Source organism: Lissotriton helveticus, chromosome 10, assembly GCF_964261635.1.
Source record: "Lissotriton helveticus chromosome 10, aLisHel1.1, whole genome shotgun sequence".
NCBI classification, from domain to species: Eukaryota; Metazoa; Chordata; class Amphibia; order Caudata; family Salamandridae; genus Lissotriton; species Lissotriton helveticus.
Window position 1 is genome coordinate 192,798,113 of NC_136071.1, and position 144,179 is coordinate 192,942,291.

Here is a 144,179-nt window from a genome sequence, read left to right on the forward strand (position 1 = left end):
CGTGCTGTCTTATTATCCAATGTGGTCCCGCTCTGTGTAGCCTCTGTGCTGCAACCTGTTTCAGAAAACCACCTGCATTAGGAAAAAAGGCACGAGACAGGATGATGACGCAACAACATGTTGCTGACCTAATGAGCATAGAATTAGACTCTGACTCTGATATAGACTGAGTAATTGCCTATGTAAGGGTAAAAGGAGGGTCTGAGGTTCCGTGACGATTTGACTCGTGTTTTTAACATTGTCGTAAATACATAATTTTGGTATCAGTGAACCGCAAACGATCCATTTAGTATACCCTGGTGTTTTCGCTATGCTACGAGCAAGAGCACTCCTGTTACCTACACATTTGTGATTTACCCATGGCATCCATCTTAGAACACGGAAGCCATTTTGTATTCCTTGCCCTCACATAGTCAATGGACACGCAATGACTTCTTTTTATTTAAGGACACGTAGGCCTTAACCGGCGATTCACCTTGCTAGTGACACGTGCACCTTAGGCCAGCAACGCTGTGGCAGCATGACTCGGCAAGAACTGCCTCCCCAGCCTGAGGCCAGTCCTGCTATACTGGTTCTTGTGTTCGTTGGCCTGATCATGATTAGGCGGCCGAAGCCGGTAACCGTGCCCATTTACGACCCACAAACATTCCTTATCCTGTCTTTCTATCTTCTGCACCTGGCTCCGCTCCTTTCCTTCTGGGCCTTTATTGGGGGGAGGTAACGAAATTTACGATGAGGCGGTCCGGGTCTTGAATGAAGAATTGACATGGGATTATGATGGACTAGTGGGAACCCCTCATTTGTAATGTTTTGACATCAGATACTGTTGACGATCCCTGTGCAACGCCAAATATTTATTGTTTAAGACACGAATGTTTAGAACTGTGGTAACATGTAAAGAATTTGCCTGAAGCCCAATATTTAGTATATAAGGAGCAACCCTCTTTGTACAAATCGAACAGGCTCCTAGATACTGCCCATGTGTAGTTTCTGTGACTTCTGTGTCCCTGCAGTAATAAACCTTTGGTCTTTGACGCCACCATCGAGAAGCCCGTGTTTCTGTTTGTTTGTGCACCAAGACAGGTGGAACTCCGGGGTCTTCGGGTGTTATCCCTGACACCTCTGGACGGAACCAAAAAGTCCAGAACTCCAATAGCCCTTCACTGCCCTGTCATATGATTCTATTTAAGTGTACTGTATTTGGTATGTATTTGTTGCTGCCCTAGTAATACTGTTATAAAGGCACCCCCCCACTTCATAACCAACTGTGCATGTATTTATATGTCTATAGACATTATAAAATACATTTTTTGTTTTTAATTATACCTGTAATTATTTATGTATTTTCTTATACGATCTATTTTATGACAGAATTTTAATAATGTTTTATACTATATTCATTGTAAATTGATTGTACTTTTATGGCCCTAGAGGCTGAAATACAGTGATTTGAAATGAAATGAAATGTAAGAATGGCTTACAGTGGGATCGAAAAATGAGTGTATTTCCTGCAGAATGAAATAACTACAGCTCGATTGAGCATATTTATAGCCAGGTCGTATTTTTTTTTAGGTATGTTTGAGAGCACAGCTCTTTGTGAGACATATTGCTTGCAACACATTTAAAGGTGGCTTTGCATCAGTCAACTTCAGTCATAGCATATTTGCACCAGCTTATGTCAGGCATTAGCTTGCCACATTGTCAATCATGCAGAGGAAATGTTCGGCCTCACCTTATGCTATTGGCTGTGTCTATGTATCTTTCTGCTTGTTAAGGAGTGCTTGCATTGCAGTGCACGACGGATTTTACATCTCCCTGCCTCTGTTACTTTAGGCTTCTTCCTGGTATTTCCACTTTTCCACTTTCCACCGGTGTGTGCACCTTTGCCCCTTTTTCCTGTGTTCCGCCCCTTTTCGTTCCCTCCCGCCCCTCCTCCTTTCCCCTGTGTGGCGTCTCCTCATTACTCCTGCAGACCCCTCCCTCTGTTTATTACCCCCCACCTCCCAGATGTTTCTCCCTCGTGGTGCTCCGTGCAGCACTTCCCTCTTAATGCTGGAGCATTATTTGAAGCTCCCGAGGCCTTCTCATCTGTTCTGCAGGTGAAAGGATTTTGTCTGGATGGAATTATTTATCATGTTCCTTCATTACTTTTTATTTATTTATTTATGAATTTTTAAAAATGTTTGTATAGTGCTCAGGAACATCAGAGCGCTTTACATATAATGGGACTGAATAAGTAAGACTGAAGCGTTATCTAGAGCAATTCTGGGGGAGAGAAGCTGATAAAAGACAAAGGCCCAGATTTACTGAATCATCACACAGCGCAATGGAGCAGTCACAAATGCTGAGCTGCGCTGAGAAGGAGAGAGCAGGAGAGCGCCATATTTACAGAAATATGTCACTCTCCTCGCCTCTCCCTAGCGCGGGTGCAGTAATGTGCTGCAATGCACCACTTACACACCTTTGCACCATAGTGCAAGGGTGTCTACGTAAGACTAGCATAGGTTTTGTACTGGAAGGCCCTTCTAGTACAAAATACAATGCTTGAAACTTTTCCCACCTTGCATGTGTGGTGTACAGTACATCACAAATGCAAAGCCGGAAAGGAAAGGAGATATGAAAGCATTTCTCCGTGATTGCGCCTGGTTGAAGATGGCGCTATTTTCTGATGCTTAACGTTGTCTACTTTTTTAAGGAAATAGGACTTAGCGTAAGAAACCTTGGATGGTTGCATGGGAACGCCCATGCACCACCATGGTACACCCCCTTGGCACTTAGTAATGCAAAGCAGCACTATGCGCTGCTTTGCCCTACTTTCAAGCAATTTTCCCGGGCTAAACAAGTTTAGCACTGGAAAGTAAGGGGATTATTTACAAGCCCCTTGCGGCACATTTCCGCTGCTGGTGCATAACTTTTTCGACATTCCGGCAGCAAACATTGCAGGCCCATAGTTACGAGGCCACGGAAAGCCACCCTGTGTGGCTTTTCATGGCCTCGCAGATATGGTGCGAGGCAATGCAGTGCAGGTTGCTGCGTTGCCTCACACGGCGTCAGGGAGGCATGCCATGGGCGTTGCTGTGGGTGTGCCCTCTCAACACCCGTGGTAGCTGACACATTCTCAGATTTACAACATAGGGTAAATCTACGAATATGTCACAACCATGCCCCTCCCCAGGGCAGGTGCAACAATTGTTTTTGTGAAGGAAGGTGTCGCTTCCTTCAGAAAAACAACCCGGTTTCAAAGCAGGCACCTTTGCACCATGGCATTTTGGTGTCTGTTTTGGCGCAGGGCTTTCTAAACTGCACCATCGCAAAGGAAAGGACAGAGATACGTTTTATTGCCATAAATAAAACACATCACTGCACTTTCCTTATGGTGGCTCCACATTGTGCCATTTTGTAGAAAATTAGCCCCTAAATTAGTAAAAAAGCCAATGAGAAGGAGCAATAATATGCTAATGATAGTCACCATGGTCCAAGATCAGACTTTTGACAGAAGAGCAGGAGGTGAGAAATAGATAATTGAGTAGATAGAGTGTTAGATCTTGCTTTGAGCGCAGAAAGAAGGAAGTAGTACAGAAGGCCAGAGGGAGTGAATTCTAGATCTTGGGTGCGTACCCAGAGAAAGACTGGTTAGAGGAACATCTGAAGGATTTTGGGGGGGCCTTGGGCCAAACGTATTTCAGGGGCCCCTGTTCGAAACAACTTTTAATTTATGATCCAATTTTAGCTTTTTCATGCCCTCCTTGGCCAGGTCACTGACACAGCAGTGACACACTGGTCTAAATTCTAAATGTGTTTCTATCTAATATTCAGGGACAGTGATATATGTTTTCAAAATTATACCATAGCAGCTCACTATTAGTATTGTATATAATCCCTGTGACACCCTGAAATTTCTCATAGTTGAGGTGCTGTTAAAATCTAAAAGGAAATTTTTATGGATGTTGCATGGTGTTGAAAAACAAACATTATTGATCTGCAAAATATCGGTAATTGACTCCCACTTATCCCTTCTCTTAAAAATAAATGAAATGAAAATAGTACTTAAAACAATCTGGGACACATTTATGAAAACTGTTGCATCACTGCGACAAAACAGCGATGCAGCAGTTTTCACTGCGCCCTTGTTGCAACTCAATGGATGCGCCGAATTTAATGTAGGGTACTCGGTGTTGCAAGAAAAGACAGATACGTCAGGAATCCTGTCATGCATTGCTGGAGTTGTGTCACAAGCATGACGCAGCTCCAGCAATGCATGCACTAGGCCTGTGCCTATGGCTCTGCAACACCCTTAGGCCTGCCATGAGGCATTGCATAAGGTTTTGACCAGGGCCGGACTGGCTACCGGGCAGTTGTGTGTGCTGCCGAGCTGGGGGCTGATTTCGTTAATAGGGACCTGCATGTGAAAAACGAAATTCGTTTTGCTGTTTTTATTTCAATGTGCACGCAGGTCCCCATCAACGAAATAAGCCCCCACCACAGAGAAATTAGCCACCAGCTCGGCAGCACACACAACGGCCTGGTAGCCAGTCCGGCCCAGGTTTTAAAGCATTGGCGTCCTAGAATCTCTAAGATTTCACTGTGACACTTCTGAGAGGCTTTCTTGTGGGGGAACACCCACTCTGCATACATCATACCTGATGCAGTTATAATGTGGCGGAGGGCTTTTCAAGGTGACGCGTATGCCTAGATGCATCACTTTGTAAATAATACTCAGATCCCTACCCCTTCCCCCCCAAGACAGATTCACACTCGCAAGCAACACTCAGTGCAGGAGAGGGAAAGGGACGGAGTCACTCAATCAAAAAAAAGGAAAGGAGGCACTTTACCTCTAGCCACATTGCAGGCCAATAAAATGCCAAAACGAGAGGGGTGGCCCGAGGTAAAAAAAAAGTAGCTTTTCGGCTTTAACAACAACAAGCTCCCATAGCCCCCCAGGCAATTGTGCACAGGTTCCTTCTAGTCAGGGTGTGAATGAAGCTGAAGACCGCATGCTTGCTAAATTGGAGGAAAGAATTGCTGCAATGCTTGAGCCCGTACTAACTAAGCTGTCAAATATTGAAGTAAGGCTCAAAACAATTGAGCAGCATCTTCTCCTCCCGAATTCACAAACACAAGATGAGACTGCTAGTGTCTCTAAGGAGCCTAGGTCAGTTATAGTGCATGCTAAACCTACATCCTTTTCAGACGCCGTAGCTAGCACCAGCAAAACAGTGAGTGCCTCCTCTACAAATTTGGTAAATATGCAACCTACCTCAGCCAGGGCAGGGAAATCGTTGGCGGTGATTGAGGGTGGTGTTTCAGGAATGCCCAGGGGTGGCTTCTCGAACCTTGGGGATTGCCTAGAATTACCTCACGTATCCACACCGTATACCATCATACTGACTAACGTTCCAACATTACATCCAGGCTCTGAGGAACATTGGTCAGCCCTTAAAAATAAGGCCCTACACTTAATAAACTCCAGAACAGGGCTGGGTACTCATCTCTTTAAGGATTTTAAAATGATCCCTAGGACCTCATGGGTTGGTACCTCGCCCAACATATGTAGTGGTGATTGTGTGGTGCTGAACTTCGGTTCTTCACAACTGGTAAGAACGATTCTAGAAAGGGCAGGCGCAAGAGACCTGATTATGGATGGTATATGTATAATGCCGCTTGGTTTTTTTTATCGCAATAACATTCCGCATACCCCTAGAAGGGGCCACCATGGGAATGTGTCCCAGGCTCAGAATAGTTATGGCTTTAGTATACCTGTTCATAATAGATTTGAGTTATTTTCAAGCTTGGAGGACATTGACTGACTGAGTTGTACATCTGCTTTTTCTACGATTCCCCCTTTACTGGTTGATCAGGGGAGGGGTACTTCTGTAAAAGGCTTAAGTCCAAGTATTTTCTCCCACTTGCAAGGCCATAGAACGCTAACCATGGGTTTACACCTATCCTCTCCTGGACCTATAGAGGCACTATCTTGCTGTCGTGACCCAGTAGAGATTGGCCTCGGTAATGAGATTAATCTCTCTGTACCTGGGTGTGGCCAATGTCCCCAATCAAGTAATACTGATTCTTATAATGACGTTATCGGCCCAAAACTGGTCTCCTGGAATATTGCTGGTTTGGCCAGTAAAACTTTTTCCTGTGAATGGTCTACACTCATAGAGGCACAAGATATTGTTTTATTTCAAGAGACATGGGCCGTGGATAAGGTTTTTTGTCCAGGCTATCTAAATTTTTCTAGAGAGGCCGAACAGGGATTGCGTGGCAGACCCAAAGGGGGCTTACTTGCATGGATAAGGCAGTCCCATCGATTTAATCTTGAGGAGATTTACATTGACTGTAGGGACATACTTATTATTATGATACACGAGGGGAGTCTACCGGGCATGCTACTCATTAATGTCTATTCAAGGGGTAAGCAAGGTGGCAAGGCTTCGGAAACGGTTGCAATTTTAGACTCTTTTCTATCAAATAATTTAGGTCAAGACAAGCTATTAATTGCCGGCGACTTTAACTGCACATTCGAACCACTGGATGTATATGATATGTATTTTAGTGCAGAAGAGGATGAACCCTGGTCCATCCCTACATTGGATCTTCCGGTTATTAAAAAATGGTCTAGTGCAGCAATTCAAATGAACGTTTTCTGTCTGGAACATGAGGTGAGAGCAGCCAATGGGCGCACTAACTCGGATAAATTAGGGATGCCAACCTTCATTAGTGGCCAACGTACTAGTTGCATTGACTTTTTCTGCTTAGTAAAGAGCTATGGTCAAGCCTACTGGATATGGAGGGATTAGACCGTCCCGAAAGTGACCATAACCCTCTCCTACTCTCTTTAAGTCATTTTAATTCTACTTCGGCAGAGGGACTGGCTGTTAGCCCTGACTATGTTGAGGCTCAAATGTCCCATAACACATGCCGCCTTAAATGGTCAAAGGTGGCATGTAAAGTGAACTTTAAAAGTTTTTTATCTCAAAACATAATGAACCGATCAAACCAGTCCGACAGATAGTTGCTGAATGGTATCATTTGTCACTCACAGCAGCTATTAGGAGTAAAGACAGGGCTCTAATTAGTAAATGCAGGTCAGATTATAAAACTGCCCAGTTAGTGGCTAAAAGAGATTGGGATGAAGAGCACCGGATTGCCCTCTTGAAGGCTTGTTCAATGAGAGACATGACCGCGTTTTGGCATATGGTGAAGTGGGGTAGGGGCTCTCCAGCCAATGTAACCATAAACTATGTGGAGCTCCAGAAATGGGTTTCCTACTTCAAAAGCAATTCGCATGTGATACAGTAGTAAGCGCTGTAATTGAGATGCCAATTGCAATCCCAACTCTATATATAACAAAGCTAGAGGTAGAACATGCTCTACTCCGGGTTCCCAAGGGTAGGGCCCCGGGGTTTGATTGCATACCGGATGATCTGTTTCTCCAAGATATAGGACTGTGGGCTGTATACATCCAGCTCCATTGCTAGAGGCGCCCGCATACCAGTTACCTGGGCAGGAGCTGTAATCCTTCTCATTTTCAAAAAAGGGGATCGGTCAATTCCGGCCAATTATAGGCCCATCAGCCTAATAGACTATTCAAAAAGTTATTACAAGGGTGGTGCTTAGCAGAATTCAGGCCTGGTTTGAGGAGCATGCTATCCTTTCTAATCTCCAAGCAGGTTTCCGACAATACACAAGCACTGTCGATCAGGTTATGAGGTTCACTCTTATTTATTGGCGAACTGTAACTATAGGGAGGGGTACCATCTTTGCAGCATTCGTGGACGTCAAGTCAGCTTTCGACTTGGTCCCGCACAACAAGTTCTGGTGCACACTGCAAAGACTAGGTATGCTGTTAGATCTGTTGGCTTTTGTGGTGAAATTATATACCAACAATTTTGCCCAGGTCAGATGAGATGCTAGGGGCAATACTACACATACATTTGCAGTCGAAAGGGGGGTGAGACAAGGGTGTGTCCTTGCCCCCACTCTTTTCTCACTATACATAAATGGGATTGTACAATATTTTAAGGATTTACCTACCGATGCTCCTACCCTAGCAGGGTTTAGGGTTCCGCTATTGATGTTCGCGGACGACACCCTCATTCTCTCTAAAACCAGGCAGGGCCTTCAGCGTGCCCTGTCCAGATTTGAGGAGTTCTGTCGGGATCATGATCTTGTTGTCAATGTTGAGGGAACTCTGGAACAAACAGAGACTTTTTCATATCTGGGCGTCATAAAAGACAGAAGGATAAGCTGGAATCCGCAGATAGACTGCCTAGCTGTTAGGCATGCCCAACTAACAGGGGTTCTGCTGAAGGAGCATACCCAGTCTTATACAAAACCTATAGCACCTGCGCTCCAGCTTTACAACTCAAAAATTAATGCCTCGCTACTTTATGGGGCAGAGCTGTGGGTTATGCTAACTTGGACTGTCTTGCTACGGCTCAGAATAAATTCCTGCGATCAATAATAGGTCTCCCCCAATCGACCCCTTTAGTACCATTGTTTTTGGATCTAGGGTGTCATCAAACTAGGATGTGGCACAGTACAGGATGGTTGCCTATTGGAGAGGGCTTTGGGTCACCCCTGAACTCACTCACTATGCCCGGGCTTTGTTGGAAGTCAGGGATTTAGACGTAAATAAGAAACTGATGTGGTTCAGGAGCATCAAAAACACGCTATCAGATATGGGGTTGAGCCACTTGTGGACCTCCCCGGCTGACAGTATATTTCCACCCAAACTGGAGTTTAAAGCTGCCTTCTGGACTATGGTTAATAGGAAGCGTATAGTGGCCACTCCTAGCTCTTCACTTTCCGGTGTTTTCCTGGATTTCAAGCAGGAGCCAAATTATGAGGGGTTCTGGGATATAATTCTATCAACCTGTGACAGGAAGCTATTCTACCAGTTTAGGGTGGGAACGCTCCCGATTAATACCTTTACTTCAAAGTGGGGCAATTCACAATCCAGCAACTGCCCATTTTGTCTGGACACGACTGAAACACTAGGTCGCATCTTTTTTGTCTGTCCTGTTTACAACAAACCTAGATCTAGATGGTTGAAACCCACGTGTGCCAACCTGGGTACACGGTCCAGCATAGAGGCTCTTAGAACCCTTCAATCGTCAGTAGCAGGACCGGTTGTGATTGCAGTAGCTAAGTATCTGGGTTGGGTATGGGTACTCCGCTGGAAAGAGAAGAGCCTGCGGCATCGGTCCACCTCTGATGGGCTTTTTGTATTTTGAACCATTTATTATGTATAGCCCCATACAGACACGTTCTTTTCTCTGTAATTGCAGGGACCCCATTTTAGGTCTTCGCCGTGATTTTGTTTTAATGTTTTATATATATTTATTAACATTTTAAAATGGATATATTAGGTGCTCGATTGGTCATTTTGTATAATTCCCGTTCTGTCCTTTGACAACTATAATGAGTAGCCCCACTACTTTTTTTTTATATATATTATGTACATGTTGTCTTAACTTTTGTGATTTCTATGTAAATCGAAACAAATGGTATATTTCGGCATTTGTTTCTTACATTGTCCCTCGCCAGGCTTTAGTGTACTATCACGTGCACATGTACAGGTGCACACGCGTCTCCCAGTTTATGCATATGTTTGCACATTAAACCGAGCCCTAATGTCTAGCCAACGCTTGTTCTACTGGCGTGCAGGACAATATTTGATTCTCTAAGGTTCTTACTACCACCTTGTGGCCAAAAAAGAAACAGCCTGCCCTATAAGCCGCACAAACTGAACACCAACTGGACTTATACTGCCAAAACCCCCTCCGAGTTGTACATACAGAATTGCTACTGTTTAAGGGGAAGGGAAAGTGCTAGGAAAGGTTTGCATATTTTACATTTTTTTGTAGAAAGAACGCAAATCAGTTTAATAAACAGTGTCCAGGTTGAGGTAGAGGGGCCATGAGAAGTTCAAATCAGCAATGCTGATGAGTAAAATGTCCACAACTAAATAGGAAGATACGCAACAAACCACACAGACCATTAATACAAATTATAATTCAAAATAAAAAAAATTGATTGGTTACTAAAAGCCATTACAATCACCCAATCGTAATTAAAAATGACGCTTAGGGGCAAAGCCACGAACACACGCGTTTTTCTTATATTTCCAGGAGCAAAACATATTAGGCAACAGGTTTTCTTGAGTTTGCAATGCTTCATATTGGTAAGTGTAACAGCAGGCATTGTAAGATATCCCTATAAATCACTGCCTGCGGCTAGTTAGTTAAATGTATTCTGTCAAACAGCTCACTGTCAGGAAAGGGACATAAATGCATATATAAATACCAATCTAAATACATTTTTGAAGTTTGTGGGACTTAATAAAGCAACACTACCAAAATGGAGACTTAAAATAATAGTGGTCTTTGAGGCAGGACAAAAACAATGCCAGTCTTTGAGTCACAATCCAATTGATTCACGATAAAAAGTAATCACAGAAAATCTAAGCTTTGGCAATATGAATCTTCATTTTGGGTTAATATTTCAGATTCCTGTGTTTTGTTCTCTTTTTCTATCCATTTTAATTTCACTTACAGACAGCGTTAGCATCTTAGTGACCCAATGTTATCACTTCTCCAGAGGGCACTCTATTACTGAAACTGACCCGATTAGACAACCTAAGGCAGGGAAAAAACTATCCGAAGCAATAAACTCGGCGATCATCTTCAGGGGCTTATAGCCTGAAGTTCTCAAAGGAGATGAAAGACAAGCATCAGCTGGTAATAAAAATGTGGATTTCCGGAGAAGGAGAACAGGTGTGCTCTTAACATACAGCCTGATTCATGTAGGCAATAGCGCTCGCAAAAGGGCCAGATTCTGAGAATCTGGCCCTTTGCGAGTGTGATTTTTGCATTTGGTATTCACAATCCCAAATGCAAAAATCGCTATTTAAGAATTCGCATATTTGCGAGGAATGGCATTTAAGGAATCTCTAATAGAGATTCCTCTAATGCTATTCATGACACATCAAGAAATTGCGATTTTGAACTTTTGGGGCCGCTATTTACCGAGAGGTCAGACCTGTCGGTAAATAGCAAAAACTCAGAAAAATGCTTTAAAAAGCATTTTTCTAAGTTGCATGTTGCACACACACATGTCCTTTGGACATGTGTGTGCGCAACACCTGTTCAAATGTGCATTTTAGGGGTGCTACAGGGCGTCCTTTGGACACCCCTGGCACCCTTAAAATCGCTATCTTATTTGCGAGTAGCAAATTGCTACTCGCAAATAAGGGATACTCCCCATTCATTCCTATGGGCCTCATGGCCCATTGGAATGAATGGGGAGTTTTTGCGAGTAGCAATTTGCTACTCGCAAATACAGAACATGTAGGAATCGCTATTTTATTAGCAATTCCTACACGAATGCCGTTTTGCGTGTCCTCAATAGCGAGTCGCTATGATTCGCTATTAGGGCCACGCAAAACGGCATGTACATGAATCAGGCTGTTAGTCTCCTTGCAGACATCAATTGGGGAGACCACAGATGTTTATAGAATGAGGATTTGGAATCACAAAAATGAGACACCCGGAGTTGGGTCACTTTATCTAAGAGCTACTTTGAAGAGAGAGCTGCTAAGCTACAGAACCAATTTTGTTTCATCTTTTTCTTTGAGGCAAGGTTCTAGTCTGTGTATAAATCACAGCAGTGGTAAAACGTCTATTGAGTCCCCTCGGGGATGTTTCGTGGATAAGGAAGCCAGAAGGGCCTTATCCTGAATGGGGGAGCCTCCATTTTGTGATCAGGCTTTTCACAAGAAACACCAATTGTTCTGTGCACAGTCTCCATGTACAACACATCTGCCTCAATGTATCACATATAAGCATGCTATTTTACATACCAGTCCCTTCATAGATAAAGTGGAGTAAAGGTCCCAGATATGGGGAAGAAAGCCTATTTTACCATGGTATTGTAAACCCCAGCAGAGGTACAGTTAAAAAGCCCAGTGCTTCTAAATAATTTCAGCAGAAACCAGAGATTAGTGTCCCTAAACTCTGCTTGATTCGAAGTGGCAGTACCAATCATCTATAATAGGCCATGGTACACTATTTTCTATCTGCAGCAGAATACTGTAGTAAAAGGACATACATCATTCATACCTACTGCTTCTGAGGTGAGGCCGCAAGAAGCAAAGATGTCAATTATCATGGGGGGCAATGCGGCATCCAAGGATGTGAACTAGGTATATGATGGCATTATAAATCTCTCATCTTGTAAATAAACAACAGAAAGAAGTATTAAGCTTCATCAATGCTCATATTTAGGCGTCTATGCACAAAACCAATTATGGCAATTTACTGGCTACTCCCAACAAATCACTGCCCACTACAATGCTCAATTTTCAATCCAAGATTGTCTGCTTGTGTATGAGGATGTTTAGAGCCAGGGCCACCTCAAGACATAGCCTGGGAGATCCCTTTCACCAGCATTGACATTTGCACAAAGTGGATGGCACCACAATTTAAATCATTGTACTGGCTTTGATATGTTCATACATGCAAAGCATCATATTAAATAATTTGTTTCATACGTTCCATCGGTGTCAATAAATGCATGACACATTGTTCTATGTCAGTTAAAAACATATATTAAGTAAGGATTACAAAATATCTTAATCCAGGCCTGTATGTCTTCTCCTCTTCATTCCACATCACAGATTATGGTGATGGAATGTATTTGCAGGTGTTAGGCAGTCCTTTCGAATTATGAACAGATGCACAGTGTACACACTCCACCCTTGCTGCCCCCTGTGCACTTAATTCCACCGATTTTGACTGGTGATGGGAATATGTCTTGGATCTTGGCAGTGGGAGAAGTAAGCAATAGTAAAGAGTTGTCTACAGTTTCCCCAGTCAGAGCATGTCAGCAAAATAACCATGATGTGTGTTGAGACATTAGAGATACAATATCATTGTAGCTCCTGGGAGGCTGAATTATATCATGGGAAAGCAACCTAATTTTGGTATTAAGAGGGTATGGGAATAATGGTATGTTTTTATTGAAATGCGAGTGTCATTATTGTAGGAAAGTAATCCTTTCTGCCCTGATAACACCCATTATGTGACTAATGCTGGTGGTTACTGACTCTGAAAAGTGCCCTGGATCTGCTACCCAGGCCCAAGGCCAGTACTCTGTCTTCTTGTGGAATATGGTAATTGGTAACATTCAATTAGCAAAGATGAACTACCTGTAAGTCCCTATTATATGGTATGGCATTAAGGTTTAGAGACCCCCAGTGGATCTAATGTACTTAATTGTACACTGATGTGGTGTCTGGTGTCATTGTAAGGCTCGTTTTAAAATAAAACTATGTCCAAATTTAACTTTGGAATTAAAAGTACTTCCAAAGTCCAAAGCTACAATTGTATCACTTATAAGTCACCCCTAAGGGCTGTCCTAGGTGACCCAGGGGTTGGGTGCATTGCTATAGAAAGCAGGGACAGTTTAAAAGAGGCTTTATATGCCCTGGGATGTGGTGCAGCGGCAAAGGCATCTAGCTTCGAGGCACAGGGTTCACGGTTTGATACCCAGCTGCGGCAGCTCAGCACCATGTGACTCTGGAAAAGAGCTCACTTAATTTCCACGACAGACCCCCGCGCCTTGAAAACCGTAAGGGTGAGTAGCTCACGCTCTACAAATACGGATTTACATTCATTTTTTTACCCTTCGAAGGAAAAACAGCCAAAGCAGTTTTTCCCAACTGTAGTTCTGCTAGCCCCAAAGGTTAACATGGGTAAGGCTTTATTAAACATAATAAAGTCTATCTCTGCATTGGAGCTAGCTAGCAATTCAATTCAAGTATCAAGTTAATGGTCCCATTAAATCCAACAACCTAACAAAGTTGAATTTAATCAGTAAAGTAGTTTACTGACTTAATATCTTGAAGCTACCTAAAGCAGCCTTGTAGAAGCCTCTTTTGATTGGTCAGCCTTTGACAGCCTGAGCCAAGCTGATCCCTGAGTAGGTGTAAGAGGCCTGGGAATTAAACAACACAGTCATTTTGGTGGGAGTATATTTGCTGCCTGGAGAAGCCAGGGAGAGGAAGGCTGCTGGGGAGATAAGCTTGGCTTCAAAGGCAGGAGAACAGATGCCATAGGACACAGGCCAGCCCCCACTTTCTTGGTCCCTATACAAATGGGAGCCCCTAATTAGATTAGGATAGTGGCTGGAATTTCACTGCGCCATTTCTTGGACGCTAATGCGTCAAAATCTTATGCCTGCCTCATGGCAGGAGTAAGACTGAAACAGGCACTAACAACATGGGGCTTGCCCATGTGAAAGTACACATTGCTGGAGTTGCATCACTTGTGTGACACACTCCAGCAATGTGTCACTTTTGCGCCTACAGATATGTCAGAAATACTGACGTATCTGTAACTCTTTGCGACATGATGCATCAGACTGTAAATATGAAGCATCGTTAGTGTCGCAGGGAGAGCGCAGCGATGCTTCACTTTTCATAAATGAGGCCCAAAATCTCTCCAACTACGAAGCAGACAAGGGAACACAGCGGGGTCTCCAAGAAAATCCATTTATTTGCAAAATGTCATAAATATATATATATATATATAAATATATATATATATATTGTTGATGCTTTTGAGTGTTCGCAAAAGTTATATTAATTTGAAATGTACCTGCTGAAGCCACTAGATGGCACTGTTCGATAAGTTATGTGGGTTGTAAAGATCTGCTGGAAATGAAGCATGCGATCATTAAGATATCCGCAGTACAACTGACTACAAAATGGTGGTCGGCTGTTATTATATGTGTTTTGAGAGTTTAAAAAAACCCAAAATATGTTCTGTAAATGGTTTAATTTAAAACGTTTTGTTATGTGAGAAAGTGTATTTATTTCTCCTGTTTTATAAATGCATTTACAAGTGTTCTAGTATTCGATTGTCCAACATTTTAGAAACCATTGTACTTTGTGATATGTGTAAATATAGGTCAAGGACTACATTTTCAAGGCTTCACCTAAGTTGCTCATTAGTACGCTGTTTTATTGTAGATTAATTTCAATAAAGTGTAATTGGGAAAAGTAGGAATCATCAAATCTTTGTTTTAAAAAAATAGAGTTAATTGTAAGTTACATGTGCTGTATTTATTAAATTACATAGTATGCTTGCATACTTTTTTCATGATAGTTTAATTATGTGTTTGTCTGTGAAAATATGTGGTTGAGGCCTGCAGAGTAATAATGTTCGCGGTTGAAACTTTTTTAATGTATGTTACAGAAATGCGTGGTTAAGACATTCGTGGTAAAAATCTGCATTGTTCTTGTATTGCTTTTGTTTCGCATGAGTGGTTCAGGCATGCGTTACGTATCAGATCGTGGTTCCATCATACAACCTGGTAGTAGATCTAAAACTGCATGTGCCATATCTTCTAGGGATTCCCTACAAAATGCCCATAATACTCCTGGCTGTATACATATGCTGGTCCACCAATATTTGCTTCTTAAAGTCAGTGGCTCATTGGCATAACCCTGAAAATTGCAACTTTTGGAGCTCTTTCATATGCCTTTAGATTTCCACATACTGGCCATAGCATGAATATTGCACAAAGGAAACATAGGCCACATAATATTCCAAATTAGTGGAATAGGAAAATAGCCACACCTGAACACAATCAAATACACTAGGCAGCAACAGCTACAGCACATTAATTCAAGCAACACCCACATTGCTGCCCTCTATTTCTTTTGCATCATCTCACTAAAGCCTCAGAGCCATGAAGAGCATTTGTTCAGGCCCCCCCAATCGAAGAGGGGGAGGAAGGTGATGTTAAGTGGGGTGTGGGAGATGCAGGAATTTAATAATTGTAGGAAAGTGAATTATTAGTAGCTGGGGGTATTCACCTTCAGCTAGTAATAATACTACAATCACTAATAGGTCCAGTCAAGTCTCATTAAATGAATCCTTACTCAACCCTTGGTAGCTTGACAAATTAGTAGTTATGCTTAATTTAGGAGACAGGTATGTGTAAAACATTTAATATCCCAAAAACAGTAAATAAGTAAAGACACATCAAATTAAAAATCCAGCACCAATTTATAAGAATAGAAAATATTTGTATCTTCCAAACAACACCAGAACAACAAAAATCCAATGTAGGGAATCGGAGATATGAATTATTAACGATGAAATAAAATATTGTGCATTGTAGGGCAAAAAAAGCTTCACCTGAGACTATCTGGTCGCTATGGACCAGGGCAAAGGCAAAGGTTTAAGCTGACTGCAATGGGGACTTGGTCCTAGTCAAAAGTTTATCTTTGGACTCAGTCTTTTTGTGGGAGCTTTTCTCTCATTGATTGACTCGTCAGTGGATCCTCAGGCTTCTCAGATCTGAAGTTCGATTCAACTTTGGAGGCCTGCTGCAGGCCAATGTTTCGGTAAGCCCCTGGAAGTCTCGGCCCTCTATGTCGATGAGAAAGAGCTCTGGAGCTTTCAGAGGGACAAAACAGTATGGTCCGGCTGATTCGTGATTCAACAACAGCAGCTTGACTCTCAACATCGAGATGGTCTCCTCCTGGAGCTTTTCTGAAAAACTTTGCAGAAAGTTTCCAAGCTTTGAGATCAGGTTGGTTCTGAGTTCCTTTGGTGAACATAAAGGTACCTAGCTCAGGCCAAGGGTTTAGTGGCTCTGGATTGCCTCTTGGGGGCTAGGACTCACTTTACCACAATGCACCTGCACATTCCAGGAAAAATCCAGTTGTAACTGGTCGCTGGAGTGATCCTCTCTTTGGGTTTGCAGGTGACTTCTTTCAGCGTTGCCGTACCTGTTACTGATTAAGGAGTCCACTCCTTTTCTTTTGAGTCAGGCACAATATTTTCTTTGCTGGGCCTTGTGAGTGCAGCATGTGCAGTCATTTGAAGTGTGGCATAGTTTTGCCCCATAATGCACTGTTCTCACATAAATCCAAATGAACAAAATCTCTCCTTGGTGTATGTCTGTGTGACCCAAACCAAAGGTGTGACTAGCAACTCACTACACACCCCTTCCAGCCACTATCCTAATCTAATTAGGGGCTCCCATTTGTCTGGGGACCAAGAAAGTGGGGGCTGGCCTGTGTCCTATAGCATCTGTTCTCCTGCCTTTGCAGTCCAGCTTATCTCCCCAGCAGTCTTCCTCTCCCTGGCTTCTCCAGGCAGCAAATATACTCCCACCAAATGACTGTTGGCCCCCTGGGTTGTCCTTGGGGGCCAATTACCCCTCTGTTACCTCCGCTAAGTCCCACACAGTGGGATTGCTAAGAGGTCTTTGGAGGCCATGCTCACTTTTCTCCATCACTCTGCAAAGGCGCCTCCTGGCACTGTACTGGTTGGGGGATTAAGTCGACTTTACTCCTGACGGATTTTGGGGTCAAGAAGCCCTGCTGGTACTTCATGTAAGTCCTACGCAGTGGAATTCCTGAGCGCTGGTCGGAGGCCCAGTCCCCTTCCTCCACCTCTCTGCAAACGCGACTACTAGTTAAAGAAGAATTTGCAATGTAATAGATTTCACATTTGCAAGAGTTAGAGCTATTGGTGTTGTAAATGTAAACCTGTTTTACTAATGTTTCTTGGAGTGGAGTGGATGTAGGTTGTGTGTAGTTGAATTATGTGGTATGATGTGCAGTGAAATTATGTGGATAGACTTTGACGTGGATAGAAAGTATGTGGTGTTTAGTGTATAGGAATTATGTAGAGTGGGATTAGGTGTTATGGAGAGTAAGTATGTGGTATGGTAGTCTGTGTTGTGGAGGGGTAACCTCAGGTTTAGTCTTCCTTGTTTCCATAGAAGATAAACTATAAATTCAATGAGACAAAAAAAAGAAGGAACTACTGAGGAGCACTTCTGGACCTAGTCAGAGGTATGAGCAGGGACACTGGATTTATGCGATTGGCTGCACTGACTTTTGCACAATTATAAATTTTCCACATTTGCCACATAATCCATAATCTGCAGATGTGAACAAAAAAAACCTTGTTTCTAGCTCAAACGGCTCAAACGTTACACAAAATGCAGCAACAAGTGTTACAGCGTGGTGGTAGGCCCTTTACAAACCTAGAATGATTACCTGTTACTTATTGCTAAATGTGGGTATTAAATTAGTACTAATGGTGTGCAAACAAACTCTTGCTTCTTTCTGCACCTCTCTTTACTCTTTCTACATTTCTGTTGCTTCTCTCTGCATCTTTCTTTCTTTTTCTGCACCTATTTTGCCTCCGTCTGCTCATCTCTGCTACTTTCCACACCTCTCCTGCCTCTTTCTTCACCTCTGTTGCCTCTTTCTGCACCTCATGTGCTTCTTTCTGTACCCCTCTTGCCTCTTTATGTACCTTTCTTCCTTCTTTCTGCACCTCTGTTGCCTCTTTCTGTACCCCTGTTCCCTCTTTCTGCACCTCTCCTGCCTGTTTCTGCATCTCTCTGACCTCTTTCTGCCCTTCTCTTGCCTCTTCCTGCACCTCTGTTGCTTCTTTCTGCACTTCTGTTGCCTGTTTCTGTACCCCTCTTGTCTCTTTCTGCACTTCTCTTGCTTCTTTCTGCACCCCTATTGCATCTTTGTGCACCCTTCTTCGTGCAACTCTCTTGCCTCTTACTACACCGCTCCTCCTTCTTTCTGTACCCCTTTTGCCTCTTTGTGTACCTCTGTTCCTTCTTTCTGTACTTCTCTTGCCTCTTTCTGCACCCCTCTTACCTCTTTGTGCACTTCTGTTCATTCTTATGCACTGTTCTTGCTTCTTTCTGCAGCTCTCTTGTAAATGTATGCACCCTTGTTCCTTCTCTCTGTACCTTTTGTTCCTGTTTCTGCACCTCTCTTGCCTTTTCAGGACCTCTGTTGCTTCTTTCTGCACTCCTCTTTCCTCTTTCTGTACCCCTCTCACCTCTTTCAGCACTTCTGTTGCTTCTTTCTGCACTTCTCTTGCTTCTTTGGGCAGCCCTCTTGCCTCCTTCTGTACCCCTTATCCATCTTTGTGCATTGCACCTGCTTCTTTCTGCAGTTCTCTTGCCTCTTTCTGCACCTCTTTGGCTTCTTTCTGTACTTTCTTGCCTCTTTCTATACCCCTCTTGCCTCTTTCTGCACCACCCGTGCCCCTGTCAGCACACCTGTTCCCTCTTTCTGCACCCCTTTTGCCTGTTTCTGTACACATATTCCCTCTTTCTGCAGTTCTCTTGCCTCTTTCTGCACCTCTTGTGCTTCTTTCTGCACTTTTCTTTCCTTTTTCTGTTCCCCTCTTGCCTCTTTCTGCATTTCTCTTGCCTCTTTCTGCCCTTGTCTTGCCTCTTTCTATACCACTGTTGCTTCTTTCTACACTTCTGTTGCCTGTTTCTGCACACTTCTCGCCTCTTTCTGCAGTTCTCTTGCTTCTTTCTGCACCTTTGTTGCTTCTTTCTGCAACCCTCTTGCATCTTTGTGCACCCTTCTTCCCTCCTTGTGCAACTCTCTTGCCTCTTTTAACACCTCTCTTCCCTCTTTCTGTACCCCTTTTGCCTCTTTGTATTCCTCTGTTCCTTCTTCCTGAACTTCTCGTGCCTCTTTCTGCAACCCTCTTACCTCTTTTTGCATTTCTGTTGGTTCTTTTGCACTGTTCTTGCTTCTTTCTGCACCTCTCTTGTAAATTTTGCACCCTTGTTCCTTCTCTCTGTACCTTTCGTGCCTTTTTCTGCACCTCTCTTGCCTTTTGGCACCTCTGTTGCTTCTTTCTGCACTCCTCTTGCCTCTTTCTACACCCCTCTTGTCTCTTTCAGCACTTCTGTTGCTTCATTCTGCACTTCGCTTGCCTCTTTCTGCAGCTGTCTTGCCTTTTTCTGCAGTCCTCTTGCCTCTTTCTGCACCTCTTTTGCTTCTTTCTGCACTTTTATTGCCTCATTCTATACCCATCTTGCTTCTCACTGCACCACCCATGCCCCTGTCTGCACACCTGTTCCCTCTTTCTGCACCCATTTTGCCTGTTTCTGCACCTCTCTTGCCTTTTTCTGCAGTTCGCTTGCCCCTTTCTGCACCTCTTTTGCCTCTTTCTGCACTTTTCTTGCCTTTTGTTGTACCCCTCTTGCCTCTTTCTGCACCTCTCTTGCCTCTGTCTGCACATCTGTTCCCTCTTTCTGCATCCCTTTTGCCTGTTTCTGCACTTCTCTTGCTTCTTTCTGCCCCTTCTTCCCCTTTTCTGCACATCTGTTGCCCCTTTCTATACCTCACTTGCCTCGTTCTGCACAGCACTGTTCTTGCCTCTTTCTGTACCCTTCTTGCCTCTTTCGGCACCAATGTTGCTTCTTTCTGCACTCCTCTTGCCTCTTTCTGCACCCCTCTTGCCTCTTTCAGCACTTCTGTTGCTTCTTTCTGCACTTCTCTGCTTCTTTCGGCAGCCCTCTTGCCTCCTTCTGTGCCCCTTATCCCTGTTTTTGCATCGCCCCTGCTTCTTTCTGCAGCTCTCTTGCCTCTTTCTGCACCTCTTTGGCTTCTTTCTGCACTTTTCTTGCCTCTTTCTATACCCCTCTTGCTCCTTTCTGCACCACCCATGCCCCTGTCAGCACACCTGTTCCCTCTTTCTGCACCCCTTTTGCCTGTTTCTGCACACCTATTCCCTCTTTCTGCAGTTCTCTTGCCTCTTTCTGCACCTCTTTTGCTTCTTTCTGTACTTTTCTTTCCTTTTTCTGTATCCCTCCTGGCTCTTTCTGCATTTCTCCTGCCACTTTCTGCCCTTCTCTTGCCTATTTCTATACCCCTGTTGCTTCTTTCTGCACTTCTGTTGCCTGTTTCTGCACACTTCTTGCCTCTTTCTGCAGTTCTCTTGCTTCTTTTGGCACCTTTGTTGCTTCTTTCTGCAACCCTCTTGCATCTTTGTGCACCCTTCTTCCCTCTTTGTGCAACTCTCTTGCCTCTTTTTACACCTCTCTTCCATCTTTCTGTACCCCTTTTGCCTCTTTGTATACCTCTGTTCCTTCTTCCTGCACTTCTCTTGCCTCTTTCTGCACCCCTCTTACATCTTTTTGCACTTCTGTTGGTTCTTTTGCACTGTTCTTGCTTCTTTCTGCACCCCTCTTGTACATTTATGAACGCTTATTCCTTCTCTCTGGACCTTTTGTGCCTCTTTCTACAGCTCTCTTGCCTTTTTCTGCAGTTCTCTTGCCTCTTTCTGCACCTCTTTTGCTTCTTTCTGTACTTTTCTTGCCTCATTCTATACCCCTCTTGCTTCTTTCTGCACCACCCATGCCCCTGTATGCACACCTGTTCCCTCTTTCTGCACCCCTTTTGCCTGTTTCTGCACCTCTCTTACCTTTTTCTGCAGTTCTCTTGCCTCTTTCTGCACCTCTTTTGCTTCTTTCTGCACTTTTCTTGCCTCATTCTATACCCCTCTTGCTTCTTTCTGTACCACCCATGCCCCTGTATGCACACCTGTTCCCTCTTTCTGCACCCCTTTTGCCTGTTTCTGCACCTCTCTTACCTTTTTCTGCAGTTCACTTGCCCCTTTCTGCACCTCTTTTGCTTCTTTCTGCGCTTTTCTTGCCTTTTTTTGTACCCTCTTGCCTCTTTCTGTACCTCTCTTGCCTCTGTCTGCACATTTGTTCCCTCTTTCTGCACCCCTTTTGCCTGTTTCTGCACTTCTCTTGCTTCTTTCTGCCCCTTCATCCCTTTTTCTGCACATCTGTTACGTCTTTCCATACCTCTCTTGCCTCGTTCTGCACTGCACTGCACTGCTCTTGCCTCTTTCCGCACCCCTCTTGCCTCTTTCTGCACCTCTGTTCCTCCTTTCTGTACTTCTTTGCCTCTTTCTGCTCCTCTCTTGCCTCTGTCTGAACACCTTTTCCCTCTTTCTGCACCCCTTTTGCCTGTTTCTGTACTTTTCTTGCTTCTTTCTGTACCCTTCTTCCCTTTTTCTGCAGTGCTCTTGCCTCTTTCTGCACCCTTCTTGCCTCTTTCTGTACCTCTTTTGCTTTTTTCAGCACTTCTTTTGCCTCTTTCTTCACCTCTATTGCTTCTGTCTGCACTTGTCTTGCCTCTTTCTGCACACCTCATGTCCCTTTCAGCACCTCTGTTGCTTCTTTCTATACTTCCCTTGCTTCTTTCTGCACTTCTGTTGCTTCTTTCTGCACTCCTCTTGCCTCTTTCTGCATCCTTCTTCATCTCTCTTTCTGCACCCCTTTGTTCCTGTTTCTGCACCTCTCTTGCCTCTTTCTACACTCTTTCTGCACTTCTCTTACTTCGTTCTGCACATGTTTTCCCTTTTTCTGCACATCTCTTGCCCCTTTCTGCACCTCTACTGCCTCTTTCTGCACATCTCTTTGCTCATTCTGTACCTCTTTTGCTTCTTTCTGTACTACTCTCTCCTTTTTCTGCACCCGTCTTCCCTCTTTCTGTACCTCTGTTGCTTTTTTCTTCACTTGTCTTCCTTCTGTCTGCACCTCCCTTGCTTATTTCTGAACTTCTCTTGCTTCTTTCTGCGCCTCTCTTGTTTCTTTCTGTAAACTTCTTCCCTTTTTTGCATCCCTCTTGCCTCTTTCTGCTGGTCTATTGCCATTTTCTTCACCTCACTTGCGTCTTCCTGTACTTCTCTTGCTTCTTTCTACACCTTTATTGCTTCTTTCAGCAATTCTCTTTCCTCTTTCTATACTTTTCTTGCTTGTTTTTGCCCCTCTCTTACGCCTTTCTGCTCCTCTGTTGCCTCTTTCCGCACCTTTCCTGCCTGTTTCTGCATCTCTCTTCCCTCTTTCTGTACCTCTCTTGCCTCTTTCTGTACCCCTGTTCCCTCTTTGTGTACCTTTCCTGCCTGTTTCTGCACCTCTCTTGCATGTTTCTATACCTCTGTTGCTTCTTTCTGCACTTCTCTTGTTTTTCTGTGCTGCTCCTGCCTCTTTCCGTACCCCTCTTGCCGCTGTGTGCACTTCTCCTACCTCTTTCTATACCCCTCTTGCTTCTTTTTGCACCTTTGTTGGTTCTTTCTCCACTGTTCTTGCTTCTTTCTGAACTTTTTTGCAAATTTCTGTATCCCTCTTGCCTCTTTCTGCATCCCTCTTCCTTATCTCCCTACCTCGCTTGCCTCTTTCTGCATCCCCCTTGCCTCTTTCTACACTTCAGTTGGTTGCACTGCTCTTGCTTCTATCTGCACCTCTCATAAATTGCTGCACCCCTGTTCCCTCTCTGTGCACCTTTCTTGCCTGTTTCTGTACCTCTCTTGCCTCTTTTGGCTCCTCTGTTGCTTCTTTATGCATTTCTCCTGCCTCTTTCTGCACCCCTCTTGCCTCTTTCAGCACCCATGTTGCTTCTTTCTGTACTTCTCTTGCTTCGTTCTGCACCCTTCTTGCCTCTTTTTGTATCCCTTTTGCCTATGTGCACCTCTGCTGGCTCTTTCTGCACCTCTCTTGCATTTTTCTGCACTTCTCTTACCTCTTTCTGTACCTCTTTTGCTTCTTTCTGCACTTTTCTTGTCTCTTTCTGTGTTCCTCTTGCCTCTGTCTGCACTTCTGCTTTTTGCACTGCTTCTGCTTCTTTCTGCACCTCTTTTGCAAATTTCTGCATCCCTCTTGTCTCTTTCTGCATCCCTCTTCCCTATTTCATTATCTCTTTTGCCTCTTTCTGTACCCCTCTTGCCTCTTTCTACACTTCTGTTGGTTCTTTTGCATGACTCTTGCATCTATCTGTACCTCTTCTAAATTTCTGCACCACTGATCCCTCTCTCCGCACCTTTCTTGCCTGTTTCTGCACCTCTCTTGCCTCTTTCGGCACCTTTGTTGCTTCTTTCTGCACTTCTCTTACCTCTTTCTGCACCCCTCTTGCCTCTTTCAGAACCCATGTTGCTTCTTTCTGCACTTCTCTTGCTTCTTTTTGCACCCTCTTGCCTCTTTCTAGACCCCTTTTACCTCTTTGTGCACCTCTCCTGCCTTTTTCTGCAGCTCTCTTGCCTCTTTCGGCACCTCTTTTGCTTCTTTCTGCACTTTTCTTGCTTCCTTCTATACCCATCTTGCTTCTTTCTGCACCTTTGTTGCAAATTTCTGCATTCCTTTTGCCTCTTTCTGTACCCTCCTTTCCTCGTTCTGCGCATCTCTTGCCTCTGTCTGCATACATATTCCCTCTTTCTGCACCCCTTTTGCTTGTTTATGCAACTCTCTTGCCTCTTTCTGCAGTTCTCTTGTCTCCTTCTGCACCTCTGTTGCTTCTTTCTGCACTTCTCTTGCTTTTTCTACACCTCTCTTGCTTCTTTCTGCACCTCTTGTACCTATTTCTTTACCCTTCTTCCCTTTTCCTGCATGTCTCTTGGTTCTTTCTGCACTGCTCTTGCTTCTTTCTGCACCCTTCTTACCTCTTTCTGTACATCTTTTGCTTCTTTATGCACATATCTTGCCTCTTTCTGCGCCCCTCTTGCCCCTTTCTGAACTGCTCTTCCTTCTTTATGCACTGCACTTGCTCTCTTGCTTCTTTCTGCACCTCAGTTGTTTCTTTCTGCACTTCTCTTGCTTCTTTCTATACCTCTCTTGTTTCTTTCTGCACCCTACTTGCCTCTTTTGTGCACCCCAATTGCCTCTTTCTGCACCCTTCATCACTCTTTGTGTACCTTTCTTGCCTCTTTCTGCACCTCTGTTGTTTCTTACTGCAGTGCTCTTGCTTCTTTCTATACCTCTCTTGCAAATCTCTGCACCCCTCTTGCCTTTTTCAGCACCCTTCTTCTCTCTCCTGCACCTCTGTCCCGTCTTTCTGCACCTCTTCTGCCTATTTCTGCACCTCTGCAGCCTCTTTCTGAATTTCTCTTGCCTCTTTCCGTACCTCTGTTGCTTCTTTCTGCACTCCTATTCCTGCTTTCTGCACCTCTGTTGCTTCTTTCTGTACTTATCTTGCCTCTTTCTGCACCTCTCTTGCCTGTTTTTCTGCACACACAGGGCTATATTTAAACTGACCTCAGGCTCAGCAGTGCACACATGCAAGTGCAGAAAAGTGCTGCTGGCCTCTAAACTGCCCTGCCCTATTATATGCTAGGGACTTAGAGGTAGTTTTAATCCCCCTGCCCTATTTTGTACTAGGGCCTTACAGGCGAGGTCATGCCAATCACAGGGGTACCCCAACCCATAGTGTACCCTAGTGTATGTAGGTATTTTCACTGTAATCTATGTGTTTTTCAGCATAGCACTGACTCTGGGCCTGGTTAGGCAGAGTCCAGGGTAGGTCAGAGTCTGTTACCACCAGTAAAAGTCAGCAAAAAGTTGGGGGGTGCCCAGGGCACAGGATGACTTTGCATCAAGGCCTCTTTCTGCACCTCTGTTGGTTCTTTCTGCATATCTCTTGCTTCTTTCTGCACCTTTCTTCCTCTTTCTGGACTTCTGTCGCCTCTTTCTGCATTTCTTTTGATTCTTTCTGTACCTTTCTTCCTCTTTCTGCACATGTCCTACCTCTGCAGGCATAGTTAGAAATTAACATTTAAAAAACCTGTTAAAATTCACTGAAAAAAAAAAAGGTTTCAGGGACGTTATAGTTATTTGGACATTTCACTTGTACAAAACCAGAGAAACTCAGCCGTTATAGTTAGTTGAGCTAACTATAACTCGCGCCCCCACAATGCACTGCTGAGGACGTCACATATTACATCAGTCATGACATGGTCGGTGATATTGATGGAGCAAGGACTCGTAGAAAAGAGACTTGCTCTAACGCAATTCTCTCATGTAACTTTTAACCACGTTACTAACAAGAAACTCGAGAGAGATTCTAAAATGGCTGCTAACTGAAAATCTTTAGTACGCATGCGTCTACTGCATCTACGTAGTATAACATACTTTCGCTTGGAGGGAATTTCTGGCACTTGCGCAGTAGCTAACAAGAAGGCTGCTTTGAAACTCACATGCTTGGCATCTGCTTTGCTGGAAACTAAAATGGGTTGTTTTACGAATGCTAATGTGGGGGAAAGTATTAATAAGTAAATGGGGTTAGAATAGAGATAGGCGGTATACAATAAAACCATTTATTCTTGAAAATAACATCTGTTTTTCTGACATTATTATTAGTGTGCCTTTGGGCCTCTCGAGTATGACAGAAGTAAGCAGAATCACATGACTGAAATGTTCATCTGCGCATGCCTATGGAGAGGGAATCTGGAATGACGTCTACAAACTTGAATACAAGCCAAGGCCACTGAGTGTCCTGGCCTGGAAACCAAGTGGTGAAGAGTTCACCAGGGTGGCAGAAACTGTGGAAGCTATTATAAATGTTGCAAAAATAATGTGAATGTGGGGGGGGGGATAAAGTTTGAATAAAGAATTAAGGGGATGGGTTTATTAACAAAGGGCTAACTGAAAAAAATGAGACGTAAGCATGGTGTGATGATCATCTCTGCTTGCCTATCCAATCAGAGTCAGGAGTTTCAAAATATTGAAACAATTTTGGTAGGTACATGAATTATGTAGGGTATAATTAAAGTAGTTCTTAGTTAGTTAGAGAGACGTCGATGCTGACTGCTGAAGAGACCAGGATGCTGTTGGAGTGACGAGAGATGCTGAAGAAGAATCGAATTGCAGAACCATATATCTTAAGCTAATTAATTTAGAAGAAGATTGCGGAAGAATCTTGAGGAAGAGGAGAGTGTCATAGAGGGGTGCAACGCAAGTGTCGGTGATAGAGAGGTCATCTGTCCTTCCTGATTCCTGTCCTGAAGCCTTTGGTTGCCAGATCTTCCCAGCCCCTTGGCCAGGGGGTTGGTTTTCACACCATACTTGGTAATTATAATTATATGTCTGTCATGTGACGATGTCCTTTTCTCTCTATCATCTCCTTTCCATGCATTGTCATTCTGTAGTATAAATGAATACACTTGACAATTGATTTATTAAATCTTCCTTCTTAATGAAGAGAAGGAGACTGTTCTGTACTTTGTGAGTGATTCACATGAAATTATTTTTAGATAAAAATTTAAAACACTTCCCGGCTCTGTGATAATTTAATATTTGATCATATAAATTGATTTATTTCATTTCACCATCAACTAGTTCAATTAATGATCCATTGACCAGAGGAAAGAACTTTTAGGTCAATGAAAGATTAGTTAGGAGCCAGAAGTAACTAATGTTGATATGCTAAGAAATTAATAAAAACATGACCCTAGCAGTTATTACCAGTTTGTTGTGAAATTAGTGTATGTGCCCAGGTGAGTATATAGTGTTGGATTATCTGTTGTTGGTAAGCCACTGGATCCGTTTTCTGGTAGCAGAGCTATGCTTATTATTGACTAGTTTGGTGATTAGTATTGATTATTGATGTTGATTATTGATTCATGTTTAACAAAAGAGTTTATGCTTTGCGGGTGGCGATAGAAACCACACTCCAGTGAGGTTACTCGTCTGTTGGAATAGCACTGAGAAGCTATGCAGGGCTGGAAGTGTTAAATCAGGGACTATTTCGTAATAAAAGTGAGAATGATGGATAGCAGAGAGTTCGCTGGTGAAACTTTGGTCTTACATCACCTAGTAAGGGTAACACCGAAGGAGTAGCAGGTTCTTCCGAGCTTGATTGAAGGGTAAACGGAAAGTTTTACTAGCAGTGTATGGAGAGTAAACGGAATGTCTTACTCAAAAGAGAGTTAGCGGAAGGTTGAAAGAATTAATCTATCCTTTTATTTAGTGGAACAGACAGAGTAGTGAATGTTTTTATGTTGTTACTAAAGGATTTATTTGAAGGAAAAGTAGCGAAAGAAGTTTTCTCGTATTACCTTGTAAAGGGAGGGTCAGTCGCCGGAGTAGCACTAACGTCACAGTAAGCCACACTGGGATAGGTGGAAACAGCTGGCGTGTGTCTGACGCGGATTTGTAAAGGAGGGGTCAGTAGCAAGGAGCAGGACTGACGACATCTGAAAGGCCGCGCTAGCATTGGTTAGACTATAAGTGTGACCTGAAACTTGATTGGAAGCTGGAGTGAAAGCTGAATTTAGATTGGCTAGTAGAAATTGTGTACCTGATTCTCATTTGTCCTTGATACAAATTGCCTAAACAGGAACCTTGAAGTTTTTGCAGATTATTGAACTGCATATTGAGTGCCCAGATGTACGGAGAAAGGAGAAAAATGTAATTTATAAAGAAAATAAAAAGTAATTTTAAGAAATATAAACCTGTTTTGACTAGAGAGGGAATTTCTATTCCGCCACCAAAAACACCTGCCTCATTTATGATGATGGAAAGAGGTTATCATACATGTGTATAGCTGGAGAATTGGATGGAGTATACAAAAGAGGATGGTGTTTTAGCTTTTCTAAAGCATGGTACCTTTAAAGGAAGAATTCTACAGAATTGAGGATGCAGATCTATGAATTAGAGCCAAGACCTAGATTAACTCAATATGAGACATTTGAAAAATGGGAAACTGAGTCATTTGAAAGAGAAAAATGTAGAAGAGGAAAGTTTACAGGATTCTATATAAGACGTATGAATGGGTCGCGTGACGAACAGATGAAACAGTGGAGAAGAGCAATGGTATCAGAGGGATTATATCCAGTACTAATGGCTGATGAACAAACAGGGAGTAAGCGTAAAGAGAAATTGAAAAACATAAATGTGACAGGGTATGGAGAATCAGAAGATGAACTATTTGAGGATATTTTAACTAAAAACCCTCCACCGTATCAAAAAGGACCAAATAAAATTACCCCGAGTGCACCAGTATTAGTACCACCTTTAATTCCACAGGTATTACAAAAACAGTCAGTTAATAGAGTATTGTATGATAAAGAAAAAGAAGCATTGAACAAAAATAGAGAAGAACTAATACAGAAAATAAAGCAGCTAAATGTAAATCCTGAAGCATTGACAATACCCGTAACTACAGGTCCTGTTGTCCCTTTGTATGGAGACAAGGTAAATTGTCCAAAGCCACAAATTGCAGTGATTCCTATAAACAATCCTAGAAAAGAAATTATAATTACTGATGACCAAGCCAGTGAGCGTGATTCCATAATTTCATTAATGGATCTGCCAATAAGAGACTCAGTAAGTGAAACCCCAAAGAGAGGTATGCCTAGTAGTTCAAAAGAAGGAAGGTCAGCGACATCCTCAGGAGTCAGAAGTGCCACAGCAGTAACTCCAGAAGACTTAGAAAGATGGACACAAGAATAGAAAAACAGAGTTCACCTCAAAAAATATTAGATATTTACAAACTAAAGGTAGAATTGGAAGTAATTATAGCTGGATTAAACACCTAAAATGAAGAAGAATTGATGTTTATATGCAGGAGTATAACTAGAAATTCGAGATTATTTCATGAGAAGTTAACTGAACTTTAAGCTGAATTAGGAATAGACATAGAGAGATCGAAAGTATTAAAAATGCCTTATCGAGTGGATTTTTCAGACAAAGATTTAGAAAATATGAACGCGTCTGGAAGGAATTTACAAGTGAAAGAATTACTGAATATTTTACAGAAATGGGGAGATGTTGACAAATGGAGAGTAAGGTGGTTGAAGAAAAAGGGAGAAGCACAGGCATAGGAAGTGTCTACTGCACATCTATTGAAAGAGACAGGGAAAGTAGAAGGATTGTGTCCCATGAGAGACGTACCTGGTGGAGGATACATTCATGTTCCATGGAGTAGACAAGATATTTTGTCATTTACAAATGATTTTTCAAAATTAAGAGAGAAGACAGTTGAATGGTACAAACAGGTTGAAAGATTTGTAAAAGTCTCGAAGGCTCTGTTGAAAGATTTAGATGGTTTGTTTGACATAGTAGTGCCTGCAGATTTTTGGACAGAATGTAAAATCACGGTTAATTGGCCTACCGATGAATACCAAAGAGATCCGAAAACAGGAGCACCATCAGATGATGTAATGAAGAAATATCACCAAGTAATCACTTTCTTGAGAGGGAAAATTCCTCCAAAAGAAACAGATTGGGTAAAGATAGATAGAAAGACACAAGAAACAAATTAATCTGTTCATGCTTATTATGAACGATTGTTACAGGTGTTTAAGCAGCACAGTGGGTTTGAAAATATTGGAGACAAGGATATGGGTCATTTTGTCGATCAATTTGTTTATGGTTTAAAACCTGGGATTAATCAAATGATTCAACAACATATGCTTTGTTGGCAAAGCAAACCCATTGATGATATTTTGAAATATGCCAAATATTGTGGCGATGACATTGAGGCTACATATAAAAAGTTAAAAGAGAAAAAGCTGTGGGCACAAGTGAAATTGGCAGAACAGCAGGAAATCAAGGTAAATGGTCAAATGGAAGGTCAGGTAAAAGAACAGAATTAGAGTGATAATGTGGCAAGTGGTGGTAAACAGAAAGGACAAATGAATAGAGAGGATGCAAAGAAAAAGTGTTTTGTCATGGATGCGGAAAGCTTGGGCATTGGAAAAACGAGTGTAAGAATATTCAGAATAATAATGACCCAAAGCAAAATTTAAATCCACAGACGCAGAATGAGATGTTTGTGAATCAACCGCAGCAGGTAGTTAACCCCTTTGATGCTGATGATGGAGCGGTTCCGTCATCAGCATCGGTTGGGCTGTGCTGATGACGGAACCGCTCCGCCATCAGCACAGCCCCTGGGGGGAGCACTGGCGCTCCCCCCCTGGGGCATCCCTTGTGCCCACACAAACTCTTCCGCTGCCACCCCCGATCCCCCCCATGCTTCCCCATGACGTCAGCGAGCACAGCGCGTGCCAACGTCATCAGGAAGTGCTGGAAACCATTTGTTTCCGGCGTGTCCAGGAACAGGAGGTGAGTTTGGGCCTCCGGTGGGGCAGGGGGGGCATTTCTTTGTGCCTTGAGGCATTGCTGGTGCACGATCGCGCACAGCGTCGCAATCGTGCACCAGGAATGCCCTCACTAGACACAAGGGATGGTTTTTTGGGTGAAAAGGAAGCAACCCCTTGGGCAAGGGTCACTTCCTTGGGGGCACATAATAAATCAGACTTTTCTGCCACCCCTGGGGGCAGATCGGCCATTTTTAGCCAATTCTGGACCCAGGGAGGGCAGAAAAGCTCACTGGAGCCAGGGATTCTTTTTTTATAAAAATCGAAAGCGACCCCTTGGGCAAGGGTTGCTTCCTTGGGCCCAAAATTAGTCATAAGTTGATTCTGCCCCCTCTGGCCCGGGGGGGGGGGGCAGAAAAGCCCACTAGAGCCAGGGAATTGTTTTTTTCTAAAATTGGAAGTGGCCTATCACTTCCAGGGGCAGCGGCGGAAAAGCCCACCAATGCCAGGGATGTAAAAATGAATAAATTGGTTGCTTCCAGGGGACATATATTTGATTATGTGTATTCAGCCCGTTTATTTGGCCTTTCTGCCCCCATTTGTGTAGTGACATAGCCTGTGACATAGCCTGTTATAATGTGTATTGTTATTTCTTGTGAAATGTAATGTTTTATTTCCCCCTTTTTTGTTCTAGTTCAAGGCTTTTGCTCTTTAGACTGTTGCAGGTTGCGGTTTCGTTACTGGTGGTTCTGCTGTTTGCATAGTTGCCTGTGTTTGGTAAGAGGCCTTTTTTATACAATTTCAATGTAAATGTGTTTTTTTGCAAAGTGTGTAATAATGCCAGTATGTTTGGTTTCTGTTTTTTGAGTGTCTAAAATGTTTTGCATTTGTGCTTGATGTGTATTTTGTTTTCTGTAGATTCATTGTTTTTTTTCTTCTTTCTAGTGGGATATTGATGACTATTTGCTGTGTCTTTGCATAGTAGGTGCTGGTGAGTGTAGCTGTCCCTTGTAAGTGAATTGTATAGTTTTTGAGTATATAGATCTTTGTGATAAAGGCACACATTTTTTTACTTACTTTGCACAGTGTTGGTTGTTGACTTGTTTGTGCAGTCTCCTTTCTTAGTAAGGATAATGGCTAGCCGCCGGATTACAGCTCAGCAAGTTGTTGGAATGCTTTTTGATTCTTCCTCTGACCATGGTCCAGAGACTGACTCTGATTCTGAGGCAGAGGTGGGAGGGGAAGAATCAGGCAGTAAGTTTTCTCTTCACATGACATCATCTGATGATGAAGATACTCTCAGTGCAGATGAAGCTACTCTTGGTGCGGATGAAGTGCCTATGTTAGAGGAGGACATTGATGTGTCTATAGTGCGGCAACAGGCATCTGGGCTGCAGCCTGGGGCCGCAAGACTTCCCGTTGGTATAGTGAGACAAGAGGCATCTGGGCTGCAGCCTGGGGCTGCAAGACTTCTTGTTGGTATAGTGAGACAAGAGTCATCTGGGTTGCAGCCTGGGGCTGCAAGACTTCCCGTTGATAGACTTCCCGTTGGTATAGTGAGTCAAGAGGCAGCTAGGCGGCAGCCTGGGGCTGCAAGGTTTCCCGTTGAAAGTGCTGACCTCTGGGTTGCCCCAGGCATGGTGCAGCTGGCATTGTCAGACTTTACTGGTGTTCCAGGGTGTAGGGTAAACACTGAAAACTTTTTGCCAATTGATTTTTTTCAGTTGTTTATGGATGATGTGTTTTTGGCAGAGATTGTTGAGCAGACTAATTTGTATGCCGAACAGTTTTTGAGGGAGAACAGTGCCAGCCTTAAGCCCCACTCTAGAGCTACCCGGTGGACTCCCACAAATCTGGAAGAGATGAAGAAGTACTTGGGTTTATCTTTTTTGATGGACTTGCTAAGGAAGCCGTCAATGGCTTCATATTGGTCTACTAGTCCCTTGATGGCTACTGCTATATTTCCGGCAGTCATGAGTCGTGATAGGTATTGGCTTCTGCTTCGGATGATGCATGTTGTCGATAATGGTTTAGCTTTGCCACAAGATCACCCTGATTGTGACCGTCTTTTCAAGATTCGGCCTGTCATTGATCACTTTTTTGATCGATTTTCTGAGATCTATGCCCCAGGGAAAGAAATTGCAGCGGATGAGTCTTTTGTGTTGTTCAAGGGCCGCTTGGTTTTTAGGCAATGCATTCCTAGTAAGAGGGCACGCTATGGAATTAAGCTGTATATGCTGTGTGACAGTTGGACTGGATATGTCTCTAATTTCAGGGTGTACACCGGTAAGGAATCCAGGATTACCCCCCTGGTTGTCCGTCCACTTTTGGAGTGACTGAGAAAATTGTGTGGGAACTTGGTAGAGGATTATTTAACAAAGGCCATCATTTATATGTAGATAACTTCTACACTGTTATGTGGTTGTTCAGGGAATTGGCCAAAGTGGACACTGTTGTTTGTGGCACAATCTGCTGTAACCGTAAAGATTTCCCAAAAGAACTTGTTTGTCAAAAGCTTGTCCGGGGACAGTGCAGTGCGTTGCGTTGCGAGGAGCTTCTTGCTGTGAAGTTTTCAGACAGGAGAGATGTCTACATGTTGACTACCATTCATGATGAAAGCACTGAACCGGTGACTGTTTGGGGTGAGAATGCTGAAGCGCTCAAACCTGTGTGCATTTTAGACTATAATAGGCACATGGGTGGTGTTGACAGAGTAGATCAGAGGTTGAAACCATATGCTGCTCTTCGTAAGGCTTACATTTGGTACAAGAAGTTGGCTATCCATATTTTCCACTTAGCAACCTTTAATGCTTTTGTTGTGTTCCAGGAATCTTGTCCTGAGTCAAAGATGACTTTTGTAAAGTTTCAGGAGTCTGTAATAGGCAGCCTTGTTTTAGTGGAACAGGCAAGTGTTCCTAGAGTTGGAGTGGTGGAGGATGTTGCTAGATTGAAAGATCACCACTTTCCTGATCACATTCCTCCTACATCCTCAAAGCACTTTCCCAGTAGGAGATGTAGAGTCTGTTGGCGAAGATGTATGTGAAAGGAGGTTCACATGTACTGCCCCGAGTGTCCTACTAACTCCGGGCTGTGCGTGCCTGCTTGTTTTGTACCACATGCAAAATAATTTTTGGGAGCATCCATGAGTGGTAAAGTGAACTGCCTGGCCTCTATTGTTTAATAATTTTTGTTCAGTTTCAAGGTTGGCATTTGTGTAGTGTATTTAGTTTTAGTTGTTGTGTTAGTAGATTTGTATCAATTTGCAATTTGTTTGTGTTTTCTTATTTATATTAAAAAAAATTCTTAAATGTGATGTCGGTTTGCATGGAGTGGTGATTGTCTAAGCGGTGTGCGTGGTCTGGCGCTTGGCTGGCGGTGTGTTTGGATTGGTGCTTGGTTGGCGGTGTGCCTGGACTGGTGCTTGGCTGGTGGTGTGCGTGGACTGGAGCTTGGCTGGCGGTGTGTGTGGACTGACTCTTGGGTGGCAGTGTGTTTGTACTGGTGTTTGGCTGGCAGTGTGTTTGTACTGGCGCTTGGCTGGCATTGTGCGTGATTTGGTGCTTGGCTGGTGGTGTGCGTGGACTGGGGTTTGGCTGGTGGTGTGCGTGGAGGGGCCAAAAACTCAGGTGACCCCCCTTGCAAAAGCAGGTGGTTTTGACATAGGCAGTTTTGAAGTCGCCTCACTACGTTTTGGGTCCTTGCCTGTTGCGGGTACTTGGGCCTCCCACACAAGTGAGGCATCATTTTTATTGGGAGACCAGGGGAAACGCTGGGTGGTAGGAAATTTGTGTGAGCCGGTGATGTCACACTTTCCCACACAAAAATGTGTGAAAAAACTGTTTTTTCAGCTTAAATTGAGGTTTGCAAGGGATTCTGGTTAATGGAACGTTGGGGGATCCAAGCAAGCCATACCTCCTTGGAATCCCCCGGGTGTCTACTTTCCAGAAATGTGTGGGTTTGCTAGGTTTCCCTAGGTCCCGGCAGAGCTAGGGTTAAAAAACTACAGCTATGCACTTTGCAAAAAAAGGGCAATTTTCAACTGCGAAATTGAGTTGGGGCCACGTTGCGTTTTGCGCCATTTCCTGTCGCAGACAATAGGCCGACCCACACAAGTGAGGTACCATTTTTCTCAGACGACTTTGGGAAACGCAGGGTGGGTGGAAATTTGTGGATCCACGCAGATTCCAGAACTTTCCACCACAGAAATGTGTAGAAAATGTGTTTTTTTGACAATTCTTTAGGTTTGCAAGGGATTCTGGGTAACAGAACCTGGTGGGAGGCAGTCAAGTCACCCATCTTGGATTCCCCAGGGTGTCTAGTTTTCAAAAATTTATAGGTTTGCTAGGTTTCCCTAGGTTACGGCAGAGCTAGGGTTCAAAAACTACTGCTAGGCACTTTGCCAAAAAAGGGTCATTTTTCAGTGCGAAATTGAGGTGTGACCACGTTGCGTTTTGTGTCGTTTCCTGTCGCAGGCACTAGGCCGACCCACACAAGTGTGGTACCTTTTTTCTCGGAAGACTTTGGGGAAAGCAGAGTGGAAGGAAATTTGTGGATATACCCAGATTCCAGAACTTTCCACCACAGAAATGTGGAGAAAATGTGTTTTTTTGACATTTCTTTAAGTTTGCAAGGGTTTCTGGGTAACAGAACCTGGTGGGAGGCAGTCAAGTTACCCCATCCTGAATTCCCCTGGGTGTCTAGATTTCAAAAATGTATAGTTTTGCTATGTTTCCCTAGGTGCCGGCAGAGCTAGGGTTAAAAAACGACAGCTAGGCACTTTGTAAAAAAAGGGCCATTTTTCACTGCGAAATTGAGGTGCGACCACGTTGCGTTTTGTGCCGTTTCCTGTCGCAAGCACTAGGCCGACCCACACAAGTGAGGTACCATTTTTCTCAGAAGATTTTGGGGAATGCTGGGTGGGTGGACATTTTTGGAATCACGCAGATTCCAGAACTTTCCACCACGGAATGGGGAAAATGTGTTTTTTTGTCAATTGTTTAGGTTTGCAAGGGTTTCTGGGTAACAGACCCTGGAGGGAGGCAGTCAAGCTACCCCATCCTGGATTTCCCTGGGTGTCTAGTTTTAAAACATTTATAGATTTGCTAGGTTTCCCTAAGTGCCGGCAGAGCTAGGGTTAAAAAACTACAGCTGGGCACTTTGCCAAAAAAGGGTAATTTTTCACTGCAAAATTGAGGTGCGACCATGTTGCGTTTTGTGCCATTTCCTGTCGCAGGCACTAGGCCGACCCACATAAGTGGGGTACCATTTTGCTAGGAAGACTTTGGGGAACTCAGGGTTCAAGGAAATTTGTGGATACATGCAGATTCCAGAACTTTCCACCAGAGAAATGTGGAGAAAATGTGTTTTGTTTTACAATTCTTTAGGTTTGCAAGGGTTTCTGGGTAGCAGAACCTATTGGGAGGCAGTCGAGTCACCCCATCTTGGATTTCCCTGGATGTCTAGTTTTCATAAATGTATAGGTTTGCTAGGCTACCCTAGGTGCCGGCAGAGCTAAGGTTCAGAAACTACAGCTAGACACTTTGCAAAACAAGGGTCATTTTTCACTGCAAAATTGAGTTGCGACCACGTTGTGTTTTGCGCCGTTTTCTGTCGCAGGCAGTAGGCCAACCCAAACAAGTGAGGTACCATTTTTCTCAAATGCCTTTGAGGAATGCTGGGTGGGTGAATATGTGTGGATCCACGCAGATTCCAGAACTTTCCACCACAGAAATGTAGGAAAAATTTGTTTTTTGGACAATTCTTTAGGTTTGCAAGGGATTCTGGGTAACAGAACCTGGTGGGAGGCAGTCAAGTCAGCCCATCCTGGATTCCCCAGGGTGTCTACTTTTTAGAAATGTATAGGTTTGCTAGGTTTCCCTAGGTGCCGGCAGAGCTAGGGTACAAAAACTACAGCTAGGTAATCTGCCAAAAAAGGGTAATTTTTCATTGCGAGATTGAGGTGTGACCACGTTGGGTTTTGCTCCATTTCCTGTCGCGGGCACAAGGCCGACCCACACAAGTGAGGAACCATTTTTATCGGGTGACTTAGGGTAATTCAGATTTGTAAATCAACTGTTATTACCTATTGCGTTTTCATGCATTTCTCCCTTCCAAATGAAAGACATTTTGTAAAAAAGAAGTCATTTTGAAAAATGACCAAAAATTCTCATGCTAGTATGAGTATTCCCAATTTTGAAAATGTGCAAATATGTACTTTTTCTAAACTCTATAATTTGTACCCATTTCACAAATACAGGGTGTCTTTCATACCGATTTTTCCATGTATACATTTTCCCAGAATAATTGTTCTATACCCGGTACATAATAAAATACCATTGCAAGTTGCTGCTTAGTTTTTGGCTCTGGGTTTGTCGGGTTCTTGGTGAACCTACAAGTCCTATATATCCCCACAACCAGGAAGGTTCAGCGGATGTAACGGTATATTGCTTTTAAAAAGTTGTCATAAATACAAGAAGTTACAGGTGAAAACGACACAAAAGGCTGGTTTTCTCAACTATTTTCAATTTTTCCAATATTTAACTGTTAATTTCTATAAAGAAACCTTCATGGATTTAAACAATTGACCGCTTTCTAAATTTAGAATTGTGTCTAATTTTCTAAAATGTATAGCTTTCCAGGATCTATTATTGCTTTCATACTCATTTTTACCATTAACTGGAAGGAGGTTGAAAGCACTTAAAATAGCAAAAATAGGATATGTCCGTGAAAAATGCCAAACTGTGTGAAAAATGTTGGTTCTCTGACAAAATACTGTCATTTCCTAAAGGCTGGGAAAATGGTGAATTTAGCCCCACAAACCTTTTTTTGATAACATTTGCAGGGAAAAATCCAGAGGCTTTCATTTGCAGCCCGTTTTTCCCATTTTTCTGAAAAAAACTAAAATGTTACTGTATTTTTCCTAATTTCTGGGACCCCTCAAAGGGAATCCACAAACCCAGGATACCTTTAGAATACCCATGATGTTGGAAGAAAAGGACACAAAATTGGAGTGAATACCTTATGTGGCCAAAAAGTTACAGGGGCCTAAGCGCGCCCTACCCCAAATAGCCAAAAAAAGGCTTAGCACAGGAGGGGAAAAGGCCTAGCAGTGAAGGGGTTAATCAGCAGTGTCAGTTGCCACCTGCCCCTATCCTAAATTTTGTGAATCAGACACAGTACAGTGCGGACGCCGGATTTCAAGGAAGTGGTGAGGAAAAAGTCTGTGGTTTCACAATATTTTTTGCAGAACAGTAATGAAGAAAATAGTTTCATGCAATGACGGTGCCTGAGGGGGGGGGGGGGAGAGGAAAGCGTACGTTGTGCATCCTTGCCGGTAGATCGGTCAGGTCCATTTATTGATGGGAAAGTAGAAGGCAATGATATTACTTTCCTTTTGGATACTGGTGCTACCCGTTCTACTGTGAGAACAGCAGAAATCCCAAACCTACCACTCTCGGGAGAAGCGATCCAAGTAGTTGGAGTCTCAAACCAGCAGATTAGAACCCCACTCACAAAACCTATGGAGGTGCGAATTGGAACATTTAAAGATATGCATAAATTCATAGTTTGTGATTCTAGTCCAGTGAATTTATTAGGCAGAGACCTTCAATGCAAAATGAATTTCACAATATATTGCACACCGGATGGTGTTGCTATTCAGATCCCAGATGAAGATATGATATACAAAATAATGTTATCTAAACAAGGCACACAAATTGATGAGATGTATTCTCTAATGACAAAGAATGAATTGCCAGCAGAATTATAAACAACTGTGAATCCAGAAGTGTGGGACTTTACTGGAAAAGAAATAGGTCTAATGGCAGATGTAGACCCAGTGAAAGTCACTGTAAAAGAAGGTGCAGTTTACCCTAACACCCGACACTACAAAATGAGTCCAGAAGTTAAAGCAGGAGTGGCTACTGAAATTGACCGAATGGTTAATCAAGGCATTTGAAAATAAATAATGAGCAGTCTTGCAATTATTTGCCTATAATAGGACTTAAAAAGCCTAGCAGAAAATATCGGATAGTACAGGATTTAAGAAAGATGAATAACATTGCAGTACCATGTTGTCCTGTAGTACCAAATCCAGCAGTAATTCTATATCAGATACCCTAGAACGCTGGATGGTTTACTGTCATTGATTCATGTCATTTACAACAAGGGGTGGTGATGGACAGAGTCTCTGAATTAAGCAGAGTACTCTCACCCAGTCAAGAGATCAGGGCTAGATCCAACACCGTTTTTTAGCTCATTGCACCATCCCAGTTTCAGAACCTGGCTGTATGCAAATTAGTCTGTCCCTGGCCCAGTGCATCATGGGAACAGGGCAGACCAGACTACAAAAGCCAATTCTTACACTGGGAAGGAAACAAGCTTCCGGGGACCGGTTTCTGGCATTACAGCCGTCTTCGGCCCGGCTTGCTTGAATCCTGATGGTGCAATGAGCAAGGGACTCACATCTGAGTATACCCTTCCACGCTTAGGGTGGACAAAATTATTTACAACAAGGGGTGGTGATGGACAGAGTCTCTGAATTAAGCAGAGTACTCTCACCCAGTCAAGAGATCAGGGCTAGATCCAACACCGTTTTTGCATATAGCCAGGTTCTGAGCTGGGATGGGGCAGTGAGATAAATAACGGTGATGGATCAAGCCCTGATCTTTGGACTGGGTAAGAGTGGTCTGCTTAATTCAGACACTCTGTTCATCACCACCCCCTATTCTGAATCGTTTTTGGCCACTATAGGTGTGGCAGGGTATACTCAGACATGAGTCCCTTTCTCACTGCTCCATCAGGATTCAAGCAAGCCGGGCCGAAGAGGCTGAAATGCCAGAAACCGGTCCCCGGTAGCTTGTCTCCTTTCTGGTGAAGAATTGGCTTGGTAGTTTGGTCTGCCCTGTTCCCATGATGCACTGGGCCAGGGACAGACTAATTTGCATATAGCCAGGTTCTGAGCTGGGATGGGGCAGTGAGATAAATAACGGTGATGGATCAAGCCCTGATCTTTGGACTGGGTAAGAGTGGTCTGCTTAATTCAGACACTCTGTTCATCACCACCCCCTTTTCTGAATCGTTTTTGGCCACTATAGGTGTGGCAGGGTATACTCAGACATGAGTCCCTTTCTCACTGCTCCATCAGGATTCAAGCAAGCCGGGCCGAAGAGTCTGAAATGCCAGAAACCGGTCCCCGGTAGCTTGTCTCCTTTCTGGTGAAGAATTGGCTTGGTAGTTTGGTCTGCCCTGTTCCCATGATGCACTGGGCCAGGGACAGACTAATTTGCATATAGCCAGGTTCTGAGCTGGGATGGGGCAGTGAGATAAATAACGGTGATGGATCAAGCCCTGATCTTTGGACTGGGTAAGAGTGGTCTGCTTAATTCAGACACTCTGTTCATCACCACCCCCTTTTCTGAATCGTTTTTGGCCACTATAGGTGTGGCAGGGTATACTCAGACATGAGTCCCTTTCTCACTGCTCCATCAGGATTCAAGCAAGCCGGGCCGAAGAGGCTGAAATGCCAGAAACCGGTCCCCGGTAGCTTGTCTCCTTTCTGGTGAAGAATTGGCTTGGTAGTTTGGTCTGCCCTGTTCCCATGATGCACTGGGCCAGGGACAGACTAATTTGCATATAGCCAGGTTCTGAGCTGGGATGGGGCAGTGAGCTAAATAACGGTGATGGATCAAGCCCTGATCTTTGGACTGGGTAAGAGTGGTCTGCTTAATTCAGACACTCTGTTCATCACCACCCCCTTTTCTGAATCATTGATTCATGTCAGGCCTTTTTCTCAATTCCTTTACACCCTGACAACCAGTATTTCTTTTCTTCTAATGTTGAGGATCATTTTTATGTATGGAATCGAGTCCCTCTAGGGTATACAGAAAGTCCTTCAATTTTCAATCAGATTTTGAAAAACTGTCTAGAGAAGCTAGTTATGCCCTGAAATTCCGTCCTAGTGCAGCATTATATGATTTACGTGTAGCCTCAAAATGTAGAGATGACTTTGTAACTGATTCAATTGCATTACTAAATCATGTGGCTGATGGAGGACACAAAGTATCTCCAGAAAAATTGCAATTTTGCCAAACAGGAGTAAAATATTTAGGTCACCAAATAGAAAGAGGTGTGAGAAATGTGACCACTGAGAGAATCAGAATAATCAAGCAAATGCAATTACCCCAAACTGGGAAGGAGATTAGAATGTTTCTTAGAGTTGTAGGATATTGCAGGCAGTGGAGTGTGGGTTTTTCCTTACTGGCAAAACCATTAATTGACACGAAAAAGAGTAAAAGATCCAATAGTTTGTGATGATGAAAGTGTAGAAGCATTTGTTAAAATATGAAACTGTTTATGTGAGGCCCCAGCTTTAGGTATGCCTGATTATATGAAAAGATTTGCACTATTTCTACTGTGAGAGAGATGGTTGTGCACTCTCAGTCTTAACACAAAGACATGGATGGAGCCACCGTCCAGTAGCATATTTTTCTGCTACTTTGGATCATGTGGCTTCAGAATTACCTGGCTTCTTAAAAGCAGTAGCTGCTACTTGTATGAGCATGGAACAAAGTGTGATGGGACACCCAGTGAAGGTGTATGTTCTATATTCAGTTGAGATTCTATTAACAAAAACTAGAACACAGCATCTTACCCCTAGTTGGATGACTAAGTATGAAAGAATAATTCTGGGAGCAGAACATGTGAATGTAATTCCGTGTACCATGGTAAATCCAGCTACACGTTTGCCAGACACAAGATGTGAAGAAGTAAGAGATGAGGTAGAACATGATTGCTTAGATGTGACCGAGATGTGGCACCAAGCCCCACCCTGACATACAGGAAAAGCCTCTGAAGGAGCCTGACCATAAACTATTTGTTGATGGCTCCTGCCTCAGGCTTGAGGAAGGTGGATTGAGTGCAGCTTGTGCTGTATGCAAATTAACTGGAGTTGTTGAAGCATCCTGTTTACCTGGAGTCAAGTCTGCACAGTAGCTGAATTGATAGCTTTAATAAAAGCATGCAAAATTGGGAAGAATTGGAAAGTGACCATACTTACTTATAGCCAGTATGGTTACGGGATTGTGCACGACTCTGGCCAACTTGGATGCAGAGGGGATTTATGACTTCATCAGGATCCCCTATATGTAATGGGAAATTTGTAAAAGAACTATTGGAAGCAATACAATTGCCAAAAGAACTAGCAGTGATCAAGTGTGCTGCTCACCAGTCAGGAAATGACTATGTGACAGCTGGTAATAAATATGCTGACCAGGTTGCTCAATATTGTGCTAAACACAGCATGTCAATAAATAGAAAAATAGAAACAAGTGGAATGAGCTGCTAACTTATGTCATTTTCAGTTATGGAAACATGGGAAGCGTTGAGACAGTTGCAGGACGAAGTAAACGAGAGTGAAAAGGGGAACTGGATAAAGCAATGTTGTGAAAAGAGGGCCAAAGATGAAATGTGGGTATACCATGATGGCAGACCAGTCATGCCAGATTTTTTGCTCTCACAAATGGCGAGAATGTACCATGGAGACACCCATGTAGGCATGGAAGCAATGATACGACTAATCAGACAAAATTGGTACAATCCAAGGTTTAGGGTAGTGACAGAGAGCCTTTGCCAGAGATGTTTAATTTGGTCAGTTGGGGAAGAATTGGAAAAGCAGAAGGACCTTTCATAAGGTTACAGTTAGACTTCATATCATTACCTCTATGTAGGGGAATGAAATACATCCTTGTTATCGTGTGTTTGTTCTCAAAGTGGGTGGAAGCATACCCTACTAGGAGAAATGACAGTATAGCAGTAGCAAAATTATTGTTGAGGGAACTAATTCCATGTTTCGGTCTGAGAGTCGTGCCTAGCACCAAGGTGGGATGAACCACAGCAAGTTATATTAGTTACCACCACAGCAGTGAAGTGTGCAGGTTTACCAAACTGGATTCATGCCAGTCATACAAAAGGTTGCCAGCCCCTGATGAAGAAGGACCACAACTAACTCAAACAGTTGGGGCAGCTGAAGGTTGTGCAGTCGAAGAATCTATAGTACAAGATTCAAGGGAGAAAGACAGATAACAACCGAGCACAAGTCAGGAGGACTGGATACCAGTGGTTGACATACCAGAAGTGTTTATCAAAGCAAGGAGTAGAACCAGATTAGAGGAGCAGGAGATTAAAGAGGACCAGATAGGTATAGAAGAACACGCTCAGGAAAAAGAGAACCAAGAAAATAAAGACCCTGAGCAAGACCAGACAGGGACAGACGAGCATACTCAGGTAAACCAATCAATCGAAGAACCTGAGCATGGACAGTCAGGCATAGCAGAACACGTTCAGGTGGCAGAAGATCAAATTGTAATAAGACCTCAACAGGACCAGTTAGGAAAAAAGAGCAGATTAAGAGAGTACCTGCACAGGAACAGTTAGAAGAAGGAGGATGTGTTTTCAGGCAGAAAAATCCACACAGACAAGACCTGAAAAAAGAAAGGAAGAGAGAAACTCTGAAAATGAGGAAAACCAAGTTGTGCCACAACATAACAGGAATAAGAGAGCTAGTGAAAGAGACGGCGAAGGTGAAAGTGCAGTCCAATTTAATGGGTCAGAAAAGGTGATAATTGGCCAGGGGGAGTCAAAAGATTGAAATATTACCTGAGAAAAACAAATGAAAATCCAGAACAAGTAAATGAGGTTACGAGCCAAACTCAGACTGAGCAGTCAGTTACTAGAAATTTTTGAAGAAGTCCAAAATTAAAGATTTTGAATAGCAAAATCAAAGGACCTGAATGGACTTATGTGATTCTTGAAGACTTTGGGAATCTAGATTTAAATGGAGAATCTGATGAAGAAATAAATGCTGAACAGATTGACAGAAAAGAAGTGAGGCCTCCTTGAAATACTTAAAGATTCTAATTCGTAACTAAGAAAAGAAGAATAATCTTCTTGAGTACAAATGGCTGAGAACAGAGTTACACAAAGACCGAAACGAAGTTGTATAAAGAAATGTTGTAGAGCTTACATATGTAGTATATTATTAGTAATTTTAGTACGGCTGTTCGTAACAATAGCGATTCCTTATCTTATGATAACGGATAAGAAGAATGTCACAAAAACTAATGAAAAGATTGCTAACCAGAAAGGAGATAGAGTAGAATTAGAAGCATCAGATGAGAAAGATTTTCATCACACCATAATAGATAATGATACTTCATTAAATGTATTTACAAAGCTATTGTTTCAGTATGTAGACACAATGGAAATTATTGATTGTTATGTTTGTATGAAATGGCCTACTTCAGTAGCTTAGGGGGTTACGTACCACCATTTACCTTTAACATGAGGTCTTTCATGCAGTATATTGTCAAGTTTATTTTATAGAACAGGAAAACTTCAATATTATTTTTCTAATATAGATGTAGTATTTACAGAAATTCCTATTCGAAAGAATATGAATCCAGTAGGCAGTAGTTTAGATGCACAGTTTATGGGCAGATTTTTCCTTACTATGAAGTCATTAGATATAGAAAAGGCACATAAAACAATCTAACATGCTCATTACGTGAAGAAGAGAAAGTGTTTTTAAATTTAGTTGAAGAGAGGAGACAGGATTTCCAAAGAAAAGCTGCTGAACAGAAACACCATATTCCACCATGGGCTGAGAAAGAGGGAACTTATACAGCTGGCAAGGCTCCTGCTGCGATGTCCCTAGACTTTGTGAATACAGCGAAAACATCTCTCCCTAGATTAAAGACAGATTATAATAACGTATTTATTGGTTCCAGTGAATATGAACATAACTTCCTAATTTTCAGAGGTTTGGGACTAAAAGGGGGAACTGATCCAGTATTTCCTAGAGTTTACTACATGTGTGGGAATAAAGCTTATTATAAGCTGCCTGCACGGTGGTACAGGAGCTGCTATTTTGGAATAGTATTTCCGAAAATCTATCATGTGAAGAGAATCACTGGAAGCAATAAAAACACTAATGAACTAACACAAAGAAAGAGAGCTATTTTTTTCAGAAATAATAGGTGATATATTTAGTGTAGTAATACCTTCAGTGGGAGTTGTTTTAAATTCACATAGAATTTATCAGTTGTCAACAGTAGTTGATCGTCTTTCGACTGATACTGCTGCAGGTTTCTTGATGATTACTACAGAAATGGTTGCAATTAGATCTATGGTTTTGCAGAATCGACTTGCGCTTGATATATTATTGGCAAAAGAGGGCGGAGTATGTAAAATGTTGAAAGTCCGCGTATAAACCGACTTTCTTATCCCATCCCCTGTACTGAAAAGGAAGTATCTCCTCATGTTTCCTAATTTTTTTCTGCCAAGGATTCAATATAAAAATTAAAAAGTAGTGGGGACAGTGGGCAGCCCTGTCTCATACCTCTAAGGATATTAAATTTCTCAGTTAGCCTCCCATTGATCAGAATTTTTGCAGTCGGAGTGTTATAAATTTGTTTTACTGCCCTACAAAAATTTTCCCCTAAGTTAGACAGGCTCAATACTTCATGCAGATAAGACCAATTAACTCAGTCAAAAGCCTTAGTTGCGTCTACCGTAATGACCGCTAGTGGAAGTTTGTCTACTGAGGCTAATTCAATTGCACCTATTAGGCTACAGGTTAAATCTCTAAGGCTCCTACCTCGCACAAACCCTTTCTGGTCTTCGTGAAGGAGTGCTCCCACCACCCCATTCAACCTCTCTGCTAATAACTTGGCAAAGATCTTGTAATATGCGTTTAGCAGCGATATGGGTCTGTATGAATCACAGCAATCTGGTTTTTTATCAGGTTTGAGAGTTAAGGTCACTATGGCATCATTCCAAGAAGGGGGGATCTCTTCACCTGCATAGCTACAAAAAGTTCACTCAGGGAGGGCACCAAATACTGACTTAATTTTTTAAGAGCTTCTAAGGGCAGACCGTCAGGTCCAGCTGCCTTGCTGGATTTTCCCGATTTTATGGCAGTTTCTATTTCTTGCACAGTTATTAAATTGTTAAGACCAACTTTCTGAGATTCGGATACTTTTTCTGGTAATTCCTGATCTAACCACTCTAGGACTTCCGACCTAGTTGTACATAAATCTTCTTTATAAACTTCTTCATAATATTTTAGCATAGTATCTTCAATACTAGTCCCTGCTATAATAGGACTCCCAGCCAACCCAAAATTAAGTTATTTTATGAAGTTCTTTGCCTGATCACTCTTTGCCTTCCAGGCAAGTAATTTACCACAGCCTTCCCCATAGTTTAAATGGGCCAACTTACTAGCTTGCCACCTTTCTTGAAGTTGTCTTTCTATAACTGATGACAGATCTGTTTTTAGAGTTTGAATCAAAGCCTTCCCAGCATCCTCTCCCACTTCATTTTGCTGAATTTTGTATTCCAAGCTCTGAATTTTCTTCTCAATATTAAGAATTCCTGCCCTGCGCTGTTTATTTTTGTAGGACTGGATTGATGTAATCCTGCCCCTTAAAAAGGCTTTGTACGAATCCGAAACAATTCCTATTGGAGCACTTCCTCGGGGATGTATGACGTTACAACGCATGCTTTTACCACGCATGCTTTTACAACGCATACCATTACAACACATAGCCCTTTGGGGTGCTGGATAGTGAATAGTTTAATTTACTATTCCAACTCCAGTCCTCGTGGACACTAGGGAAGGTGTTGGATAGTAAATTAAATCTATTCCCTATCCTAGAGCGCCCCCCAGCGCAATGCGTTGTAATGGTTTTTGTTGTAAAACCGGCGTTGTAATAGCACTGCGTGGTAAAAGTTGCGTTGTAAAGGATGTTTCCCCTTCCTCGGTTACTAAGAAAAAACTCCTGGGACTCCAGACCAAGTTTCTTTATTACCTCGTCATCAGTAAGTATGGACCGATCCATAGTCCACCTACGTTGTTTTACTGCCGTTGAGGGGACCAGTGTCAGTGAAACTGCAGAATGGTCGGACATATGCGCTCCTACATGGTTTACATTCTGAACCTGATCTTTTATATTGAGGTCCACTAAAAACAGGTCAATTCTGGACTGATGTCCATATTTTTTATTGTTAAAGGTGAAGCTTTTTAAGGCTCCCTTCTTTTCTCGCCATATATCGCACCATCCGAAATTTCTTATTGTATTTTTTATTGGAGCCCTGGATTTATTATGCATTATATTTCTACTTTTGGTCGAACGATCGAGATTAACATCTAAGACCACATTAAAATCTCCTGCCATATAACCGGGTCAGGGAAATCCAGCAATTCAGATAGTAATTTACTAAAAGGCACAGAGTCATCCAAGTTAGGCCCATAATAACTCACTACAGTATAAGTTTGCTCCCCGAATTTTACTTTTGCAATTGCCCATCTTCCATTTTTATCCACCCTGGTTTCGAAAACCACCAGCAGGGGATTAGTCTTTATCAGGATTGCCACCCGCCTTATAGAGAGTTGTTGCTCTGAACAGATCAAGTTCTGAACCCATTTCCTACTCTGAAACAACTCCCTCATCTCATCCCCCATTAGATGTGTCTCCTGTAATATAATGACTTGGGCCGGAGAATCTTTTAAGTATTGTAGGATCCTCTCATGCCTATGACATCCCCTTAATCCGTTAACATTCCACGATAGGAATTCTATTGATGGCTTCTGATTCACTGTCATTCCTATCCATTTTTTCTTCAATATCCATACTTCTACCGGGAATTAGATCTTTTGCGAGGACATTTTTTATTTTTTTTCTCCCCTTGCTCCCACACCCGTGCTCTAAAAACTACACGTGAACCCCACCCTATCCCACTTCCTTTTCAGTCCAGGGGATGGGAGAAGAAAGTGGGTTTATACGCGGCGATCTGGTAGTATATACCTCAAATCTCAAGACAGCACTACCGAATGTTTATGATCTGGCCGCAGGGTTTGGGAGGATTTCGGGATATGAAATTAATGAAGGAAAAACAGTGGTCATGGCACGGAACATGATGACACAAGAGAGCTGTGTCAAAACAGAAATGAGATATCTGGGTATTAAAATTACCCAGAAAATCGAAATTCCTGAAACCAATTTTCAAAAGATATATAAGGAGATAGGGAAACTATTGTTAGGATGGTCCCACCTGCCCCTATCACCTATGGGAGAGTTAACATCATTAAAATGACAATCCTCCCAATACTCACGTTCTTATTTCAGAATATTCCGTTGACTTTCAAGGTTGAATGGCTAAACAAAATACAGTCTAAAATATCTAGTTTTATTTGGGCCTCACAAGGGGTGCGAATTTCGTGGAAAAAGCTTAGACGACGGTGCGAGAAAGGGGGGCTAAGGCTGCCAGACCTATCCTATTATGCCTGGGTGTTTTTGTTAAAAGGTGGGAAAGGGTTATTTAAAACATCAGATGACTCAGATGACTCAGATGACTCTGAGATAGGGAAAATGCACACAGCAATGTTAAAAGACATAATAGGGGGAGAATACGGTTTCATTTACAAATTTGGAGACTTGAGATTTTATTATTAATATTTTTTTTTAAATACGTCTAAAGATCTTACTGAGCCTCGCGACAACTTGGCATAAAGTTAGTAAAGAGTTCAAAATCAATTATTTTAGTGGGATGGCACCTATCTTTAACTCTCCAGGATCCCCAGAATGGTCGAAGGACCCACTGGTGCGTCCACTGAAGGATGCAGGATTTACTTCCTGGAAACAGTTGATATCGGAAGGTAATTTAATATCATTGGATGAGTGCCAAAATTTGTGTGGAGGCCAACTTTCGAGGTTTAAGTATTTACAAATGCTAAGTTGGAGTCGGACTGTTGGACCCGGAGCTGGACTAGTAAATAAGTTGGTAAGAGAGTTCGGTACTTGGAACAACTCATAAGAAGGAGGTGGCAAATTAATATTGGTTACTACTAGAACTGGCTGATGGAGACTTCAACCTTCCGATGGAGCTGTGGGAGAGGAGCTTGCCAGGAGAACAGATACAAGATTTATGGCAAGTATCCTGCGACATTCTTTATTCCACAGTCCGACCCGCAAATTTAAGGCGGAACCACCTTTTTTGTCTCCACAGGGTGTATTGGACTCCATACAAGCTATCTAAAATGGGGAGTGGAGTAGTCCCGAAATGCTCTAAATGCAATAAGGAGAAAGGTGATGATACGCATATGTTTATGACCTGTCCGGTACTTCAATCCTTCTGGTTGGATGTGAGTAACATAATCTTTTCCATTCTGGGCGAAGTACTCCAGGTGAGCGAATTGTTGATATTCTTTGGTCTCACTAATAATAACGAATCTATGGCAAATAATGTAAAAAAATTGATTTTTTTATCTAATATTATTTGCAAGAAGGGAAATATGTAAGAACTGGGTTAAGGTTACTCCTCCCAGTAAATTGGAATGGCTGGCTTTGATAAGGTATATAAACACCCTAGACAGAGCACATGAATGCAGGTGAAATGCTTTCTGGCTCCCCTATGAGATGTGGGTACAGATATCTATAAATGAGTCCAATGATTAGGCCTCTATATCGGTCTGCAAGTACTCTGGTGGTAGCCGATGGTCTCAGGGCGGAATTGGCACCTATGGTTGAGCAATATTGCAAGATATAGAGTGTACTGTACCTGGTTTTTCAGCAAGATCACTCGAGGCGCCCAGGGGAGAAGTGATCTGAAGTAGACTTCTTTCTCTTTCTGCTTATCCGGGCTATGAGGACAATAAAAAATAAATAAAAATGTTGAAAGTGCAACATTGTTGCACTTACATACCGGATAAAAGTACAAAAATTAAAGGATATATAAAGTATATTACAAAAATGCATGAATAATTAAAACCACTGGTTGACAGTGTATGGGAAAGACTAACAAAAAGTGTTTCTAAAGTAGGGACTTGATTTACTAAAGTAGGGAAACGTTTCCTTGGGCAAGTAGTATTTCCCTTAATAGGTATAGCAATAATAATATGGTGTAAGTGTTGCACTAATAAATTGAGAAGAAGGATATATGAAATTATTGGAAAAGGAACAAAAAAATAAAGAATAAAGATAAAAGCATGAATGTAGAAGGAAAAGAAAGTGAAAAATGCTAAAGTTGGCATCGGATTAGGGATGGGTAATTTTGTGCTGGCTTTAAAATGGCACCAGAAAGGGGATTGATGGAGCAAGGACCCTTAGAAAAGAGACTTGCTCGGACGCAATCCTCTCCTGTAACTTTTAACCACGTATTAACCTTGTATTGTGTAAATTAATATGCACAACCTGTAGCAGTCGGCGGTGGGAGTAGCTGCCGGGCGGTGATGTGGTGAGGGGGAGGGGCAGGGTGGGGGCAGTAATCTATGGATTACGGAGGATTACAGGTAAGTAAACATATAAATATATAAAACAAATTTCATTGTGTGCACTGCATTGCATTTGGGGATGCAGTGCGCGCAACAAAATTAGTTTTTTTTTTCTGCATTACCATCTGGTATGATAACAAAGAGTACATGTCCCATTATAATGGTTTGTCAAAATGAGTTTTGACCTAATTGATACACCTAATTTCGGCCTCATTTTAGAAGCACCTTGGTTGACCACACATAACCCTAAGATTAATTGGACTTCATGAACAGTGACTTGAGATTCTTCTTATTGTCGAGCATCATGTTATCAAGAAGCTCCTGATGATTCCAGGACGGTTTTGCATTGTGCAAGTACTGTGAAACCTTCTCCTGTCATTCCATCTGAATACCAAGATTTTAAGGCTGTGTTTGATCCTTAAAAGCCTCCTCATTACCACCACATAGATCATATGATTGTCGCATAGATCTTATACCTGGGGCTCCTTTACCAAGTAGTAGAGTGTATGCTCTTTCAGAAGAGGAGACTAAATACTTAAGAACTTACTCAGATGAGTTGTTGGCATGTGGCTTTATAAGGCATTCAACATCCACTGTGTACTCGCCACTATTTTTCATTCGTAAACCCGATGGATCTTTACGCGGATGTATTTACTATCGCGGGTTAAACAAGGCAACCATTAAAAATAAGTATCCACTGCCCTTAATACCTGTTCTCCTTGACCAGCTACGTCATTCCACAATTTACACCAAGTTGGACCTAAGTGGGGCCTATCATTTGGTGAGAGTAAAAGAAAACAATGAATGGAAAACCGCTTTCAAAACTAAATTTGGCTTATTTGAGTACACTGTTATGCCTTTTGGTTTATGTAACGCCCCTGCGGCTTTTCAATATTTTATTAATGAAGTCCTACATGAGTTCCTTGATATCTGTGTAATTGTTTATATAGATGATATACTTATTATCTGTATTTTAAAACAAAAGAAGAGCATACACATCATGTAAGAGCCGTGTTAGCCACATTGCAAGAAAATCTCTTATTTGCAAAATTGGAAAAATGTATCTTTAACACAGACACAGTAGATTTTCTTGGATACTGTCTGTCCCCTCCAGGAAGTATGATGGAGCCAAAAAAGGTCAGCGCAATTGAGCAGTGGCAAGAACCCAAGTCTGTAAAAGAAATAGAAAAAATCTTGGGGTTTGCACATTTTTATAGGCGTTTTATACCTAGTTTTGCAGAAACTGCAGTACCTCTTACTAAATGATTACAAAAGGGACAAACATTTGTATGGACGGAACAGACAGCTCAGGCTTTTGCCAAATTGAAACAAAAATTGACCTCAGCCCCTCTATTAAAACATCCAGACCCCAATCTTCCTTTCTTTGTTGAAGCTGACGCTTCACAGGTGGCTGTAGGAGGTGTCCTCTCTCAAAGAGATACTCAAGATGGGCAATTGCATCCTGTAGCTTTTAATTCTAAAAAATGACTACCATCTGAGCAAAATTATACTGTAGCTGAGAGGGAGCTCTTAGCCATAAAACTAGCATTTACTGAATGGAGACACTATTTTATGGGAACAAAGTATCCAGTAACCATATTTAGTGATCATATAAATTAGCGATTTTTTTGTTCGGTGAAGGCACTTACACCTCGTCAGATGAGATGGTTAAACTTCTTTAGTGCATTTTATTTTGTGATCACTTATAGACCAGGAGCACAACAGCTACAGTCAGATATTTTATCCAGGTACGGTTATACAAATGAGTCTAAAAAAGATACAATTGATCCACTTATCATTCCTCCTCAAAAAATATTGGCCCTCATCTCTCAAAATGATTGTATGATGGCGGTTAAAACAGAACATCTCAAAATGAAATGCACAGGAATGGTTAAAAAATGTCCAGAATAATATCCAGGAGGGTTTATTTTATCATACATCTCCCCTGTACTTGCCAACAGTGGAATTACAGGAAAAAGTTATTTCATGGAATCAAAATTCAACCTTGGCAGGACATTCGGGTCACCAAAAAACTTTAGACTGTTGTAGACAACATTTTTGGTGGTCTTCAATGATGAAAGATATTGAAGAGTATGTTAATACTTGTCCGACTTGTGCTCGGGATAAATCTTTACATAAAGCACCAACTGTTTTTTTGCAACCATTATCTACTCTCCAAGTCCCTGGCATACTATTAGCATACTTTTAGTGTGGATTTTATTACTAATTTGCCTACAGCAAATAGATATACCACCATATTAGTAGTAATAGACTATTTATCAAAAATGGCACATTTCATACCATTATTAAAACTTCCCTCTGCATTAGAATTCACAAATATTTTTGTAAAAGAAGTAGTATGATTACATGGTTTGCCAACTAAAATTGTAACAGACAGGGGAAGTCAATTCACCTAAAAATTCTGGACAAATTTATGTAATACTCTGAACATGGAAATGGCTTTATCCCCAACTTTCCATCCAGAAACGGATGGCCAAACAGAAAGAGCTAATCAGACATTATTACAAACTTTGCAATGTTTAATGGCTGAATTTACAAGCGAGTGGGATAAAGTATTACCAGTTGTAGAATTTATTTATAATATCAATATGCATTCAGCCACACAATGTACACCATTTTATTTCTTAAATGGTTTTCATCCAAGATCATTGCCCATAACGGTAACCTCATCTCTAACACCAGGGGTTACTGAACGTCTCAATCAGTTACTAGATATTCAAGAAAAAGCAAATAAACATTTACATAAATATAGGAATGTAATGAAAAAACAGGCTGATAACCATAGAACGGCAACCCCAGATAACCAGATTGGAAAAATGTGTGGCTCTCCACAAAAAATCTGAAAATATTAGGACCTAAGAAATTACAAGCAAAGTATATTGGGCCATTCCTTATAACTAAGATTTTAAACCCATTAACTGTCACAGTAGATTTGCCTCCTGAATATCCTGTACACCCTACCTTTCATGTATCCTTGTTAAAACCTTATAATCCAGATACAAGATAATAACCCCCACATCCCTCCATACCTATTGATGGCCATTTAGAGTATGAAGTAAAGAAGATCTTAGATGTAAAAAGAATTCAGGGAAGTTATTTTATCTGATAGCATGGAAGGGCTATGACGCTGCAGAGAACTCTTGGGAACCAGCATCTTTTGTTCATGCACCTAGGTTAGTGAGACAATTTCATCTACAATATCCACGAAAACCTCGTCCGGTTGGACGGCCTTTGAGGGGAGCGACTGTTAGGGTTACTGTAAAAAATTATGCCCAACCTCCTCTGACTCATAAATGATAATGTTGGTCTCTGTGAATAGAGATGCCTTTTGTATTAACAAGTGCTTGTTCCTCTTGATTTATTGAATAGAATTGCATTTGTATTTGCCAGTGCTTGTTACCTTTGAGCTTATCAGGCTTTATTTTACACTGAACTACCAGGCCAACATTTAAGGAGCACTCAAGTGTTCAACAGAATTTGCATAAGCTGCACGTTGGAAGCACTCAAGCGTTAAAACTGAATTTACATAAGTTGCACGTTATCAGAAAGCCAGTTGAACAAAGACCGCGCAGGTACTTGGCAATCTCCCCTTCGCCTCGCCACCGTCCAGTTCTATTATAAAAGGCCTGACCGAGCATGCAAAGGCGCTTACGCTCATTTCTGCCTTCCTTACCTGAAGTCCGGGAGCCTTCCTTCGGCGCCTCTTCCTTCGTGACAGTTGTCATGGCAATGACAACGCGGACAACGCGCTGAATACCTTCCGGTCCGGCGGCCTTTCTCTTCCCCTTCACGTCGCGGAAATGTTTTTCTTTGGCTTCTTGAGTCCTCCAGAGATGGGGCTTCAACCTGCAACAAAAGTAAGGTTTTCAGATTACAAATAGAAACACGTGCTTACCATGCGTAAAGACAACAAGAAAGTTAACTTATGAACAATACAAATAATCCTTTTTTAAAGCAATGCGCATTGTGTTCTAATGTGAAATCGTTTTTTTTTAAGTTAAAAATCTAAAGGAGAAAGACTGCTATTTACAAACAATTGTGAATGGAAAAGAATAATTCAAGTTAAAGAAAAGTCTGTTATTTAAAGAGAAAGACTGTTATTTACTGTGAAGTGCAGAAAGAGTAAACTTCAGGACATCATTCAAGCTGCAAGAGAAAAACAGAATATTTGGATTAATAATTACTTCTTGACATAAGCAATGTATTAGTGAGTTTGCTTTTCTGTGCAAAATAATAGCTTTCCTGGATTCACATTTTTACCCTAGGTACATGGATGATTAATGTTTCGAGCAATGTCCTTATTTCTTTGCAGGGATTTATGTCATTTATAAAATCAAAACTGCATCTTGATAAAGGGTTAAGATTCTGGTGGAGACATAACCAATAGTGAAAGGTACATTGCTTACTTTGTGGTGCATAGATAGCATATGAGTGCAAAGGGATAATTACTAATGTTTTCTTTCTTTGTTATTTATTCTTTGTGATTAGAGACACAGTCGTTAGATGTCAGGATCTTCATAAGCAAGCAAAGAAGAATCTAGGAGTGCCTCTTTCTGTTTATTATGTTATCCCAATTCCCCCTTCCCTTGGGGCTTTAGTCTTGTTTTGCTGTATTTAATGTTCAGTCATTCAGGAGTAAATTCGTAAGGGCAGAAGAGAAAAGTCTCCTTGTCTCTCAAGTTGAACCACCTGGATTTTCAAGTGAGTGAAGGCTATAACATGCGCAGTAGCTAACAAGAAGGCTGCTTTGAAACTCACATGCTTGGCATCTGCTTTGCTGGAAACTAAAATAAGTTGCTTTACTAATGCTAATGCGAGGAAAGTATTAATAAGTAAATGTGGTTAGAATTGAGATAGGTGGTATACAGTGAAACCATTTATTCTTGAAAATAACATCTATTTTTCTGACTTTATTATCAGTGTGTCTTTAGGCCTCTCGGGTATGACAGAAGTAAGTAGAATGACTTGACTGAAATGTTCATCTGCGCATGCCTATTGAGAGTGAATCCGGAAGGATGACTACAAACTTGAATACAAGCCAAGGCCACTGAGTGTCCTGGCCTGGGAACCAAGTGGTGAAGAGTTCACCAGGATGGCAGAAACTGGGGAACCTATTATAAATGTTGCAAAAATAATGTGAATGTGGGGGGGGGGATAAAGTTTGAATATAGAATTAAGGCGATGGGTTTATTAACAAAGGGCTAACTGAAAAAAGTGATGTGTAAGCATGGTGTGATGATCACCACCCCTCGCCTGTCCAATCAGAGTTAGGAGTTTCATGATATCGAAACAATTTTATGAGGTACATGAATATTGTAGGGTATAATTGAGGTAGTTCTTAGTTAATTAGAGAGACTTTGATGCTGAATGCTGCAGAGACCAGGATGCTGTCGGAGTGACAAGAGATATTGAAGAAGAATCAAATTGCAGAACCATACATCTTAAGCTAATTAAGTTAGAAGAAGATTGTGGAAGAATCTCAAGAAGGAAGAGAGTGTCAGAGAGGGGTGCTACACAAGCGTCAGTGATAGAGAGATCATATCTGGTCCTGTCCTGACTCCTGTCCTGAAGCCTTTGGTCGCCAGATCTTCCCTTAGGGACACTTCCCAGCCCTTTGGCCAGGGGTTTGTTTTTCACACCATACTTGGTAATTATAATTATACGTCTGTCGTGTGCCTATGTCCTTTTCTTTCTATCATCTCCTTTTCATGCATTGTCATTGCGTAGTATAAATGAATACACATGATGTTCCTCAGAGTTTTGGCATCCTCCGAAAAAGTCGTGATCATACGAAATTTGCCCTCATTTTCTTCCTGCTTTTTCATTTTGGGTCTCAGGAGGTCTTTTCTAGATAAACCCTGTACCTTCTTTTTTGTGTTCTCGAGGAGTTCCTCTCCATAACCTCTAGCTTTGAATCTTGCAATGCTGTCCCTATGATCACGACTTTTTCGGAGGATGCCAAAACTCTGAGGAACATCATGAAGAAGAGTTGGAATGTTTTGAAAACAGACGTGATCATCGGAGATGATTTCAATTTTTTTTGGTTGGGGAGGCAATTTTGCAGACTTTGCAATGCTTGCATGGCCAGAATCCTTCCCTCTAAGGGTACAAAATGGAAGATATGCCAGCATTTAACATGTAAAAGTACACATGTAATCTATATGGTAGAATGCGCATGTCATAAAAGATACATTGGCAGCACTATCTTTTAGGTGAAAAAAAGAATTTTAGAACATGCACGAGCCACGACCCACAAAGATCGGACAAACGCTATCGCCATATGGAAAAACACCATGACAGCAATTGGGAGACTCTACGATACTGTGCCATTGAACAACTACCAGCATCTGAGAGAGGAGGAAATCGATTGAAGTTATTAAGACAAAAGGAATCGAAACACATCATAACTTTCAGGACTCTAGATCCCAGAGGACTGAATCAGAATGAAGAATTATATGTCCACCTGTATTTAATAACCTGTCAGAAAGAAGAACCTTTCATCAAAGGAAAACAGAAAAAACAGAAGCTCACCAGAGAGCTAGAATAGTAATCACTATTATTGGTGGGACATTACCATTCAACATGTGTTTGGATAAAAATACACTTGACTCCGATAAATGACTCACCAGAGAGAAGTCACTGTAATATAAAACTGCTCACTATAGAGTCTGGATTGGGACACAATTTTTGTTCTGCTTAATGAATTATTGCAATATTGCACTCTTAATTTGAGTTGTTTTCACAAACACTGAGCACTGACATTTTGCTGCGAACCAGCAATTGGTAAATTTCACTTATATTCATGAAACTACAAAGACCAGCATGCACAAGTCTGTACAGGAAGTGGCTGTGCACACAAAAAATAAAAGAAGGCGCTATGTCAGGGCACAACATTCCGTGATCAAGCCTTTTGATAAGGTGAAACGCGTTGGGCTTTGGCCAAAATAAAGCCTCTATAATTCTTTCACGCCTTAACCGCAGCGGTTTTTCCGCCGCGGTGCGGGCGTTCTAAAAGGTGGGTGGGGCTCCGTCGGCCATTGGCCGATGGCAGCACCAGCGAGGTAGTGCTGCCGTCGGCCAATGGCTGACGGCAGCACGGAACCGGTTAAAAAAGAACACGAATGAGTATGTTTTTATTTCCAATTGTGATATTGGACCCAGCTGAATATATATATATTCCCTCAATGTTGGCATGTTTCGGTTCCAATTCACAAAGGTGCTACAGGAGTACTACTTTGGGTACTCTAAAATGAAAGGCCCATATATATTTTAGGAAAATAGAAATAGTTCTATCTTAGCTGGTATTGCATAAAGATATTGAAAGGTTTATATTAATTAGTCCATTCTGGATGATTTCACTGTTTCAAATAGAATTCTGGGCTTAAAAGTGTAATGACAACACAATATTGACAATTATGAATTAAATGGGCTGGTATTGATCCCCAAAGAAAACTTCTAGAGGTGGTAACTAAATGCAAAGTTGAAATCGAGGAGTGTTTGAGCGACGGAGTTGTTGCCTGTAATATAATTGATGTATTTGTCAAAATGAATGTGATTATTGATGGGATTTTTACTAGGAAAACCTGTATGAAGAGGATTGAGAAAACAGGTTGGTTTGATGGGGATTGTATACAGGCTCTGCAAGCATTAAAACAAGCATTGAGTGTTAAACCTCGCAACAATGAGACTATAAAATCATTACGCTTAGCCTACAAGGTAGCCATTCTTAACAGGAAGAAAAGCCTTCAGGATGAGGCATAGTCTAATCTTAATTTTGCAGCAGAAACAAACAATGCCAAACTTTACTGGGAAATCATAAATAGCCCCTTTTTAAAGTCTGATAGCATACCTGAATTAACTTTATATGTTGAATGCAATGCTTGGATTGAGCATTTTACGAAAAACTTTAACCCAACTAGGAACATCTCAGAACTTTTAACCCCTTCGCTGCTAGGCCTTTTCCCCTCCTGTGCTGAGGCTTTTTTTGGCGTTTTGGAGTAGTGCGCGCTTAGGCCCTTGTAACTTTTTGACCACATAAGGTATCCACGCCAAATTTGCGTCCTTTTCTTCCAACATCATGTGGATTCTAAAGGCGCCCAGGGTTTGTGGATTCCCTTTGAGGGGTCCCAGAAATTAACCAAAATATAGTGATTTGTTTGTTTTTTTCAGAAAAATGGGAAAAACGGGCTGCGAATGAAAGCCTCTGGGTTTTTCCCTGAAAATGGTATCACAAAAGGGTTTGTGGGGCTGAAATCTCCATTTTCTCAGCTTTCAGGGAATGACAGTCTTTTGTCAGAGAACCGAAATTTTTCACTCAGTTTTGGCATGTTTCTGGGACATAGTCTATTTTTGCTATTTTTAGAGCTTTCCACCTCCTTCCAGTTAATGGTAGAAATGAGTTTGAAAGCAATAATGGATCCTGGAAGGCTTTACATTTTCGAAAAGTAGACAAAATTCTAAATTCAGAAAGGGGTCATTTGTCTAAATCCATGAAGGTTTCGTTATAGAAACTAACATTTATATTTTGGAATAATTGAAAATTTGTTGAAAAAAACAGCCTTTTGTCTCAACGTTTTCACCTATAACTTTTTCTAATTTTGACAGCTCTTGGAAAGCAATATACCGTTACATCCGTTATACCTTCCTGGTTGTGGGGATATATAGGACTTGTAGTTTCACCAAGAACCCGACGAACCCAGATCCAAAAACTGAGCAGCAACTTGCAATGGTATTTTTTCATTTACTGGGTATAGTGTACTTTGTCTTGGAAAATGTATACATGGAATAATCTGTATGAAAGACACCTATGTATTTATGAATTGGGTACAAATTATAGAGTTCAAAAACAGTATGTAATTGCACATTTTCAAAGTTGGGAATACTCATACTAGCGCATGAGAATTATTGGTCATTTTTCATAAAGATTTTTTTTTTACACAATGTCTTTCATTCAAAGGGAGAAATGCATGAAAGCTCAATTGGTAATAACAGTTGATTTACAAATCTTAATTACCCCCAGTGTCCCGATAAAAACGGTACCTCACTTGTGTGGGTCGGCCTTGTGCCTGCGACAGGAAACGGCGCAAAATGCAACATGGTCACACCTAAATTTTGCAGTTACAAATTGACCCTTTTTTGGCAAAGTGCCTACCTGTAGTTTTTGCACCCTAGCTCTGCCGGCACCTAGGGAAACCTAGCAAACCTATACATTTTTGAAAAGTAGACACCCAGAGGAATTCAGGATGGGATGACTCGACTGCCTACCACCAGGTTTTGTTACCCAGAATCCCTTGCAAAGCTAAGATTTTGACAAAAAAAACACATTTTCCTCACATTTCTGTGGTGGAAAGTTCTGGAATCTGCGTGGATCAACAAATTTCTACCCACCCAGTGTGCCCCCAGGTCTCCCGAAAAAAATGGTACCTCACTTGTGTGGGTCGGCCTTGTGCCTACGACAGGAAACGGCAGAAAATGCAACGTGGTCGCACCTCAATTTCCCAGTGAAATCTTAAGCTCTTTGGACAAAGAGACTACCTTTTGTTTTTGAGCCGTAGCTCAGCCAGCACCTAGGGAAACCTAGCAAACCTATACATTTTTGAAAACTAGACACCCATGGGAATTCAGGATGGGGTGACTCGTCTGCCTACCCCCAGGTTTTGTTACCCAGAATCCCTTGCAAACCTAAAAATGTGACAAAAAAACACATTTTCCTCACATTTCTGTGGTGGAAAGTTCTGGAATCTGAGTGGATCAACAAATTTCTACCCAGCCAGCGTGCCCCCAGGTCTCCTGAAAAAAATGGTACCTCACTTGCGTGGGTAGGCATAGTGGCAGCGACATGAAACAGCGCAAAACGCAGCATGGTCGCACCTCAATTTCCCAGTGAAATTTAGCACGTTTCGGACAAAAAGACTACCTTTTGTTTTTGCACTGTAGCTCTGCCAGCACCTAGGGAAACCTAGCAAACCTATACATTTTTGAAAACTAGACACCCAGGGCAATTCAGGATGGGGTGACTCATCTGCCTACCCCCAGGTTTTGTTACCCAGAATCCCTTGCAAACCTAAAAATTTGACAAAAAAACACATTTTCCTCACATTTCTGTGGTGGAAAGTTCTGGAATCTGCGTGGATCAACAAATTTCCACCCACCCAACGTGCCCCCAGGTCTCCCGATAAAAATGGTACCTCACTTGCGTGGGTAGGCATAGTAGCTGCGACATGAAGCAGCGCAAAACGCAGCATGGTCGCACCTCAATTTCCCAGTGAAATTTAGCACGTTTCGGACAAAAAGACTACCTTTTGTTTTTGCGCCGTAGCTCTGCCAGCACCTAGGGAAACCTAGCAAACCTATACATTTTTGAAAACTAGACACCCAGGGCAATTTAGGATGGGGTGACTGGTCTGCCTACCCCCAGGTTTTGTTACCCAGAATCCCTTGCAAACCTAAAAATTTGTCAAAAATACACATTTTCCTTACATTTCTGTGGTGGAAAGTTCTGGAATCTGCGTGGATCCACAAAATTCCACCCACCCAGCGTGCCCCCAGGTCTCCTGAAAAAAATGGTACCTCACTTGCGTGGATAGACATAGTGGCTGCAACAGGAAACGGTTCAAATCGTATGGTGGTGAATTTACATTACCTTATTGCAAAACTACCTTGATTTTGGGGGGGGGCATCTGAGTTTGTGGCCCGGGGCTCGGTGGTATTCTTTGGAAAGTAGCAAACCCAAACAGTTCTGAAAACTAGACACCCGGGGGAGTCCATGGAGGTATGGCATGCGTGGGTCCCCCAATGTTTTCTTACCAAGAACTCCTTACAAACCTTAAAATTAGGTAAAAATAGCACTTTTCCAAACTTTTTGGCATGGGATCGCCGTGCCGTCAAAAAAGTCGTACCACCCTGCGTTCCCCTTGTTCTCCCGAGTAATAGGATACCTCACTTGTGTGGGTGCCCCAAAGCAGAAAACCCCAAAAATGAATTTTGAAAAAAGTAGTTTTTAGTCATATTTAAGTTTTACAAATTAAGCCCCCCAGCCTGAGTCACATGCCTTTGGCCCACCCACACAAGTGAGGTATCATTTTACTCGGGAGAACAAGGGAAACGCTGGGTGGTAGGACATTTGTTCCGGCAGCGAGATCCCACCCAAAAAAGTACGGAAAAGTGGGTTTTTTGACCAAGATTTCAGGTTTGCAGGGGTTTCTGGGTAGGAAAACATTGGGGGACCCACGCATGCCATACCTCCCTGGACTCCCCCGGGTGTCTAGTTTTCAGAACTGTTTAGGTTTGGTAGTTTCCAAAGATGCCCGCCAAGCCCCGGGCCAAAAGCTCAGGTGACCCCCTCAAAAAATAAGATTATTTGGCTAAAGGTAATGTTTTGGTCGCCACAGTATGAATTAGGCCTTTTCCTAAAGCAGCCACTATGCCTACCCAGGCAAGTGAGGTACCATTTTTATCGGGAGACCTTGGGGAACGCTGGGTGGGAGGTAATTTGTGTGAGCCCAGTGATGCCACGCTTTCCCACACTAAAATGTGTGAAAAAACTGATTTTTTCCAAGCACAAAATGAGGTTTGCAAGGGATTCTGGGTAAAGGAACGTTGGAGGATCCACGCAAGCCATACCTCCTTGGAAGCCCCCGGGTGTCTACTTTTCAGAAATGTGTGGGTTTGGTAGGTTTCCTTAGATGGCTGTCTCGCACGGGGCTAAAAACCCAGGTAACCCCTCTTGCAAAAGCTGGTGAACTTAACATTTTCACCATTGTTCCTCAAAGACACACACATACAGGTTGGATTTGGCACGAGGGCGAGTGATGGTTCAGTACATAAAATTTTATTAACAAGATATTTCAAAAAAATGAAATGGTCTGTCAATAAATAAATGCATAAAAACCGAACCAGTGACTCGCAACTCGTGAGCTGTAAAGCCACGACAAGGCACCAACCGTTTTACAGGCCATTCACGCATCTTTCATACCTGATACAAACCAGACCATTGACAGCATCCGAATGGAAAAGCAACACATTACAACAATCACAATAAGGGACAAGGTACACCCTAATGCAGAAAGAGAAAAAAAACAACTATTACTGCACACCCATCTAATCCGCAAGCACACACACATACTGGTTGGATTTGGCACGAGGGTGAGTGATGATTCAGTACATACAATTGGATACACAAGTAATTTCATCAAAAATGAAATACACTGCGTATAATTGAAAGTATGATAAACTGAACCACTGACTCACAGCTCGTGAGCTGTAAAGCCACGTCAAGGCACCAACCTCTTTACAGGCCATTCATACACCTTTCGTACGCGTGACACATACAAAACATTCACACCGCCAGCCGGGGACCCATCACATTTCAACACTCACACCAGCAAACAGCGCCATTCAAGGGCCCATCACTTTCACACGCCCACATTTCTGACACTGCAACTACACAAAATGATGGACTGTGTGGAGTGTCACTCAACTAGCAGTGTGTGTAGTGACCAACAGAAAGTAACTACTCACACACCGCCTGCCGAGCGCCAGTCCACCCACACCACCATCCAAGCACCAGACCATGCACACTGCCAGCCAAACACCACTCAGCGCACACCGACAGCCAAGTACCACTCCACACACACCACCAGCCAAGCATCACTCCACGCACACCACCAGCCAAGCGCCACTTCACAAACACAACACCAGCCAAGCACCACTCCACACACACCGCCAGCCAAGCATCACTCCACGCACACCACCAGCCAAGCGCCACTCCACAAACACAACACCATCCAAGCACCACTCCACACACACCGCCAGCCAAGCATCACTCCACGCACACCACCAGCCAAGTGCCACTCCACAAACACAACACCATCCAAGCACCACTCCACACACACCGCCAGCCAAGCACCACTCCACACACACCGCCAGCCAAGCACCACTCCACTCACACCGCCAGCCAAGCACCTAACCATGCACTCCGCAAGCCAAGCAAAAATCCACGCACCCCCCCAGCATAACTCCAATCCATGCACTATGCCAGCCAAGCACCAGACCACGCACACCACCAGCCAAGCGCCAGTCCACGCACACCAAGAATCCTAGCACAATCCTGCACACACCACCATCGAAATTAGAATTTTTTAAAGAAATACCACAAATCAAATGTAGAAACCTACAAATCTGCTAACACAAATTCAAAAACTAAATGCTTTGCACTAATGCAAACCTTAAAGCAGACTAAAAAATATTACAGAAAACAGACCAGACAGTACACTTACAAGCTCAATGAAACTCCCAAAACTTCTTTTGTGTGTGGTACGATTTAAAACAAGCTGGCACACACAATCCAGGATTTGAAGGACAGTCAGGACAGTGCATACGAGACTCCCTCCGCACTTCTCTTCGCCAACAGACTCTACATCTTTTAGTGGGATTGTCTTTTGCAGTTGTGGGAGGAATGTATTCTGGAAAGTGGCGATCTTTCAGTCTAGCCACTTCCTCCACCACTCCAAATCTTGCCACACTTGCCTGTTCCACTAGTACAAGGCTGCCTATTATAGTCTCCTGAAACTTAACAAAAGGCATCTTTGACTCAGGACAAGATTTCTTGAAAACAACAAAAGCATTAAAGGATGCCAAGTGGAAAAGATGGATAGCCAACTTCTTGTACCAAACGTAAGCCTTTCGAAGAGCAGCATAAGGTTCCAACCTCTGATCTACTCTGTCAACACCACCCATGTGCCTATTATAGTCTAAAACGCACACAGGTTTACGCACTTCAGCAGTCTCACCCCGAACTGGCAGAGCTTCAGTGCTTTCGTCATGGATAGTAGTCAGCATGTAAACATCTCTCCTGTCTGAAAACTTCACAACTAGAAGCTTCCCACATCGCAATGCAGTAGACTGTCCCCGCACAAGCCTTTTGCAAACAAGTTCTATTGGGAAACCTTTCCGGTTACTGCGCATCGTGCCACATGCAACAGTGCCCACTTTGGCCAACTCCTTGAACAAACGCACACTAGTGTAGAAGTTATCTACATATAAATGGTGGCCTTTGTTAAATAATCGTCTACCTAGTTCCCACACAATTTTCTCAGTCACTCCAAAAGTGGACGGACAAGCAGAAGTGTTAATGCTGGAATCCTTACCGGTGTACACCCTGAAATTAGAAACATATCCAGTATCACTGTCACACAGCATATACAGTTTGATTCCATAGCGTGCCCTCTTACTAGGAATGTATTGCCTAAAAACCAAGCGGCCCTTGAACAATACCAAAGACTCGTCCACAGCTATTTCTTTTCCAGGTGCAAAGATCTCAGGAAAACGATCAACAAAGTGATCAAGGACAGGCCGAATCTTAAAAAGACGGTCACAATCAGGGTGATCGCGTGGCAACGCTAAATCATTATCAACAAAATGCATCATGCGAAGAAGAAGCATATATCGATCACGAGTCATAACTGCTGGAAATATAGATGTTGCCATCAAGGGACTAGTGGACCAATAAGAAGACATTGATGGCTTCCTTAGCAAGCCCATCAAAAAAGTGAATCCCAAAAACTTCTTCATCTCTTCAACATATGTGAGAGACCAATGGGTAGCTCTAGAATGGGGCTTAAGGCGGGCACTGTGGTCCCTCAAATACTGCTCTGCATACAAATTAGTTTGCTCCACAATCTCCTGCAAAAACTCATCGTCAAAAAACAACTGAAAAAATTGAATTGGCAAAAAATTGTCAGTATTCACTCTACACCCTGGAACACCAGTGAAGTCTGTCAATTCCGGCTGCACCATGCCAGGGGCAACCCAGACGTCATCACTAACATCAGGAGAAGAAGCCACCCTAGCCTGCAGGCCAGATGCCTCTTGCTGCACTACATCAACGGGAACACTAGCATCCCCAGATGCCTCTTGCATCACTACACCAACAGGAATACTAGCATCCCCAGATACATTTTGCATCTCTACACCAACAGGAGAACTCACATCCCCAGCTGCCTCTTGCATCTCAACATCAACAGAAGAACTTGCATCCCCAGATGCCACTTGCTGCTCAACAACAACAGAAAGACTAGCAGCACCAGATGCCTCACGCTGCTCTACAACAGGAAGACTAGCAGCACCAGATAACCTTTGGCGCACCACAGCAATGTGAAACCTTTTGGGCGCAGCCTTTACCACACTTGCCTCTTCCTGACGAGAAAAAAAGGGAAACCTTGAGGACCTAGGCTGCCGCTCACATGGCTCTTGCCTCTCTACCGGCACATCAATGTCCCTCTCTACCACAGGCACTTCATCAGCACTAGAAGAAGAATCATCATCCGATGATACCATGCGAAGAGAAAACTCACTGCCTGAATCTTCTGCACCTACCTCATGCTCCGAATCGGAGTCAGTGTCTGGACCATGGTCAGAGGAAGACTCAAAAAGCAAACTAACAACCTGCCTAGCAGTCATCCTGCGAGCAGCCATTATCCTTACAAAGCAAGAAGACTACACACACAAGTGAACAACAACCTACACTGTGCAAAATAAGAAGTAAACAAGGTAGAGTCTCCACACAAAAATCAATACACTCAAAAACAATTCAAATCTAACCAAATATAAGAACACTCACCAGCACCTACTCTGCTGAAACACAGCAAAAAGAAAGGAAATCCCACTGGAAAGAAAAAAAAAGTATAGATTAGACAAAGTACACATCAAGCGGCAATACATAAAAAAAGTTAACAATCAAGAAACACAAAGCCACACAAACAGCAATAACTTCACTTTTCATAAAAACACATTCATCTAGGAAAAGTAGTACAAAAAACATTTACTTACCAAGCACATGCAACTACACAAGCTGCAAAACCAGCATTAACTGAACCACAACCTACACCAATACAAACAGCAAAAGCCTGGATCAAAAACAAAGAAGAAAAAAAATAAATTAATACTACATTTCACAAACAACATAACAAATGAATAAACAACACACAAATTTACCCCCAAAATCACATCCACACAGATGGGCCATCAAAAAGGGCAAAACGGACAAAAGTACGGGTTGATTTGCCCACCGGGGGGGGCCAGAAAATCTAAATTTAAAATCCGACCCACCTGGAAGCGACCCTTGCCCAATGGGTCACTTCCTACAATCTAAAATAAGATCCCTGGTGCTAGTGGGGGCATTTCCACCGCACAATCGCAATGCTGTTCGCGACCGTGAGGCAGAAATGCCCTGCAAAGAGACATCAGAAGAGAGGAAATTCACTTACCTCTCCCCTGATGCCTCTTTGCAGCCCCAAACCCCCCCAAATATCTCAAAACCAACCTAACACCTCCAGGCGCAGGAAGCAAATGGCTTCCCGACCGCCTGGGAATCCCTGAAGATGTTGGCGCGTGCTGTGCACGCTGACGTCATCAGGGATTCTCATGGGGAGGGGGACAACAGAATTACTGTGGTTAACTGTGATGCTGGACAGAGGCACTTGCATCCTTGATTTTCACAAGCGCAATCCAAAAACAATCCCTATGACCAGGAGCTTCTTTCTCCCCATCTGCTGCTCTCATCAGTCTCTGACCATTTATACACATAAGAGGCATGTGAACTCACACAGAAGATCCCCGTTTGGCAACGCCCACCAACTAGCGGTGTGCACCATCTTTCCTAAATTTACCCACTATGATGGACAGCTCACTCAAGGGACCTGTGCACACATTGGTGCGATGGCATAGTAACACACACGGTCACTGGAGACAAAGCAAGCGCTCGAGTTGCAGCACAAATTCAGGAAAACAATCATCAGCCCAAAAACATTTGTGACCTTCCCACTATGATGGACAGCTCACACAAGGGACCCCTGCGCACATCTGTGCAATTGCATAGTAACGCACACATGGACACTGGAGACAAAGATGGCGCTCGAATTGCAGCACAAATTCAGGAAAACAATCATCAGCCCAAAAACATTTGTGAGCTTCCCACTATGATGGACAGCTCACTCAAGGGACCTGTGCACACATCGGTGCGATGGCATAGTAACACACATGGTCACTGGAGACAAAGCAAGCGCTCGAGTTGCAGCACAAATCAGGAAAACATTCATCAGCCCAAAAACATTTGTGACCTTCCCACTATGATGGACAGCTCACACAAGGGACCCCTGCGCACATCTGTGCAATTGCATAGTAACGCACACATGGACACTGGAGACAAAGATGGCGCTCGAGTTGCAGCACAAATTCAGGAAAACAATCATCAGCCCAAAAACATTTGTGAGCTTCCCACTATGATGGACAGCTCACTCAAGGGACCCCTGCGCACATCGGTGCAATGGCATAATAACACACACAAAGGTCACTAGAGACAAAGCAGGTGATCGAGTTGCAGCACAAATTCAGGAAAACATTCATCAGCCCAAAAACATTTGTGGCCTTTCCACTATGATGGACAGCTCACACAAGGGACCCCTGCGCCCATCTGTGCGATTGCATAGAAACGCACACATGGTCACTGGAGACAAAGATGGCGCTCGAGATGCAGCACAAATTTAGGAAAACAATCATCAGCCCAAAAACATTTGTGAGCTTCCCACTATGATGGACAGCTCACTCAAGGGACCCCTTCGCACATCGCTGCGATGGCATAGTAACACACACATGGTCACTGGAGACAAAGCATGTGTTCGAATTGCAGCACAAATAAAAATAAAATAAAAAAAAACAGCCCAAAAACACTAGTGAGCTTTGCCTAGGCAGGACAGGTGTGTTTTTTAGCCACTTCAGATAAACACAAAGTAATAGAAATGAAGGACAGAGGCACTTGCATCCTTGATAAATATTAGCACAATAATACTATTTTCAAAATGTCCCCCATAAGCATTTTATTTTGAAAAATCGACCATTCCTCAACATAGGAGGCACACAAAGACATCCAAATTAATGATCCCCCAAAAAGGGGAGCGACCCTTCCCCAAGGGGCCGCTCCCCGAACAACGAAAATGGCAACAAAAAAAAAAAAATTAAATCCCTACCATTCCAGCTGCACGATCGCAGCAGGAATGCTCTAAAGTTGCATCGAGGGAAAGGAAAGGCCTTTCCTTCCCCTCGATGTACGTTTCAGCAAATTCCCCCCTGCCCCAGCCGCAAAACAAACCTCTTTGCAATCCGACGCGCAGGAAGCAAATGGCTTCCCTGCGCGTCGGTAAACAAAAGGAACCTCCAGTGACGTCAGCGCGCCTCGCGCGCTGACGTCATTGATGACGCGGGCGGGGAGGGCGGGGGGAGGCAGGGGAAGGTCTTCCCCTGCCATCCCGGCAGAAAAGCAGAAAATCGGGCAGACTCGGGGGGAGCGCTGGCGCTTCCCCCGAGGGTGGGGCTCCTGACGAGCTGGGCTCGTCATCAGCGTGCGAGCGCCCTGCTCCATGACGAGCCCAGCTCGTCATCAGCCCCGAAGGGGTTAACACTTGAAATTTCCACCTGGTCTCCATTACCTCTGTTGATTAACCTAGAAGAGGTATATGATGGTTTAACCGACAGTAAAGGTGGTAAAGCTTCTGGACCGGATGGAGTTCCCATAGACCTTTATAAAACCGAAATGGATCTATGGGCACCCATCCTAACCAGGGTTTTTAACACGGCAGCAGAGGGAAAAATCCCACTAACCTGGGGCCAATCGATAATTATACCTCTCTTTAAAAAAGGATCCAAATCTGAGGCGAGCAATTACCGACCTATCTCCTTGTTGGACGCTTCCATCAAGGTGATGAGCAGACTTTTGCTAAGGAGATTGGAAACCTGGGCCGAAGAACAGGATATTTTAACTAAGGTACAATACGGTTTCAGGAAGGGCCTAGGAACCTTAGAGCAATGCGCCAACCTAGACCTCTTGATAAATAAATATATTGTCGCAAAGGAGGGGAATTTATTCCTCTGCTTTGCGGACTTGAGCAGCGCCTTCGACCTCGTGGACCATGCCATATTAATGAGGATCCTATTGGACTTAGGCGCCCCCAAGGAAATAGTACACTTCTTGGGGAGGCTCTATGAAATGTTGTCTTGTAAAGTTCGATACGGCCCATCCGGAGAATGTACCCCTTTTTTTAAAGTTACCAGAGGCATACGCCAGGGATGTGTTTTGGCTCCTTTATTATTTTCATTGTTTATTAATCAAATAGACTCAACTCTAGGCCAAATTTCAGCTGATGCCCGCGCATCGATGGTAAGGTGGTACCAATTCTATTATATGCGGATGACGCTGTTTTAATATCTCGTACAAAAATCGGACTACAGCGCCTCATAGATAACTTTGTCGTATTTATCTAGGGCAGGAAACTAAAGATTAATAAAAGCAAGACTGTTGCCATGTCCTGTGGCAAAAAAACAACTCAACAAGCACTTTTTTATTGACAAGGAGAAGCTGCTAACAGTAAAGAAATTTTGTTATCTCGGAATAACATTTTCTGATGATGGGAAATGGACACAAGAATTTAATAACATAGGTCTAAAGATGACTAGGAATACAAACAGCATCTTTAGTTTTTCCACTAAATTGGGTGGCCCCAGAAGAATTAAGGACCTGGTAACCATTTACAATGCTAGATGTGTTACATCAGCACTGTACGGGGGAGGAATCTGGGGTTACCGTGACGGGAAAACTATGCAATGTGATGAAAATAAATTCTTAAAGAGAGTACTGTGTGTCCCCCAATCTGCTTCAACTTTACTAGTGCACGAAGAAGTACGGATTAACTACATTACAGACCTAGCAGCTTTGAGCCCTTTAACATTATGGCGATCTATCTGGGCAAAATCAGAAACGTTGTTTACACAACAAATAATACGAGATTGTTTAAAACTTGATCACTTTCTCCTTATACCATGGTTGAAATATATCCACCATTGGTATCGTATTTTATTTAACAGTGATATTCTATTACATCCAGATTTTGCCGCCTCTATCTCTAAGAAGGAACTAAAGGAGAAATGTTTATCTTATAAGAAAGAGAACAGAGTGAGGCAATCGAGGACGCTACCAACGGTTGTTTTTTATCAAGATCTAAATAAAGGCTTCCAGTCTTATCTATCTGAGGTCACACTGAACTCACACCGATTTGTTTTAACGCGTCTTAGATTGGGTACCGTACACCACTTGGTGGCATTTCCTGTTATGAGAACTGGTTCAAACTCTGTATGCCCCTGTGATGGAACCTCAAGACAAAGCTGCCGTCATTTTTTATTGTTCTGTAAATATTATCATTTTTTAAGGCTTTTTTACCTCAAACCAATTTTTTTTTAATTTAACGCTCGATCCATAAACATTGCAATGAAATTAATTATGCGTCTGGAAAATTCAGATATCTGCTTTGCTGTAGCTATGTATATAATGAAATGTATCGATGCCAGGAAATCTATTATTGTTTAAATTGGTAATCAGTACATAGTCAAAATACATGAACTATGCATCCATCCTGCTGGAATATCGTTCATTTTTAAAAAAAAGAGTTTTAATATTTATATTTGTATATAATTGATTGTTTTTAACATTTCTACTAAAACGTATTTAGGCCTTATATCCCTGAATTATATGTAGCACTTTTGCACTTTATGTACACATTTATTGCACACGGAACTTAAGCAACCTTCGGGGGGCTTGGTTTGTACATATGTATTATACGTAAGTGAAATGTATTGGCTACCCTGTGTATAATTTTTATATTTTTTTGTCAGCCATATTGTGTTGTTGTGATTAATAATTATTGTAATTTGCTGTTTTGTTTTTTGTTTGTGCTTACATGGATTGTTATGACAAGCCGAATAAAAGCTTTTTGAAATTGACCATTATGTATTCTTAATACTCTTCAAGAGTCTGTTCAACTTCTTCAGTTGATTTTCTGTTTCATTGTTAACACCATAATAATCTTAAAGCCTATTTGACCCGCGCCTTCTTCTCATAAACATAATTAAGGGATTATATGTCCATTATCAGTGCCGCTTTTGTAGACTTGTGTCTGCACATCTGAGAAGTATGATGATGTCATCACACTGTTGTTTCGGGCATTGCTAGGCAACTACACGTATACAACAGTAGGGGACATCGCAGCAAATTGGTTTTACACAATGTAAATTGTCAGTTTCGCAAGTTGATGGGTATTTGTCACCAGGATACATGGTGCTCTGCATCCAACCTAAATGAAAGAAGGGTGTGGGGAATAGTATTGTTTTTAAACAATGTTAAATAAAAGTGAATTGTGAACGCTAAAAAATAGTTTCAAATACAAATCTACCGTATCATCATAGAAACACAGAGAAGTATCAAAAGATTGTTTCTTCAGGTTGTGTTGGTTGTCGTGGAAACACAATTTGAGTTCAGGTAGACATCTCCTCTTTGTTAAAGACAGGTTGCTATGTAATGGATTACTTGGCACATGTATGATTTAATGCCTGACTAACTGAATACCACAATTCAGGATAGTGAGATGCCTTTTCTTGACGTATTATCAGTTAATGAGAAATATTGTAGGGAGAGGATGTGGCCTAACGGGATAGGGGCAGTCTAGAAGAAGGTGGACAAAACATAAAAGTAATGGTAAAACACTGTACTCTTCCGTCCTCTCTTGTACTTCATCCATAAAAGCCACACCGAAAACAGGATTTGCAAATTCCTACCTTTAACTCCAATTTCAGCCACCTCTTGGTTTCACCCCTTTTATTTATTTATTTTATTTATGCGTTTTTATATAGCGCGGACTTTACCCGAAGTAGTAATGGCCCGCCTCACCTCAACTGCCTCCAATATCTGAAACCTATGGCGGTATGCCCACCTGCCTCTGCTTTTACAGCTGTTTTTGAAAGGCATGGCTATCCTAGTCAGGGCAGAAATATAAAACATTCTTTGAAGCTGTCAGGGGTATTATTACGTTTTCCACTATGGACTTGAAAATTAAAAAAAGAATGACGCCTGACCTGTCAGCAATCAACAGGTGAGCTTTGGGTGAAAATGTCCCATCACCATGGTGGGAAACACTGCAGGCCTTAGTTAAACTTAGACTTCTGATGTAAATGTACTATTTTTTGCTAGTCATAAACCAAAAGTGTAGTTTTACGTGTAGTATTTTACCACTGCAAAGACTGTCCTATATTTTTATGTCCACAGTCGTAAAGATATGACATGTAAAACTATACTCTTTTTTTGTGATCAGTAAAAAAATGGGAAATTTACACCAAAATGATATGTGTACCTTTGTGAATATGGCCCTGGGTAAGCAGGCCAGCTGCCACTGGGCGACCCAGAGCATGGGATCTAAATGACGCAGCAATTGCTGATTGAGGGCATTGACTTCATTGCCCATAGTGCATCTGGCCCCAGGAAGCGGGGATTACTTCTTTGGCACCATGTGGGGCTGTAAAGCTCCCATAGAAACCCGCTGTGTTGAAAGCGACTTTTGTAAAATGCGGACTTCATTGCCCATATGATAGTGCATCTGGCCCAGGAGGCGGGGCTTACATCTTTGGCTCTGTGTGTGCATTAAAGCTTCCATTGAAGTCCACAATGCGGGATGGGTGGCCCAGGGTGTGTGCCTGGACGAAGACCGGGTCAAGACGGGCACCTCTGAGCCTGGAGGAGGCTGGGCTAGACCACCCCTCTATCACCTTAAATGTGATTGAGTTTCTCCCTCTGTGTGTACCACATAAATATCTGCAACTATGAGAAGGCAGAAACAACTTTCTTCTATTAGGAGAAGTAGTATTGGGCTCCTCAATTACAAGTTACTTAACACATGCCATGGGTATTATTCATTCGGAGATTGAAAGAAGTAGAAGGAATGCTTCTTACATCTAACCAGGCAGCAGCTACACTGTTAACGTCTGAGGCTCATCGAAATAATTCTATCAACCCGTAGTGGGTGCGCCCGACAGCTTGTAAATCTCTACCTCCAGAAGACGGCCCTTGCGTTTTATTCGAGGACCTTTGCAATTAACTGTTCCATGCTCATGACAAGGTCAGCTCGTCATGCAGTGCACTGATCCTGTGCTAATGACGAGCTGACCTTGTCATGAACAATGGGGTTTTCAATAAATCAGCACCCAGTGGGAAAAGCCTTAGCAGCCAAGGTGTTTTAATGGCTTTATCCGCTGTGATTACAAACCTCCACCACCGAAAAGAAAGAGAAATAAGGATTTATCCTGTACGACAGGCCTAAGGACTAAGGATTTGTCTGTCCCTACCCTTGAATCTATTAACCCTCAGCATTCCACCCAGGTCATTTTGGGGGAGAGCTTGTATTCGATACTACTTAGGAAATTCCAGCGGCATAGAAGGGACAGCAAGTTATCGAATCTTGAACAATATAGAGATACAATTTGATGCAGTTATGGTGTAGATTCTTTGCTTGACATTACTAATGCACAGAGGAAGCAATCCTGCGCATCTTGTGAAATTATTCCTACTAGGGGATCTTCCGATACTATTCAACACACAATCTAACCTACATCTGTCAGTTTTACAATGGTTTCTGCTTGTCCAATTACCCCTAGTGGATGAGGGGAGGTTAGAATCAGGGAACCGTTGTGAATTCAGAGGTTCCTAGTTGCTCCTCCGGAACCCTGGCGAGGTCAACTGCTGCCTATTCAGGGCAATTGTTAAATAATTGTGACAATCAATGTGTTATAAGCTATCAGGACTCTAAGATGTATGATCATACTTTACACTTTACACAGGTGACGCTTTAATGTTTTAATGTTGAAAAATGTGCAACGTCTTCCTCTTAATTATATTGAGTCATGGCCATCATTAAAGATTAAAACTGTCCATTGGTTCTCTAGTAGGTCGGGTGATACTGATCAGCTGTCTAAAGGGATCTTAACAGTTCTTAGAGATAATTGGGTAGGTAATTCAAAGAAAACATGTGAAGGGGATTGTATTGGGAACTTTAAAAAATAATTCTGGGGCATATTACCAAGGGCCTTATCGCGGCTTTAGCGGGAATTTTTCCCGCTAAAGAGCCGATAATTTTATCGCCCTATTACCTAGCTGTCGCTAACACCAGTTAGCGACAGCTAATAGGCGATAGCGGGCATTTAGAGGTCCACTTTGTATTTCAGCGATATTTATCGCTAATGACATGCAAAGTGGGCATGCCAAGATGTTAGCGACTGGAAACAGTCGCTAACATCGCTATCCCCCATTACCAACTTTTGGAAATAATCGCGCTAAGCCCGAATATCTCCAAAAGCTAACGCCTGCCCAGAGCAGTTCTTAGCCATGTTATCCTATGGAAGGTGGATAACATGGCTAAGAGCATATGCTCGGTAATGCATGAATATCGCTGACTTTTCAGTGATATTCATGCATTTCGGCCGTTTTTTATCGCTTAGGAGATAAACCTTGATAATATCAAGGCTCCTAAACGATAAAAATAGGCGATGCTCGGCGATATTATTTTGGCCGCTAACCAAGCTTAGTGATATTTTTCGCTTAAGCTTGGTAATATGCCCCTCTATTGTTTGAAAGATATGTTCTTGAGAAATGTAATTCTTCCTTTGCATTTCATTCAAGTAATATCATGATTGTTACACTCATCTACTTTTAACATCATAAAGAGCTTAACCTAAATATGTTCTCTCTAAGGCAGAATGTGGCCAAAAATCCTGAGCATGTGGTATATAATGTTGCAACCCATAATCAAATTGATCGCTTAAGGTCAAGTAATGGTTTAGAATGACTTGGCAATTTTGATGTTGTCTCCTTTTACCCCTTCCCACCTATGTTTTGAAAGATATGGTAATATCACTGGAATAGAAGGAAATACTAAAATTGATGGCTTGTCAGTGTCCTCCTTAATGGAAGAGAATTATCTATATAAAGGTGATATTAATGTTGGAAACTAGAATGTAGCTGGAATATTGAATACATTAGGAAATCCCGACTGCGTAGCTGAAATAGGAAGGTTTAGGATTTTCTGTCTCCAGGGAACCTGGGGATTAGATACATTCAATGTGAATGAGTACTCTGTATTTGATTCCTTCTATGGCAGGTGGAGAAAAAGGGGGATTGGCTATACTAATATCAACTAAAACTATGTTGTTTTGGTAAAGATTCTTTCTATTTTCATAAATGGGTCTACAGTCATCAGTTATTATAATCACTGCTTTTATTCAGACAAGAACAAAATAGATATAGTAGGGACTTTGGAAATGGCTTTGTGTAAATATGATACCCCAACAATCAGGATAGGTATTTTCTCTGGGCTGGAGATTTTAACATCCAGAAATGCATCCATGGCCCTAAGGCAGGTGGTTGTGGTTTTGAGGATGATAATGGGAATGGACTGACTCATTTTATGCATTTATTTTATGGTGATGCTTTGAATGGTTCACTTTCTTCTTATCGTTTTAGATTTGCTTGCGATTTTGGTTGTAAATCCTAGGTGGATTACCCAATGTTTATGGGAAGGGGTGCTACTAGCATTATTTTTCGTACAATAGTCTCTATTAACTTAATTCCACAAATAAGAGGATCTGAAGTCATACCATCATATTCCAGTGACCATAACATAGTCAAAGCAGCATTCAATATGGGGATTCCAGAGAGAGAATACACGACTGTAGTAGGTAATCTGAGTGCATCTCGACCAAAGGGGGTCCGAATTAAATGGTATGGTACCGATTCCAATAAATATTTCTCTGACTTGATCTGTGAGAATAAGGACACCTTTGATATTTGCCTGTCAAATGATTGCATTCTAAGGGAGGTAATTCCCTCAACAAATTTAGGGCGTTGTGCTGAAATTAACTGGAAGTAGATGCCCCAGGAAAAAGCCTATGAAGGATTGGTTTATTAAGGCATGTTCTAAAGCGTATTCTAACTTAAATAGGCCATTAATTCACTACCCCAGAGATCCTCTCATAGTGGACTACTGTAGATCTTAGTGCCAGCTTGTTTTGAAAGATTGAAAAGCGGAAATCCACAAGGAGGCCTGAATTAATTTAGCCGAATTTGGTCGGAGCCAGTGAGCTAAAAGATCATGGTTTTTTTTGGCCACGTATAATTCCCCATATTTCAAAGATGGACATCATCCCACAATGGATCAGCGTGTCCAAGAACATGAATGGATAGCCCATTATAGTAAAACATTATGGAGAATTAGGGCAATAGCCATATAGAATCCCCTCTCCAATGATTATGTGCATTCCTGTTCTAATCTAAATTTTTCTATTAGTAAAATTGAACTGGCGCTAAACAAAAGTCAATCTGATGTGGCAGTAGGGCCTGACGGTGTGTCAATTGATATGCCAGCCAGGTCTGCTGGATGTGGAGATACACACGCAGGTCTGTCTGCATGCCCAGCTCCTTCAAGCTGACGTCAGAACCTTGATCGCTTTTCAGGCGGACGTATTCCATGGAGCAGTGGAATATTCCATAGCCAAGGATCGCTATGACCAACACGATCATCACCCAAATCATGATGCCAGCCAAGAACCGCAGCAGGACCACAAAGACCAGGCTGATCACCATGGCGATGATCAAGGCTATGATGATCCAGTACCAGGAGACAGTGTCATCCTCAAAGATTTTCATGGCCACCTGCCGAGCTTCCAGGACCACATTGGCTTTCTTGGCACCTTCCACAAGCTCCGTGATGTTCCTAGTATATCCGGATCCATCGTCAAAGGTGGTACCATTGCCCACAGTCACCACGCCTTTGCTTTTGCTGATCGCAGGCAAACATCTGTGACTCAGTGGCTTGCTTGGCGTGATCGCCGCGGGGCATTCTTTGTCCCACAGCACTTCTGGTAAACTCTTGCCCGTGTTTCTAAATCCAGGGACGCAAAAGTTCTTGCAATGCTCCAGCAGGTCCGGCTTTTGGTAGGCTGCGATGTACGTCATGTATCGGTCTGGACATTTCTCCACACATATCTGCATTGTTGGGCACTGAAACTCCAGGAGCACCAGTGGGCTAGCGCACTTAATGATGTTGAAGTAAAATAGGAAAGGTTAGTTCTCATTCAGGGTGCCTGCCTGTCCACAGAACTGTCCCCGGCTGTCTGTAGGGTAGATCACCTTCCTAGGATCTCCGTGCGTCCACACCACAATCCCCACGATGAAGTAGCCAATGATGCAGATGACGAGAAGGATGCAACAGATGATGTCCGTGCAGCCCCTCTCCTTGACAGGGCCTTTGAAGTTTGGATCATGTTTATGTGGCTCACCGTGCTTCCCGTAGTAATTCTCGTCTTCGGTGGCCCCCATGCTGGCTGCAGGCCGCACCCTGGATCCCAGCCTGCTTTCACTCGGCGATCCTGGAAACTCTGCCGTGCGCTCCCTTCCCACTCCTCGTCAGTCGGTCTGAAGCCCTCGATTGATATATTTAAAGACATCACTTTCTTTTGAAGACCACTACTAGCTAATGTTTTGAATATAGCTTGTAAATGTGTATTCTTCCCTCTTCTTGGTCTAAGACAATGATTGTCTCTGTTTTCAAGAAGGGGGATGGATCTTCCCCCAGTGTTGATGCCTTATCTCCCTCCTAGATAGTTTGGAAACAAATTGTGCAGAGCAACTTATTTCAGGTCTACAGTACAGATTTAGGAAGGGCTTGCCCACTTTAGAACAATGTTTAAATCTGGAACTGTTAGCGGGGAAATATACCAAAGCCAAGAAGGGTTTTCTTTTCATGCCATTTATGTATCTAAGTAGTGGATTTGTCTGCGTTAATCACATCAAATTGTGGTAGATTGCACAATAAATGGGTGTTGATCCCCAGATAATTAATTTATAAAACGACATAAATCAAAATATAACTGCTAGAATCCGATATGGCCCCGGTGAGAGGGTACCAACATGTTAACTTGTGCAGAGAGTGGTCTGGCAGGACTGTACATTGGCCCCTTTCCTGTTCCTTTTAGGCATAAATAGCCTCGAAAAATCTCTCTTACATTCCACCTCTGATGTACCTAAGAAAGGTACCTACTATGTTATGCGCAGATGATGTGGTATTTATCGCCCACACTGCAAATGGACTGCAATCATTGCTCAAGTCATTTACTTTTTTTATGGATAAGTTGAACCCTAATGTCACTTTGAAGAAACCTTTGATATGATTTGCAGAAAAGGTGCCCCTAAAACTAGGCAATTTGTTATCAAGAATACTCAAAGTCCTCGGGTATCCGGGTCTGGCGGCAGGGTTAAGTCACCCGGCGCAGTGATGCTGGTCTATAGGACACTACACTTTGAGGTGTCATAGCCCCACCGGTTACTGTTGATGTGTGACTGTTAGTACATTAGGATTACCCTCAACCTTGTTTAGGTACTTTACCTAATTATATATGGTAGGTAGGTTTCTCCATTAACTACCACGGTATGTAGATAGTTGGTCCTGATGAATTGCCGTCTGATATCATAGACGTCTAGGCAAGAAACATGTTGACCTTTGTAGAGTAGAGCACTAGGACCTTGAACTAATTGTTTCAGATATAAGTCACCACTCTAGTTTGATTTTAATCAGGTGGGAGCCATCTCATTAAAATAGTTTTTGGACTACCCAACCTGTTTTAATTCTCACCTTCCTTACACTACATCTGCACTAGCCTAGTCCCCTCACCCACACCTCACCAACAGGCACATGCATGAAGGCATTTTGCGATCGCAAACGGTGCGAATCGCAAAAATCGGCCGTTTGCGATCGCAAAAATTGCTTTTGGAATGCATGAAACAAGTAGCCCCTCGCAATTTAAGAAATCGCTAAATTTGAGATTTATTAAATTGCGATTGCATTTAAGGAATCACAATTTACGATTCCTTAAATGCAATGCAAGAAAGTAAAAAGATTTGCGATTTCGCAATTAAGAATCGCAATTTACCATCACATGTAAGGTGATGGTAAATTGCGATTTTTTTAAAAAAAACATCAAAGTGCATTTCTTAAGGTCCCATGTTAAGCACACACATGCCTCTGGGACATGTGTGTGCGTAACATGGGTGCACATATCATTTTCAGGGGTGCAACAGGGTGTCCTTTGGACACCCCTGCACCCTTGAATTCGCATTCTCCGTTTGCGAATCGCTAATTGCGATTCGCAGAATGAAAATGTCTTCCCATTCATTCCTATGGGCCTCTAGGCCCATAGGAATGAATGGGGAGGGATTCCTTAATTGCGACTCGCAATTTGCGAGTCGCAATTAAGGAATGTTTAGAAATCGCACATTTTTCTGCGATATCTACATGCATAGGCATTTGTGAATTCTTAATTGCGATTCCTTAAAAATCGCAAGTAAGAAATCACAAATGACTACAATGATGCATGTACCTGCAAGAGTCTGTTCAACTTCTTCAGTTGATTATCCGTTTCATTGTTAACACCATAATAACCTTAAAGGCTATTTGACCCGCGCCTTCTTCTCATAAATATAATTAAGGGATTATATGTCCATTATCAGTGCCACTTTTGTAGACTTGTGTCTGCACATGATTCTGAGAAGCATGATGATGTTATCACACTGTTGTTTCGGGTATTGCTAGGCAACTACACGTGTACAACAGTAGGGGACATCTCAGCGAATTGGTTTTACACAATGTAAAATGTCAGTTTTGCAAGTTGATGGGTATTTGTCTACAGGATACATGGTGCTCTGCATCCAACCTAAACGAAAGTAATGTGTGGGGAATCGTATTATTTTTATACAATGTAAAATAAAAATGAATTATGAGCGCTAAAAAATAGTTTCAAATACAAGTCTAGCGTGTCATCATAGAAACACAGAGAAATATCAAAAGATTGTTTCTTCAGGTTGTGTAGGTTGTCGTGGAAAAACAATTTGAGTTCAGGTAGCCATCTCCTCTTTGCTAAAGACAGGTTGCTATGCAATGGATTACTTGGCACATGTATGATTTAATGCCTGACTAACTGAATACTAACCCTGGGCGTAGTTCGCGGAGCCGCACTCCGCGGAGCTAAGCGAAGACGCACTTGCACTCCGCGATCTACGCGTAGCTCCGCGGACATGCGTAGTTGCTTGCTAGACCCGTTCGCGTGCCGTTTTTCGTCTTCGGGAGCGCGGTGCGCGTGTTCGGGGCGCTGCCTGCATGCTCGGGATGGCTAGCGCGCTAAGTTACCCAAGAGGTTTGTCCCGCCCGTTTGCGTTCCCTTATTTCCTGTTCCGGGTCACAAGTAACGTGTTCGGGTTGTGCAAGACATGTTCGGGAACTTATCTTCTCGTTCGCACTACAAAAGTGCGTGATCGCGCTAAATATCGGGCGAACCTACATGGTGGCACACGCGACCGGGAAAAAGCCATTGCCGCGCACGCGATAATGTTATTCAGCGCGCGAGAACTACGCTACGCACCGGATCGCGGAGTAATCGACAGCTACGCGTTCTCCGCGGAACGCGGAGTTGCCGAAACTCCGCAAGCTCCGCGAACGGAGCGTAGTTCTTCGCCCAGGGTTACTGAATACCACAATTCAGGATAGTGAGATGCCTTTTCTTGACGTATTATCAGTTAATTAGGAATAGTGTAGGTGGAGGATATGGTGCAACGGGATAGGGCGGTCGATTTCAAAACTGGGGATCTGGTACGAGTCTCGGCAATGATGCTCAACATCCTGTGATTCTGGGCAAATCACTTAGGGGCAGATTTACAAGCCCCTGGCACCACTTTTGCGTCACTTTTCTCATGTTAAAAGTGACGCAAAAGGCATGGCTGTCCCAGGCAGGGCAAAAATATAAAACATTCTTGAAGCTGTCAGGTGAGCTCTGGGTGAAAATTTCCCATCACCATGGTGGGAAACACTGCAGGCCTTATTAAAAAGGTAAACTTAGACTTCTGATGTAAATGTACTATATTTTTGCTAGTCATAAACTACAAGTGTAGTTTTACGTGTAGTATTTTACCACTGCAGAGACTGCCCTATCTTTTTATGTGCACAGTCGTAAAGATACAACACGTAAAACTACACTCTTTATTGTGATCGGTATAAAAATGGGAAACTTACACAAAAAGTATACGTTTAACTTTGTGAATAAGGCCCTGGGTAAGCAGGCCAGCTGCCACTGGACGACCCAGAGCATGGGATCTAAATGACGCAGCAATTGCTGATTGTGGGCATTGACTTCATTGCCCATAGTGCACCTGGCCGCAGGAAGCTGGGGATTACTTCTTTGGCACCATGTAGCGCTGTAAAGCTCCCATTGAAACCTGCTGCTTTGAACATGACTTTTGCTAAATGCAGGCATAGACTTCATTGCCCAAAGTGCATCTGGCCCAGGAGGCGGGGCTTACATCTTTGGCTCTGTGTGTGGCTTCTATTGAAGCCCATAATGCGGGGTTGGGGGACCAGGGTGAAATGTGATTGAGTTTTTTCCTCTGTGTGTACCATATTAATATCTGCAACTATGAGAAGGCAGAAACAACCTTCTTCTATTAGGAGAAGTAGTATGGGCTCCTCAATTACAAGTTACTTAACAAATGCAATGGGTATTATTCATTCGGAGATTGAAAGAAGTAGAAGGAATGCTTCTTACATCTGACCAGGCAGCAGCTACACTGTTAACGTCTGAGGCTCATCGAAATAATTCTATCAACCCGTAGTGGGTGCGTCCGCTTGTAAATCTCTATCTCCAAAAGACAGGTATACTCGAGGACCTCTGCAATAATAGTGATTTAAGAGCTTCATCCGCTGAAAGAAAAGAAAAGAAAGAGAAATAAGGATTTATCCTGTACGACAGGCCTGAGGGCTAAGGATTTGTCTGTCCCTACCCTTGAATCTATTGACCCTCAGAATTCCACCCAGGTCATTTTGGGGGAGAACTTGTATTCTATTCTACAAAGTAAATCCCAGCAGCATAGAAGGGACAGCAAGTTATCGAATCTTGAACAATATAGAGATACATTTTGATGCAATTATCTTGTGAAACTATTTCTACTAGGGTATCTTCTGATACTTTTCAACACCCAATCTATTCTACATCTGCCAGTTTTACAATGGTTTCTGCTTGTCTAATTACCTTGGCAAGGTCAAATGCTGCCTATTCAGGGCAATTGTTTAAATAATGGTGACAATCAATGTGTTATAAGCCATCAGGACTCTAAGATGACTAATCATACTTTACACATTACACAGGTGACGCCTTATATTTAAATGTTGAAAAATGTGCAACGTCTTCCTCATAATTATATTGAGTCATAGCTACAATTAAAGAATAAAACTGTCTATTGTTTCTCTAGTAGGTTGGGTGCTACTGATCAGCTGTCTAAAGGGATCTTGACAGTTCACAAAGTACATTGGGTAGGTAATTCAAAGAAAACATGTGAAGGGGATTGTATTGTTGTGAACTTTAAAAAAGAATTCTATTTCTTGAAAGATATGTTCCTGAGAAATGTAATTATTTCTTTGCTTTTCATACAAGTAATATCATAGTTGTTGCACTTGGCTACTTCTAACATTAGAATGCTCTTAACTTAAATAGGTTCTCTCTAAGGCAGAAGGTGGCCGAAAACCCTGAGTATGTGGTATATAATGGTGCAACCCATAATCGAATTGATTGCTTATGGTCAAATAATAGTTTAGAATGACTTGGCAAAATTGATGTAGTCTCCTTTTACCCCTTCCCATCCATGTTTTGAAAGTTATTGTTAATAACACTGGGATAGATGGAGATACTAGAATTGATGGTTTGGCAGTTTCCTCCTTAATGGAAGAGAATTATCTATAAAAAGGTGATATTAATGTTGGAACCTAGAATATAGCCGGAATATTGAATATATTAGGAAATCCCGACTGGGTAGCTGAAATAGGAAGGTTTAGGATAATCTGTCTCCAGGAAACCTGGGCATTAGATACTTTCAATGTGAATGAGTACTCTGTATTTGATACATTCTATAGCAGGTGGCGCAAAAGGGGGATTAGCTATACTAATATCAACTTAAACTATGTTGTTATGGTAAAGATTATTTCTATTTTCATAAATTTGTCTACAGTCATCAGTTATTATAATCACTGCTTTTATTCAGACAAGGACAAAATAGGTATAGTAGGGACTTTGGAAATCGCTTTGTGTAAATATGATACCCCAACAATCAGGATAAGTATTTTCTCTGTGCTGGAGATTTTAACATCCAGAAATGCATCCATGACCCTAAGGCAGGTGGCTGTGGATTGGAGGATGAAAATGGGAATGGACCGACCCATTTTATGCATTTATTTTATGGTGACGCTTTGAATGGTGCACTTTCTTCATTTCGTTTTAGATTTGCTTGCGACTTTGGTTGTAAATCCCTGGAGGATTACCCAACTTTTACGGGAAGGGGTGCTACTAGCTTTATTTTTCGTACTTTAGTCTTTATTAACTTAGTTCCCCCTTATAAGAGGATCTGAAGTCATACCATCATATTCCAGTGACCATAACATAGTCAAAGCAGCACTTAATACGGGGATTTCAGAGAGGTAATACACAACTGTAGTAGGTAATCTGAGTGCATGTAGACCAAAGGGGGTCCGAAATAAATGGTATGGCACCGATTCCAATAAATATTTCTCTGACTTAATCTGTGAGAATAAGGACACCTTTGATATTTGCCTGTCAAATGATTGCATTCAGAGAGAGGTAATTCCCTCATTTGAAACAAATTTAGGGCGTTGTTCTGAAATTAACTGGAAGTAGATGCCCCAGGAAAAAGCCTGTGAAGGGTTGGTTTAATAAGGTGCATTCTAAAGCTTATTCTAACTTAAAGAAGCCATTAATTAACTACCCCAGAGATCCTGCCATAGTGGACTACTGTAGATCTTAGTATAAGCTTGTTTTGAAAGATTGTAAAGCGGAAATGCACAAGAAGGTCTGAAATAATTTGGCCAAATTTGGTCGGAGCCAGTGAAGTAAAAGATCATGGTTTGTTTTGGCCACGTATAATTCTCCATATTTCAGAGATGGACATCATCCCACAATAGATCAGCGTGTCCAAGAACCACTCTACTGTACACCACTCCACTCTACGCTATTCCACTGTATGCCACTCCACTATATGCTACTCTACTCTATGCCACTCCAGTGTACACCACTCCACTCTACGCCACTCCATACTACACCAGTTCGTTGGCTGCCACTCCACTCTATGCAACTCGACTATATGTTACTTCAATCTACCCTACTCCACTGTACCCTACTCCAGTCTACACCACTCCACGTTACATCACCTCACTCTATTCTACTCTACCCTCTTCTACTGTACGCTGTTCTACTCAATGCCATTCCACTGTACTCTACTCTACACTATTCCATTGTACGCCAGAATTGATTGCTTAAGGTCAAATAATAGTTTAGAATGACTTGGCAAAATTGATGTAGTCTCCTTTTACCCCTTCCCATCTATGTTTTGAAAGTTGTTGTTAATAACACTGGGATAGATGGAGATACTAGAATTGATGGTTTGACAGTTTTCTCCTTAATGGAAGAGAATTATCTATAAAAAGGTGATATTAGTGTTGGAACCTAGAATATAGCCGGAATATTGAATACATTAGGAAATCCCGACTGGGTAGCTGAAAGAGGAAGGTTTAGGATTATCTGTCTCCAGGAAACCTGGGCATTAGATACTTTCAATGTGAATGAGTACTCTGTATTTGATACATTCTATAGCAGGTGGCGCAAAAGGGGGATTAGCTATACTAATATCAACTTAAGCTATGTTGTTTTGGTAAAGATTATTTCTATTTTCATAAATTTGTCTACAGTCATCAGTTATTATAATCACTGCTTTTATTCAGACAAGGACAAAATAGGTATAGTCGGGACTTTGGAAATCGCTTTGTGTAAATATGATACCCCAACAATCAGAATAAGTATTTTCTCTGTGCTGGAGATTTTAACATCCAGAAATGCATCCAAGACCCTAAGGCAGGTGGCTGTGGATTGGAGGATGAAAATGGGAATGGACCGACCCATTTTATGCATTTATTTTATGGTGACGCTTTGAATGGTGCACTTTCTTCATTTCGGATTAGATTTGCTTGCGACTTTGGTTGTAAATCCCTGGAGGATTACCCAACTTTTACGGGAAGGGGTGCTACTAACTTTATTTTTCGTACTTTAGTCTTTATTAACTTAGTTCCCCCCTTATAAGAGGATCTGAAGTCATACCATCATATTCCAGTGAACATAACATAGTCAAAGCAGCATTTAATATGGGGATTTCAGAGAGGGAATACACAACTGTAGTAGGTAATCTGAGTGCATGTAGACCAAAGGGGGTCCGAAATAAATGGTATGGCACCGATTCCAATAAATATTTCTCTGACTTAATCTGTGAGAATAAGGACACCTTTGATATTTGCCTGTCAAATTATTGCATTCAAAGAGAGGTAATTCCCTCATTTGAAACAAATTTAGGGCGTTGTTCTGAAATTAACTGGAAGTAGATGCCCCAGGAAAAAGCCTGTGAAGGGTTGGTTTAATAAGGCGCATTCTAAAGCTTATTCTAACTTAAAGAAGCCATTAATTAACTACCCCAGAGATCCTGCCATAGTGGACTACTGTAGATCTTAGTATAAGCTTGTTTTGAAAGATTGTAAAGCGGAAATCCACAAGAAGGTCTGAAATAATTTGGTCAAATTTGGTCGGAGCCAGTTAAGTAAAAGATCATGGTTTGTTTTGGCCACGTATAATTCTCCATATTTCAGAGATGGACATCATCCCACAATAGATCAGCGTGTCCAAGAACCACTCTACTGTACACCACTCCACTCCACGCTATTCCACTGTATGCCACTCCACTATATGCTACTCTACTCTATGCCACTCCAGTGTACACCACTCCACTCTACGCCACTCCATACTACACCAGTTCGTTGGCTGCCACTCCACTCTATGCAACTCCACTATATGTTATTTCAATCTACCCTACTCCACTGTACCCTACTCCAGTCTACACCACTCCACGTTACATCACCTCACTCTATTCTACTCTACCCTCTTCTACTGTACGCTGTTCTACTCAATGCCATTCCACTGTACTCTACTCTACACTATTCCATTGTACGCCAGAATTGATTGCTTAAGGTCAAATAATAGTTTAGAATGACTTGGCAAAATTGATGTAGTCTCCTTTTACCCCTTCCCATCCATGTTTTGAAAGTTATTGTTAATAACACTGGGATAGATGGAGATACTAGAATTGATGGTTTGACAGTTTCCTCCTTAATGGAAGAGAATTATCTATAAAAAGGTGATATTAATGTTGGAACCTAGAATATAGCCGGAATATTGAATACATTAGGAAATCCTGACTGGGTAGCTGAAAGAGGAAGGTTTAGGATTATCTGTCTCCAGGAAACCTGGGCATTAGATACTTTCAATGTGAATGAGTACTCTGTATTTGATACATTCTATAGCAGGTGGCGCAAAAGGGGGATTAGCTATACTAATATCAACTTAAGCTATGTTGTTTTGGTAAAGATTATTTCTATTTTCATAAATGTGTCTACAGTCATCAGTTATTATAATCACTGCTTTTATTCAGACAAGGACAAAATAGGTATAGTAGGGACTTTGGAAATCGCTTTGTGTAAATATGATACCCCAACAATCAGGATAAGTATTTTCTCTGTGCTGGAGATTTTAACATCCAGAAATGCATCCAAGACCCTAAGGCAGGTGGCTGTGGATTGGAGGATGAAAATGGGAATGGACCGACCCATTTTATGCATTTATTTTATGGTGACGCTTTGAATGGTGCACTTTCTTCATTTCGGATTAGATTTGCTTGCGACTTTGGTTGTAAATCCCTGGAGGATTACCCAACTTTTACGGGAAGGGGTGCTACTAACTTTATTTTTAGTACTTTAGTCTTTATTAACTTAGAATCCCCCTTATAAGAGGATCTGAAGTCATACCATCATATTCCAGTGACCATAACATAGTCAAAGCAGCATTTAATACGGGGATTTCAGAGAGGGAATACACAACTGTAGTAGGTAATCTGAGTGCATGTAGACCAAAGGGGGTCCGAAATAAATGGTATGGCACTGATTCCAATAAATATTTCTCTGACTTAATCTGTGAGAATAAGGACACCTTTGATATTTGCCTGTCAAATGATTGCAGTCAAAGAGAGGTAATTCCCTCATTTGAAACAAATTTAGGGCGTTGTTCTGAAATTAACTGGAAGTAGATGCCCCAGGAAAAAGCCTGTGAAGGGTTGGTTTAATAAGGCGCATTCTAAAGCTTATTCTAACTTAAAGAAGCCATTAATTAACTACCCCAGAGATCCTGCCATAGTGGACTACTGTAGATCTTAGTATAAGCTTGTTTTGAAAGATTGTAAAGCGGAAATCCACAAGAAGGTCTGAAATAATTTGGCCAAATTTGGTCGGAGCCAGTGAAGTAAAAGATCATGGTTTGTTTTGGCCACGTATAATTCTCCATATTTCAGAGATGGACATCATCCCACAATAGATCAGCATGTCCAAGAACCACTCTACTGTACACCACTCCACTCTACGCTATTCCACTGTATGCCACTCCACTATATGCTACTCTATGCCACTCCAGTGTACACCACTCCACTCTACGCCACTCCATACTACACCAGTTCGTTGGCTGCCACTCCACTCTATGCAACTCCACTATATGTTATTTCAATATACCCTACTCCACTGTACCCTACTCCAGTCTACACCACTCCACTTTACACAACCTCACTCTATTCTACTCTACCCTCTTCTACTGTACGCTGTTCTACTCAATGCCATTCCACTGTACTCTACTCTACACTATTCCATTGTACGCCACTCCATTCTACGCTATTACACTGTACCAAGCTTCAATCTTTCTCCCTCTACTGTATGGTATTCCACTCTATTCCACTCCACTGTAACACTACTTCACTGTATTTGATACCACTTTTCCCCACAATACAGCACTCTGCTCTAAACCATTTCACTGTATGCCATTCCACTCTATGCTACTACACTATACGCTATTGCACTTTATGCCACTCCACTGTACACTGCTACACTATATGGTATTACACTCCACTTTTCGCTATTCTACTATGTGTCACTCCACTGTATGCTACCCCCGTCCAGTGTACTCTTCACCACTCTATGGGACTCCACTCTAAAAAACTCTGCACACTCTATGCCACTCTACTGAACCCCATTCCCCACTATCCCCATAAACTCCACTGTCAAAATGTGCACTTGACTGTATGCCCATACTCTCTATGGTACAACACTCTACTCTACGACTGTTTCAACACTGTGTCAAACAGCATTTCACTGTATGAGACTCCACTCCAATTTAAAAGAGTTTCCTCAACTCTTCGCCATGCCACTTCAGTGTATGCCTCCCCACTCTACGCTAATCCACTGTACCATACTGCACTCTACGCCACTCTTCTGTACACCACTCAGCTCTATGCTATTTCATACTATTCCCCTCTACTCTTCTACACTCCATCATGAGCTATACCATCGTATGCTACTCCACTTAATGGTTATTCACTCTACACTACTACAGTGCTCAGTGATGAGGTACTGTCAGTGTTGACTGGTTAGCGAGCGGAAAAGAGTGTGAAATGAGGTCCGCTTCTTATAATATTTTGAAGGTGGTTGATAAATTGTAAATGCAACTATAACTTTATTAATGCGTAAAGTTTGTGTACTTTGAACTTGGTTTGTCTAGCAAAAAGAAGTTTAACTGCATCAAATTTAAAACACTAACATTTGCCAGCGTGCGAGCAAAAAGGTACCTCCTATCTACAGGAAAGATTGCATTCCTACCATCAGAAGAGATCAAAAAAGTCTATATGTTTTTAGGGTCTGCAAGTCATGAAGAGGCGGTAGCCCCTTTTCCTTCCACCAAACTCTGGAATTCTTTGCCTATGACTCTTAGCTTCACTCCCACCTAATCAGCCTTCTGTAAACTTCTGATAACCTATCTGATATATAGACCACCCATTCTGGGTTTAATCAACTCCTGGTTTTACATTAAAGAAGTTAACGCTGGGATATCCTTTGGATGCAGCCGGACGCTTCATAAATTCTACTGTATTGTATTGTAGCCAAGCCCAACATAAGTGGCTTTGCATAAAAGTTTGCATTGGGACTTTGCCTTTCTTAATAATAAATGGAGCTTGGACAATCATGCCAGTTCCTGCCTGGGTGTGTACCATAGATAGTACCAGGGGTGTGATTTTATTTTGGTGCTCTTACTCACATTAATTGATATTTCTCTAGAATAAGGCAAACAGGAAGAGAAACCTAAAACCTGTACTAGAGAGTTCGAGTAGAAATGTATGCTGAAGAGTGAGGGTGTGATCGTTTCTATAACAGTACCAGCACCTCTGGCCTGTGGAGAACAATAATGTAGTCGGGACGTTTAGCCCATAATTACTCAAAACCAAAACAAACATGATGACTAACTGGCATTGCAATTGTCACATCTTGTTATGTGTAACTATGATGCCTCCCATCTTATTTCACTTTCAGAGTGAACACTAGACTATTGTTGTGCAGAACACTTAGTTGCCATGTGTTTGTGTAAGTTTGTAAACGTTTTAATCTATTTTATAACAATTCGTTTTCCTGTTTAACTAAAATAATTAACATATTTTTGTGATATGTATGAGTGAAGTGTGTGGTATGTAAATGTGGTTTGTGCTTTGTCTAGCTCTGGGTTTTGGGATTGGAGTAGCATGAAAGGTTTGCAAATATGTATGCATAGTGTATGAAATGTAATAGATAAATGATGCAAATGCAGCATTTGCTGTTTTAATTGATGGTACTGTTAAAATGGTGCATATCCTCTTCCCAGAGCCATTTGGTTTGATAGCCTCTCTCTACACAACTGCTTTATATGTCTTCAGTAAGTCATCAATAGTAAACTAACTTTGGTCTTATTATCCCTTTCCCACTACATTGATTTAGTGTTTGGAACCCCGCGTGCCTGAAAATACAAAGAGCTGAGCAAAGTGAAAGCTTAATTTCTATATCTGTGTTGTGGCAAATTGCCAAAAGAAAACACACCGAATTCACCTGAAAGCAGGAATAAGATACTAAGGGACTGATTACGAATTTGGCGGACGGGGCTACTTTGTCACAAACGTGACGAATAACCCGTCTGCCAATTTAGAATTCCATTATATCTCATGTAACTTGTAATACGGCGGAGGGCAAATCCATAACGTTTGTGACTGAGTATCCCATCTGACAAGCTCGTAATCAGGCCCTAAGTAAATGTGTCAACATCAAAAACACAAATATAGTTTCATATAGAACATTAAACCAGGTACAGCTGCTGGGTTCATAATATTACCAGTGACACCCCAATTTCTTTTGAGTGACACACAGCTGATGGATTCAAATGGAAGGGTCATTATATCCTTCCACTTATGCCAAACTCTATGGGCCATATTCACAAAGAAAAATATAAATATTCCTGCCCAATACATATGACCCTGCTGCCGATATTTTTACACTTTTTTCTAAATTACAAAACAGGTGTCATGGTATGCCTAAAAGCCACTGCAGCTGCAGTTTTCAACATGCAATTTGATATGTCATGTGGCTTTTTATTAGGTTGCCCAGTTCCCTTTTGCACAGCTGTATAACATGCAATCCTGCACGACCAGAAAGACAGCTGAATGTGCAAAAACAATATTTTTCCTAACTTTTAAAGTCCTTTCCCTGGTACACAGTCAAAATATCGAGTATTAAATATCGACCTACCAAAATATCGTGTTTGAAATTTCGAAGGTCATGAATATCGATGTCAAGAATATCGTTGGACAGAATATCGATCCTAAGGTAAGTAATATCGAAGTTAGTAAAATCGATAGCATATATATCGGTGTAACTAATTTTGATGTCACTAATATCGATATTTGTATTATTTTTATGTTTTTTATTATGTATGTGTTATATGTATTTGTTAAGTATTTAAATTAATTTATATTATATGTGTATTTTTTTTATATATTAATACATTTATTTTTAAGTAAATTATATGTTTTAGTACCGGAGCGGGTTGTGGGTTTATAGGGGAATAGGGTGAGAAGTAATTTAATTGTAAATAATTAATGAATTTTTTATGTGCAATTAATTTTTATTTTAATTATTAATTGCCAAATAATTATTTTAATTGATAAATTAATTATTTAATTGATATTTAATGCGAATTTTTATTAAATGTTATGTTTTAGTACCGGAGGGGGTTGTGGGTTTATAGGGGAATAGGGTGGGAAGTAATTTAATTGTAAATAATTAATGAATTTTTTATGTGTAATTAATTTTTAATTTAATTATTGATTGGCAATTAATTATTTTAATTGATAAATTATTTATTTAACTGGTAATTAATGTTAATTTTTATTAAATGTTATGTTTTAGTACCAGAGTGGGTTGTGGGTTTATAGGGGAATAGGGTGGGAAGTAATTTAATTGTAATTAATTAATTCTTTTGATGTATAATGTATTTAGTAATTATTTATTATTTGGAAATTAATTCTTTTAATTGATAAATTAATTTTTTAATTGGTAATTATTGTTAATTTTTTATTAAATGTGATGTTTTAGTATTGGAGCGTGTTGTGGTTTTATAGGGGTATTGGGTGGGAAGTAATTTAATTGTAAATATTTCATTGTTTAAACTAATTTTTTACTGATAATTAATGTATTAATTAATTATTAATTGGCAAATAATTATTTTTAAACATAAATAATTTATTTAATTGGGAATTAATATTTTTAAATCGTAATTATTTTTTAATAACTAGAAAAAATCATTAATTAATTGGTAAACTTTTTAAAATTGTTTTTATATTTTGTATATGGTTTCTTAAATTTTAATAGTAATTTCAATTTAATTTATTTTTATTTTTATGATAAATAGTTATTTTGATTATTTTCATTATTTGGTGAGTAATATTTTATTATTACTATTTAATGGTGTTTGTTGTTAATTTATTGTCAATTTTTTTTTAATTTCATTGGTTTTATTAATTAGTAATTGTATTTTATTGATGTTGATGTATTTAAAACTGTATTTATACATTATTTCAAATATAAGAATTATTTATAAGTATGTTAAAATACAATTCTACGCTATTAAACGCTTTCCCTGGTGTTGCACCCTCTTGAGTGGGAATAGTAATTTTTACCCACCCGCTATCCAACGTTTTCCCTACTGTTGCACTCTCTGCAGTGGAAATAGTAATTTTTCCCACTACGCTATCCAAATGTTTCCCTACTGTTGCACTCTTAGGAGTTGGAATATTAATTTTACCCCTATGCTATCCAACGCTTTCCCTACTGTTGCACTCACTGGAGTGGACATAGTAATTTTTACCCACCCGCTATCCCACACTTTCCCTACTGTAGCACTCTCTGGAGTGGGAATAGTAATTTTTCCCACTACGCTATCCAAATGTTTCCCTACTGTTGCACTCTTAGGAGTTGGAATATTAATTTTACCCCTATGCTATCCAACGCTTTCCCTACTGTTGCACTCTTTGGAGTGGGAATAGTAATTTTTACCCACCCGCTATCCCACGCTTTCCCTACTGTAGCACTCTCTGGAGTGGGAAGAGTGATTTTTACCCACCCGCTATCCAACGCTTTCCCTACTGTTGCACTCTCTGGAGTGGGAATAGTAATTTTTCCCCCTACGCTATCTGTTGCACTCTTTGGAGTTGCTATAGTAATTTTACCCCTATGCTATCCAACGATTTCCCTACTGTTGCACCCTCTGGAGTTTGAATAGTAATTTTTACCTGTACGCTATCAAACGCTTTCCCTACTGTTGCACTCACTGGAGAGGGAATAGTAATATTTACCCACCCGCTATCCAACGCTTTCCCTACTGTTGCACCCACTGGAGTGGGAATAGTAATTTTTACCCACTTGCTATCCAAAGTTTTCCCTACTTTTGCACTCACTGGAGTGGGAATAGTAATGTTTACCCACCCGCTATCCAACGCTTTCCCTACTGTTGCACTCTTTGGAGTGGGAATAGTAATTTTTACCCACCCGCTATCCAACCCTTTCCCTACTGTTGCACTCTCTAGAGTGGGAATAGTAATTTTTCCCCCTACGCTATCCAACTCTTTCCCTACTGTTGCACTCTTTGGAGTTGGAATAGTAATTTTACCCCTACGCTATCCAACGCTTTCCCTACTGTTGCGCCCACTGGAGTGGGAATAGTAATTTTTACCCACCCGCTATCCAACGCTTTCCCTACTGTTGCACTCTCTGGAGTGGGAATAGTAATCTTTCCCCCTACGCTATCCAACTCTTTCCCTACTGTTCCACTCTTTGGAGTTGGAATAGTAATTTTACCCCTACGCTATCCAACGCTTTCCCTACTGTTGCACCCACTGGAGTGGGAATAGTAATTTTTTCCCCCTACGCTATCCAACTCTTTCTCTACTGTTCCACTCTTTGGAGTTGGAATAGTAATTTTACCCCTACGCTATCCAACTCTTTCCCTACTGTTGCACCCTCTGGAGTTGGAATAGTAATTTTTACCCGTACGCTATCCAACGCTTTCCCTACTGTTGCACTCTCTGGAGTGGGAATAGTGATTTTTACCCACCCGCTATCCAACGCTTTCCCTACTGTTGCACTCTCTGGAGTGGGAATAGTAATTTTTCCCCCTACGCTATCGAACTCTTTCCCTACTGTTGCACTCTTTGGAGTTGCTATAGTAATTTTACCCCTATGCTATCCAACAATTTCCCTACTGTTGCACCCTCTGGAGTTTGAATAGTAATTTTTACCTGTACGCTATCAAACGCTTTCCCTACAGTTGCACTCACTGGAGAGGGAACAGTAATTTTTACCCACCCGCTATCCAACGCTTTCCCTACTGTTGCACCCACTGGAGTGAGAATAGTAATTTTTACCCACTTGCTATCCAAAATTTTCCCTACGTTTGCACTCACTGGAGTGGGAATAGTAAGTTTTACTCAACCGCTATCCAACGCTTTCCCTACTGTTGCACTCTTTGGAGTGGGAATAGTAATTTTTAACCACCCGCTATCCAACGCTTTCCCTACTGTTGCACTCTCTGGAGTGGGAATAGTAATTTTTCCCCCTACGCTATCCAACTCTTTCCCTACTGTTGCACTCTTTGGAGTTGGAATAGTAATTTTACCCCTACGCTATCCAACGCTTTCCCTACTGTTGCACCCATTGGAGTGGGAATAGTAATTTTTACCCACCCGCTATCCAACGCTTTCCCCACTGTTGCACTCTTTGGAGTGGGAATAGTAATTTTTCCCCCTACGCTATCCAACTCTTTCCCTACTGTTGCACTCTTTGGAGTTGGAATAGTAATTTTACCCCTACGCTATCCAACGCTTTCCCTACTGTTGCACCCACTGGAGTGGGAATAGTAATTTTTACCCACCCGCTATCCAACGCTTTCCCTACTGTTGCACTCTCTGGAGTGAGAATAGTAATTTTTCCCCCTACGCTATCCAACTCTTTCCCTACTGTTCCACTCTTTGGAGTTGGAATAGTAATTTTACCCCTACGCTATCCAACGCTTTCCCTACTGTTGCACCCACTGGAGTGGGAATAGTAATTTTTCCCCCTACGCTATCCAACTCTTTCTCTACTGTTCCACTCTTTGGAGTTGGAATAGTAATTTTACCCCTACGCTATCCAACTCTTTCCCTACTGTTGCACCCTCTGGAGTTGGAATAGTAATTTTTACCGTACGCTATCCAACACTTTCCCTACTGTTTCACTCTCTGGAGTGGGAATAGTAATTTTTACCCACCCGCTATCCAACGCTTTCCCTACTATTGCACTCACTGGAGTGGGAATAGTAATTTTTACCCACCCCCATCCAACGCTTTCCCTACTGTTGCACTGCTTGGAGTTGAAATAGTAATTTTACCCCTATGCTATCCAAAGATTTCCCTACTGTTGCACCCTCTGGAGTTGGAATAGTAATTTTTACCTGTACGCTATCCTGTGCTTTCCCTATTGTTGCACTCACTGGAGTGGGAATAGTAATTTTTACCCACCCGCTATCCAACGCTTTCCCTACTGTTGCAATCTCTGGAGTGGGAATAGTAATTTCCCCCCTACGCTATCCAACGCTTTCCCTACTATTGCAGTTACTGGAGTGGGAATAGTAATTTTTACCCACCTGCTATCCAACGCTTTCCCTACTGTTGCACCCTTTGGAGTTTGAATAGTAAGTTTTACCCTTAAGCTATGCAATATTATTTATATTTATTTATGTGTTTAATATGTTACATAATGTTGTATTTAATTAATTTTAAAAATATTGAAAGTATATTTAATTGTTGTTATTTATTAAATTTAATTATTTATTATTATTTATGTTATTAGCTTATGAGTGTTGATGTATTTTTAATGTATAGTATTTGTTAATATTTTTAAATAATTTAACAAATATATATATATTAATTAAGTATATATTATATATTGTATGTTTAATTTTAATTACATGGTTAATATTAAATATGTATTATTTATTCATTTTAAACATTATAACAAATTTTAAAATAAGTTTAAATTATATATAAGTATTATTTATTTAATGTAATTTTTTTTTACTGAAAAAAAACGATATTTTTAATTACGATATTTGTAACATCGATATTTTATTTTTGATATTTTTGTACTTACCATGTTGTAGATAGGGTGTCGATATACTTGCCTTCGATATTCCAGCGCCAATATTTTGTCTGTCGATATTTGCATTCTCGATATTCTGTCATAGATTCCCTTTCCCTATATCCACCCCAACTCTGATATTGGTCCGTTGCCCTTCTCTTCCTAGACATTGAGTTACTCCAGCTATTGACTGGAGTCAATCTCTGACAATTTACAGGGTGGGAAAGGGTTGGATTTTAGTTTTTGAATATTCACAACCGTGCATGTTTGTGGGTTTTCCCAAACTTACAGTTACGCATGGCTTATGCTGCCCAATTTCCCCCTTTTGCATAGGTTTTATTAGGTAAACAACGCTTACCACGAAATTTTTTGCCCGCAGGGAATCACAATGCGGTTGTTACAACGTCCGCTTTGTGATTCCGCATACCATTACTTTACATTTACATTAGGGGGGATGTTGGATTTAAAATCCAACACCTTCCCTACTGTCCGCACAGACTGGAGTTGGAATAGTAAATTATAGTATTCCAACATCCAGTGGCCCCCCTCCGTAAGTCGTTGTTCCGACTTGCGGATTAATGGTATGCGGAATCACAACGCGCCGTTGTAACGACCGCGTTGTGATTACCAACGGGCAAAAAGATTGCGGGATAACAAGGCATATTTGTTTTATTAACATGGATGTATCCACACTCGTGGCAGAGAAATCTGCAGAAATGTAACTATTTATATCCTTTTGTGAATTCCTGATAGGTGTAAATGAAGGCATGTTCGGCCATAAACGTGTTTATGACTGAAATTGTCGTTGTGAATTGTGCCCCTACTTTTCATCCTAGTGTTTCATTTCACAAGCCTGTGCATTTCAAGAGATGCAGTCATTGGCTGCTACTATTGATACACTTAACCTTATACCCATGATTCCAGCTATTTTTATACAGAAAGCATGTAAGTAGAAATACAATGAATGGCATAAGTGGAGCTGTAAGGAAACTCTAAGGCCCTGATGATGAGTATGTTGGAGGGGTCGGTGCTATTCATTGCACCTAATAAAATCTGACTCCCGTGGTTCAGATTTCATCAGGTATGATAAATAGCGCCTGTTATTGGGGCCCTGTCTAAGGTCCACCTTTTCTCAATCATTTTAAGCCTAAGATTAAGAACCAGCTCGACAGCAGAGTGGTCAGATATAACTGCTGGAATATAGCTAATAGACCCAAGGTATGAGAGCAGACACTGATCAACTAGAAAGTAATCAATCCTCGAGTATTGTTTGTATTTTTTACTATAGAAAGAGAATTCTCTAGCATTACAATGTTTTGATCTCCTGATGTCAAGCATACTGAACTCCCTAATAACGTTCTTAAGTGTAGAAAGTGTTCTAGTTGGAGCACAATATTTTACTTTAGAAGTCCGATCAAGTTGCTTATCGAACACTAGATTAAAATCCCCGCCGAATAAGACTGGAGCAGATGTATGTAAGAGGCTGGTCTCAAGATTTAAAAGGGGGCCAGAACTATCCTCACTAGGCCCATATTAGACAGCACAAGTGATTAATGACCCACATATAGACAGAGTTGCCACCAGCCATCTTCCAGTCTGGTCTGTGTCCCATTTCTCCACCTTAATCCCCATGTTTGCTCTTACAACTATTGCAACCCTTCTTGTGCAACCTCTTTGTTTGGAACATAACACCTCCTGCACCCAACTCAATTTACTAAAAACTTGTTTACAATCTGGAGCTTCTAAACTTGTTTCCTGCAACAAATAAATTTGTTCCTCACTGTTTTTTAGGAACTCACACACCCGAAATAGCTTCCTACTCCCCCCTAGGCCGTTCACATTCCAGGAGAGGAATTTAATCTTAGATGACCTACTCATGGCCTACCCGTAAAAGTAACTGCCCATCCAGAGCTGGCAAAATCTTCTTTTGCTTGTATTAGGACAATTTTTCCATTTTCACCCCCCCCTGCACCCCCCACCCGAACCCACCCCCGAGGAACCCACCTTCGATACTTGGCGTTGAAACCGCCTATTGGGAACCTTCACTGGGGCAGCACAGCAAAAAAAAAAGAGAAAAAATAAAAAAACAAATTTGATTTGTATCCAATGTTACCCGTCAGCCGCAGTGTGCAGGATTATCCAAATAAAGCAAATAAAATTCTCTCTGTGCCCTCTTCCCCTCACCTATATATACATATATACATACCGACTATGAAAGCGGAAGGATCTTAACCTTTAGCAAAAAATATGACCACCTCTACAGAGCTGAAAAAACTGAGAGAGTCGGAGCTACAGCTTCTAACATGTCAATGGAGATTCCAATTATGAGTGTCACTGACTCGGATGCCTCGATAGGACAAGTGTCAGGAGAAGACCGAACACCTAAACAAGTACATTTTTTAGACGAGTTCAGGGTGATGCAAAAAGATCGACAAAAAAGGAGATCGACTACTCCACAGAAAACCAGAGGGAGAGGTCGGGGACGAGGCAGAGGACAACAACAAAAAAACGAAGAAACCGCAAAAAAAGACTTCAACAACGCTGGGAATACAGACAGAGGAAAGGGAGCCATGGGAAAGCGCACAACACGCTCCAGCAAAGCATACTAATGGATATAGAAATGGTAAATCGGACAGTAGTCAATCTTTCACAGAGACCCCTTAGTGAACTAGAAAAACGTACTTTATGTTTAGGTCTTTCATTCTGTCCTATAGCCACATTTAACTTTACAGAGACACGTATAGACCTTCTTAAGTTTGTGCGTAAGATCAAGTTGAAAAAATGGCATAAACTAAAAAGATTGGGACATGGACCTAACACTGATCAATCACTAGGGGACAAGAGTAACCATTTTCAAGTAGGAGATGTTGATAATCTCTTAGCGATTGCCAAACTGGATGCATCACAAGAACAGGATGTCACATATCCAGCATCAGTTGACACACTTACGAATGCAGGTTTTGAGGTTGGAGCAGCTGCCAGGACAGATTTTCAAATACGATCCACATTCATACCCTCGCTCCCCCATGATAACATTGATACTTTTCATAAATGTACAGTCAAAGCCCTGACCAAGCTGAGAATGCAACAAGGTGGTAGGACTAACTCCAAGAAAAATGTAACTAACAATTTGTCATTCAATCAAAGACAGGCCCTCAAATCTATGCACGAAGATCGGTCCATCATTATACGTCCTGCAGATAAGGGTGGCAATATAGTGATCCTCAATAGGAATGATTACATTTCTGAAGTCATGCGCCAACTTGAGGATAAAAATTTCTATGTAGAAATAGTGCGGTCAACAGTACCAGTATAACTGACATATGGGACAAACTCATCATGTGGATAGAAAGGGATTACTCACATGGGAAGAATATTGTTACCTGAAAAAGGATCATCCGATCCTTCCAATACTGTATTTGATACCCAAGCTACATAAGAATAAGACACACCCTCCAGGTCGCCCGATAGTCTCCTCCATAGGCAGTGTATGTGAGCATATTTCCAAATATGTAGATCACTTCCTTAGAGACCATGTAGTTCAATTACCTAGCTACTTGCGGGACACCAACGACTTTCTTAGTAAGATAGAAAATCTGGAATGGGACACTGACTTGTACTTCATGGTTCTTGATGTACATTCCCTGTATACAATAATTGACCACCAACAGGGACTGGAAGCATGTGAGTTCTATCTGCGAAATAGACCCCTGAGATTTTTGGAGCACAACAGAATGATCATGTCTATGATTGACTTCTGTCTGAAAAACAAAATTTGTTCCTTCAATGGCGCCCTCTACAGGCAGGTCAATGGTACTGCCATGGGTTCATGTTTTGCTCCCAGTTTCGCTAATTTATTTATGGGATACTGGGAGCAGGAGATCCATGGCAGTGCCACCCTGAGAGAAGACTTCAAAAGGGTTGTGGTCTGGCTCCGTTATATAGACGATCTATTTATTGTCTGGAAAGGGAGCAAAAGCAGGCCGAAACATTTATGAACAACCTGAATGCCAACAAGTATAACATCATACTCTCTGGGACCATCAGTAACGAGAAAGTTGAGTACCTAGATGTCAATCTTGAGATCAGGAATAATCAAATCTACGCTTCCCTTTACCGCAAGGAAACAGCTGGCAACAGCGTATTACATGCCCTCAGCAGTCATCCAGAGGTACTCAAATGGAGTATACCTTATGGGGAGCTGCTGAGGGCAAAGAGGAACTGCAACACCAAGGAAGCATACATCGCAGAGAGGGACACCATTGCAGGCAGATTCAGAGACAGGGGTTATCCTAACTGGGTCCTTAAACGAGCAATAGAGAGGGCAGAAAAAGTAGATAGATCGCAAACTCTGGAGAACCAGGATACGGAAACCACAGAGGTTAATGACACCACAAGGGTGATACTGACATATAATGCAAAGTCTGAGGCAGTCAAACGGGTGATAGCAAAAAAATGGGACATTCTCAAACAAGATAACATCATAGGCAGCCAATTGCAGAAAAGACCTAGTATCACTTACAGATGTAACCAAAACATCAGAGATTTGGTTGCTAGGAATGACATCACCCAGTACCCAGAAAATACAGGACATGATCTACAGGGTTTTTACCCGTGTAGTCATTGCAAAGCCTGCAGCAACAGCACATATAAAAGTGAACTAAAATACAATGGAGTCAGTAGGAAGATCACACAATTCCTAACATGCAGTACCAGTTACGTAATATATATCATGGAATGCCCTTGCAAACTATGGTATATAGGCAGTACCAAGTGCAGTGCCAAAAAAAGAGTACTAGAGCATCGGAGGGCGATTACCAACCAGACCCCAAGTACCCTGTGGCACGACACTTTAAAGACAAACACTATTCAGATGCTAACCTACTAAGTTACATGTTGATTGAACAAGTTCATGCCAGTCCGAGAGGAGGAGACAGATTGCTGTCCCTCAGACAGCAAGAATCTAGACATATAATCAACTTCCAGAGTAAACATCCGGGGGGTCTCAATTGGGATGAAGAATTAGCAGTGCATCTCAAAGAGGGCTCATAGAGTTAATATGCATGCCTAGCCTAACCCTCATCAAGTCTTCCCGTCAGTTAAACAACTTTGACCCCGATCATAGACATCCATAATACAGTATAGAGGATGCTTTATATCCAGTGGTACAATTAATGTACATATCATGCCTTCTTGATCATGTTAACAACTGTGCTAGAAACTAATTTTAAACTTAATTGCAATTTTGTCTTTTGTGTATGTTTTCTTACAGGAGAACAGGCAGGGTTTCCCAGCATGAATCAATTCACCACCACGGGCACCCCATCCTGTTCGTCCATTCGTAGGCACATAGGGTCACGGTCAGCAAGTATATATGATCATTTAATTTCACTGTAGAGCACAGAAGAAGTTACACAAGCACGAATGTATATAACATGAGACTGTTTGCAGTTGACGTATTCACCTAGACTGATTTGGGTTTTCAAGCACTGGCTTCACCTATACAATAGAGCACTTGCCAGATAAGACAAATACCCTGCACTCTAGTAATGTTTCTATTTTTGCTTTGATCAGCTGTAACCACATAGAGAGATATGTTGAATTCACGGATTCACATGGTTGCGAGGCCTCGTACCTCGGCACGCATACTTGGTGTCCCTCTGACACATGTTAAAAATATTTTGATCGCAATGCGGACTTTAGTATGATACAAGCCGATTATTGTGTATGATCATGGTCGATGTAGAAGTGGCATTGATCGCCTAGAACCTAGCCATAGAGGTAAGGTCACTGACAGTTTATGGTTTAAAATATACTTAGAAACGATTTTTGTGAACAGAGACATTTCCTAATTAGAAATGACATGAAACTAAAGTTCTCGCAATATTATGACACTGGTCAATAATGTTTACTGTAGAACCCAGCAGCAATTTCTGTAATAGAAACATTCACTGATTAGTAGTGACTAAATACTCATATTGTTACCATGTCAGACACTTGTCAACAATGTTTAAAGTATGTTATTCCTGCAAAGCAATGTAATTTACAATTGTTCAACGTTACAAGATGGCCGACACACATTTTGTGAATTTGGAAATATGTAAGTCCTACGTTTATTTATGTGCTTTGTGTAACTTTATTTAAAATAGCACATTTTTCTCACACAAACTAATCACACGTGATCAAGGCAAGTCGCTGAAACGCGTTGTGTGAATAAACCGAATTTATAGCACTTCTTGGATTGTTGGTGTGGTTCCTGAGAGCGTACAGATATCTTTAACGTTTTGGAAAAATGCTAACCGGCGTGCTTCACCGGAGAGTACGCCACTTTTCCATGGGTCACAGCGTTGCAGCAGAAGCGGTTTTGTTTGAATATATATATATATATATATATATATATATATATATATATATATATATATATATATATATATATATATCTTCAACGAAGAACAGACACAGCCAGCTCCAATTCGTAACCAGAGCGTCCGAAGCACCACAGCACAAACAGGGTCCAACACTCGTTTTTCAGGTAGGTTTGTTTATTATTCTTTCAACACCATCGTGCAGACAAAAGAGGACAGTCGACGCGTTTCGGCGGTTGCCTTCGACTGGACCATGATATATATATATATATGTATATATTATTTTTTGCCTTTTTTATTCTGTTTTCCCCTTCCTCTCTTTTCTTCTTTCCCCTTTAATTTTAATATCTAGCAGTAATTTTCATCCAGACCCCAACATTTCACACCCTAGACCCCTACATACAGATAAAAAAAATAGCCTCAGTACAATCCCCAATACAAAACAAAACCCAAGAGAACCAGTAAGCTTCTGACTAACCTCTCATCTGAGACAACAGGGTATCTATATCTTCGGGTAGACTGAAGTTATGCATTTTGTTTGTCCACATTACTTTCAGTAATGTGGGGAACTTCATTTTGACCTGCGCCCCCAAACTTCTTAATTCGGGCATTCTGGAGCCTAACTCCCACTGCCTTTGCACTGTTCTCCCTCCTATATTCGAGCGAATTTGATAGGGCCCATCCTGATGGTGAAGTGCCGCTCCTGTCAGAGACCTCCCCAAGATCAGCTCTTTTACACTGTAGGTCTGAAAGTTAACTAGGATTTTCCTGGGAGCTTTCCTTTCGGGGCGCAACTTAAAGGGGTCCATATGCACTCTCTGAATCTCAGCTTCTAAGTTGATGTCTGGTCGGTCTTTCAGCACCCCCTCCCTCAACAGTTTACTTACATAACCCTTAATGTCCTACTTCTCAGCCCCTTCCGTTATTTTGAGAATCCTGAGGTTATTCCTACGGGCTTGCATTTCTAACCTCTCCATATCCATCTGTAATGACCGATTCTGGGTCTTGCCTCGTATATCTCGAATTTGGTCAGCAGGTCCCCCCTTAATGCCTGCAGCAGAGAAGCTAACCCATCAATATCAACGTTTACCCCACCTGATGCTTGTGCAGTGGCATCCATATGAGATTTTTTTGGGACTATCGTGCCTGGAGGACTGCTTTCAGTACTGCCCTCAATGGTTACCGATGCTTGCAGAACCTGTGGGGCTTGTGAGGATGAAATGGCACCAGAAGAGGGAGGGGCAATAATAGTAATATCAGCGCTAGCGGTGGCATTGCTAGGGCTACTAAGGAGGTCTACAGAGGAGGGTATCAATGGGTCTATAGTGCTGTCCCCATCCACCCCCCCGTACTCTTCTCTAGGCCTAACATGTTCTCAAGGGGTGAAAAACAATTTTCAAGTGTGATAGGAAGGGCACTACAGTGCAAGGCTGAGGCTGAGGTTGAGACTGACTCCGTAGACCCTACTAACCCTACTGCCTGCTCCATTATTTTAAAGTAGGTCTTGAGGGACGGGGTGCTTTTTTGGGAAGGGTGAATCACTTTGGGGCCTTTTGATTTTTTTACATCCCCAGTCTTCACAGCTTTCTTTTTGCGTGGAGTTGTTGGGGCCACACCTCCTAGCCCCTCCGTGAGGTCCAGGATGCCCTTAGTTTTCAGTTCTTGCTGTGACCGCAGTTGATATCTGTTCTTGCGAGGACAAGATAGCCCCCTCTGAGAGCCCTGCGTGGGCCCCCCTTCTCTGCCTCCACTCCCTCCGAGCCCAGACTGCTGGCCAAGGCGCCCCGCTTCTTCTGAAGGTCCTTGAGGGTTTGCCGCACCTCCTCTCTCACTTCTCGAGGGGATAGTTGGATCGGAAACAGAAAAGTCTGGATGCATACAATCTCCCACCCGCCCTACTTGTGACCACCTTACCTGATCTATACAAGCGGAGGGGGGTGCTGAAAAAAAGAAATGATCGCCAGCCTTTGTTGAGTCTCTACACACCAGACCCCTGAAACTGACTCTCGCCGCCGCCGTCCTAACTCGTATCCAGAGCCGGGTCTGGTGTTCGCGGAGTCCGTCATGCACCGTGGGCCCGGCCGCCAGCTCCACCTCCCGACCCATCTGCGGCTTTCCTGGTCCTAGAGTCCTCCACCGCAGCCCGCAGCCTCTAGTCTCAACTGCCACAGCCGCAGCCCCCGTCCGATCGGGGAAAGGAGAGAGAAAGGAAACAACTCAATTCCCCGGCATCCACCGAAACCAAACAAAGTCCCCCGCTCTTACCGGGTAAGTTTTCCCTGAGCATAGCTCAATCCATTACTGCTGTGCTGCTGTACAGTTGCTGTGCTGCCCGCTGAGCTCCCGCGACCGGCGTTAGCCCACCACCATATTCCTCCAATGAGAACACTGATGGAGCACAGTGTGTCTGTGATTGTTGAAAACATGAGAGGTGTTATTGGGGAATAGAATTTGGGTTTTAGTGCTAACTGCACCAACATCCTCATGACACTGTAAACACCCTACGGTTTCCCCTGTATGGCCTTGATTATAAGTTGGTCAGTATTTTCTGACCTCTATACAATAAATTTTTTGCACACAGTTGGAATTCTGAGTTATCTGGCGCTAGACCTGACATCCTTGGTGACAAACTTTTTGCCTTCTGACCTCATCTTTTGCTGACACGGTTTATGTTGGCTTAGAAATCTGGACACTTTTACCACTACTAACCAGTGCTAAAGCGCAAGCACTCTCTATATAAAACATGGTAAAATTGGCTTATGCACAATTGCCTTTTTTAATTTTGTTGGAATGTGGATTATTAGTACTGATAAGTAGTGACTTACCACTAGTAAAAGGCCACAAACACAATAAAAGGTTCAGTTAGAGTTTCAATACATTAATCCCTTGCCCAACCCTTGGTGGCTATCAACAAACAGTCAGGCTTAACTTAGGAGACAGGTGTGTAAAGCATTTAGAAACACTAGAATATTAAATAAGTAATACATGACGCATATCTAAAATCCAACTCTTATTTATAAAATACATTATATTTGTATGAGCAAATAGACATGAAAACAACAAAACTCCAATGCAGGGAACCGAAGATATGCATTTTTAAAGAATAAACACTTTCTAGTGCTTAAAATCATACAGCACCACTTTGGGACATCTGTTTGTACTTGACCGGGAAAAGTAAAAGTTTGGGGCCAACCGTGATGGTGCCCTGGTCGGATACACTAAGCGGGAGGTCCCATTAAAAATTTTACCTTTACACTTAGTCGATTATCTGGAGCTTTTCCCCTCGATGTTGAGCAGAGCACCTCGTCAGTCTGGATTAGGTGTGGGTTCTCCAGCTTGACTTTCTGCGAGGCTCTGGTCAAATCTTGGAAGTCTGGAGCTTCAGAGTTTTCAATGGGACAAACCTGAAATCCAGGCCAGGTCACGTTTGAAGGTAGACAGCTTGTCTCTCAACATAAGGTCGGTCACCTTATGGAGTTTTTTTCAAAAGTTGCTCCAATCTTCTGGAACTACTTCGTGGAGTTCCTCTTGAGGATTCAAAGTGTCCCTCAACACAAATACAAGGATTTGAAATCTACTAGATGGTCCTTGGGATGTCTAGACTACAATTCCCACAATGCACCTGGCCAAATCCTTAAACGTTTACTGGACGCACTCCAGGATGGGGACACTTAGTGGAGATGATGCATGTGGGCTCTGTTAACCTGTAGCTTGCAGGGAGTCCACTCCTTAGACTTTCAGAGTCAATCAAAATCCTTCTCGTGCTGATTCCCACTGTGTGCAGCTGGTGCAGTCCTGTTGAGTACAGTCCTTTTGGTGCAGGCCAGGGAGTCAGTCAGGCAGTCCTTCTTCTTCTTCTTGTCTCTTGTGGCAGCCTATCTGAGGAGGTATGCCGCTCTCCCATAGTTATTCACAGTGTCTGTATGTCATGCAGGAGGGGGCTCATACCAGTTGGATGCAGGGTGCCACCCAGGTATGGCATATTTATTGCCCAGATAGCACAATTCTCTCAAAATCCAACATAGACGAAATCTCTCCACAGGAGCTGAGTCAGGCTAAGACAACCTACTGGTGTGGCTAAATTTTACTAACACCCCCTTTACTCCCCTCTTCTTAATCTAATTACGGAAGCTCCTCGCATTGCTGGGGGTTGCAGCTTGTGCTGTCCTAAAGTGTAATTCTCCCTTTGAAGACCACTTTGGCTCCCCCAGCACCTCCCTGCCTTTTGGCTTTTGCAGCCAAAGTTCTCCACCCATAGGAAATCTATAGTCTACCATGACAGGATGCTTCACATGTCATCAAGCAGCTCTAGCTCAGCCTTGGAAAGGTTAACCAATCAGGAGAGGGCAATGGAAATTGGGATTTTGGCTCACAAAAAACAAGGTTTATTAACTTATTTTCTGTAATAGTTATTATAAATCTAACAGTGGCAAGGTGGATTTATCTCAATTATTAATTTGATACGTTGAAGTATATTTTTTAGACAGCTCCTATTAATATTTATATTTAAATAAGGTATTACAATGTTATCCTGCGGAGCTATTCACTACAATGGGAGAAAATCGGAATTGCACATTTTTCCCTCACCAGGACTTATAAAACATCTTTTAGTTACAAGGTACTGGGGCACCTAGTGGAGACCTAAGGGGTGATTTACATGTAAAAATAAGGTAGATTAATACCTTGGAAGTACCTTGAAATCCAAAGTCGAGTTGCATATAATTTCAATTTAAAAGCAGCCTGCAAGGCAGGCCAATCTTTTAAAATGTCAGCAGGCACCACAGTGCAGGAAATCTACCGGGCCTCTAAACCTCCCTGCACTATTATAGACTAAGGACTTAGGGCCCGATGTAGGTAATCCCAGATTACCGATTTTTAAATACCGAATCATCCCGATTTGGTATTTAAGAACTGGCAATCGGGATGTAGGTAATTTTACCGAATTAATTACCGAATCGGTATGATTCTGTAATTATTGAATCGGTATTTACCGATTCTGTAATTGCCATTGATTCCTATGGGCCTTGAGGCCCATAGGAATCAATGTCAATTACCGAATCGGTAAATACCGATTCGGTAAAATTAGCGAATTTTCAAGGGGGACAGGGTGTCACTTTGACACCCTGTTGCACCCCTGATTCTGGCTTGTGTGCCTTAGGGCATGTATGTGTGCCACATGGCACAAGTGTACATGCACAGATGTGCATGTACACGGGAATCCGTTATTTACCATGACATAGTATGTCATGGTAAATAACGAATTCTTAAGGGCCGGTGGCACTGTTTTCAGTGCCACCTACATCACAAACTTGAGATTCTGTAAATTTACCGAATCGGTAATTTACAGAATCGGTAAATTTACCGATTCTGTAAATATACCTAATCGGTAAATTTAAGGCCCCCTACATCTCAATCACCAAATACCGGTCGGTAACGGCCGAAATCATCCGTTACCGACCGGTATTTGGTGACCTACATCTGGCCCCAAGTTTGAATCTCCCTTGCCTTAGGAACATTCAATGGTCTTTCATTGACAATTGTAATTATTCCAAATTACCATGTACTTTTTACACAGAGCACAAGCCCTGGGTCTAGTTAGCAGGGCCCACGGTACAGTCAGAGTTCAAAAACCAACATCTAGTGGTCGAAGTGGGGAAAATAGTGGGGGGACACTGCAAACATGTCCTGATTCCTCACCCATTTACTAATAAGTCCCTAGTAAAGTGCACTATATGTGCCCAGTGCCTGTAAATGAAATGCTACAAGTAGGCCTGCAGCACTGATTGTGCCACCCCCTTCAGGAGCCACTTACATCTGTCTCAGGCCTGGCATTGCACAGCCTGTGTGTGCAGTTTTAAACTGCCATTTTGAAAAGGCAAGTTAACTTACCTGCCAGGCCGAAACCTTACTTTTATTACATATAAGTCACCCCTAAGTTTGGCTCTAGACAGCCTAAAGGGCAGGGTGCAGTTTATTTAAAGAGTAGCAAACACAAGGAGATGATGGACGGAGCGCTGAAGCGTTTCAGACACTCACCCGTCACAGATCTGGGTTGAATCCATCATCGTTCTTTAGCTTTAGCAGCTATATGCAAATCAGACTTGACCCTGTGCCTCATGGAAACAGTCTGGCTCAAACTGCCAAGCTAGGTGTTCCCTGGACCAAAAACAAGCATCATGGCGCATGTTTTGGGGTAACACCCCTCATCAGCCAGGCTAGCTTGAATCCAGTGGCAAAGTGATCAAGGGACCCATGTCTGGGCATACCCTGCCAACTTAGGGCAAACAAACCAAGCATAATGAGATGATGGACGGAGCAAAGAAACTCTTCAGACACTCACTCCCATTCACAGATCTGGGTTGAATCCACCCTTGTACTATAGCTCACTTCGCCACCCCAGTTCAGACCCAGCTAAATGCCAATCAGTCTTGACCTTGTGTCCCATGGGAACAGTCTAGCCCGAACCGCCAAGCCAGGTCTTCCCAGCTATTTGCAAATCAAACTTTTAAAAAAAATATATATTTTTTTTATTAGAGCAGGAATAAAAAAAACAACATTACAGAATAGATAAAAAGATGAAAATAGAAGATACCAAATATCCAGTGACAAAAAATACATTATACTGCATAGCGTGAAAAGACCAGAGTTATGCTCCATTGTTGAATAATTCATAAAAGCCAGTTCCAAAATGTATAAATAGAATACAATATATAAAATAAGTTAATCCCTGGCCCACATTAAACGGTATTCACATAATCTACCAGACATTTCCTTCCCCCGGGTAGTATTCAGGGAAAACCAATACATTGTACTTACTAATAGCAATTAATGCCTAATTAGTATTCTGAAACCAATACAATGACTACTTCTCTCTATCATATTGGTATCAAAATTATTTAAAGTGCCTATAAAACTAGTAGCAAATGTTTTAATAAATTGCAAACATTGAATCCCTACAGACATTGCTATTCAATTGGAATATGATCATCTGAGTTACAAAATAAGAAGAGAAACTTGCCCAGAAGGCTCTAAATCTTACAGTGGCTCCTACATGCTTTGCGTATGCCTCCTGAAATATATAAGTCCTGCACATTTTATTAACCCAATGTCCAATCATTGGTTGTTTATTTGTTCTCCAGTTTTGTAAAATAAGTGAACTTGCAACTGCTATAGATATTACTATAAAATACTGCTGGTATTTTTTCAGACATTTTACCTCCCCTGATGAACCAACTAAAACCAGCATACAGGATGGCACAATAGTTATAGACAAACAGCAAGTAATCGAGATGAAAACATCCTTCCAAAATTGCTGTAAGTTAATACACTCAAATAATATATGTACCCAACCCCCTTCATCTAAATTTTAGAAATAGACTATGTACATGGCCCAATAGGTTTTTGCATGCGCAAACAGGTTCGCGAACCCGTTCGCGCATATAAAAACAGATCGTACATCTGGCCCTAGTATTTTATATTGAAGTAATAGCCCCTCTGTCACATGTATTTAATTTGTTTTATAGCATCTCTCATACCATTGTAGGATGTCAGAGCACTTTACATCACACACATATAGAGAAATTGAATCATACATGTAAATCAGTTTTTATATGAAATGAATAAAGAGTGCTTGGTCTGGAAAAGCACAAACTCAGGATTCAGAACATAACACAGTGGCTAGCATTAACTTTAACATTAAAAATGTATTTCCACCCAAATATATCTTTTTAGCAGCATCAGGATAATGAATAACTGGGACAAAATATAAGTTCCTAACTGGTACCATGCAGTTTGCAAGCAGCTCTTTGAGGACAGTCTATAGGTCCCTGTGCTAGATTACGATTGTCACTTATGAAGTGCACAGTAACAAAAGAATCTCAGTGACAAAAGCAGTAACCACGAACCTAGGCACATAAAATACTGCTTTTTAAGATGCATGTTACACGTTCTTTGCAGTAGGCACATTAACCCTCTGTGCTAAATTAGTTAAATCAAAGCTGCCACTGAACAAAATTCTCCTCACTCTCCAGCAGGTACATTAATCACTGGCATTCTCTTGACACTTTTATTGTTGCTGGAAAGCTGTTAATTATACAAGAAACGTTTCTGTGCTTTTAAAACTGTTGCCTACGGACCCCCTGGGAATGTGTCACGGACCCCTGGGGGTCCGCGGACTACAGTTTGGGAAACACTGATCTAAAACATTGATTCTGATCTGTTGGAAACATCTCATGCAGTCTCAATGGGGTGTAATAAGCCATCCATCTGGATAAAAAACTTAATTCTTTTGAAATTAGCACCCCGCAACCCTTTATTGCTTATACCACGAAGCTACTGCCATTCTCTAGTGTTGAATTTACACCCTGTCTCAGAATGAATTTTCTGAAGCCATTTCATTATAATCTCTTCTCTATTAGCCTTCTGATTTAGCGAATGATACTAAATTTGTTCGACATCTTTGAATTGGGACTACCTTATTACCTTTTATAAGTGTCATTTCCAATTTGGAAAATATAGAAATTGTGAATTTGGTGTCTCTGGACACACAACTTTAAAACACAACTCATAGTGAAGATGGTTTTTAAGTTGCAAGTCTGAAGATTAAAATTTTAGAACATTGGCATTTTCTCACTTTAACCATTCTGTGCCTCTGCCTGTGTCTGAATAGGTATCTGGCTTGGGTGACATCTGGGTTTTGTGCATTTCCTCTAGACAATCACACACACAGGGGGCTTAGGTGTGCTTAATTGGCCATTCACATGCTGATGGACCATCACCTGGCTGATGGGTCTTCCTCGGCTGGTTTGGAGAGCTGTGCCCATCCCCACACAAAAAGCTGCATACCCCCAGTAGTGAGTTTGGAGTCAGGGCAGGAAGGGCAGGGTCCTTGTGCACTTCAAAGGCCTCTTATTTAAAGTTCCCCCATTTCAAAGGCAAAACTGGGTATAAGTAATGGACCTCCGACACTACCAACTCAGTACACTTCTGCACCTGAGGAAACTCTGCCAAGTAAGAAGGACTGCTGTGCTGCCAGGAGTGACATTCACTCTGCTTAACTGCTTTGCTGTGTTGTCCTGCTGCCAGCTGACCTCTTGCCTAGGAGTGAGAAGGACTGGACCTGCATCTGAACATCTCAAGGACTTAAGTGACTCCAAAGGCTTGCTGGCTTGCTCCCTGCTATGAAGGCTCAGGGATATCAAAGACTTCAAACAACCTGTCTTCATCTACTAAACTCCGCCATCTGTGAGTCCTGCCATGCCAAGAGCTGCCAATCCAGTCCTGGGCCTTTTGAAGTGGGCTCTGCAACTGTTCCTATTCAACACCCATGCATTGCAGACTTTGCGCTGGTCGGAACTTATGAATCCTCTTCAACGCCGATCCATCCCTGTTTCAAGGCCCTCACAGCGCCAACAGCACAATTCGACAACAATGCATTGCCTTCATTGCTAGAGGTTTGATGCTGATGCCTACCTGAACTGTGTGAATCGGAACCGCGGCATCACCTACAATCCTTCAGATCGACATCGACACATTACCACCAACCGTCCCTCACAGCTGCTCCTCAATGTCCCTCATAGCTGCTCCTCAATGTCGATGCTTCTGTGAAGGTACTGTTTGCAGCATGCCCTGTGGGGCTTCTGCATCCCCTTCTCCATTACAGCAATCCTGAACTTTCGGATTTACCCGGCCAAGTGTCACCAGATGTCCCTGAGACGCTTAATGCTTTATGGGGTTGTTTGATGCAACCACAAATTCCAGGAGGAGTTGAACCCATTGGAAGAGGAGTGGCATGAGAGAGCTGATGATTTTGGGGTCCCCCCTAACCTAGGGGGAGGACGAAGAAGATGCCTTTAACACAAAGAGCATAAACAAAAAGCACATTTTGTTGAACTTCAGTGGTGGTCCCATCCTCTTACGACCACCCCAAGCACAGTTATTGGCAATAAAACAATCCCAACCAAAGGCCCTGCAAAGCATTATGGGACGAGATTACCAGTGGGCAGTGAATATTATAGTATCCAATATCAAAATAATTCTACAAAGAGCTGCAGTTCACCTAGTCGTTACTAGATGTCCCTCACGAGTCAAATGCAAAGCATTGAAATTATTCTTACATCAAGCTGCAGTTCCACTAGTCGTTACTAGATGTCCCTCACGAGTCAAATGCAAATCATTGAAACCCTTCCATCAAGCATTTGCATTTGACTCATGAGGGACATCTAGTAACCACCAGTTGAACTGCAGCTCTTTGTAGAATTATTTTGATATTGGATACTATATAATATTCACTGCCCACTGCTAATCTCATCCCATAATGTTTTGCAGGGCCTTTTGTTGGGAATGTTTTTTTGCCAATGACTGCGTTTGGGGTGCTCCTAAGAGGATGGGACCACCACCAAATCGTGCTTTTTGTTTTCAAGGCATCTGTTGGTACTCCCCCTAGGTTAGGAGGATACCAAAATCATCACCTCTCTCACTGCTTGCTAATTTTTCAGTTTCACTTTTGTGAAAGTACTATATGCACTTTAGCATATAAAGATAGAGATACTTTATTTTATCATAACTGGCATTGTACACGATGCTATTTGCAATTATTTTGCAATTTTTCCACAGTGCAGACAAGTACACAGTGTCATCAGCTATGCTACGCAGCTGTACTACGTGAAGTTCAAAGTATACTACGTGAAGTGTACTACGTGAAGTTCAAAGTATACTACATGAAGCTACGTGTAGTGCTGTTATGCAATCTACCCCCAGGCCTAGTATGCAGGTCCCGTGTCGTGTAGAGTCTTGAATGCATATGTGAGAGGTATGAACTGGCAGTGCTTTTAGATGGGAAGCCAGTGGAGCTTTCTGAGGAGCTGTGTGGTATGGGATCAGGGCGGAAGGTTGAGGATATGTCTGGCAGTGGCGTTTTGGATGGTTTATAGTCTGTGAAGAAGATGGGTTGAGATGCCGGCTTAGAGTGAGTTGCCTTAGTCCAATCTGCTTGTGAGCAGGGCCTGCGTGATTGTACACCTGTTGTCCATTAGGAGCCACTTGAAGATGTTATGTAAAATGCCCTGGATCTGGAAACACGAGGAGGTGACGGCGTTGACCTGGGGCTTCATGGTGAGGTTGATGTCCAGGATGAGGTATATGTTGCTAGAATGGTTGGTTGGGGTGGATGTGGATTCGAGTTCTACAGACCACCAGGTGAAGCCCCAAGGTAAGGTCTTATTCCCGAAGATCAGCACTTCAGTTTTGTTAGTGTTGAGCTTGAGGCAGTTTTCTTTCATCCAATTTGCCATGATGGCCATGCATTGTTTTAAGTTTGTCTCTGTGGTGACAGTGTTTTCTGAGATGGTTGCTTCGCTGTTGTGGTTATTTTGGAATCCTGATTGTGAGGAGTTTATGACTTTCCAGGTGGTCAGAGTTGGCCATCGATGGTCTTCTCGATCACTTTAGCTAGGAAGCAGTGCAGCAAGATGAGTCAGTAGTCGTTGAGTACTTCGGGGTCGGCGGAGAACTTTTCGAGGTGGGGAGTGTTAGGATCAGGCCCCTGTCCCCTTTCTATGGCCATGTCTTTCGCCGTCACATAACTCACCTGGGGAGGGTATTTAGCTTCGTTATGCCCCTGCAGTGTTGCTTGGTATCTTTTCATGTGTGGTTCCAGGTCCTGGGTTCCTGGTCGTTAGATGGGTTCCTGATTTGCGTGCTCGCGGGCCCGCGAGTACAGTCCTCTGCCTTTCTTTCCCTGTTCCCTTCCCTGCCCTTTTGGTCCTGAGTTCGTGTTCCCGTTTTATTTTTCCTCCCTTCCGGATTGCTGTTTATCGGGATTTCCCTTTGTCTGGACTGCCAGTTCTTTGGAGTTACTGGGGATCCAGTACGCCTTACTTGTGAGAGACGAGGAGTGGAGATTGCTTTTTTTGACGTTCGGCTGTGCGTTCATGTTCTGTCTCTCGTCTCTACTTCCGCATATTTTGTAGGCAGTTCACATCGTTGTACCGATTTGGGTGTATTCAGCGTTCACTACACGGAAGCTGAGACAGCGGTCCTGGTGCTTGACGTTTCCCCTTCTGCCCTCGTAGTTTAGGTTTTAGTTTAGGATTTCACTCAGTAAGGGGTTTTTTTCTGTCACTATTGGACTTTTTCCCCCTTATTGTATTTGGAGACGGGTTTTGGGATTAGTTCACTTCGTGCTGGCCCTTTATACTTCCTCAACCCATTCAAGACGCCTTCACAGGACCATCTGTGCACCAAAACTAGTAAGGGAGTCATTGTGTTATTATTGAATGTGAAGGGCATGGTCATAGCTAAAGGAGGGATGGGTATAGAGTCTGATTTTTCCTATGTAGTAACGTTGTGCCTTATCCTTTAGGTGCAGCGACGTGGAGGTTGTTATCCGGGTCAGGAGTTGTCCCTCCCCTGTTTCATTCCTTGTTATCCCCACCCTCTCCCGGTGTTCATTTGCTTGCTCAGTGTGAGATTTCCAGTGAGCGGCAGGTGGGCAGGGGTAGTGGATTGGGCCATACTACGTTCCTGCAGTGGTAGGGGCTTCTGAGGTGGAACCTAACAGAATACCAAGCCCACGAATTGTTGTACACTACCTGGGCACGACTATGGAGGAGGGGTTGAATCCAATGGGTGGGGCTGCTAGTATTCCCACTATGCAGGATTTAATGGGAGCCATTAACGCATTGCAAAGCCAGGTGCAGGACCTAAGACAGGAGAACGTGGGTTTGAGGCAGGAATTGGGTACGATGAAAGCCCGAGAACAATCACAGCCCAGGGGTCAAGGTTCCGTGTTGCAGCCTGCGACATTCCAGTACGACAGAGGGGTTGGACAAGGTCCTAGTACCGGGGCACCTATTGCCGTAACGGTTACGTCTCCTGTCCCGGTACCTTTCGTGGCACTAGAGAGGTTCTCGGGGGACAGTGAAAAATTCAGCACATTTATGAATCAGTGTCACTTGCACTTTATGTGTAGGCCTAATGCCTTCCCAGATGACTCGGCGAAAGTTGCATTTATCATTTCATATTTGGCTGGCACTGCTGCCCTGTGGGCTATTCCTCTTGTGGATAACGATGATCGAGTGTTGTATATTTACCCTGCTTTCCAGGAATTAATGCGAGGTCTGTTTGCTAAGCATGCTTTCATGCAGGCCAGTGATGCGGAACTCTTAAAGCTGCGGCAGGGCAGGCAGGATTTGTTAACGTACATTTCCACATTTAACCGACTGGTGTCTGAAACCCAGTGGCCTATGGCCAAAAGGACCTCGTTGTTTTATCAGGGTTTGTGTGAGGACCTTAAGGATATAGTGTCTCAGGTGGTTGATCCTCCCGACGATTGCGCTGCTTTCATAGGCCTTGTGGTTAACTTAAATCACAGGCTATGCGAGAGACGTGGAGAACGCAATCGATTCCAGGCGTCTCGTGGGGGGTATGTCAAACCTGAGGCAAAACCCATTGTGGATCATAAGACAACTCCTGAACCAATGGATATAGGAGGAGTAAGAGGCCCATTGACCGTAGAAGATAAGAAGCGAAGGAGAGAGAATAATTTGTGTTTGTATTGCGGTCAGGGAGGTCATTATGCCAGGGAGTGTCCTGTAAAGCCTTCTAGTGTACCGTCTGGTAAGAGGATAGCTTGTATCCACCAGGATAGTGGTCCTGGTTTTGCGGAAGGTCTCAGGGGTACGTACGATGTCTTGGGTGCAGTAGACAGGGTTCCTAGACATTTTGTGATTGCGGCTTGTTTGCTGCTTTCTTCTAGTAATAGAGTGCCAGTTTCGATATTATTGGATTCTGGCGCCACAGGGAATTTTATGGACATCACATTGGCAGACAAGTTGTCGATACCCTGTGTTAATAAGGAACAGCCTGAGCCTGTGCGGGCAATCGATGGGACAGAGTTGACTTCAGGTCCTATTAGGCGGCAGACGGTACCTTTGAGTCTTTTGTGTGAAAATGGCCATTCTGAATCTGTGTGTTTTGATCTTATTGACGCTCCTTCCTTTGGAGTAGTGTTAGGGGTACCATTGTTACAAAAGCACAATCCCAAGATAGATTGGGTTCAACGTTTGGTAACCTTGGACTCTGCACATTGTTTAAAGAACTGCTATCAGGAGGTTACGGATTGGGTGACTCTGTTAACATGTGCAGTGGGTGGTGTGAGTTCTGTCCCTTTGCACTATGCGGCTTTTCAGGATGTTTTTGATGAGGGTCATGCTCAGGGTCTCCCTCCTCACCGACCTTTTGATTGTAAGATCGACCTGGTACCGGGTGCTACCTTGCCATATAGTCGCATTTATGCGCTTTCGGAACCGGAGGAACTACACCTCAAGGAGTATCTGGATGAGATGCTGAGTAAGGGGTTCATTCGTCCCTCATGTTCGCCGGTATCCTCAGCTATCTTTTTTATTCCAAAAAAGGAGGGCACTTTGCGGGCATGTGTGGACTACAGTGCCTTGAACAAAGCTACGGTGAAGAACAAGTATCCACTTCCACTTATTCCTGTGTTATTAGATCAGTTGTGGAAAGCCACAGTATTCACCAAATTAGACCTGCGGGGCGCATACCATCTTATACGAGTTCGCCCCGGGGATGAGTGGAAGACCGCGTTCAGGACTAAGTATGGCTTGTTCGAGTATTGCGTGATGCCGTTTGGCTTGTGCAATGCGCCTGCAGTATTTCAGTTCTTCATTAATGAAGTTTTCCGAGAGTATCTAGATATAAGTGTTATCGTATATCTGGGTGACATATCGATCTTTTCAGACAATAGTGATGAACATCAAGGTCATATGATACAAGTGCTACAGAAATTGAAAGAACATCATCTATACGCCAAGTTAGAGAAGTGTCAGTTCAGTACCCCAAAGGTGGAGTTTTTGGGCTTCATAATTTCAGCAGGAGAAGTACAGATGGACCCCAGAAAGATTGAGTCTATTGTAGCCTGGCCGGTACCTTCTACTGTCAAGGATATACAGGTCCTTTTGGGGTTCGCTAATTTTTATAGGCGGTTTATCGCTCACTTCTCTGATATAGTGGCACCCATGACATGCTTATTGAGGAGGGGAGTTCCCTTTGTCTGGTCCACTGTGGCACAGGAAGCATTCCAGCGGTTACTGGGGAGATTCACGACAGCGCCAGTGTTGGTGCATCCTGATCCTGCCCGCACTTCTTCGTTGAGACAGATGCATCGTTGTGTGCAGTTGGTGGGGTACTGTCGCAGAGAGATATCGTGACTGGAGCTATGCACCCCATTGCTTTCTTTTCAAAAACGTTGTTGCCTGCGGAGCGTAATTACACCGTGGCAGAAAGGGAGTTTTTTGGCGGTTAAACTGTCTTTTGAAGAGTGGAGGCATTATTTGTGGGGGGCAAGACATACCATCACTATTTACACCGATCATAAGAACCTGGAGTTCTTTCATTCTGCTCGTGCCTTGTCACCACCCCAGATGCGGTGGGCTCTTTTTTTAACGAATATGATTTTGTTATCACCTATAGGCCCACGGCACAGCAGGCAAAATCTGATGCTCTCTCCCACATTTATTTGGATTCAAGGGATGCAGGGTTTACAGGAGACGTACGCCCTATGATAGCTGGTGAACGTATTATAGGAGTAACATCGGTGGATGAATTTACAGCTTCAGTGAAGGAACTTATGAATCAGATTAACCTGGTTCCCTGGTTGTCACTTCCTCAGGTATCGGTTCAGGATGGTCTGTTGTATCATGAGGGTCGGTTGTTTGTTCCCCCTGCATTGAGAGAATCAGTATTGAAGTGGGGTCATTGTTCTGCATTGGTGGCACACCCAGGGGTACAGAAAACTAAGGAAATGTGTCTACGGTGGTTTTGGTGGGATACCTTGGCCCAGGACATACAGGGTTATGTGGCTGCCTGCCCAGTTTGTGCCATGAGTAAGCCTACACATACTAAACCGTCTGGGCTATTGCAGCCCTTGGAAGTTCCTCCGGCTCCCTGGCATACGGTTAGTATGGATTTTGTGACGGACCTTCCATCTGTTTCGGGGTTTACGGCCATATTTGTAGTGGTGGACATGTTTACAAAGATGGCCCATTTTATTCCATTGCCCAAAATACCTACGGCGAAGGAGATGGCATCAGTATTCATGAATGCAGTGGTAAGGATACATGGGTGCCTTCGGCTGTGGTATCAGACAGGGGAGCTCAGTTTGTATCCCATTTTTGGGCAGAGCTTTGCTCTGTGCTGAAGGTGAAGATTAGGCTGTCTTCAGCATATCATCCACAAACTGACAGTCAGACCGAGCGCACGAACCAAACTATGGAACAATATCTTCGGTGCCTTGTGTCATCCTTGTCATGTAATTGGGTGACGGCTCTCCCTTTGGCGGAGTTTGCATATAACAATAGCTTGCACTCTGATTTGGGAATGACGCCTTTCTTTTGTTCAATGGGGTTCCATCCTAGGGCCTTAGCTATACAACCCACGGGTCATGTGCCAGCCATAGATGATGTGTGTACGACGTTGAGTACCATATGGGACGCTGCCCGGGTCAATTTACGGGAGGCTAAGGCCAGCATGAAAACACAGGCTGATAAGCATCGGGCGCCGGCTCCTGCCTATAGGGTGGGGGAAAAGGTGTGGTTGGCCACTCGCAATCTCTGAATGCAGGGGTCCCGTAAATTACATCCTAGGTACGTGGGCCCTTTTCCTATCATTCAAGTGGTCAATCCAGTGGCTATGAAGTTGGGTTTGCCCGATGAATACAGGATTCATCCTGTGTTCCACACGTCCCTGTTGAAGCCTTATGTGCCATCTGATCAGGTGTTGTCGCCTCCACCCCCTTTGTTGGGTGATGGCCAGGAGGAATTCGAGGTTCATGCTATCTTGGATTCCAGACGTCGGAGGGGTCGGTTGTATTATTTAGTTGATTGCAAGGGGTATGGCCCGGATGATCGGACCTGGGAACCGGCTAGTGGGGTGCATGCTCCTAGGCTGGTCCGGGTGTTTCACAGACGCCATCCCTCTAAGCCCCATCCGGCGGGGAGGGCCCTTGGGGGGAGGTACTGTTAGGATCAGGCCCCTGTCCCCTTTCTATGGCCATGTCTTTCACCATCACATGACTCACCTGGGGAGGGTATTTAGCTTTGTTACGCCCCTGCAGTGTTGCTTGATATCTTTACACGTGTGGTTCCAGGTCCTGGGTTCCAGGTCGTTAGATGGGTTCCTGATTTGCGTGCTCGCGGGCCCGCGAGTACAGTCCTCTGCCTTTCTTTGCCTGTTCCCTTCCCTGCCCTTTTGGTCCTGAGTTCGTGTTCCCGTTTTATTTTTCCTCCCTTCCGGATTGCTGTTTATCGGGATTTACCTTTGTCTGGACTGCCAGTTCTTTGGAGTTACTGGGGATCCAGTACCCCTTACTTGTGAGAGACGAGGAGTGGAGATTGCTGTTTTTGACGCGTGGCTGGACGTTCATGTTCTGTCTCCCGTCTCTACTTCCACATATTTTGTAGGCAGTTCACATCGTTGTACCGATTTGGGTGTATTCAGCATTCACTACACGGAAGCTGAGACAGCAGTCCTGGTGCTTGAAGTTTCCCCTTCTGCCCTCGTAGTTTAGGTTTTAGTTTAGGATTTCACCCAGTAAGGGGGTTTTTTCTGTCACTATTGGACTTTTCCCCCTTATTGTATTTGGAGACGGGTTTTGGGATTAGTTCACTTCGTGCTGGCCCTTTATACTTCCTCAAACCCATTCAAGACGCCTTCACAGGACCATCTGTGTACCAAAACTGGTAAGGGAGTCATCGTGTTATTATTGAATATGAAGGGCATGGTCATAGCTAAAGGAGGGATGGGTATAGAGTCTGATTTTTCCTATGTAGTAACGTTGTGCCTTATCCTTTAGGTGCAGCGACGTGGAGGTTGTTATCCGGGTCAGGAGTTGTCCCTCCCCTGTTTCATTCCTTGTTATTCCCACCCTCTCCCGGTGTTCATTTGCTTGCTCAGTGTGAGATTTCCAGTGAGCGGCAGGTGAGCAGGGGTAGTGGATTGGGCCATACTATGTTCCTGCAGTGGTACGGGCTTCTGAGGTGGAACCTAACAGGGAGTCACTTTGGCATATTTCCAGCTATCTGGGAAGGCGACTGTCTTGAGGGAGGTGTTGATTATGGGAGTGAGTGCAGCACTGATCGCGGCTCTTCCCAGGTTGTAGATATGATTGGGGCATTGGTCTATGGGCACCCCTGAGTGGACTGTCTTCAATATGCTTCAGTGTCCACGATGGATAGAGGGTTCCATGCTGTCAGTTGGAGGTCTTTGGTTGATGAGGTTAGCAGGCTTGGGAGGTCGATGGGTGGTGGCTGGGATTTGAAGATGCTGTAGATCTTGGTGATTTGTTTGTCGAAGAAGTCATAGAAGTTGTTGCAGAGTTCTTGTGTAGGGGTGATGGTGTTGGTTAGGACTGTTGGGTTGGTGAATTCCTCGATGATGATGAAAGTTCCTTGCAGTTGTTGGAGCAAAATTCGATTCTCATGGTCAAGGCTTTTTTCTTCGTCTCTTTCACTTGATGGTGATAGTGTCTAATTGCAGCCTTGTAGGTGTTTCTTGCAGTGGTTCCTTGGGTGTTTCTTCTTTTCCTTTCAAGCTGTTTGCAAACTCTCTTGAACTCTCTGAGGTCAGCATTGGGCCAGCTAACTTGATTGTTGGGCATTGGAGATGCAAGCTTGTTTGTTGGATATTTTGGGTTTGGTGTTTTTCAGGGGTGCCAGGGTATTGGCGCAGGTGGTGATTCAGTTGTTGAAGGTATTTGTATAGCTGATAAAGTCATTGCTGGGGTCTGGGTAGTTTAGTTGTAGGGCATTGAGCCATTCTGTTTAAGTAACTTTCTTCCAGTAGCAGCTTGGGGTGTTGTTAAACTCGTAGGGGTGATTGCTGGCTCTATTATGTGGAAATGGAGGATGGAGTGGTCTTTCTATGTAAGTGCAGTGATGTGGCTAGCTTTAACCTTGCTGCTGTAGGAGAAGATGGGGTACAGTGTGTGTCTGGCGATGTGGGTAGGGCCCTGTAGGAGCTTGGTGAGGCAGATTATGTAGACCTTTAAGCAAGTACGTGGAGTAGGAGCATGTCGGTCTTCGAGATGAAAGTAGAGATCGCCTATGATTATGAAGTCTTTGGGTCCCATGGCACAGGGTGCGGTGAGGTCAATGAGGAGGTTGCTGAAATGAGTGCGAAGTGTTGAGGGCTGGTATGCAAGGGTGCCTTTGCTAGTGTGTTGATTGTCTGTCTGAAGCTTGAAATGCATGTGATCCATAAATGTGTCCGCTGGGTCAATGTAAGACACCTTCCTGCACACAAGAAATCCTTAGAGGCAAATTACTCTTTCTAGGTGTGCTGCAGAATGCATGATGCATGTAACCTGGAGTGTACAGTACCACATAAACATTTATGATACAGGCACACAATCCATAAACAAGCAAACTGTGATGCATTGTGTGCTTCCCAGTTACACATTTGGCATACCTCAAACAAATTGGAAGGGTGCCTGCAGTGCAGGCTCGTATGTGTGTGCAAGATATCGTCTACGCCAGATGTTGTTTTGGCGGAGTTCCCCTCTGTTTCCCCCGATGCTTCCCTCACGCTTTTGGCCAGTCTTAAATCGGGTTTGCCACTGGACCCATGTCCGGCCAAATTTTTGGCCAGGATGGCGTCGGTGATGAACCCATTGGTCAATCCTCTCTTGAACTTGTCTTTGAGGGAGGAGAGGGTCCCGCGCTCCTGGAAAAGGGCTATGGTGATCCCTCTCCTCAAGAAGCCTGGACTTGATGCTGAGGTTCTGGCCAACTATAGGCCAATCTCCCTTCTCCCGGCCCTGGCGAAGCTCACGGAGAAGCATGTGCATGGCATTCTTTCTAGCTTTCTAGAATCAAATAACCTATTGCACCCCTCGCAATCCGGATTCCGGCCTAACTTAAGTACGGAGACGGCACTCCTCGAGGTGTCAGAGGTTATTTGGGAGACACTGGACGTAGGAGGTAAGGCCATGCTTGTCATGCTAGATCTGTCGGCGGCCTTCGACACCGTCCCCCATGAGGCGCTGCTCGCCAGACTCTATGACATCGGTCTAAGGGGGACGGTGCTCAAATGGTTTACATCTTTTCTTGAGGGCCGCCGACAAACGGTCTGGGCCTCCATGAGCTCTGCTGAGATGCCGCCATTGGGAGTCGGAGTTCCACAGTGCTCTGTGTTGAGCCCGACTCTTTTTAACATCTTTATGACCCCACTGGCGGCACTGGCGGAGGCTTTTTGGGCCTAGATCGTATCTTACGCGGATGACACTCAACTGCTCTTCACGTGCAGGAAAGATCAGGCATTTGATGGAGAGAGCATCCGGGGGTGCCTAGGGATGGTCTTTGACTGGTTCCAGCGGAATGGCCTCAAGGCCAACTCCAACAAATCGGAGTTTCTGCTTTTCGGCTGCGCCTCGGACCCTGAATGGCGTGAGTGGTGGCCAACGGACATGTGTCCTCCTACTCAGTCATCTTTGGTGGCCAAAAACTTGGGAGTCAAGTTTGATAACAACCTCACGCTAAGATCACACATTCTTGGTCTGACGGGCACCTGTTTTGGCATTTTGAAGATGCTCCGGAAGTTCTTACCTCTGCTTACAGAGGAGCATAGAAAGATCACTGTTCAAGCCTTAATAGGCTCTAGATTGGACTATGCCAATGCCCTATATTTAGGGCTCCCGGACTATCTTGTACAGCGGCTGCAAGTGGTGCAGAACTCCGCGGCTCGCGCCATTTTTGGCCTGCATAGGCGAGCGAGAACATCCAGGTTGGTGCAGTCGCTTCACTGGCTGCCCATCCGGAAGCGGATTATGTTTAAAACTCTGACTCTGGTGCATAAAGCACTCTTTGGCTCGGGAGCAAGGTATCTGCAGCGAAGGCTTGCCTTTTATCGCCCGGCCCGCTCACTTCGGTCAGAATCTTTGTTCATGGCTGTGGTCCCTCGAGTGAGGAAGGCTCACACTGGGGGTCGCTCCTTTAGTCTCATGGCCCCCCAGCTGTGGAACTCCTTACCTCTGGCTCTAAGTAGCACTCCCAATCTGTTCCTGTTTAGGAAGAGCCTTAAGACCTGGCTTTTTAACCTTTAGGGTGCTCTTTTTCCTCTGGCACTGTTTTATGTTGTTATGTTTTTTTAATCGCTGAGCTGCCGACATAAAGCGCCGGGACACTCTTTTTGAGTAGCCGTGCGCTATATAAATAAAAGTATAACATAACATAACATAACATAACAGATAGTGTTATACCTTGCAAAAGCCACATGTAGAAAATAGACACAGAGCCCATGATACAAACATCCAAGAGTTGGCTTGCCTTATCCTCACTGATGACACAGAACACTTCAGTGAATTTGTGTCACACATCCACAATGCCACAAGTATGGATGTGTTTTTTAGAACAAACATATTAGCTGAGATGTTTATGATGAACAGGCCTCAAGCCCTGCCACAAGCCCCCCGGTGGGAAGGTGCTGTGTGGCCGCATTACAGATCCGGGTCGTCGGTGGAAGAGTCAGCACCACCCGCGGTGCCTCCTGCAACACAGTCCAATATGTGAGGTTGCCCACTGTTGATAAAAATGTGGGAAAGGCAAGCACTGGCTCTGATGCAGAGTATGGTAAGGTCTTTCCATTAGTGGAAGGGGGGACCTGCCGCAATTTTTGGGCCAGGTTTCGGCCACACACTCCTGCTCCATAAAAATAACTGCAATTTTTCTAGTAATACCCTATAGGGGTTTTGTGAATGGGGCTTTGATGAAACTCAAGGCAGTAAGAGGGGGCCCGCTTTCCAGCTTATGGAGAAGGGTAAGAACACTCAGAGTACATCCTCTTTACCTACTTTCGAAGTTTGCAGATATACCCTCCGCACCAGGGGGCCCCATTACTCCTCCACCAGGACTAGCAGCATTGACCCCTACCCACCTGTGATGGATACAAGTAATACAGCTAAGGGCCGCAATAAATCACCCGAGCATCCTAGGAAGGAGAAAGGTCCAAGAGAGAAGGTGGAGAAAGTAACATCCACAGCGGCTGGTAGGAGCCCCAGGTGTATGGGTAGGGGGAAGAAGGATGTTCAATCTAAAGTAAGGTTTACTCCTTCCTTAAAATGGAGACCTTAATTCCATCAGAATGGAGTCGACTGTTGGTCCAATACAGGGGTCTAATACAATGATTCTCCCTAGCTCTCCCCTCTCGGTGGCCCAGACCACAAGCTAACGGAAGGGGCCCCAGAGCAGCAACTCCAACGCCTATTTCCACAACAAATAGGTTTTAGGCCTTGGAGGCACTCGATGAGGATAATATTCCTGAGACTGCGAAAGTCTCGGATATTAAGGCCTTTGTGATTTCACTGTTACAGGACACGGCTCTAAAGAACCGGTCAGATATTGATCTCTCCTCTGAGATTCAGCAAGTACATTGGGATCCCTTTAAGAAGAACCCTGGGAGACAGAAGACGAGGAGGATCTTGGTCAACTTTCTTACATACACCACTAAGGATCCCATTCTGTCCACGGCGTTAAAAGAAGGATCTTTCTCTGTCGGGCCCTATTCATTCGCAATAAGATCAGGTGTATGCTGCGCCACTGCCCTGAAACAGTGGGAGATGGGGAAGAAGATGGAGGAGGTGAAGAAACTTGGTGCCAAAGCTAGGCTAAAATTTCCGGCCTCATTTTGAACAATGTGGACTAATCACATGTATATCAGTTGAGCACGTAGCTGTTTTGAGGAAATTAGGAAGAGAGCTGGTACATAGGGAGGCGGGGTGTCAGGTGAAATGGTATGCCTGACACATTGTGTTAATTTTTTCTTTACCAATGAAGAAGACCGCCAGGCTTTATTTTTTTAAATTATATTTTATTGCAGAGTTATAAACAGTAGGAAAAAGTAAACAGCCAGTGCACTTGTGGGCCCCCCCCAGCCAATAACAGTTCACAGTTGTACACAGCCTTTTAGCCCGCATCCCGGAGGCCGGGCGGCATATCAGATCGCTCTAGAGGAGCACCGCACAGTGTACGTCCCATTGGAACCCTGGCATAAGGTCGTCCTGGGAAGACCGCCAGGCTTTATGCTTATATCATCAGGGGGGTTCCCCAAGGGGTATGGGGGGTAGGGCACACAGAGTGGTAGGAGGGGGTGTTGGGTAGTTGGGCACGAGGTGGGGAATAGTAGGTAAAAATACAATAAAAATATCCTCTATCACATTAAAATGTTTTAACTGCACCATTGCGACAGATCATGACAGCACTAAGTTTAAAAATCTTAGAATAGGGGAGTTAATGAGCTAATAGTTCTTTCTTAGAACGTAAACTGGCTTAGGTGCAAGCGTAAGCGGAGATTGGTGATAAACTACCTGGAGGAAAGCAGAGCGCATAAATGTCTGATTCAGGAAACCCATCTACACTGCAGAAGGACAAGCTGTATTTGCAGAATACCCTTGGATAGAGTGTTTTCTAGTGTCAGAACAGGTAGCGCATTGTAGGGGTGTTGCTATCTTAATTAAAGGAGGAGCTGGCTGTACTATCAAATCCTCTCAGCTTGACAAATATGGCAGGTGGGTAATAGACACTTTAGATTGTATCTAAACTTGAATGGAATTTAATTGAAGTCACTGCTCATATTATAGTTAGGGAAGATTTTAATGTCTTATTGGACCTCATACATAACAGGTCTAATAGAAGTTGTCATGATAATACCCCTCAGATGTGCCAGACACTAAAAGATATGCTGCATGAGTTGGCCCTGTTAGATGTGTGAAGGTATAAGATGGGAAGCCAGAGTTTCACTTTCCACAGTAAGAAGCACAGCCATTTTTTAAGGTTAGACTACCTCTTCGCGAACATGGCCATCATATAATCAATAACCACTATAAATATCCTCCCAGGTCACATTTTGGATCATGCTGAGATTAGTCTCTCTTTAGTTGGGTACTGCAGGCCCCCCAGGTCAAGATGGACTCTAAAGAGATTTATCCTTACAGCCTCTGAGACGGGGGAGGCATTAAAGCAGACGTGTGTGGCTTACTTTAAAGACAATATTGGATCTACCTCCCTCAATGTCGTATCTGATGCCTTTAAGGCATACATTAGAGGGGTGCTACAAAGCCTGTCTTCTGTCCAAAATAAGGCTGAGCGGTTAAGTTTAAAAGCTTTGGAAAATAAATTGGGTTAGTTGGAGGTTGATCTTCGAGCACGCTCGAGGCCTACCAAAGTACAGGAAACTATACAGAGACTTGACAATGCAGGGCAAGAATACAGGGTCAAAATAGATCAAAAGTGTAGAGCACAGTGGCATGCGAGGTGTATGCAGAATTTCGAATATGAGGAAAAGGCTGGTGCATTATTGGCTTGGAAAGATAGGGCACATAGATCAAGGAATGTCATTAACCAATTAGTTGAAAATTACAGAGGGGATGTCTCTGACAAAATGGAGGACATGCAGGCCTGCCTAGTGTCTTTATTCTCCACACTATATAAAGAAGAAAACTCTCCCCACTCAGAGCTTCTTAAGGCCTGGTTGAGTAAGTTACAATTGCCCAGTTTAACAACTATGAGTTGTGAGACAGTCGACGCTCCTATAACTAAGGAGTAGATTTGCTCTCTAGTATCTCTAAAAGTAGGAGTGATAAAGCTGCAGGCACTGATGCCCTTACCTAATGAAGTGTATAATCGTTTAACAGAAGAGTTGGAACAGATTTTGTTTAAATCAATATATAGACAGGGTGGAAACGTCCATAGGTCCTGGAAAGAAGCTACAATTGTCCTCATTTTGAAACCTTCTAAAGACCCTTCTAGGACTGACTCCTATAGGCCAATTTCCCTGCTGAATGCGGAATATAAGATCTTTATGAGTATTTTAGTGGGAGATTGGCTAAGTTTGCCCCTCAGTTACTCCATCCAGAATTGAAAGGTTTCATCCCAAAGAGGCACATACAGGAGCATACCCAAAGTCTAATTGGCACAACAGATCTTGCTATTGAACGCTCAGCCGCCTGGAAGTAGTTGCCTTGGATGCTGCTAACACATTTGATCGAGTGTGTTGGGTGTTTCTTTGGTAGGCTATGAGAGTAATGGGATTCTGCGCGAATTTTCTAAATACACTTTAGGCGACCTAAGAAGGGGCGTTGGCTAGGATTTTATTTAATGGCACACTAACCTCAGTTTCAGTATATTAAGAAGGGGACTGCAGGGTTGCCCTCTCTCTCCTTTATTATTTGACATATATATAGAACCTCTGGCTCAACAGTTGAGACTGTACACTTCCGTAGTTCCTTTTAGTTCTCTGCCTTATAGTAGTAAAGTAGCGTTTTATACCAATGACCTTTTAATCTATACGGCTGATCCTCTTATATCCATTCTGAGGGTGGAACAGGGATTAGCGGAATTTGGCTCCCTCTCTGGCTATTCAGTAACACCTCTAAAACTGAGGTAATGTGCTGGAATATTTTGGACTGGGATGGAAAGTCAGCCCCAATTTTAGATATCTGGGAATCACAATAGTGGACCAGATAGATAAAATCCCGCAGCTCAATCTGCAAAGGGTGGTTAGAGAAATTGACTGCCTATTAGCTAGATGGAAACCCCCCCTTGACAATTTTTGGACGCGTCAATCTAATAAAAATGGTTTTCTTTCCTAAATTGAGCTACCTTTTTAATGCTATTTCCCTTGGGTCTCCTAAACTAAGCATTGACAGAATTCAGGGGAAGGTTGTGAGCTTTACATGGCCCCAAAAGGGTTCTAGGTTCTCCTGGAAAAAACTTCGACATAGGCTCAATACAGGTGGATTGGCCTTGGCCTATTTTAACTAGTATTGTGCAGCTTTCCAAATTGACAACATTCGGATGCTCATGGTAAAGGCGGATGATTCTACTTGGGAAAACTTTTGGGGGAGATGGTGAAGCAGTGGATCATGGAGGGATTCCTCTATGAATTATTTGGGACCCGAAGGTTCTTCAATAAAGTTTGATTAAAAGTAGTAAGATCTGCTTTGAATCTATTGTATAAGGTTAGGAGGAGGTGGGACATTGATTGCTACTCAGACTTGGCTCCAGTTTGTGATTTCCCCGGTTTGCTTAAAAGATGGCTTGAGTCTACCATTTAGGAAGGAGTGTGTTACAACATGGATAAACCTGATGACATCCTAGGGAGTGAATCTATGGGAAGTATTAAAAGTAGGGGTGGGCATAGTTCTTCGCTCCGTCCACGGAGTGTGCGTAGTGTTGCCTACTTCGCGATTCGCAAAGTAGGCGAAGTAGGCAACACTACGCACACGCCATGGTGGAGCGAAGTAGCCAGCCACCCGCCTCCCTCCAGCCCTCTTGTAAATGCCCTGGAAATGATTTAAAATATTGTTAAATGAATTACAACGACTTACCTGACATCCGGCGTCCTGGGGCTCCCTCTTCCTAGTTTCTCGCCACTTCTTCCTGACAAATGCGCGGGCGCCCACGCATGCGCATTTGTCAGGAAGAAGTGGTGAGAAACTCAGAAGAGGGAGCCCCGGGACGCCGCATGTCAGGTATGTCGTTTTAATTCATTTAACAATGTTTTAAATCATTTCCAGGGCATTTACAGGAGGGCGGGGGGTAGGCGGGCGGTGCGTAGTGGGGCTAAGTGAAGTGTGTGGGTGGTCTTAGATTTTCCCCCACTTCGTGGTGCTTCGCGTAGCCCCACTATGCCCACTACGCTCAGGGTTAATTAAAAGCCAAGACTGGAAATTACCTGTCTAGATTTAAGTTTATTCAATTGTCCTCTTGGTTTGTGGTGTCAAAAAAAGAAATTGGGGGTGGCTGGGAGCTGGAGCTCTCTCTCCAAGACATAAGATCCAAGAGGAAGGAGGTAGCAAGTAGGTATGAGAGGCTTTTGGTAACTGAGGAAAATAAACTAGCACTTCCTTAGTGGAACCTTACATGAGGGAGATATCAAAACGGTTTGAGACAACTCCTTGAGGCTCCTATATTCAACTTTCAAACAAGCCAACCTAAAGATGAACCAATTTCTCACCATCAATTGTTTGTACTGGACCCCATTTAAAATTACAAAGTTCACTCCTCATCCTTCCCCTAAGTGTGTAAGGTGTGGTTGTCTAGGAGCCAAGGATGTCCATATCTTCGTTGAGGGCCCCAGGTTGAGTAATTACTGGGGAGGAATAGAACTTGCTATAAAAGCTATCTTTGGTCGTGAGATTAATTTGAATGCAATGCTTGTTTTTGGAGGAGATGAGAAAATCAGCAAGCTGTTGAGGCGGTCCCACAGAGGGTTGCTCTTTTACTTGATTTTATTCGCTAGAAGAGAAATATGTATGACATTGAGGGACCCTATACCCATGAAATTGGAAGACTGGGTTAAGGCAGCTGTTAAGGTGTGGCGGCTCAATCAGGGCCTCGGAGAGAGCCATACCCCAGATATATGGACTGATTTTTCAATCTGGTGCTGCTCTTTGGGAATCGATTACTCGTTCCATTTATTACACCAAGGCACCGATAAAGGTGATGGTCCGGTATGTTAATAGGCCCTGGGCAAATGCAGTGACTGCTGGGCGGGCAGTTTGACGGTGCGGTTTGTTGAGTATTGCAGACACTCTCTGGTGATATGAGGATTACAAAAAAAATACTTTGAGAAATATGGCGGCACTTATGCTTCAGTGCAAGTGTGTGGAGATTCAGTATTCACCCAAGAACTGTTAAAGCCTATCATCCGGCATGATGCATGTGAGAAGTTGACCTGGTATGTGAGAAGTTGGCCTGGTATATGCTGTCTGCTAATTAAAGTGAGCACCGTGCACCAGTCCAAACGACCCTTATGATGTATGAGGTCAAAGATAACCTTTAGAAAGCTATCCTAATGGTAGCTGTAGAGAGCAGCCTTCAGGCTTAATCTTGAATGAATGTAAAGCAGCTTGTTTTACCAGAATATCACCTCCTGTATTAATTAAATGAAAGGAGAACAACAGAGTAGTTATAAAAAATATGTATTTATTAATATAACATTCTCTAGTATCCTCCAGCCCAAGGATAGAACATAAAGCACACAATACAAAATCATTAGAACAGCTGTAAGTAGCACAATACACAGTGGGCTCCAGGGGGAGACCAAACCATATAATAAAATAGTGGTAAAACAACCACGACTCGGATCATGACAAGGTCTGGAGCACGTATCGCTGGGACCAAAAGGAACCACCCAAGGTGAGTAGATAGGGACCATATGGAGACCGGGTGCAGCGTACAAACATGACCGTGGGCTTCGTACAATTCTATGGGGAAGTTGCGGTTGCAATTTCACAGTTTAAGGACCCTTCTAGGAGGACTTTAAGGAAACCCTTCAGAATGTGAGAGGTTGGAGTATCACCCCACCAGTGGGTACCAAAGTACCAGAGTTACCTAACCAAGAGGAGCCGAGTGCATACGGTCGAAGTGGCACCCAAAACCGCTGTTGTTCTCTATGGAAGGCTTCGAAGAAGTGCTGCTGCCGTGAAAGTGAAAAGGGTCAGGTGGAATCCAAGCCTGGATTCAGGAAGAAAGGAACCTGAAAGCAGAAGGGACAGAGTATGGGTTATTCAGAGTGACCAGAGGCTCGGGAGACGAATGCCCACCTATGTCGGGTGCTTCAGGTGCGAAGAAGGGATGCTTGACTCTGCAGCCACGAGGACCAGGAGATGTCGATGACAACCAGGAGCCAGATGCGAGGTGTCCCACAAAGGATGCCGAGTGCTTAAGGGCCGGTGTCTGGCTGGATCACCAACAAGCCTTGGCAAAAGCAATCCAAGAATGAAGGTCAAGCAGGTTATGGTGTGGACCAGCAAGGTCCAGGGGACTCACCAAGCAATGGTAAGTCAGGGCATGTCTGGAGCAACAGGAAAGGCCCAACAGAAATCAAGATGACCCTCAGGAGGCCCCACAGGGTGAATGACCAGGAGTCACAAGGGGACAGCAAGCAAGATCACAAAATACCAGTCCATGGAGCACTTGGTACAAGGAGGCTGGAGTTCTTTGGTGGAAATACTGCTCGGGGTCAGGAGTCCAATGCAAAAGCCCGGGAATTGCCAGCAAGCATATGCACATGCAAACAGACATGGTGCACAGGGGTTCAGGTTATGCAGACCCCACAAGGGATACTGGCCTCAAACATGCTGAGAGGGCAGATCAACCTCAGGGACATTTGTAACCCACCTTCTGTGTTGCTGGAGTCTTCGGAGTCTGTGGTAGCTCGGGAGCAGCTGACCAGTCAGTTGCATTGCGGTGCCTGCGAATGCAGGGGAGTGACTCCTTCATCCCAAGGGAGATTCTTCAGCCATCCTTAGTGCACCACAGGTCCTGCACAGAGCCTGTATGGAGCAAGGGCACAGACAAAGCTTTGGACGGAGAGGGAGGAAGTCAGGCACAGTCAAAGTCCAGCGAAGTCGGGAGTGTCCAGGCGGTCAAAGGTCAGTGGTTTCTTCTTGTAGAATCTTGTCCATGTAAAATCTAAAGAGCTACAGTCAGGTAAGTCCTTTTGTACCCACAGGAGAGGGTTGGACAGATTCAGGGGACTCTCCTAGGGGAGAGTCAGGACAGAGGGGAAGTTACTCCCATGTCCTTTGACCAGTTTCAAGCCAGAGCAGGAGCCAACGGCTCCCAGAACTAGTTCGAGCTGGACTATGCACAGGGACACCAAATGTACCCCAGGTGCAGACTTTCAGGCACTCTCAGAGTGTACCCACTCCACCCCTATATGCTAAATCCTGTCAGGGAGGAGGTCACAGCTCCCAGTGACTGCCTATTGTGCTGCCTTCCTCTGCTCGAGCTTGGCTCAGCAGGAGGAGGGCAGAAATGTGTCTCTGGTCTGCAGCAACCATTATGTGCTGACTGGGTCGAGAAGGCTGGCACCATATAGACCAGTGACCCAACGAAGCTCACTTCCAAAGGGTGGAATGATACCTCCCACACCGGTTACCAGTGGGGAGGAATGATTCCAAGGTGTTTGATACCAAACACAATATGTTTCTATGCAGCAGTGTTGAGATAGCATTTACCGCAAGGTTATAATGCACCTCTACCTATATGTCTGGCTGAGTCACAGACAACCTGGGAGAATGGTCTCCGAAGGCTGCAGAGGGGCTCTGCTCATGCAGGGGCTCCCTCTCACATAAAACCCAGCATGTTGCCCTCAGGATTGATAAGGCCTGCTATAGGGGTACTTATAAGTTTAATGTGGAATGCCCTGTAAATATATGGAACCTATATCTAAAGTAAGTAGTGCAAGCAACAGCTTACACAGGTTGCAGTAGGAGACCTGTACTTCCATTATGCATGGCCTCTCATGGGTGGCATAATACATGCCCATGGGAGGCCTCTGGGTACCTATGCCCTGGGTACATGTGTACCATATACGATGGACTTATAAGGGTACCCCAGTATCCAGTCTGGAGTGTACCAATGTACATGCATAACAAGGAGAAAGCAGATAGACTGGGGTCCTGATTAGCGGGATCACAGTCAGACTAGTCAAAACAGTGCAACATCAAGCAAAAAATGGGGTAACCATAAGAAGCAGATCCTACTTTCCTATAATGCATCTCTCTGGTTTGAAGGCTGGTAAATATAGGATATCTTGGCAAATCTGTGTTTCTGTGAGTGTTAAGTTCAGAAATGTGTTTGGAAGTCAACAGTCCACTTATATTTCTTTATAATAATGTTGAAATAAAATGTAGCCTATTGTTATGTGAGTGCTACTCAATGTCATGCTCAGTGAAGGTCGAATATAAGTAAGGTACTAAGATAATGTCATGTATTGGTAACCTTTATTGCACATGCATATAGTAGGTATCGAGTACCAATTGACTATTTCTCATTCTAGAGATCGGAAGGAACATACAAGTTTTAGTATCAATGTCCACAGGCATCTAAGGCAACTGTGAAGTGAAATCCAGGAGCACATTTTTCAATATTTGATGCAGTGCAACTCAGCAATACAACTTGTTACACTGCATCACATGGAGCGGGCAGGAATGCACAATGTCAACCAAGATATGGCCCATTTATGCTCTCTCTCCAATCTGTCACACTATGTGTTGTCTAGCGCCAACCCAAGCACCCTTTTACCATGGTGCAAGGGCACCTGCATTTCAGGCATGACATTTTTGTGTGGGAAGATATACCTTTCTGTACAAAAGCAATTCTTAGAGGCATTTACCTTGTTCTTAGTGTGCTGTGGAATGCAGCACTCTTAGAAAGAGGAAATAACGAGGAGATATGAAGATATTTGTACTTGTATTGAAAATGCGTGCTATTTATATGCATTCCCAGATTTACTTGTTTTGGTACCTCTGGGAATGCACCAAAAAGAATGTGTTACTCTGGATTTACCAAGTAATGCAGGGACATTAAATGTGACTTTAAACAACTTGATAAATGTGACCATGGATTACATTGTCCTTGCGTCACCTAGAGTGACTCATAGGCAATTCAATACTTTGGTGAATCTGGGACTTGGATTGTTTAACAAATGTTCTCTACAAGGTTTGTTTTAGAATGTAGATCATTTCTGAAGTTTGACTTCTGTATTGAGGTGTATGCATTCTTAAAATGTGTGTGTCAATATGATGCATTGTTTAACTTACATATCAAAATTGCCGTAGTACAAATGTATGTTGAGAAACCATCCCACATGCCCCTACTGATGACTGTTGCCTAAAGTACATTTTGGCAGTCTTCACATGTTGGTATGTATGCTTGTAATATACCTGTGTGGGATGAGGTGTAATAAATGGATGACATAATCAATGTAAGCTCATCTACCTCAAATACAACCTCTGTAAAATGCTAACATATCTCACTTCGTTTCCTAAGCAAATTTCTACCTCTACTGTACTACAGCCTTTTCATGATGAGTTTGGTTCAATCAATGACTTATGTTGACTTTCGGGTATCCTGTCAGGCCTCGACATTCCGTCCTCGTGGAAGATCGTCGAGATCTTACCAATATATAAGGAGGGGACTGGGCAAAACCGGCAAATTATCACCCTATCACTTTGACTGATTCAATACAAAAAATATTTTGTAAACAAGTACTGACCCACCTGCAGAATTGGATTGTTGAGGAAGGTAGCTTTTAGATCAAGTATCAATACTTTGGATTAGGTCCTCAGGTTCTTGTGTTTATATTGGCACGAGGTGTGTCTTCTTGGGGAAAACCTGCATGTTGCTTTTGTAGACCTGTGCACAGCTTTCCATCTTGTCCCTCGGGAGAAAATGTGGAAAGTATTAGAAAGCCTGGGTATTCTTCCCTCCCTTTTAAATATTTTGGTGAAAATACACATGGGATATAAGGCAAAGGTCTGATAGGGAATAGACAGGCAGTTAACAGACCCTTTCCTTTTTCTCACTGTATATGAATGGGGTGATCGACCATCTTAGCAAAGAGGGGTATGATGCGCTGAGTCTAGGGAGGAGGAGGGTCCCAGCCTTCCTCTTTGCAGATGGCACACTATTGATTTCTAGGACATCGCAGGGACTGCAATTGCTCCTGGACCACTTCTCCCTATTTTGTGCAGAGAGGGGCCTTGAGTTTAATGGCCCTAAAACAAAATGTATGTTTTTCACCAGGATGAGAGATTTCCGTTGTAGCAGACAGATACAGTTGGGAAACACGTGCATTGATCGGCTGCCCACCTTTGATTACGTAGGTATACGTATGACACCCAATATGAGTTGGAGCCCCAGATCAAAAAGGTAAACTCTATCCTTGTCCAATAGTCCTCAAAACTGGTGAAGGTTCCCCACAAAACTTCCTTTAGGAGGGTGGCTCGTGCTGTGAAGTTTTATAATGTCAAAGTTATTGAGTCTGTGGTGTATGGTGCTGAATTATGGGGCTCGTCAAACACTAATAGCATTGCCAAGGCTGAGCATAGGTTCATGAGGTCTCTGTTCTCTCTCCCAATGAGCACACCTCTTTTACCTCTATACTGTGATCTTGCACAGAGGAAGATTCTGCACAAAATGGAATGCAGTACTTTATTATTTTGGTATTGTCTGTGGTCGACTGTTGAATTAGAATCCTATTGAGAAGGTGTTGGAGATCTTATGGGTCACAAGGGTAGAGGACAAATTCCATGGTTCTACGCTCTTGCAGAGATTGAGCCTAGATATATATTGGTCTTCGCTTGAGCAATTGGGCCAGCTGTCTAGAGCCAAGATTAAAAATCTATATTGGGAGGCTGCAGTCAAGGACCTAGTGACCAAGAGTACACATAGCCTCGCATTGTCCTTTATTGATTTTAAACCAAGTATGAGTTATGAGGTAACCATCGATGAAATTGAACCCCCTTTGGTGCGTAAACTATATCTGCAGTTCAGATATAGCATTCTCCTGGTCAAAACGTTTACTTCTAATAGGTCTGCTGATAGAGAGTGTGATGACCAATGCCCTGCATGTAGTGAAAAAAGAATCATTGGTAAACGTTTTGTTCTTTTGTCACCACTATTGTGGATTTTGGAAAAAGTGGATTGTTCCACTTTGCAAAAATCTAGGTATTAGGAGCCACCAGGTTGCTCTTTGAATTTTGAGCACTAGTACACATCAGCTCTATGTCTTTGTTGTGGCAAAATTCCTTAGTGCAATCTGGATAAGTCACTCTTGGTGTCAACAAATTGTGGTAGTTCTGGGTCTCCACACCATCCCATGAGCAAATTTAATCAGGAATGCGATTAGTGGTACTATTGTTCTGACCCTCTTTATGTTATGTACTGCAATTGTGCTCTGAACTTACAATGGATTGTTCTGTTTTATTACTGCATCTTCTTTTATGATAACAGCTGGGAGACTTTTGTTTGAGGAGCGGAAACTGCTGAATGCTTTTAGGAAAGCGGGGCAGCGAGAAGGAGACGAACCAGGCCGACACTACATTCCTGCCTGCTACTTGCTTCGCTGCTTGCCGTTAAGCCACCTCTCGCGTTTCCCGCTCCGCGGGAAAGGCTCGCAGCGGAGAACCAGTGGCCAAGAGGGGGGCTACACTACAAGGCCCAGGAACCAACGGGGTCAGGAGGCACCTCCTCGACACGCCCTCCACAGGTGGTGTAAATTGGGCCACAGCACCGCGCATCGCGGGAGACTTTTTTTTGAGGAGCGGAAACTGCTGAATGCTGTTAGGAAAGCGGGGCAGCGAGAAGGAGACGAACCAGGCTGACACTACATTCCTGCCTGCTACTTGCTTCGCTGCTTGCCGTTAAGCCACCTGTTGCGTTTCCCGCTCCGCGGGAAAGGCTCGCAGCGGAGAACCAGTGGCCAAGAGGGGGGCTACACTACAAGGCCCAGGAACCAACGGGGTCAGGAGGCACCTCCTCGACACGCCCTCCACAGGTGGTGTAAATTGGGCCACAGCACCGCGCATCGCGGGAGACTTTTGTTTGAGGAGCGGAAACTGCTGAATACTGTTAGGAAAGCGGGTAGCGAGAAGGAGACGAACCAGGCCGACACTACATTCCTGCCTGCTACTTGCCGTTAAGCCACCTCTCGCGTTTCCCATTCTGCGGGAAACGCTCGCAGCGGAGAACCAGTGGCCAAGAGGGGGGCTACACTACAAGGCCCAGGAACCAACGGGGTCAGGAGGCACCTCCTCGACACGCCCTCCACAGGTGGTGTAAATTGGGCCACAGCACCGCACAGCACGGGACGGGCGAAGCCCGGGCCAAGGGCGGGCCCGTTTAAGCCCAGTCAAGAACGTGCAAGGACGGGCCCCCCCTCTTTCATCTTACCCTGGGGGATTGACTTATGAATACTTCACTGCTTCTTACTGCTTCACTGGTTGTATTATGCCCCCAAAGGAGTCTAGAGGTAAAGCGGACAATGCTAATTTTACAGGAACAATGGACCAGTTTATAACCAGGGTAAATTGTGTTCTAGACCAGGGGATCACGCTGATGGAACGTCGAGTCTCACAGGATTTAATGATTGCCAGAAGGTCTTCGATGGGGCATATTGCTAACGCGCGGACTCCTGTTCATCAAGGCCAAAATAGTGGTATTGGCGCTTTAGCAATTCTAGAATCTCCAATTGTACACCTACCACCTTCTGATACTAACCATATTTCCCCCGAGGACCAGTCTACGGTGTCTGACTCGCTATTGATGTCTCCCCACAAGTTACCATCGGCGCCCAGCACTGCAAAGGAGCATAACACTAGACAATTGCATGAGAGACATCCAGGGGCTATCTCTAAGCATAAGCAAGGGTTGTCTAACAACAATGGTGGGAAGAAAAAGAAAGCCCCAAAAAACCCTAGAGTAATTCCTGCTACAGGGGAACAGCCCCATGTTGATACTTCGGCTATTGTAGTTACATCATTACCCGAACCAATCCCTACTACGACGGTACCTCAGGCCACAAGTGGGGGGACAAGCCCTCTTGTAAGGGCAGAGATGATGGACCCCATGTTGACTAACATATGTGACACAATTAGACTTCTCCTTCGTCCAGTGGAGGATAGACTAAGCAGGATCGAACAGCAATTGAAAAAGATTGAGCTTGATCTTAGGGGAGTTGTTGCACAACCACTAGATAAAGCTAGAGGGGAAAGTACCGCGGTTGACCCGAGGGACCCGCTGGTATTGACCACAGTCCATCAGGCACCTGTTGCAGCCCCTGATAAGGGTACAGCTGCAGCTGTCGCTAGTAAATCATGCCAGCACACCCCACCTCAACTCAGCGAGGGTAGAGGGGGCCCCACAGCTCAGGTTCCCAAGGGCAGAAAATATCTTCAATCTACCCCCGGAAGTTTGCCCGTTTGTGGTAGTCCTGGAAGGAGTCCCAAAACTGGGTAAGCACGAAGTAGAATCTCCCTCAGCACTGAGGAACAGGGTTGCCCACTGGTTAAACAACAACAGACCACTGCCACCACATGTAGTATGTAAAATACTGATGGTCCGGAGGGTGCCATGGGTGGGACATCTGGCTAAGAATATAAGGGGGGGATTGTGTTTTGGGCAATTTTAATGACCCTAGAACGGTTGAGCATATTTGTAACTGGAGACACCCAAGCCCAGGAGTAACTATTCGCTCTCTCCCATTGACCTATTTCTATCCCCCAGGTCACTTTACATCACTAGCGGATAGGTGGACACTAGTGCAGCGGAACAGGAGGGGGCTGCCTCAGGGGGGATGTCCTAAGCCTCTATTTTCTTTAAATCAAACTCGTATCCAAAACTGATTTAGCTGTTTGGAGGCTGTTGATTGACTTCAGAATCGAGAAGAAGCACCAACTAGTTCTTTCTCCCCCCCAGGTAGCTGTATCTCTAGTCCTCCTGTACTGCCCCAGTCCTTGGGTTCTGTTACACCACTTCTTATTACAGTTCCCCAGAGGGTTAATAACATCATTCGTCGGGTCTCAGATGAATCTCCATGAGCCTTAATTTCCTGTGATGGTCTTACCAGTAATCTTAGACTTATTTCATGGAATGTTGCGGGCCTACGTAATAAGCTTTCATTACCAGATTGGAATGATTTTATTGATGGGTATGATCTGTGGTTATTTCAGGAAACATGGTGTCTTGAACCTTTGTACAAGCCTGGTTTCTCTTGTTATCATGTACCTGCTACCTCGTCCGGACGAGGCCGCCCATCCGGAGGGCTCATGGTATGGGTCAGGTTAGAGCTTAACCTTAAGATTACTCACCATTCATGTACTTCACTAGATATAATGAGGCTCTCCCTCAAGGGCAACAAGGGCAATACCACCTGGGAACTCTTTAACATATATGTTAGAGGTACCCAAGGGGGGGCTAAATCATCTACCATCTCGGTCCTGTCTGAGATGCTCCTTTCTTGTCCCTCTGATTCCTTTGTCTTGGTCGCCGGCGACCTAAATTGCTCATTTGAGCCCTTGGCAGTGGACGACATTTTAGGAATCTGTGAGGAGGATGCCAGATGGGGCATTCCCTCTTTGGCGCTTGCGCCAGTGAAGAAATGGTCGCCGGTGGTCATTCAATTGAATGCCTTAATGCTAGAATTTGGGCTAAGAGCTGTAAATGGGCGCACGCCATCCGATGCATTGGGAGCTAATACATACAATAGGGTCTCTCACCAAAGCAGAATCGATTATATATTGGTTGATAGGAGGTCATGGAAGTCTGTGGTTGATATGATCATTATACCATCCATAGATAGCGATCATAACCCCTTGTCCCTCACAATGTTGGACCTGTGGCAAAGGAAGGAGGACACTTTTGCTACTGGATCCAGAATGCTTACAAAGGCAGTCCTACCATCCAATTGTAAGAGATTCCTCAAATGGCCAAAGTTTATCTTGAATGAGCAAAGATTAAGCGCTCTAGGTGAAATACTTAGTGACCACACCAATAGGCTCTCTGCAGTATGTAAGAATGAGGCTGGGTCTGTTGCAGCGGAAACAATCTATGTTGACACTATGGATATGATTGGCACCTTGTTTGTAGACCCTAGTAAAAAGCGCACAACGAGTGCCAAGACAGTACAGACGTGGTTAGATAGAAACTGTAGATTGAAAAAAAACAGTTTGATAATTGCTATCAAATCTAATAACCCTGTTGAGGTTCGGTTGGCAAGATTGCAGTATAGGAAAGCAATTGTAGATGCAAAGAGGGGTTGGGAAGAATCTCATTGGAATAGTTTAAAAGTAGCGAGCCAGTCCAAGAACGGCAAGCTCTTTTGGGCTTTAGTGAGAAGATCCAATGGCTGCGATCCGGACCAAATCCTCAATCATATACCCGAGAGTGAGTGGTTTGAGCACTTTAGGAAGCTATACGTTGGGGATGAGGAAACAGGTAGTCTAGGGCCCCCAAGTGGCTTCATGGTAGCTGCCCCTGCTCAGAGATGCTTCCCTAGGATAGAGAAGAAAGAGGTGGTGGCTGCTATAAACAAGATTGTACCCGGCAAGGCCCCGGGACAAGATGGTATCCCGGATGACTTATTTAGAGCTAATGCCGAGGAATGGGCCACCTTTTTTGTATTCCTCATTAATGCCCTGCTGGAAGGTTCACCGGTCCCGAACTCTTGGAAGGGGGCCAAAGTAATTCCCGTTTATAAGAAGGGCTCCAGGGGGGACCCTGCCAACTACCATCCAATAAGTGTTATAGACGCTGGACAGAAGTTGGTTGGCAGGGTTTTCCTGGAGAGGATCCTTTCATGGGCGGATGAAAATAACATCATTTCACAGTTCCAGGCGGGCTTTGGGGCTTGCAAAAGCACAATAGATCAGGCATTTAGGTTGGCACTCTTGCATTGGAAGGTGGTTACCATTGGCAAAGGCGGTCTTTATCTGGCATTTATTGACCTGAAGACCGCCTTTGACTTGGTCCCCCGAGACCGCCTATGGCGGGTCCTGCATGAGAATAGGATTCCCCCGCCCATTTTGAACCTCTTGGCCCATATGCACGATGGAAACTACGCCCCGTATCAGATGGGGATAACAGGAGCAAAAAACGGACAAAATCTTTGTGCATAGAGGCGTCCGCCAGGGCTGCGTACTGGCACCTACACTATTCATGCTCTTTGTGAACGGCGTCTCCTTTTTGCTTGAAATTAATGCTGACGCCCCGGTCCTGGCAGGTGATAAAGTCCCCGCACTGCTCTTTGTGGATGATACGCTGTTAGTATCAAAAACTCCTGCAGGGTTACAGAAGCTGTTGGATCGTTTCTGCTTGTTTTGCAAGATGAGGGGCCTTGTCATTAACACCTCCAAAACAAAGCTTCTTTATTTCAATCCAAGCAGATCATCCAGATCTACGCTGGCTCTCGATGGGGTGCGACTGGAGCGTGTCAAAGAGTTCGATTATTTGGGGATCCGAATATCTGAGAAATTTAATTGGCAGTTACATATTGACAAAATGGCCCTAAATCACAAACGGGTAGTAGGAATATTAGGGAGGGAACATCGCGCGTCCACTTCTAAGCCCATTGCTCCTGCTTTGGAAATATATGCTGCTAAAGCAGTAGGCTGTGCCCTATATGGAGCAGAAATTTGGGCTTTGGATGTGTAGACATACTAGTTACTACTGAAAACAAGTTCTTTAGGGTGCTTGTCTCACTCCCGAGGGGCACCCCTACCAAACCACTTTTGTATGATTTGGGTCGCCGTTCAATTAAGGACCTGGCCACCTTGCGTCCTCTCTTATATTGGGCCTGGTTATGGCGTACTCCAGAGCTTGCCAGGTATGCTGAGGGCCTAAGAGAGGTCATGAATCTTCAAGGATCCCATAAGATCGGATGGATAACTAACATAAGGAAACTTCTTTTGGCCACTGGCCTATTAACTGCTTGGGAGTCTGGGGTAGTGCTATCAAAGGTTGAAACTAAGAGAGCCTTTTGGGCATGGGTTGATAATCAAGAGCAGAGGGACCCAAACCAAGGCAGGCTGACTGAGGCATTTCGTCAACACAAACATATACCTCGCCTGGAGCCCTATCTTGACTTTATCACAAAACCGAGAGACAGGACTCTCTTTATCCAATTTAGGATGGGTACCCTTCCTCTTCGTGATCGTACCAGCAAATGGAAGCTCCCGCACCAAACGCCCGTGGATTGTCCAAATTGTGCTGGTGTCGTTGAAAACATCCCTCACTTTTTCTTCGTATGCCCAGCATACATAAAACCCAGACTGAAATGGCTTAAACCGGTGTGCCTGCAGCTTGAGACTAGGGACCACTCTGTTGTTCTTGGAATACTTAAGGCTGATGCCACCACAACCCTAGCCTGTGGGGTGGTTAAATTTCTAACCTGGGCATGGTTGATTAGATCAAAGGCGCTATGAAGAATCTGTACAAGTAATTGTTTTTAAATATCCACAAAGCTGTAAAAGTTTAATACATTTTGTATCTATTTATTGTACACAAGAAAAAAGGAAAAGAAAAAAATGTTTTTTAGTTGAGTTTCGTTTTTTTAGTTTTTTTATTGTATTTATTATGAACTGTGTTTTAACTTGTAAATGTGCTTTTATGATATCACATATCGAAATAAAGCTTTGTTGTTGTTGTTGTTGTTGATAACAGCTGGTCTGTTCTTTTTTTTATCTCTTATTGTATTATGTATACTGTTTTATATCAGTCCTACTTTGTTGATCTGTGTGATAGAAATAAAGTATTTGTCTGACTGACTAGCTCAAATAAGACCATTAAAATTACAAAGAGGCCTAGATTTATATGACGTGGCAGTGTGACCTTGTCGAGTTGAAGGTAGAAATATGTAGATCCAGTGGACACCTGTCACTTGACAATTGCAGTCTATGCTGATCTTCATTTGCTCATAGCATGTTAAATAGTCACACTCATTGTCCCAGTTGTATATCATGATGTAGACCTCCTCCTTGTGATCACACCATTATTCATCATGGCTATTCCCAATATATCTGAAAAGGCTCAGTGATTCAATATTGTGTCAGTGTAATAGTGTGGTACATTTTAAGTCACAATTTGTGATTAAATTCACAATAGGGTCAACTATGTCCCAAGAATGTCATGATTTACTCTGCTTCCTGTAGATGTGTGCTTAGTTTTGTTAAACACACAGTAGCTTTGTCATATTCATATCAAATGTGTTAGAATCAATCTCTTCCTGAATAGCCTACATACACTTTAAACATTCACAACATCAACATATACCAACAATGAATGTCGATGTTATCACTAGCCAAGTCACAGTGCACCAGCCCTGTGACAATGTCTTAACAGTACCTCTCTAACACTGTAATGAAAAGGCATCTACTCTACGGGTAACCCAATGCAGCAACCCAGCATGCCAATTGTGGGTGTATTTTCTAACACAATCTGCATAATATATGCATGTGTCCATTGTCAGAGTATGTGTGTTGATATACACCTGTGTACACATGACATTAAGTGCTCACACAGCTATTTATAATTGTAAATAATAATTTACCTTATCCAGAATTTAAAAGTTTAAAGTGTACTAGAAATTGGGTCACTAGTTGGCAGAGGTATGCACCCTGTCTAAGTAGGGTTCACAACCCTATCAAGGCAAGTCAGATACATACCCTATATTAACCTGTGCTTACCGCCTGGTAGCTTGGCCCAGAGCAGACAGGCTTAACGTACGAGGCAATGTGTAGAGTATTTGTGCAACACTTAAAACAATAAAACAGTGAAAACACCACACACGAAAAATCCAAACCATGTTACAAAAATAGAGCTTAATTTATTGAACAAAACAAGACCAAACCAACAAAAATCCAATAAGTATAACCAGAGCTATTAATTTTTAGAGAATAAACTGAAATGTAGCTTAAAAACATAAAGCACCAAGCAGAGACATTTATTCATAATTGACTGGGGCAAAGTCCAAAGTTCAGGCCGACCACTATGGAGTGTGGGTTGGATACAGAAGCCACATAGGCAATTTTCCCTCTAATATCTTTTTTCCTTGGAGTGTCAATAAAGGTGTTCTGTGCACTCCAGCTAAGGCCACCTGCACCTCCTTTGTGTTGCTTACCCACACCCACCCTCCACCAGCTGTCCATATATGTGTGTGTGTGTGTATATATATATATATATATATATATATATATATATATATATATATTATTTATATATATATGTATATAAAATACAGAAAGAAGAAGGCGTATTGGTACAAGTTGGTACAAGGGGGGGAATGTAGTGTTATGGAGTCGAGAGTTGTATAAAAAAGAAGCACTCAGTCAATTGAACAACTGTGAGTGCTATTCTAGAATCAGTATGAAAGATTATGAAACAATGAAGGAACAATTCTACATGAGATTGGAAGTATGGAAACAAGAAGAGTTACTAAGCTCGGATGAGTTTAAATTCATCAAACAGGAGAAACCAGTTTAACCAGTCTTCTATATGCTCCCAAAGGTGAATAAAAGCTCTACAAATCCACCAGGGAGACCAATAATTTCCTCATGTGGCAGCCTGTTTGAGAACGCTTCGAAGGACATACACTATTTTTTAAATCCCATTATAAGGACATTAACATCTTTCATCAAGGACTCAACAGACTTTCTAAAGTGTATATATGATATATGTTGGAATGAGACAAATATGATACCGGTGACTCTCGATCTTGCCACTATATACACCAGCATAAGGCACACGGACGGGCTGAAAGCAACAGAATATTTTTTGAACAGAAGGCCTATAAG

At 42.9% G+C, this 144,179-nt stretch overlaps 1 pseudogene; it reads right to left on the bottom strand.

Moving 5' to 3' along the window:
• Nucleotides 1-29,168: 29,168 nt before the first annotated feature.
• LOC144783978 (choline transporter-like protein 2) lies at nucleotides 29,169-99,307 on the bottom strand (annotated as a pseudogene).
• Nucleotides 99,308-144,179: the final 44,872 nt, after the last annotated feature.